The 144,179-nt window shown below is 34.3% G+C and overlaps 1 long non-coding RNA gene across 1 annotated transcript; it reads left to right on the top strand.

Annotated features, from left to right (window-relative positions):
• Nucleotides 1-4,590: 4,590 nt before the first annotated feature.
• Nucleotides 4,591-99,099, top strand: LOC130541770 (uncharacterized). The gene is made up of 4 exons (XR_008955887.1): nt 4,591-4,643; nt 16,092-16,156; nt 93,985-94,107; nt 98,250-99,099. It is a non-coding gene; the product is annotated as an uncharacterized LOC130541770 (long non-coding RNA).
• The last annotated feature ends 45,080 nt before the right edge of the window (nt 99,100-144,179 follow it).

Raw genomic sequence — 144,179 nt, forward strand, 5'->3', positions numbered from 1 at the left:
CTCCTGCTGTCAGTCTTAAGTAGTCACCGGGGAGAGCTTTAGTTGTCTGGATGTCACACAAAACTTAATGCTGATCCACTATATTTGTGGCATCATGCTAATTAGATTTAGTGAGAAAGAGATGGCAAGATTTCTAAATGCTTTAGTAAAATACATACATGTCAGATGATACTAGATAAACACCACAAAGATTCTGAGACCAATTGTGCAGAGGAGGTCTGATGGAATTTTGTCATTTGAGGCATTCTGAGATAAGGTAAGTGAAGAGATAAGTTGTTGCACTTTGAATTTTCTGCCACTAATAAAAAACAATAGTACTTAATTTTGGGGAAATTCTGTGAATTCAGTGAATTTTTAACACACTTACATATATATACTACTTCTACCCATTTATTGGTTATTCAGGATACTGATAAAATTTGATTGCAAGTAGGAGTAAAATTTACTCTGCAGTTCAGGCCATTGTTTAAAAGACTTGCCATTTAGGGCATTAATATGGCTTAGAATTGTGTCCCCACCCAAATCTCAACTAGAATTGTAATAATCCCCACTTGTCTTGAGAGGGACCTGGTGGAGGTAACTGAGTCATGGAGGTGGGTATTTCCCATGCTGCTCTAGTGATTGAGAATAAGTCTCATGAGATCTGATGATTTTATAAATGGGAGTTACTCTGAACAAGTTCTTTTGCCTGCTGCCATGTAAGATGTGACTTTCTCCTCATTTGCCTTCCACCATGATTGTGGGGCCTCCCCAGCCATGTGGAACTGTAAGTCAACTCAACCTCTTTCCTTTATAAATTACCCAGTCTTAGGTATGCGTGTATTAGCAGTGTGAGAACAGAGTAATACAGTAAATTGTTAGAGGTGGAGTGAGGTGCCATTGTAAAGACACCTGAAAATGTGGAAGCGACTTTGGAACTGGGTAACAGGCAGAGGTTGGAACAGTTTGGAGGGCTCAGAAGAAGACAGGAAAATGTGAGAAAGTCTGGAACTTCCTAGAGACTTGTTGAATGGCTTTGAACAAAATGCTGATAGTGATATGGACAATGAAATCCAGGCTGAGGTGGTCTCAGATGGAGATGAGAAACTTATTGGGAACTAGAATAAAGGTGACCCTTGCTATATTTTAGCAAAGAGATTGGCAGCATTTTGCCCCTACTCTAGAGATCTGTGGAACTTTGAACTTGAGAGAGATGATTTGGGGTATCTGGTGGAAGAAATTTCTAAGTGGCAAAGCATTCAAGAGGTGACAGAGCATAAAAGTTTGGAAAACTTACAGCCTGATGATTCAGTAGCAAAGAAATACCCATTTTCTAGGGAGAAATTCAAGCTGGCTGCATAAATTTGCATAAGTAGCACGAAGCCAAATGTCAATTGCCAGGACAATAGTGAAAATGTCTCCAGGGCACGTCAGAGGTCTTCACAGAAGCCCCTCCCATCACAGGGGTGGGGCGTCTAGGAGGGAAAACTGGAGTGGTTTCCCCAGGGCCTTGCTGCTTTGTGCGTCTCCAGACTTGGTGCCGTGAGTCCCAGAGTGTCTAAAAGGGGCCAATGTACAGCTCAGGCTGATACTTCAGAGGGTGCAAGCTCCAAGCCTTGGTGGCTTACATTTGCTGATCCTGATGGTGCACACAAGTCAAGAATTGAGGTTTGGGAACCTCTGCCTAGATTTCAGAGGATATATGGAAATGCCTGAATTTACAGGCAGAAGTCTGCTGCAGGGGCAGAACCCTCATGGAGAACCTCTGCTAGGGCAGTGTGGAAGGGAACTGTGGGGTCAAAGCCCCCACACAGAGTCCCCACAGGGTCACTGACTACTGGAGCCATGAGAAGAGAGCCAGTGTCCTCCAGACCCCAGAATGGTAGAGTCACTGACAACTTGTACTGTGTGCCTGGAAAAGCCGCAGACACTCAACTCCATCCTGTGAAAGCAGCTGTGAGGGTGGCTGTATGCTGCAAAGCCACAGAGACAGAGCTGCACAAGGCCGTGAGAGCCCACCTCTTGCATCAGCATGACCTGGATGTGAGACATGGAGTCAAAGGAGATCATTTTGGAGCTTTAAGATTTGACTCCCCTATTGGGCTTCAGACTTGCATAAGGCCTGTAGTCCCTTTGTTTTGGCCAATTTCTCTCATTTGGAATGGGTGTATTTACCCAATGCCTGTACTCTCATTGTATCTGGGAAGTAACTAACTTGCTTTCGGTTTTACAGGCTCATAAGTGGAAGGGACTTGCCTTGTCTCAGATGAGACTTTGGACTTGGACTTATGGATTAATGCTGGATTATGTTAAGACTTTGGGGGACTGTTGGAGGGCATGATTGTGTCCTGAAATGTGAGGACATGAAATTTGGGAGGGGTCAGGGGCAGAATGGTATGGTTTGCCTCTGTGTCCCCACCCAATTTTCACCTTAAATTGTAATCATCTCCACATGTCTCCACACAGGCCAGGTGGAAATAATTAAATCATGGGGGCAGCTTCCCCCATACTGTTCTCGTGATAGTAAGTAAGTCTCATGAGATCTGATGGTTTTATACATGGGAGTTCCCCTGAACAAGCTGTCTTTCTTGCTGCCATGTAAGATGTGACTTTGCTCCTCATTCACCTTCTGCCATGACTCTGAGGCCTCCCCAGCCATGTGGACCTGTGAGTCAATTAAACCTCTTTTCTTTATAAATTACCCAGCCTCGGGTATGCCTTTATTAGCAGTGTGAGAACAGACTTGTTTAGCAAGAAAATTTAGGTTACTATGTGATAAAGGCTGTCCAATAAAAGATGGGTATTTCACCTATTTACTGAATTATTGATTTGATAATAATGCAGCTTACCATTGAATGATAGATTTGATTCATCTAGGACTAGTTCCAAGCAAATTCAGAAGACACAAATTAATCTGTTGCATTGATGCCTCTCCCTCAGCTCACTTTTATTTTTTCTTTCTGAAATGTTCTCCCTAATGAATTGTTGAAAGCTTCAAGTACTGTTATTACATAGTTCAACATAATCTGTTTATGCTAATTGTATATTGACCAAAACCTTCTTAAAAATTTACCCTCAGTTTGAGGCAGTTTTAGATAGGCTTCACCTGGACTCTAGTCCCTTAGCATCCTTTTTCTTAGAGCATTTACTTTAACATCAACGACAACAAAAACCTTGTAATTGCAAATGATTTATCACTTTATTTGCAATGTACATCCTTTCCCAATCTCTTGCCAGAGTTACAATTCAGGAATGTCTTTGTCAAGGCCCTAGAAGTCATCCCTATGAAACATAATCATCTTAAAAGGCAGTACCTATTTTCTACAGGAAGGTTAAGAGCCTCATTTCAATAAGTATCAAAAAGCAAATATATATGGCCTAATCACATTGATCAACATCCCCTAACACCTTCTAGTACTTCTTTTCATTAGCTCACTCCAGCATTTGAAAACACTACTATCTTTTGTTCCAGTAAAGTTGAGTTGAATTTCTCTCCCCTGCTGTTAAGTCATAAAGTCTTTCTTGCTGGTTTAACTCTTCTCTTACACATTTTTTCTTTAGTGAGAATGGCTATAGCAGTAAAATGTGACAAAAAGGTGGCAGAAGATAACTCTGGTGACAGGGAAGAGACACAATGTTGTTCATTTTAAATGAAAGAAAAAGTGATCTAAGCGAGTAGTTACACACTGACACCTGTGACAGATAGGGCAATGGAAAATGTCTTGTCTGTTTGATCAAGATCCTGGGGGAAATTAATATTGTAATACTGAGACAAAGAGATCTGAAAAAGAAGAATGTAGATGAATGGATTAGAGTAACCACAATATATACAGTTTAGGTGAATTACATTAATACCCACTAAGAAACCATTCATCACAGAGATGACACTCAAAAACCAAATAGGGTCAATTTGGCCTCTGTGTGCCAGTTTGCCTTTTTCCTTGTTCATTCCCATATCAGTAAAATAGGCCCAGGAAGGGAATATCTATTTTGACAGGGACGGAGGCTGTGTACGAGTCCAAGAACTATGGACTTTCTCTCACCAGTGCCAATCTGGCTGTTATCCCTGATGAATGCCAAAATTGCCAGCAACAAAATCAGACACTGAACCCTTCGGGCAAATTCTCCTGGGTCACTGAAAAAGCCAAACTGAACATTTAGTGACACGAGGCCTAAAAAAAACTGAGGCTGAATCAGTAAAATGAGGGATGCAGGCTCTCTAACAGCCTGAACACAGGATGGTTTCTTGCTCAACCTTGAGAGGTAGGAGATTTTGTCTTTCTTTCTCCCAGCTGTTGTGAGTCTTCATGTGTGCACCGAGGGTAACAGAATTTGTTGCCCTTCGTGAAGAAGCTTAACTTTTTTTTGTTGTTATTCAGAGTAGAAAGAACCAGGCAAGATACTGTGCCTTTCCTACAGCAATATCACTCTCCTTCCTACTCCTGCACCAGCAAGAGAAGCTTTTTCTGGACTCTCCCAGCCCTCGACCTTTCTCATGAGAACTCAGTGAGATCTTTGGAGAATAGCCTTCAACTTTGTACAAATTCCTCTGGGCTTCTATACTCACATACTAGATCACATTTGGCCTTTGGCAATTCAGTAAACATTTTAGCAATTTCTTCTTTCCTGCCTGTCTGAAGACTGACTTCCTCCTGCTGCCAAAGGTTTGCAGTGCTTATTTAAGGTGCTGACTTCTTTAGCTTTCAGGCTGGTTGATTGTCATATGAACTCAGGTCTCTGCTAGGTTTAGAAAAAGTTATTATTTTATAGATTACCCAGCTGTGTCTAGTTGTCAGGGTGGGAATGATGTACTTTCTGGTTTTCTACATGCTATGCAGGAGATGGAAGTGTTTGCCTTCAGCATTTCCTGCAGTGCAGTTCTCCAGGCATCATAATCTCTCTGCTTTTGCCCATCTGTTAATGTCTTTATTTCACATTTCCTTTTAAAGCATACATTAACTATATATTTAAAGAGTTGGTTGACAGTTCTTTCTTTTCTTTTGGCACATTAAAGATGTTTCTTTACTGTTATTTGAATTGCTTATTTTCTGATGAGAAGTCTCAGGTCAGACTTTAAGATTGTTCCTTCGTATGCCTTGTATTTTCATATCAATGTTCTAACATTTTTTTCTGTATATCTTTCTTTTATGAATTTGATTATGATGTGATTTTGTGTTATATTCTTAGTGTTTGTTGAGCTCCTTGCTTCGGTACATTTTCCTTCAAACCAAGAAACTTTTAGGGTATTATTTATTCATATATATTCTTATGTGCCCCTCCCTTAGGGAACTGTGGTAACATTTATATTAGGTGGCTTGATAAGGTACCACAGATTAGTGACAATCTGTTTATATATACATATTTTTTCCTTTCTCTCTTTGCGATTCAATTTAGGTAGGTGCTATTGTTCTCACATAGCTTAGAGATTTTTGCCTTCTGCCACCTCTCATGTGATCTAATCTAATTAAGAAAAATTTCACTTAAGACATTTCATTTTTCATTTCTACCTTTTCCATCTGTTTCTTATTCTATTCTTGTTATATTCATGTATTGTTAAAAGTATCGGGCACATTTATATTAGCTATAGCTCCTTAAAGTCATTGCTTGTCAGTCCCATCTTCTGTTATTTGTTAAGTCCTTCTGTCAGTTGTTTTCATTAATTCATATTTTTCTCCTGATTATGAGTAAATTTTTTTCTGTTTCTTTAATTTATAATAATATATGATTAGATGCCAGGCGTTGTTGTTAGATTGTTGCAGTTTAGGTTTGTTTTTCTTCCTTTAATGTAACTATCAAGTTACTAGCAAATCAGATCGACAGTTAAGGAGCTTGTTTATAAATTTTGTTAGAGAAGTCTGCAGTGGCCTTTACTTGGCTTAATTTACCCTTACTGCTAAAGCATGTTTATTCCTAGTTCTCTACTGATTGCTCCAACCGCTCAACAAGCTCTCTTGATTCTGGCTATATGAACTTAATCTTCTCACACTCTATGTGAACTCTGGGAATCAGTCATTATTGGCAGCTGTTTGTTTGTTTGCTTGTTTTGGGGGGAATGGTGGCATTTATGCATAATCAGAATATTTTACGTCAGAGAATCCAGATGATTTATTGTGGTTTAGCTCTTACTCTATATGTCTCCCTCATGTCAGATATTATGCCTACAATTTCCAGGGACTATTTTACATTTCAAACTTCAGTCTCTATCTCCAAAGCTCTGAGATGGCCATTGTCTACTTAGGCTTCTCCTTTCTGATGCATGGATTGAAAAATATCCCCAGGCAAAAAACCAGGGCAATGTTGTTAATATGCACCTCCTGTTTTGGGGGGCTTTTTTCACTTTCAGGGATCACAGTCATGTCTGCTTGCTGTGCAATAACTGTTTGGTTTTCTAATTTTTTAATGCATATGGTAAATCTAGTTTCAGTTACTCTACTACTTTTACAGTTCAGGTAACTGAGAAAAAGAATGTGTTAAGTATTTCCCCAAGGTCAATTTGTCAGAAGGTTTTACAAAGGCAAAAGTGTTTTCTGGTGTGTTCAGGATCTGGCTCTCAGGAAAAGAGGAGTTGAAAATGTAGGGGAGAAATTTTCTTTAAATTGAGTCAGGTGAAATGGCACATAATACTATTTAGTTTTCAGTTGTATGAACTTAGACGTATGATCAAAAGTAACGATTTGTTTAAAGAGATGAAAAATATATTTTATATCTAGATAGCCATATTCTCTATTACTGTGCAAGAAAGAAGGAAACAAATTTAATCAATAATTCCATAATTAATTATGGTATATTCTAAAATTTATTCTATGCGTATTAAATTTTACCCTAAATAGATGGTATAAATTACTCTTTAATACAAAATATATTGTATATGATTAATTTCAATTAATTTATTGATGGAAATTTCATTTTGAAAAGACATTGGACAGTACATTTTTTAAAATTTTCTAATCCTAAAGAGATTTTATACATTATTATATTTTATTTGTATATTTATGGGTTTGGAATTTATAAAGTTGAAAGTCAGGTCAAGAAACTTGCTTAGATAAATTAAAAAATCATATGGCACCCATTAGTTTATGTAATCACCCATTATCAGTTTAAATTCTATAGTATCTCTAGTGCTGTCTGATGTTTATTTTTTATGCTGGTAATTTTTGTCTCTCTCTTTTTTTTCCTTAATAACTGAAATTAGAATTTTATCAATTTTGTTAGTCTTTCCAAAGAACTAGCTTTTCATTTTATAGGTTTTCTCTATTATTCATTTTTCCCATTAATTTGTTTCCACTCTTTTTTTTTCAATATATTTTTGTTTTTCCTTTATCCACTTTGGATTTATTCTGGCCTTTTTTTTCGAGGCTTTCTAAGATGTATGCCTATTTCATTGATGTTTATATGTTTCTTCTTTTCCACCAGAAAGATTTAAAGCTATACCTATTCTTCTAATGGCTGGTTAATTTCACAGCATAAAAGTTTGAGTTTTGTTTTCATTTATACTGTTAAAGACTATTTCCTAATTTCCTCTGTGATTTTTTTCTTTGGTCCATAGTTGACAGCACTGTTCATATCTTTTTTATATTTATTTTTCCTCTCTATTTATTTTATAAATTACTGAGTTGGGGTGAAAAATTCTGTGGACTTTTAATTTTGTACTCTAGGTGCATTAAATTTTGTTTCGTGTATTTTGAAATTCTCTTTTTAAGTACACACTTATTTAAGATTATTGTATCTCCTTGATTAATCAATTATTTTGTTACACATGTCCTCTTAATCTGTGGTCATACTCGTAGTTCTGTAGTCTATTTTTCTGACTTTGGCATAGCCACACCAGTTTTCATAGTGTTTGCATTTTTTTTCTGTTTTTACTTTCCGAATGTACTTAATAAAAAAAACAAATACATGTATAGTTGGGTGTTGCTTTTATCTGAAAGTCGCTGATTTTTCATAAAAATGTTTATATTTATTTTTATTCTTACAAATTATTAATTAAATGTTTATAAAGCATAGTCTTAAGGCTTTCTAATTGAAAACTTTACTTCCATCTTATTTAATGTAACTATATGGATGGATTGAATTAACTCCTTTGCTGTTTATTTTTTCTTCTTTTTTCATCTGACTCATTTTTTAATTCTTCTTCAATTCCTTTTGAACAATAAGGCTTAAAATTCATACTGGCTGGCTGCTCATCTACAGGCTTCCTACAGGGCTGCTTTGGCTCAATGAAGAGAGGGTCTCATGCATTTCTTTCTACCTGCTGAACAGTCTGTTTCCTTTCACTGCTCCTCTTCAATTTCAGAGTTTCAGACATCTTCTCTCCCTTTACGGTACAAATAAAATAAAATAAAAGCCTTAATATCCTAAAAAGTGTAGATGCTTACCCTAGTCCTATATTTTTTCTCTACCTTCAAGCATAATTCCAAGTACCTTTCTAGAAATTATACCTGCTTTGTCTACTGGAGACAGTCAGCTGAATCATCGAGTTCTTGCAGAAGCATTGAGCTTTAGCACCCAAGGGCTCTGAGACAGTTGTATTCAACAACCTCGTTGCATGAAAGAAGGCACTAGCACAGAGAGGGGTAAGACCTGACTGAAGTCACAGCATTAGCAGCATGGCTGAGGCTAGGTCTGTTGCTCCAAGCTGGATGCTCCCTTTACTCCTCTGCTTCTTGCAGGGAGTGCTCTGGGGATCATTGTCTTAAATGCTTATTGGACCAGCTGTATCTCAGGTGAATCAGCCTCAAAAGAATTGTTAAGGATAAAATAATATGCAATTCAGAGGCCCCAAGAGAAAGCTGCTTGTAAGATAAAGAAAGAGGCAGATTCTGCTTCTTGCCCCATCCCTTCCTCTGTCCCCTAAAAGCTGGTCAGACTGGGAGGCAGGAGGTGGAGGGATCACATGAGGGATCAATGAGGGTTTGGTTGTGAGATGAGCTGCTGCTCTCTTCTCTGTCAGGCCCAGCTTCAGGAATATCTAATCCCATCTGCCCACTCCGAATGAGCCAAATTGATTTGTATATCCTAAGGATTATCATTGCAAGAGTCTGCAGCCTCAGGGGAGTTCTGAGGGACATGGACATTGCAGACTTTTTCACCAACCAGGAAAACTTTTCAGGCATCACCCAAGAGGTCCAGCTGAAGATGTAACAGATGGTTCATAAGTCCATGCTGCAACTTGATGAGAAGAGTGTGAGGCAGCTGCCACCACTGGGGATGTCCTAAAGTTGACGTTCAAGCCTCTTATTATCATTTTCAGCTGGCCCTTCATTGTGATGATCTTTGACCATTTCAGATGCAGCAGCCTTTTCCTGGGCAAGGTCATTAATCTAACCTAAGGGTATGCCCACCCAGGAGCCAAGGCACCATGTGACTTTGGGCATCAGAAACAACACAAAAATGTCTTGGGGAATGGGAGATTTCTCCAATGTTTTACAGTTTTTCCTGAAATCCAATGAGAAGTGTCTCTAGCTTTAAGCATCTTGTAATAAATAAATGCTATTAGTGGGGGGAAAATAATATAAGGTGAAGTTTTTATTCTTTATCTTGTTATTGTGGAAGACATGAAGGACTTCCTCATTCCTCTACATTCTAATTAGAAATGGGAACACACTTTATGTTCAAGTTTGCAAAATCTATTTGGCTTATATTTTATTCCTTCTCTATGGATCTGATAACATCTTTTTTACATTAAAAAATAGTTTCATCTTCGTGCGCGCGTGTGTGTGTGTGCACGCATGAGAGAGAGAGAGAGAGAGAGGGAGAGAGAGAGTTTGTTTTTATTTATTTTTTAAATAGCTTTGGAGTACCAGTGGGGTTTTTGGTTACATGGATGAATTGTACACTGGTGAGGTCTAGGATTTTAGTGCGCCTGTCACCTGAGTAGTACACATTGCATCAAATAGGTAGTTATTTGTCCCTCATCTCCCTCTTACCCTGCCCCCTTCTGAGTCTCCAAACTCTGTTATACCACTCTGTATTCCTTTATCTACCTGTAGCTTAGCTCCTACTTGTAAGTGAGAAAATAGAGTATTTGGTTTTCAATTGCTGAGTTGCTTCTCTTAGAATAATGGCCTCTAGTTCCATCTAAGCTGCTGCAAAATACATTATTTTGCTTTTCTTATGGCTGAGTAGTATTTCAAGGCATATATATATATATATATATATATATATATATATATCCTAAGGATTATTATCTCAAGAGCCTACAACCTAAGGGGAGTTCTGGGGGACATGGACATATACAAAAATATATATGTAAATATATATTTTACATATTTATAGATTTATATTTATAAATATATATAATGTGTTTTTATATGTAAAATATTTTCTTTATACACTTATTAGATGATGGACACTTAGATTAATTCCATATATTTCCAATTTTGAATTGTGCTGTGATAAACATGTGTACAGATGCATTTTTGATATAGTGACTTTTCCTTTGGGTAGATACTCAGTAGTGGTATTACTGAATTGAATGGTAGATCTAATTTCAGTTCTTTGAGAAATCTACATACTGTTTTCAATAGAGGTTTTATAATTTACATCCCTACCTGCAGTGTACGGTCATTCCTGTTTTACCACATACACACCAATATCTACTGTTTTCTAACTTTTTAAGAATAGCCATTCTGGGTAGGGTAAGGTGGTATTTCATTGTAGCTTTAGTTTGCATTTCCATGATGATTAGTGATGTTGGACATTTTTTCACATATTTGTTGGACATTCATACATATTATTTTGAGAAATATCTATTCATGTACTTTGCCCACTCTTCGATGGGATTATTTTTTTCCTGATGATTTATTTGAATTCCTTGTAGATTCTGAATATTAGTCCTTTGTCAGATGTGTAGCTTGTGAATATTCCTATTCTGAGGGTTTTCTGTTTATTCTGATGATTATTCCTTTGGCTGTGCAGAAGCTTTTTAGTTTAATTAATTCCCATTTAATTACTATTGTTTTTATTGCACTTGCTGTTGGGGTCTTAAACATAAATTATTTGCCCAAGCCAATATCCAGAAGAGATTTTCCCAGGTTATCTTCTAGAATTTTTATGGTTTCAGGCCTTAGATTTAAGTCCTTGATTTATCTTGAGTTCATTTTTGTATAAGGTGGAAGAGAGGGATACAGTTCCATTCTTCTATATGTGGCTATCTAATTTTCCCAACATTATTTATTAAATATGATGTCTTTTCCCCAATTTGTTTTTGGATGTTTTGTCAAAGATCTGTTGGTTGTAAATATTTGGTTTTATTTCTGGGTTCTCCATTCTGTTCCATTGGTCTATGTATTTACTTTGATACCAGTACCATGCTGTTTTGGTTACTATAGGCTTGTAGTATAATTTGAAGTCAGATAATGTGATGCCTCCAGATTTGTTCTTTGTTCTTAGGATCATTTTGAGTATTTGGGCTCTTCTTTGGTTCCATCTTAATTTTAGCATTGTTTTTTCTAATTCTGTGAAAAATGATGTTGGTATTTTGATAGGAATTGCATTGAATCTATAGATTGCTTTGGGAAGTATAGGCATTTTTACAATACTGATTCTTCCAATCTTTGAGCATGAAATATATTTCTATTTGTTTATGTCATCTATTATTTCTTTCAGTAGTGCTCTGTAGTTCTCCTTGTAGAGATCTTTCACCTCTTTGGTTAAGTATATTTCAATTGTTTTTGTAGCGATTTTAAAGGGACTGGGTTCTGGATTTGATTCTCAGTTTGGTCAATGCTGCTGTATAGTAGTGCTACTGATTTTTGTACATTGATTTTTTAGCTTTACTTAATTCATTTATCAGATACAAGAGTGCTTTGGATGAATCTTTAGAGTTTTCTAGGTATAAGATCATATCATTGGAAAACAGAGATAGTTTGATTTCCTCTTTTCCAGTTGGGATGCACTTTATTTCTTTCTCTTGCCTGATTGTTCTAGCTAGGACTTCCAGTACTACTTTGAATAGAAATGGTTAAAATGGGCATCCCTGTCTCTTCCTAATTCTTAGAAAAAACGTTTCAACTTTTCCCCATCCAGGATGATGTTGGCTGTAGATCTGTCATATATGGCTTTTATTACTTTCATATATGTTCCTTCTATGGCCAGTTTGTTGAGATTTTATGTCTTAAAGTATGCTGGATTTTTATCCCATGCTTTTTCTGGATCTACTGAGATGACAATACGGTTTTTGCTTTTAATTCTGTTTATGTGATGAATAACATTATTGACTTGTATATGCATATGTTGAACCATTCCTATATCACTGGAATGAAAACCATTCCATATTTATGTACTGTTGAATTCAGTTTGCTATTACTTTGTTGAGAATTTTTGCATTTATATTCATCATATATATTGGTCTGTAGTTTTTTGTTGTTATGTCCTTTGTTGGCTTTGGTATCAGGGTGATACTGGCATCATAGAATGAGTTAAGAAGGATTTTTGAAATCTTCTCAATCTTTTGGAATAGTTTTAGTGGAATTTATACCAATTCTTCTTTGAGTGTCTGGAAGAAATCAACGGAATTTATCTGTTCCTGGGCTTTTTTGTTGTTGTTGGATTTCTTTATTATTACTGACTCAATCTCACTGCTTGTTATTGGTCTGTTTGGAATTTCTATTTCTTTCTGATTTAAGCTGATGGTTGGGGGAAATGTATGTTTTCAGAAATTTATGAATTTCCTCCAGTTTTGTAGTTTGTGTGCATAGAGGTGTTCATAGCAATCTGGAATGATATTTTTTATTTCTGTGATGTCATTTGTAATCTTCCTTTCTAATTGAGCTTATTTTAATTTTCTCTCTCTTTTTTTTTAAATCTAGCTAGTGGTCTATCAATATTGTTTATCTTTTCAAATAATCAGTGGTATATTCATTGATCTTTTTTACTTTTTTGTTTCAATTTCATTTAGTTTTGCAGTGATTTTTGTATTTCTTTTATTCTGAGAGTTGGCGGTTTGGTTTGTCCTTGTTTCTCTAGTTCCTTGTGGTGTGATATAATGTTAGGATGTGAATTTCTGATCATTCAGATTTTTCTGACGTAGACATTTAGCACTATAAACTTTCCTCTTAGCATTGTGCTGTATTCCACAGATTTTGATAAATTGTATCACTGTTGTCATTCATTTCAAAATTTTCAATTTTCATCTTGATTTCATTGTTAATCCTGAAATCATTCTGGAGCAGATTGTTCAATTTCCATGTATTTGAATAGTTTTGAGAGTAATTTTTATTTATTTCTAGTTTTGTTTTGCTGTGGCCTGAGAAGATATTTAATATGATTCTATTTTCTTAAATTTGTTGATACTTTATTTTGTGGCTTCTCATATGGTCTATCTTAGAGAATGTTCCATGTGCTAATGCAGTTTTTGGGTACAATGCTCTGTAAATATCTGTTCGGTCCATTTGTTCTAGAGTACAGGTTAAATTCAGTCTTTCTTTCTTTCTTTCTTTCTTTCTTTCTTTCTTTCTTTCTTTCTTTCTTTCTTTCTTTCTTTCTTTTTTTTTTTTTTTTTTTTGAGACAGAGTTTCGCTCTTGTTGCCCAGGCTGGAGCGCAATAGTGCAATCTCGGCTCACCACAACTTCTGCCTCGCGGGTTCAAGCAGTTCTCCTGCCTCAGCCTCCTAAGTAGCTGGGATTTCAGACGTGTGAGGCGTGTGCCACCATGCCTGGCTAATTTTGTATTTTTAGTACAGACAGGGTTTCTCCATGTTGGTCAGGCTTGTCTTGAACTTCTGACCTCGGGTGACCCGCCCGCCTCAGCCTCCCAAAGTGTTTCGATTACAGGCATGAGCCACCATGCCCGGCAGTATTTCTTCATTGACTTTCTGCCTCTATGATCATTCTAGTGCTGTCAGTGGAGTGCTGAAATCCCCCACTCTTAACTGTGTTGCTATCTCTTTTCCTAGGCATAGCAGTAATTACTTTATGAATCTGGAACTTCAGAGTTAAGTGCATGTATGTTTATAATTATTACATCCTTTTGTTGAATTGATCCTTTTATCATTATGTAATGGCCTTCTTTGTCTTTTCTTTTTTTTTTTAAAGTCTGTTTTATCCAATATAAGACCAGCTACTCCTGCTGACTTTCAGTTTCCATTTGTGTGAAATATCTTTTTTCACCCCTTTACCTTGAGTCTATAGGAATCCTTACATGTTAGGTTTGTCTTATGAAGACAGCAGCTATTTGTTTTGTGAATTTTTGAATTCATTCTGCCAATCTGTATATTTAAGGTGGATCATTTAGACCATTTACATTCAATGTTAATATTGAGATATGAGATACTGTTCCAGTCATCATGTCTATTGTGACCTAGTGACTTTGTTTTCTTCATTGTGTTGTTGTTTTATAAGTGTTGTGATTTTATGCTTTCAGGAGTTTCTATTCTGGTGTGTATTAACCTTATGTTTCAAGATTTAGAACACCTTTTATTATTTCTTGTAGGATTGCTCTAGTATTAACAATTTTACTCCACATTTGCTTGTCTGACACTTTATTTCTCCTTCATTTATGAAACTTAGTTTTGCTGGATACAGACTTCTTGGAGGATAGTTACTCCATTTAAGGAGACAAAAGATAAGGCCTCAAGCCCTTCTGGATTGTAAAGTTTCTACTGAGAGGTCTCCTGTTAGTCTGATAGTTTTTCCTTTATAGGTTATCTGATTTTTTTTTTCTCACTGTTTCTAGAATTCTTTTCTTACCATTGACTTTAGATAGCCTTATGACTATAAGCCTTGGTGATGTTCCTTTTGCAATGAGTCCCCCGGGAGTTCTTTGAGCTTCTTGTATTTGGATATCTAAATCTGTAGCAAGGCAAGGTACGTTTTCCTTAATTAGTCTCTCAAATAGATTTTCCAACTTCTTACTTTTTCTTCTGTCTCAGAAACACCTATATTTCATAGGTTTGGCTATTTTATTTAACCCCATGTTTCTTGGAGACGGTTCATTTATTTAAATCCATTTTTGTTTATTTTGTCTGATTGGCTTAATTCAAAAGAGACAACAAGGAAAGTCTTTCTTCTACTTGGCCTAGTCCATTGTTTGAACTTTCCACTGCATTTTGTATTTCCCTAAATGTGTCTTTCATTTTCAGAAATTCTGGTAGGTTTTTCTTTAAAATACCTGTCTGTTTAGAAATGTTTTTACTCATATCCTTATTTTTTTTAAATTTGTTTATGTTGGCTTTCATCTTTATCTTGTATCTATTTGAGTAACTTAATAATCAACCCTTTGAATTATTTATCTGATGTTTCTACAGTTTCGTTTGGATACACTAATAGATAGTTTGATATTTTAGGGATGTTTTAGACCCTGTTTTTCATATTGTCAGAATTATTTTTCTGGCTCCTTCTCACTTGGACAGACTATTCTTCTAATGACTTTTGAATTCATTTTTGATTGAACTAGGTTGTCTTTTTAATTTTTTTTTCCCTTAAGGATGTGACTTTAATGTTTATAGTATATTGTCACCTAGCTGCAGCTCCGTGTGCTTTCAGTGGTGCAGACTCGGTATGAGTCCCTTGGTTATAGAGAATCTTTGTGCAATGGCTTTCTCAGATGGTGGTTGTGGTGATGCTGTGCTGGATGTGTGAGCAGGTTCACTGTCTCCTGTAGGGAGTTTTTAGTCTGGTTCACAATTTAGGCTGCAGCCTGCTGCTTCTTTCAAAAGATCTGTGGTTTCTTTCAGTTTTTCTGTTAAGTTAGTATGTTGCTTCTGAAAAGAAACTGCTTTTCTTGTGGCTACTGAAAATGAATTCCTCCTCTTTCCCTGAAAGCAAAGTAGTTCTATGGCCAGCAGCTGTCACTTGGAGAAGACCACACAGCTCCAGCAGGGCAGCCTTTTGTCTCTTGATTTCTCCTCAAATCTGATGACACACACTAACCCCAGCCATCTCTTGAAACATGTCCTCAAGCATTCAGCACAGTGGTGCGTCAAGACAGGCTGCCCAATCCAATTGCTGGGGCTGGATGTCTCTTAGGGATTGAAGGCTGAAGGGAGGATTGAAACTGGAGCTCTGGGAACTCCCAGTCAAGTAACCTGAGCAACAGTTTCATCTTCTGAAAAAGTTCTTTTTCTTGATTTCACGTTTTATATGTTTATCTCAAACATTTATATTCCTCAAAGATCCTCTAAACTAACTACAAGCTCCTCCACATTATCAGGACAAACACAATTCTAACTCTCAAAAGGTAAGTATAGTAAGTATCATGGTAGTGGAATTAAAATATATGATTGCTACATTTTAAGTTATTAAGTTATGAGGTCAAATTTCAGAAAGAGAAAGAGTAAGTAGAAATGGAATTTCTTGGGAATGTTTAATTAGTTATATTACATCTTTACCAACAATAAATAAAACAAAATACTTTATTTAACCATTCCTAATTGCTTTCACTTTTTAAATGGTTTTAATCTATCATCATCTACTTTTTAATATCTATAACCATTAATACAATAATTTTCAGATTTTCAAAATGACAAATGCTTGTATTTTTATCAGAAAGTTTTAGGATGTTTCAGATTGACCAAATATGTTGTTTTTTCCCTTCCTAATGGAGAAAGCTAAGTCTTTAAGTTGCCTTAAGTCACATGTGACACCTCCATATTATAATATGCATGTTGTCAATGTCCTGGGGACAGAAATGATATGTCTAGTTCTGAATTTCAGCAATTTTTGTATTCCAGCATCATAAAAATTGTTCAAACCATTGTATAGATTATATGTTTCATAACAAAATGAAATATGCACTTAAAATTTAAAAAATCAAAGTCTTATGGCACTAAATATACTTTTCCTAAATCTCTTAACTTTACAGGGAAATTTATTTCATTAATCCTTTTTTATGTTCTTCTAGCAGTTGTTTCTAAAACACTAAGTTAGAAGTTCATATAACTATTTTAACTTACTATAAGTTATTGAAAATGTCTCTATATATTTATATGATAAATGTATGCAAATGTATGCAGATTATACATAATATTATCTCAATTTTTATAAGGCAAAAACATCATAAGTGTTGTGCAAAAGATTTAAACAGACACTTCACAAGAGAAAATATAGAAAAGTCCAATAAACCAAATGACAAATTCTCAAAATAATTGGTCATCAGGCAATGCAAATATAAACTACAATGAGATATCAGTACACAACTTTCAGATAAGAAAAATTTTCAACATGTGATAATTCCAAGTGTTAGCAAAGATGAGGAACAACTAGAATTCTCATAGTTGGTAGGAAAAAAATAACTATTTGAGAAACTATTATTTTATAATATTAACATAGACTTTTCACACAATTCAACAATTCCACATCTAGGCATTTACAAGTAAGAAATAAGAGCCAATGTCCACACAATCTCTTGCACACAGATACGTAGTATTTATATTCATAAAGCAGAAACTGAAAAAAGACTATGTTTATCAGCATATGAATGGATAACCAAATGATGGTGTATTCATACACTGAAATACTACACAACAGTAAAAAATGTTCTGAAACAAAATAATACAGAGGATTCTTTAAACACTATTGAGTAAAGAAATCAGATATGAAAATGCATTCCACTTGGCTCCGTTTTATGTGAAAATCTGGAAAGACAAATCTATTACTGAAAGAATGAATATTAGTGGTTGCCTGGGGACAAGGAAGTAGAGGATCTATTGATATATGGCATAAAGGCAGTTTGAGGGTAATTATAATTTTTTATGTCTTATTGTGATGGTTGTATAGATGTATGCCTTTTTCAGAACACATTATATGTTGCCAAATCTAAATTGCATTCATTGACCCATATGTAACAGGAGTTTATAAAAATTATTTTATTCTATTAACAAATATTTTAAAATTATTCAAATGAGGCTTTATTTATTTGTATTTTTAATGTAGTAGCAGAGCAATTGTTGGGAGGAAAAAGATTCCAGTTAACTAGCGTCATTTTTCAAGAGATAAGGACTTTTTTCTCTAAATGTAAGGCTATCTACATTATAATTTATTATAAATACGTTTATCACTTTTATACAAAACGTAGGCATTCAAACAGAAACAAATTATCCATCCTCAACAAATAAAACAACGAATATGTGCTTTTGTTGGTTAAGTTAAATGTTTATACAGAAAAATAGCTCCTCCAAAATATGAATATCATTTATATTACCAACAATTGAATGTGCTTTTTGTAAAAATTTTAGTAATCTAAATAAGGAATATTTTTCTGTCATATTAAATTAATAATATTTAACATTATATTAAATAAACAATTATTCATTAAAAAGGAAATACGGTACTTCCTGGCTGGTCACCAAGATTAAAATTTGTAGTCACATCATTGAATTCAAATTGTAGATTTAGATTTTTGACTCTGAGCACAGACCTGAGATTAAATAACACTGGAGACCCAATAACCTCTTCATATGAGAATAACAACTAATCTTAAATAATAAGCACCTACACAATATTGACAATTAATTTAGAAGTTATGGGGGCATGTTCTGCTGGTTGTGCCTACCACTTGGGTTTAATAACCATCCTGTAGTAAATGAGTTACATGGGCAATAGGCTAAACCAATCTAAGCCTTGAGAGATATAATAATAGTACTGGTCATGCAGGATGATTGTTAAAATGAATGACATAATTAATACAAAATACTTGGGTCACAATTAAGCATCAAAAGTACTATACAAATATTAAATATTAGTATAGGCTTCATTTCTAAAATAACTTCTCCAAAGTAATGCTAAATATTGTTAAAATTAAACAAATGGCAAACCTCTTCTTTACAGCTATATTTCATATTTTTAAAAAGCTAAATTATCTTTTATTACAAAACAGATAAATTATATTTGTATAGATAGTTGTAAATATAAAATTTCAAAATATTTCATGAAGTTTTTATTATTCATGAAGGAATTAACCAATGGTCTACATATAATTAAGAATATAAGTATAAATATATCTAAAATGTCTTCTTGGGTGACCAAAGAGTAAAAATTTAAACCAAATTCTCTCGAAACACATTTTATAGACAATCAAATATGCTGTGAATAATATAGTCACCCAATATATTTTCTTAGATTTGAATTCATTCATAATAACTCTGATGTAAATAATTAAAATATTTGCTTTTGCTTCAAAATCTATTTTATATTGCACCTTATTTCGTATATAGTGTTAGTGTACAAGAAATCATAAATGAAAGTTTACTTTATTAAATGCCATTTTAGGATCCATTGCTATCTTAATCCATGTTCACTATAAAACAGAGCCTCGGCCAGGCATGGTGGCTCACGCCTGTATTTCAAACACTTTGGGAGGCCAAGGTGGGCAGATCACAAGGTCAGGAGATCGAGACCATCCTGGCTAACACGGTGAAACCCCATCTCTACTAAAAATACAAAAAGTTAGTCGAGCGTTGTGGCAGGTGCCTGTAGTCCCAGCTACTTGGGAGGCTGAGGCAGGAGAATGGTGTGAACCCAGGAGGCGGGCTTGCAGTGAGCCGAGATCGTGCCACAGCACTCCAGCCTGGACAACAGATTGAGACTCCATCAACAAACAAACAAACAAACAAACAAAAACAGAGCCTGAGACTAAGTAATAAGTAATAATCCTCATTACCTTTGGGAGGTCATGTTCCAAGGCAGGTAAAATGATGCAAAGGAAAGTGAGGCAAAGAGGAATGTGAGTAAAGGCAAAAAGGATGCCAAAGGTTGCCCTCTTTCATCACTCCTATTCAACATAGTATTGGAAGTTCTGGCCAGGGCCATCAGGTAAGAGAAAGATATAAAGGGTATTCAGATCGGAAGAGAGGAAGTCAAATTGTCTCTGTTTGCAGATGACATGATTATATATTTAGAAAGCCCCATCATCTCAGCCCAAAATCTCCTTAAGCTGATAAGGAACTTCAGCAAAGTCTCAGGATACAAAATCAACGTGCAAAAATCACAAGCATTCCTATACACCATTAATAGAGATCCAAATCATGAGTGAACTCCCATTCACAATTGCTACAAAGAGAATAAAATACCTAGGAATACAACTTACAAGGGATGTGAAAAACCTCCTCAAGGGGAACTACAAACCACTGCTCAAGGAAATAAGAGAGGAAACAAATGGAAAACATTCCATGCTCATAGATAGGAAGAATCAATATCTTGAAAATGAAAATGGCCATACTGCCCAAAGTAATTTATAGATTTAATGTCACCCCATCAAGCTACCACTGACTTTCTTCACAGAATTAGAAAAGAAAAACTACTTTAAATTTCATACAGAACCAAAAAAGAGCCCATATAGCCAAGACAATCCTAAACAAAAAGAACAAAGCTGGAGGCATCATGCTACCTGACTTCAAACTATACTACAAGGCTACAGTAACCAAAACGGCATGGTACTGATACCAAAACAGATACAAAAACCAATGTAACAGAACAGAGGCCTCAGAAATAACACCATACATCTACAACCATCTGATCTTGGACAAACCTGACAAAAACAAGCAATGGGGAAAGGATGCTCTACTTAATAAGTGGTGTTGGGAAAACTGGCTAGCCATATGCAGAAAACTGAAACTGGACCCCTTCTTTACATCTTATACAAAAATTACATCATATTCTTAAAATCTTTTCACACACAAAATGCCCAGATTTTTCTGTCAAAATAGTTTGACAAAAACCATGCAATTATTGTGCAACTATGGGTCTTACTTTGTACCTCACTCTTTGGTGTCCCTGAGGAATTAAAACTTGTTATATGTCTCAAAGCAATGATTCATGCTTTGGATTTTAAGCATGATGGATTTTAAGGCAGGTCATCAGTCCCTCCTGAGACAACTAAGCTAAATATTAACAATTGTTTCCACAATCCTTAGTGCAGGGGAACCTTGCAGGCGAAATTAAATTCTTCTGCACAGAAGGGACAAACATCACCTACTCTTCCATTTCTTTGGACAAAGGTTGTCAAAATGGCTTCAATTCTGGAAGCAGATGCAACTTTCCACTGTGCTGAAAATAGAGAAAAAAAACATTTTGTTGTGTAGTACTAATATCTACTGTTCTAGAAAGAGCAAATTTGTTTTGCTGTAAAATTAAGGTGCTAATGATGGTAAGAAAAACTTAAGTTAAAACCGTGACATGTCTAGATGATTTGTGTGTTATAAAAACAGGAAAGTATGATATTTTTTAAAGTAATGTAGCTCAAATGATCTTTTCTGTATAATACACTTCCATTGTTTAAACAAGGATCCTATAATTCTTTTTGCCTAGACAGCTGTTCAAAGGCTATTAATTTATATCACAAAATGAAATATAACAGTGTGATTGGGTTGGTGGTACTACAGAGGCATTTTTAGAATTCTTAGTATAATGCACAGTAAATTTCACAAGTTATATTTCCAGTATGATTCTATCAAGTTAAATGACCTTGGAGTAGACTATTAAGGGCAAAGACACTTCTCTTATAATCGACTTCAGCTATTAAAGCCATCCAGAATTTTTTCTCATATTGAAAAAAATTTATCCTCTACCCCCTGATGGCTACAAGAAAGGGTTTGGGCCATTTGTTCCAAATCTCATATATAACTCTATTATAGAGCTATTATGCATGTTAAGAACATCTAAATCCAGTCTAGTCTGATGTACCTATTATCAGAATTTGTGAAAATGCCACTTATTTAAAAATTATTTCTTAAGACTGCTCATGTATAGAAAGTTTCTGAATATAGTCAGACTTCCTTTGCAGTAAGAAAAAGGATGATAATAGGGTATGAAACACTTTGAATAAAAATTAAATATTACAAATGTATTACAATATTGATTATAATAACTCTAAGTAATTTTTTGTTTGTTTAAAAAAATAATGTATCCCTATTGATTGGCAAGTATGCTACCAAATCCTGAGGATTCATTCCTGATATTCCACGCAATGAATGGACACAATATCTTAAGTGTTTACCAGGACATGTTCTTGCAATTTAAATATATAATAATGGATTAATAATATAGTTTTTACCATTCTATAAGTGTCAGTTAAAGTTATATAATAGCCAAAAATCTAACCGCAGTCACACACACACTGCCTAACATTTCAGTCAATGGTGGACCACATATATAATGGTAGTCTCATAAGGTTATAAGGGAGCTGAAAAATTTCTATTGCTTAGTAATGTCATAGCCATCATAATATCACAGTGCAACACATTATTTATATGTTTGTGGTGATGCTGGTGTAAACAAACTAACTGTGCTGCCAGTCATACAAAAGTACAGGACACTGGGAGGCTGAGGCAGCGGATTACGAGGTCAGGAGTTTGAGAGCAGCCTGTGCAATATGGTGAAACCACGTCTCTACTAAAAAATACAAAAAAAATTAGCCAGGTGTTGTGGCATGCGCCTGTAGTCCCAGCTATTTGGGAGGCTGAGACAGGAGAATCGCTTGAACCGGGGAGGCGGAGGTTGCAGTGAGCTGAGATCGCCCCACTGCACTCCAGCCAGGGTGACAGAGAGAGACTCCATCTCAAATTAAATAAATAATAAATAAATAAAAATATATAAAAAATAGGACATACAATTTTGCACAGTATGTAATATTTAGTAAGTATAGTAAATGACTATGTTACTTGTTTATGTATTTACCAGACTATACTTTTTATCATTACTTTAGTGTGTACTACTTTTACTTATGAAAAATGTTAACTGTTAAACAGCCTCAGTCAGTCCTTAAGGAGGTATTCCAGAAGAAGGCATTATCATCATAGGCAATGACAGCTCCATGCGTGTTATTGCCCCTGAAGTTCTTCCAGTGAGACAAGATGTGGAAGTGGAGGACAGTGATGTTGATGATCGTGACCCTTGTTTGTCCTGGACTAATAATGTGTGTGTTTGTGTTTTAGATTTTAACAGAAAAGTTTAAGAAGTAAAATAAATAAATAAATTGTTAAAATAAGAATATAAAGTAAAAAAATATACTTTACAGCTGTTCAGCATGTTTGTGTTTTAAGCTAAGTGTTATAAAAAAGAATCAAAAAGTTAATTTAAAAAAGATTTTTAAACATAGCATTTCAATATCCTTTGACCATTGTGGTATGAATAAAAGTTGCTGGAATCAAGAAAGCAACACAAATTATAGCATCAATACTATGTATCTAGAAATACATAAAATGAAATGAAAATGATTAGTGAAGGAATTCATCTTAAAAGTCAATTAACTTACTGTAATTTAAGGATAAATGTTATGAACCAATTGTAAATAGGGGTGTTTTCCTAATTGTGATAAAAAGAGGGGTTGCCATATCTGTCAGTCAATATGTTGTCTTTCTTCGGTGTCAAGATGTATGTGTCCTATGAAACATTTTCATATTTTTTATTTTGAATGCTCAAACTGATCATTTTTACATCCATGCTTTCTCATTAAATTGATTTTCTTCACCAGATACTGCTTCAAGCTGTCTACCTCTAATACCACTCTTAAATTCTGTATATTTTTTGAGATATTTCTCAAGGTCTGTTCCCATCAGAAGATGAAGTTGATAAGTAATATGGAATTTGAATTACATATGTCCCACTTTAGGTAAAGAAGTTAAACTCTCCATCTTACAAGGCTGTGGATAAGAAAGGTTTTTAACTTGTTTTTTTTTTTTTTTGTCAACACCTAAGAAAAATTGTAATATTTATTCTTCTGGATAGAGAAGGAAAAAATATATATATATTTCTAGAGTTTTCCTCAGGCACATATCTACTACCAGGCTACATCACATCTTTCAGAATTTGAATTGGATAAACTTTCTTGCCACTGTTTTTAAAATAAAAAGCTCTAGACCCTCTTCATTCCATATAAAATTATTGCACAAAATACTTTCAGTGTTCTCTTTCAAATTGTACCTGTTGTGCTTATTAGTTTTATATAAAAGCAAATAGTGACGAAGTAGATACAAAAGAAAAGTTACTAACACATTATTAGAAGTTCAGAATTTTAAGGGTAGCCAGAGGAGCTAATTTAGAAACAACAGAAACTAAAGAAATTCTTAAAATTAAAAACAGAAACAATAACTGTATTATTATGATTACAGAGTTCATACCCTCGCTCTGTTCTTCATTCACTCAGATACGAAGTCCATTTTTTTTAAATAAATGGTGATCACTAAGTCAGTATCATGGGTGGTACATGATTTATACGTCACAATATCATTAAGTGTATTCTTTAAGAGAGATAACGTGATAAGGACATTTTAGATTGAAGAATAAGCATGCACAAAGCATTAAAAGTTCTGAAAATGTGTGTAATATTCAGTAAACTAAGTAATTTCTCATTCTAGAAATATAGGGTGCGCTAGGTTGAGGAGAGACAACAATGATTTCTAGGGAGATTATCAGGCAGATGTTTGTCTGTCAAGCTTAACTGTGAATTTATTACGTAATAGTGATCTATTGTAATGTTTCAAATAGGTAAATATATGTTATATTTATTCTTTAGAATGATTCCTTTGGCATGGTTTAAATGAAGAATGAAAACATTGTGAATTTAGAGGCAGAATGTTAGCAAGGCTACACTCCCAACTGACCCAATAGAGGTGATGATAACTTGAACTAAGGCAATTATCAGTGTGTATATGAAGGAGAAAATTATCCCAGAAGTTGTTAAGGAGATAGAATTCTGAGTACTACAACAGCGGTTAAATGCCTGGGGTGAGATAAAGGAAAAAGTCAGAAATAATACTCACAGTTCTAGTTTTAGTGATTGCATAGATACATCAAGAATCCAAATATTCCTGTGTCTTCTCTCTCTCTCTAAGTTACCTGAGAGAGATTTGCTACCAATTTTAATTCTAAAGTTTCCTCTGTTATGGATATGGATATCTTAAAATTCAAAATACCTTTACCAATCTTCTAAACTAAACAGTAAAGAATCTCATATTTTTACATAATGGTTTCATCAGTGAAGAGTTGATACATATAATTTATTCTTCATTTACAATTTCATCAGTGAAGAGCTTAGAGATAGAATTTATTCTCCTGGCAAATGCTTTTTATGCCTTATCTCAAACATATATGCTATAAAATTAAGTGCTATGGGACTGTCACTATGTATGCAATAGTGAGGTATCAGCATAGATGTTGCTCATCAGAAAAGGAAAAATGCGAAGAGAGAGGTTAGGGTCAAAAGTCTGGTATGGAAAAGCATTCTAAGGATATTGCTGAAACAAATGAGCTATTTTCATAATGGCATATACTCTATTAAATCTATGTAGCTACAATAAAATATTTCAGAATAATACAAGAGAAAAAATGCACTGTTTAGGATGTTTCAAATTCTGTAGAGTTGACTATAAATTATTGAAAGATCTGAAGTAATCATCACAATCTTGATGGAAATAATGAGACATGATCCACAAGAAAAGTCAGTGGTAAAGTCAGTAGGGAACCACCAATTCAAAGTTGAGTTTCACTTTCTCTAGTATGTATGAGATGCTCTAGGTCTTATTTTTGCGGTTACTATGATATTTCTTAATTATCTGAGGCTATAATCAACACCATAGGCAGAAAATTACAAATATTGTGATTGGGTAAATCAAACATTTTGCCTATTACTCTTTTTCAGTGTCTTACATATTGCTTATGAGACTTTTGAGACCAAGTCCTAATATATATAATTTCTAGAAATATTTAAGCTAATCTACAGAAATTCCCACTGGCCTGCTAATCAGAAAGTTCTGATCTAGAACACTAAAAACTTCCAGATCTAATATCCAAAGGATATGAGATAAATAACAAACACTTAAATTCACCCCACATATTCTGTTCCCTGGTATTTACTGGGGAAGAATTTACAGTTTATGAAATAGAAATATTTAGGTATCTTGGACACTTTTGAAGCATGGATTTATTAGGTGGACTCTCTTCCTTAAAATAATAACAGACACTTTCTTTGCAAATATTACACACAAGTTTACCAAGTAACAATTCCTGTGCTAAGTAGTTGATTCACTCACAACCTCCCTTTTCAAGTGACCTATGTGTAAGAGTTAAAGAAAGAGGAAAGAAACAAGAAAAGCAGCTCAATAGTCAAAGACAGGTTTAGTTTGGAGAATAAACGTGAGAGGGGCTTCAGGCTGAGTTAGGTCAGGAGCACTCTATCTTACAGACAAGAGTATTTAAGGGTTCAGGGCAGGAGAGCTTATCACAGGCTCAGAATGTTTCTGTGTCTTTTTGTCTTGCTTATCTGGGAGGGAGATTTTGGGGTCTGTTTCCATACGTCTTCCTGCAGCTGTAGGTATAACCCCCAAGTCTGCTTTTAGCTTCCTTATCTTAGTGCACCTAAAGGGAAAGGAATGTGCTTATTAGGGCCCACCGTTTTACTGGGGCCCATTGTGTGTGTGAAGTTTGGTGGTTACCCAAGAGACTTTCCCCTCTCTCCCTGTGTCCAAGCTGTCTTATCTGTGTTTTACTGTCTGCTCTTTTTGGCTGCTTGTTGTTAGAAGAGAAGTGATTTCCCTGAAATGCATGAGGTTAGAAAGGGAGCTGGAACTTAAAGTGGCAGTGTTTGTCCAAGATGACGGTGCTCCTGCTCTATCACTATACAGATAAGCAAACGATAGCTTTGACATGTTTAAACTTGTCCAAAGTCACATGTATTGTTAAGTAACAGAAATTTGAGGTCACTAGTTTTTCTTGAAAGGTCACCTATTTTGTCAAAATTTATGCTGCTTTTAGTCCAACTATATAAGCACCTCTGCAAGGCAGCAGACCTCAATTCCTATTTTGTGGCAAGAAGTCCTTTCTGACCACTGAAGAACACTCCTTTGTTTAGAGACTTAGTTGTCTTGTTCAGGGTCTGCAGAATGCTAAAGAGTACTCATTGGAAAACAGGTTTGAAGTATCCTAAGTAAGAAAACTGTTTTTAGTGTTGTAAATCCATACTAAAGATCAAAATAACAACTTTACAATCATTATGACAACAGAAATAATACATAAGATTAACTGTTCCACAGATAATTTTGCATTACACACCTTGCTCAAACCATGCAATTATTCCATGAAGCAAATGTTATTTTTCCTCTATTATACATAAAGATATTTTTATAAAGTTGCCATTATAATTATGGAAGTTTAATGGCTCAAAGACGTCATAGTACTTTTAGGCAAGGTAGAGAAAACTTTCCTTTTCTACAAGTTACCGAGTTGAGATTTGCTTAAGATTCTTCATTTCATAATCTGAATATATTTAAATTGTCAGTTGAAATAATACTAAAATTGCATAATCTCTGAAAAAACATCTTTTAATTTCTTTATTTAAAGAATAAATATCTTTATTCTTTATAAATTGGGTTTTTAAAATTTTGTTAACATTGTGCTATATGAACCATTCATTATTTGGCCAGGAGACTTTTTTTTTTTGTCTGCTCTGCTTAGTCAGGAGTTTGGATACCTCTTTCTATTCAGTGAATCAGTGACTTAAGTCATTTGGGCTTGTGCATATGTGTTTGCGTTTGTGCTTTATAATAAATATTAAGGGTTATAAGCACTGGTGCATAAAACAATATCATGCTTTATATTTTAAATGATTTTTCTACCAAAAATAATCAATCATAATACATAAACCAAGGATAATACATAAAATTCAATTTTTCTTGAAGCTGTATGAGAAACTTGAATTTGAAAGAATTTATTAAAAAAGTCAATTTCTTCTCAATTCATTTTGAAGAATCTTGAAATACATCAGCTTTAGAGAGTTTTGTCATATAGAAAAAAAATTTGAATGAATATTCTCCTAATATTTGGAAAAATATATCTTTATTAAAAGCTGTGTTCCGTATCCCTGAAAAAAATCATGACAAAAATATTTCAAGTGAATGAGGATATTAATATGTGTGTTTCATAAAATCATGTCAACTCAATTTTATGGGCCCTTTATAAAAATATTTAAAAAGTTCAATAAAATCAATGGTTTTTCAATTGCCTGTTTCAACTGTAATCAAATTTCTACCTATTATAAGGCAATTTGAAAATACTTATGCACAGATTATTATAACTTAATAATTAAAATATAATATAGCACTTTATTGGTAATATGAAATCTAGAAAATAATTATTTTATTGTAAATTGGCTCTGTAAGGAATAAGAAAAGTGAAAATTCTCACATAATTTGATAATTAATGACAGTATGGTGAATTGTCAAGGAAATCCAATTGAATATAACAGGATGTTAAGTGACAGGCTCACTATACCTAAAAATTTAGTTTTCATAAGGACATTTTCTAAGAAATAAAATTCAGTCATTGTTGATGACAAAATATCACTGATCTTTGTTGTTTGTCACTTAGGAAAGAGCTATTTAATTTGATAAATGAATTCTTAATACGAATGCTTATGTAGACTCTTGCAAAATTATGTCTTACTAGAAGTAACAGAATTCCATAAAAAGTAATAGTTCCTTCATTCAAGTATGAAAAAAATTACAATTATCTAAATGAGTTTCATTTGTTGGAGAAAGAGGATAGTATTTCCCAATTACTTTTCTTTTATCACACAAAATATTTATATTACTCCTCAAATATTTTTTATTTTGTTTTCTAAATGATCTTGCATTTTAACTATATATAACTATATATAACAATTGAATTAGTAAAATTTTATTTTTATTTAAAAATATATAAATATGGATTTATATAAGATAGAATTATGTAGAAAGATAATACTATAATAGCGTATAATTACATAGTATATAGTATATAAATATACTATAGCTTAATTACTTGCCACTGAAGTTAAAAAGGGTTAGAGAAAAGTCTACCAGAAAAATTATCAACTTCTATTCTGCAGATGGTAGGAATGTGGACAGGTTTTGAGGCATAGTGGTTGGTGCCAAATTTATCAATTCCTGGCACAAATATTCTTTATTATCATTTAAGATCAATACACTGAATATCATCTATTTTATTAATGATATAGAAAAGTGCTGTCAAATTAACTTTTTGTGATAATAGATATTGTCTATATCTGTACAGCTCAATACAGTAATCACTTGAAACCTTGAAATGTGACTAGAAAGGTGAAGTGGTCTTTTGGCCATATGATACACCTTAACTTACGGGGTTTCTTTCTACATTCTTTTTAGTTCTATCCACCGAGGAATAAGTCTTGAAAATGAAGTCCATTAGGAAATTCAGTCCTATGCCTCATATAATGCCTTGCTGGAAGCATATGTACAGATTTGGCTTGCAGAATTAGCCTTGATCTGTAACATTGATGATTTCTTTTTGATGCATTGTGTTTTTCACCTTTAAGACTGGGATTCTCTTTATTTTTGCCTAGGACTCTATTTTCTTTTAGAGCTGTAAGATAGCCTTAAACCCCATTTGACTACATGCTGACCTTCTGGTGGCAAGATTCTTCCTGTGTTATGCAGGAACTTACTGAAGCACTATATTGAATCAAAGCATTTCCAAACAACACAATGTTACATGTAAGAAATGCCTCCAGGAATCCACTGCCTGGAAATTCTTCTTACTCTTCTTGCTAGATTATATTCTTCATTTCTATTGGAATTGCTACTATGTTAGACAATTTACATCATAATCTTTAAACTCTCTCAGAAAAGCCCACTTTTAATATATTTTTCAATCAATCTTATGTCTTATGGCTTCTTTCTTTTCCCTGCTTCAGGAGCTGAAATTTTAATATGCTGAAAAGACAGCCGCTGCTTCACACCAATTTCTCTAGTTTTGAGTAGCATAAGGTTTAGATGGAATAAAGTGGATGTATTCATGTTTGCATAAGAAAAAGATCAAATGTATGGGTCATAGATAATTTAGTTCAATACATATATTTATTGTAATGGATATATAATCATTGTGACTATTCTACATGTACACTAAATGAGCCTTCTATCAAAATACTCTCAGGTGAAAGATGAAATAAAAATTCAAGTAAAAGTTACTTTAAAAGCAATGAAAACAATATTACATATTGAAATTTGTGGGATACTTTTAAAGCAATGAACAGAAGAAAACAGATTAATTAAATCTCGAGATTCCAGCAAAGTAAACAAAAAATGTATAGGAAGAAATAAAGATAAAAGCAGAAATTAATGGGGTAGAGATACAATAGAAGTAGTCATAATTAATGTGTCAAAGTTTTGTTTTTTAAGTAATTGATTTAGAGAAATATAGATAAAGCACAGATTTACATAAATAAGCATTGTCTATTGGAAAACAACCAGTAAAGGAGCAATTAAGTAACTGAACAAATAAACAAATGATTCATTTACAAACCTCTAATATAAATAAACATGAAAACCTCAATGAAATAGATAATTCAGTATCAAACATACAAAAAAAAGACATCATTCACAATAGATAGTGTAGTGGCAAAAGAATAAAAAAGAGGAGACTTAAAATAGAAAGTTTAAATAGCCCAGTTTCCACAGATTAAATAATGAACTCACCCACAAAAATCACCAGGCTCCCTGCACTTTGAGAGCCTCCAATGGGAGGATCGCTTGATCCCAGGAGTTCAAGACCAGCATTGGAAAAATCGTGAGACCTTGTCTCTAGAGAAAAAAGAAATCATCAGGCTTAAGTAATTCACAGAAGAATTCTACCAATTCTTCAAACAGCAGATTTTTCCAATGCTCCACAAATGTTTTCAAAATTGAAAATGAAGGAAAAGGCAAGAGTTTTCTGGTTTCTCGTGCAGCATGTTAAAAGCTGGAAGCCACCACTTTGTCCTGACAAGTAAAAAGCTGAACAAACTGAAATATCAACACTCTTTTTAGATCTGTCAGAGAAGTCAGATCACAGGGCAAGCCAGGGGTCCTCAAATTGGAGAGAATAACTGTCAAATGCAGAGAATAGTGGCTTGTCTGAGCAATAACCCATGAGCATAAACCACCTTGAGAACCAGTGCTGAGGTAGGGAAATGTGAACTGTGAGAAATTACTAGAGGCTCAGCATGGACAGGTTTGAGACATAAAAACCTCCAGGGGGACCCAATCACTGAGTACCCCCATACGTTTGTAAGTTTTATCTCCAAAAGTTCTACCAGGTTCACGGGCCGGGCGCGTTGGCTGAAGCCTGTAATCCCAGCACTTTGGGAGGCCAAGGCAGGTGGATCATCTGAGGTCAGGAGTTCGAGATCAGCCTGGCCAATATGGTGAAACCCCATCTCTACTAAAAATACAAAAATTAGCCAGGCACGTTGGCATGCACCTGTAATACCAGCTACTAGGGAGGCTGTGACAGGAGAATCACTTGAACACAGGAGGCAGAGGTTGCAGTGAGCCGCGACTGTGCCACTGCACTCCAGCCTAGGCAACAGAGCAAGACTCTGTCTCAAAAAAAAAAAAAAAAAAAAAAAAAAAGAGTTCTACAAGGTTCTCACTACGAATATTAAAGAAAAACCCCTGCTTCTGTCAGGAGAAGTGAAAGGAACCATTTTGACATAAGCCAGAGCAGTTTTCTTAAAAAGATTTGCCCTCAGGAGAAATAATTTAAACAGAACCTAATCTGCTTGGGTTTAATCAGAACCTAAGGAACCTGGAGGAAAGAAAACACCAACTACAGCCCACTCTTGCCATCCCATCTGACTGAGAAGGGAGCAGGACAGGATTTGCAAAGCTCACAGTCCAGAGGCATAGGGTCACTGAAAGACTGAAACCTAATCAAAGGAGCATAAAATGCTTCCCCTGTCATGTCATTATTAAAGGTCTATTCATAGAACTCTTTTTCCCAAGTACTTCATGTCCAAGTATTAAGACAAAATTGACAGTCCATACTAAAAAGCAAAAAACACAACTTAAAGAGAAAGAGCAAGCATTAGAACCAGATCCAGACATGGCAGTGAGGTTTGAATTGTTAGACAGAAAATTTAAAACTACGATAATTAAGATGTTAAGGGCTCTAATAGATAGAGAGCATGCAAGAAAAGATGGACAAAAAAAAAAAGAGAAATAACAGATGGACAATGTAAGCAGAGAGAGGGAAATTCTGAGAAAGAACCCCCCCCAAAATGCTAGAGATAAACCCACTGTAAGAGAAATTAAGAATGCCTTTTACGGGCTTACTGGTAGACTGGACATGGCTGAGAAAAAGAAAAAACAACAACAACAAAAAACTCCAATCTTGAAGATATCCCATCAGAAACTGCCAAAACTGAAAAGCTTAAAGAAAAAAGGCGAAGAAAAACATAATAGAATATCTAAGAACTGTGAGACAGCTACAAAGTTTGTAACATACATGTTATGGGAATTCCAGAAGCAGAAGAGAGGAAGAAAGATAAAGAAAACTAAATTTTTTTTTTTTTTTTTTAAGGCAGAGTTTTGCTTTTGCCTAGGCTAGAGTAAAGTGGTGCGATCTTGGCTCACTGCAACCTCTGCCTCCTGGGTTCAAGCGATTCTCCTGCCTCAGCCTCCTGAGTAGCTGGGAATACAGGTGCCCACCACCATGGCTGGCTAATTTTTGTATTTTCAGTAGAGACGGGGTTTTGCCATGTTGGCCAGGATGGTCTTGAACTCCTGACCTCAGGTGATCCACCTACCTCTGCCTCCCAAAGTGTTGGGATGACAGGCATGGGCCACTGCGCCTGGCCTACTAATTCTTTTTATAAAGCCTGTATAACATTGATTTCTAAAAATGACAAAGATAGCACAAAAATGAAAATTGCTAGCCAGTATTTTGTATAAAGGTCGGTGCAAAACATTAAATAAAATGGTGATCAGAAGTCAATATCCCATTAAGACAATAAAACTTTATGGTCAGCTTGAATTTATTTTAGAAACAAGGTTGCATCAACATTACAAAATCTCTTTATATCATATATCAAATATTAGATCTAAGAAATTTTAAATATATAGAAATAAAGACTTTTAAAAACATGAATAAATATACCTTAATTATAAGTCCAATCTTAAGTATTTCATTTATTTGTTGCTATCGTAAAGGGATTTTCTCCATCTTTTAACAGGTAATTGTTTCTTTGTGCAAAGGCCATTGATATATGTGGTAAATTTATTTCATAATATCTTAATGAAGACTTTTAGAATTCAAGTTAGCTTTATCAAGAATTCTCTGTGTTTTACAGATATTCTATCATGGCATCTACAAATCAAGAAAGTACAAAGATGAGCCTGGAATATCTCCGGGTTTATAAGAAAGTGCTCAAAAATTGGCTTCACATAGAAATGACAAAGGAGTCAACTTTAATTCCTATTGACTAAAACTGTGACAAGTTTAGCAACAAAATAAATACACGTTAACAGGTTATAACCTATAGAATATCATTTTATTTCTCAACTATTTTTGGTCAAAAATTATTCCAAAACTCAAAGTTAAAACAATCAAGAATAAATGTATTTAGGAGCCTTACAATTTTTTCTCCCCTTTTAGAACTCATCCCCCTTTTATAATTTAAACATATTTTTTATAAAAGTTAAATTAGGTACCCTAACTCAGTTGAAGCAAAAATCTGTAAGTTAGATTTGTTGTTGGTACATGAGAAAGTTGTTTGAATGTATGACTTTAAGTTTATTTTAAATGTCAGGTACTCTAAATGGACACAGTCAAATAATCCATTAATAAAGAGCCAGTCTTTATGAAAATAACTCGTTCTAAACTGAGAGAATATCAAGTGTATGATTTCCACTTTTACATGCTCATTTTGTAATCAAATGCGTTGGAGTAAGAAAGCTGCCAGTTCACCATCCATTCTGTTCTCTGGCTCATTTTCTTTCTAGGTAAAAGCTCAGAAGTATTGATTTCTCATAATGCTCCTTAATTTTCACCTATAAATTTAAATAATTTGGAAGAATAGACAAGTCTACAATTAGTTCAAAATCCCTGCAATATTGTTCTGTATCTTTAATTTCATGTGAGCTGTGTGTCCCAGTTCTATCATTTCTGTTAGAACTATTACCATTATTCTCATAACGCAGTACAGAAAACTTGCAATATTTGCTCACTTTTCCACAGTATGGTAGTGACATTCAGAGTCTGTGTTCACTTGCAATACTTGCAAATATAACTAAAAAATAATTACTTACTGATGGATTACACTTTGCCAAGCTGTGTGATGAGTGCATTACATATAGTATCTCCCTAGTCCTTAATGTAGCCCTATAAATAATTATTGCATAATTTATTTTCCAAATTAGGCTTATAAAACATAGATAGAATACACTTTTTAAAAAAAACTTCAAAAATTGGATAGCAGGAAAACAAATAACCCAATAAAAATAGACAAGGTATTTTAACAGATGCTTAACTCTGGAAATATTTGGGTGACAAATAAGCAAGTGAAAGCAGTTCAGCATCATTAGTTATGAAGAAAATGCAAATTAAAATCCCAAGAAAATACCACTACATCTATTACAATGACTAAAATTAAAAAAAAAAAACCTCTAATGAGGATGTAGAAAAATCAGAACTCTCATACATTGTTGGTGGGAATTTAAAATGATACAACTACCTTGGAAAACTATATGTTAGTTTCTTAGAAATTCACGATACGCCTACCATACGATCAAGCCATTCCTCTCCTAAGTATCCAACACATGCTTTCCCCAAGACTTGATTATGAGTGTGTGTAGCAGCTTTATTTATAATAGCCCCAAACTGGAAGCAGCCAAAAAGATCTAAAAACAGATGAGTAGACAAACTATGACCTAAACATAATGGAATACTATTCATCAGTAAAAATGAATAAATATGGATACAAGCAGTGACAGAGATGAATCACAAGATAACTATGCTGAGTTTTAGAAGTCAGAATATATGTTCCATACTGTATGATTCCACTTGTACAAAATACAAACTTACCTATGGTAGTTGTTAGTAAAGTAGACCATGGTGAGAGAAGGACTCCAAGAAGCACAAGGAAAATTTTGAGAGAGATGTATCTGTTGGTGATCTTAATTGGGTGATAATTTCACAGTGTGATATGTTAAAAATCTATCAAATTATGCACTTCAAAATTTCAGTTTACTGTATGACATTTGTAACTTAACACAACTCTTTTTAGGCCAGGAGTGGTGGCTCATGCCTGTAATCCCAGCATTTTGGGAGGCCGAGGTGGGAAGATCACTTGAGGTTAGGAGTTCGAGACCAGCCTGGCCAAGATGGCGAAACCCCGTCTCTACTAAAAATACAAAAATTAGCCAGGCGTGGGGAGTGGTGGCACGTGACTGTAATCACAGCTACTCAGGAGGCAGAGGTGGGAAAATTGCTCAAACCTAGGAGGTGGAGGTTGCAGTGGGCTGAGATTGTGCTACTGCACTCCAGCTTGGATGACAGGGCAAGACTCTGTCACAATAAAAAAATAAAAAATTTTTAAAAATACTCTTTTTAAATTGAAGAAACTTTAAAAATCTACCATCACACAAATATTCTCTGCATAAAATTTTTATTCTATGATGTGTAGAAGCAAAAATCATATTAGTAAAAGAGGAGGTGTAATAGAATTAATGACTTAAATGTACAAATTATCTTCTATTTTTATGGTAGAAGTGGAGTTTATTTATTTGGCTTGGTTTTTTTTAACTACTTTAAAAAGAAAAAATGGAATACATGTACAGAACATGCAGGTTTGTTGCATATGTATATATGTGCCATGGTTGTTTGCTGCACCTATTGACCTGTCCTCTAAGTTCCCTCCCCTCGCCCCCAACCCTTTAACAGGCCCTGGTGAGTGTTGTTCCACTCTCTGTGTCCATCTGTTCTCATTGTTCAACTTCCACTTATGAATGAGAACATACAGTGTTTGGTTTTCTATTCCTGTGTTAGTTTGCTGAGGATGATGGCTTCCAGCTTCATCCATCCCTGCAAAGGACATGATCTCATTCCTTTTTATGGCTGCATAGTATTCCATGGTGTATATGTACCACATTTTCTTTATCTAGTATATCATTGATGGGCATTTGGGCTGGTTCAATGTCTTTGGCATTGTAAATAGTGCTGCAATAAACACACGTGTGAATGTGTGTCTATAGTAGAATGATTTATATTCCTTTGGGCATATACCCAGTAGTGGGATTGCTGGGTCAAATGGTATTTCTGGTTCTAGATTATTTGACTTGTTTTACTTTCTTATTTACATGACTTGAGATCACTGTATTTTTTTGTATTTTTTGTGTTTTTTTAATCTAATAATGATTTGAAGTAATATATTAATTCTTTCTACTTATCCCCTCCAGAAACATATGTTTTCATGTTAGATATTGTTTATGTTTACGCTCAGGAGTCAATGATAATTTCATATTCTTTTTTGATATTGTATTAAATTACTTGAGTTATTTCATCCACCCCTGAGTTTTTATTTTTACCTTCATACATAACAGATCTACATATTTTGGAGTTATGTAATAATTTAATATATTCATATAACTTGTAAAGATCAAATCAGTGTAATTGGGATAACCATCATCTTAAATATTTGTCTTTTATTTATGCTAAAATCATTCAAATTATTCTCTTCTAGGTATTTTGAAATACATAATATTGTAAACTAAAGTCAGCCTACTGCTCTCTTAAACACTAAGTCAAATTTCGTGTATCAAATTGAATATTTGTACCCATTAATCAAACACACTTCATCTTCCTTCCTTTATTCATTTCCCAACCATTGGCAATCTCCCATCACTCTCTATCTTGAAAAATTCCACCTTTTTAGCCCTCACAAATGAGTGATAACATTTTTTTTAATTTTTAAAAATAAATTTTATTGTGTATATTTAAGGTATACAACATGATATGAGGTACATATACCTATAAATATATATGGTAAAATGGTTACTATAGTGGAACAAATTAACATATCAGTCACCTCACATAGTTACCCATTTCCTCTTCCCAACCCCCCATCATGGGAAGAGCAGCTATAATCTCATTTAGCAAAAATCCTGAATGTAATACACTATTATCAATTATAGTCCTTGAGTTGTACATTAGATCTTTAGACTTGTTAGTCCTACATATCTGCTACTTTTTTTTTGTATTATACTTTAAGTTTTAGGGTACATGTGCACAATGTGCAGGTTAGTTACATATGTATACATGTGCCATGCTGGTGCGCTGCACCCACTAACTCGTCAGCTAGCATTAGGTATATCTCCCAATGCTATCCCTCCCCCCTCCCCCCACCCCACAACAGGACCCAGAGTGTGATATTCCCCTTCCTGTTTCCATGTGTTCTCATTGTTCAATTCCCACCTGTGAGTGAGAATATGCGGTGTTTGGTTTTTTGTTCTTGCGATAGTTTACTGAGAATGATGATTTCCAATTTCATCCATGTCCCTCAAAAGACATGAACTCATCATTTTTTATGGCTGCATAGTATTCCATGGTGTATATGTGCCACATTTTCTTTATCCAGTCTATCATTGATGGACATTTGGGTTGGTTCCAAGTCTTTGCTATTGTGAATAGTGCCACAATAAACATATGTGTGCATGTATCTTTATAGCAACATGATTTATAATCCTTTGGGTATATACCCAGTAATGGGATGGCTGGTACAAATGGTATTTCTAGTTCTAGAACCTTGAGGAATTGCCACACTGACTTCCACAATAGTTGAACTAGTTTACAGTCCCACCAATAGTGGACTTCTGCCAGAAGACATTTGCTTGAAGGGGAGGTTGAACAATCTATGCTGGTTTGGCAAGAACAAAGCAGTGAGCCATGATAGGGATATGACAAGTGGATTAGGTTTGGTTTTGTGTCAGTCCATGAAGTTTTATCAAGAACTGAGCTTTTTTCTGGCAGGTGACTGATATCAAGAGTCTTTTATACCCTGTGTTAAGGGCACAATTTTAAATATCTGGCAAATCAATTCAATGGGAAAAAGAAAACTCTTTCCAACAAGTTTTACTGATTTAACTGGATATCGAGATCTCTTTTTTAAAAAGGAACTTGGACTCTCTCCTCACACCATAAACAAAATTAATTCAAGATTGATTTAACATAAACATAAACATAACATAAACATAAACATAGGCATAAACATAAAAGCTAAAATCATAAAAGAAATATAAGAAAATAATTTCATGACTTTCAGGAAAGCAAGCATTCTTAGAAGGACACAAAAAGCAAAATAAATAAATAAATAAAATACAATGTTGATAAATTAGGTTTGTTCAAATTAAAAACTTCTGTTCATTAAAATTTGTTAAGAAAGAATAAAACAGCCACAGATTGAGATACTATTTATAGAACAGAATAAACAAACATCTCAGAAATAATACAGAAGGAACATGTATAACTCTGTAAGAGAATGCTAAGTAATTTAAATAGACATAAGGTTGTCAAAATGATAATTATTGAAGTTAAAAAATGCTCATATCAATTTTTTCATATTGTCCTTTCTACTTTTCAGTGTTAAATTTTTTTGCATTTTTAAATACAAATGAATTGAAGGTTTTAGCATTTGAAATTAAACCATGAAGCAATTTTGAGTTTAAACCAATGCAAAACAAAACAGAAAAGAGTATCTTTACAATAGTCGGTATTCCTGCCAAACCTGATCAGTGGCTACTTGGTGATGAAATGTCTTTTAGCAATTGGAAAAAGAAATTGAGATGATCAGCAAATTATCTAAGGAAAATAATTGGAGATGATTTCTTTAAATATTTAAGAAAACATTTTTTATCCCTGCATTGTGAACTAATTGTGCTGTAGATTACTGTCATTAACTGTAAATATCTAATTTCTATTAAATTAATAGAATAATAATGATATTTAACTTCCATTATTTTTATACCGCATTTATAGTAACAAAGAGTAACTCATGATGTTATGTGTATGTGTATGTATTTGTGTTTATAGGTAACTGTTTATTATTTTACATCCAGAATTTTGTTTTTAAAGGGAAAAAACAAAGTGAAAAGAAAATATGTAGGTTTTATTGCTTTAAACATTGTAAACACTTGGAAAATTAAAATTAACTTTTAATATCCTGGGAAGAAAATAGGTTCATCTTAAAGATCACAGATGTAGAGATACAATACTGAAATTTTCAGTGTGTGGATAGAAGTAAAGGGAATAGTATCTAATTTATATTAAAATATCCAGTAGATATAAAAAAGAAAATCTCAAATATCACCAAATACAGAGTTGTATAACTTTTATATTTAAATATTGCAAATAAAACAACAGGAGACATCTAAATATAAATCTGCATGTAGAGAACTACTGATGAGTTCATTTACACAAAACATGGGTAACTGCTCTACAATTTTTATATAGCAACTGTAAGAATTAAATGTTTACAAGATATTTTAATATAAATAGATCTTGCCAACAAGATATTTTAAAACAGTTTTCTGGAACATGTTTTGTGAACAGAGTTGAATTTTTTTGACTTTTATTTTAGATTCTGGTGGTACATGTGCAGGTTTGTTACAAAGGTGTGTTGCCTTTATGCTGAAGTTGGAGTCCAGTTGAGCCCATCACCTAGGACACCAGCAGAGTAAACAATAGATAGTTTTTCAGCCGTTATTCTCTCCTTACCTTCCCCATTGTATTTTCCAGTGGCTATTGTTCACAGTTTTATGTCCGCGTGTACCTAAAGTTTAGCTCCCACTTACAAGTGAGAGCATGTGGTATTTAATTTTCTGCTGCTGTGTTAGTTTGCTTAGGATAATGATTTCTAACTGCATCTATATTGCTGCAAAAGACATCATTTTATTCTTTTTTTACACCTGTAAATTCAACTCTTAATTCTTTGAGAAATCTCTAAACTGCTCTCCACAGTGGTTGAACTAATTTACATTCTCACCAACAGTGCACAGCCCCACCAACATCTGTTATTGACTTTTTAACAAAAGCCTTTCTGACTGGTGTAAGATGGTACCTCATTTTGGTTTTGATTTGCATTTGTCTAATGATTAGAGATGATGGGTGTTTTTTCATATGTTTGTTGACTACTTATATGTGTTCTTTTAAAAAGAATCTGGTCATGTCCTTTGCCCACATTTTAATGCAGTTATCTATTTTTCACTTGGTAATTTAAGGTCCTTATAGGTTCTGGATATTAGACCTTTGTTACACATATAGTTTGCAAATATTTTATTTCATTCTGTAGCTTGTCCATTTACTCTGTTGATAGTTTTTCTTGCTGTGCAGAGCCTCTTTAGTTTAATTTGGTCCCACTTGCTTATTTTTGTTTTTGTTGCAATTGCTTTTGAGGATTTAGTCATAAATTCTTTCCCTAGTCTGATGTCGCAGAGAGTATTTCCTAGTGTTTCTTCTAGCATTTTTACAGTTTGAGGTCTTACAATAAGGTCTTTAAACCATCTAAGGTTAATTTTTGTATGTGGTTAAAGGTAGGTATCTAGTTTTATTTTTCTGCCTATGACTATGCAATTATCTCAGCACCAATTATTGAATAGGAAGTCCTTTCCTCATTGCTTATTTTTGTTGAAGATCAGATCAAATTAATATGAAATGGCTGTAGATCAGATGGTTGTAGGATTGTGGCTTTATTTCTGGGTTCTCATTATTTTCCATTGGTCTGTGTGTTTGTTTTTGTACCAGTACCATGCTGTTTTGATCACTGTTTTGTTGCATTTTGGTATAGTTTGAATTTGGTAATGTGGTATCTCTGGCTTTGTTCTCCTTGCTTAGGATTGCCTTGGCTATTTGTGTTCTTTTTTGGTTGCTTACGAATTTTAGAAAAGTTTCACTATTTTTATTATTAGTCTATTAAAAATAACTTTGGTAGTCAAATCTGTAAAAATATGTAAATTCCTTTAGGCATTATGAAAATTTTAACAATATTGATTCTTCCAGTCCATGAGCATATTTGTGTTACCTATGATTTTTTTCAGCAAAGTTTTGTAGTTCTGTTTGTAGAGATCTTTCACTGTCTTGTCCTAGGCATTTATTCCTTTTATGGTTATTGTAAATGGTTTGAATTCTTGATTTGCCTCTCTGCTTGACTATTAATGGTATATAGGAATGCTATTGATTTTTGTACATTAATTTTGTATTCTGAAACTTTATTGGCATTACTTATCCTTTCTAGCAGCATTCTGGTAGAGTCTCAGGTTTTCTGCATATGAAATTACTTCATCAGCAAAGAGAGATAGTTTGACCTCTTTTACTATATGGGTGCCTTTCATTTCTTTGTCTTGCAGGATTGCTTTGACTAGGACTTCAAGTACTATGGTAAATAGGCGTGGTGAGAGTAAGCATCTTTGTTATGTTCCAATTCTCAAAAGGGATGCTTCCGGCTTTTGCCCTTCAGCATGGTGTTGCCTGTGGGTTTTTCATATATGGCTTTTATTATTTTGAGGTATTTTCCTTTGATGCCTACTTTGTTGAGGATTTTTAATTTTATAAAAGATTTTTCTGCTTCTATTGAAATGATCATGTTTTTCAAATTCAACTTATATGATGAATCACATTTATTCATTTGCATATGTTGAACCAACCTTGTATCCCAGAAATAAAGCCTGCCCTATCATGCTGGATTAACTTTTTAATGTGTTGCTGAATTCCATTTGCTAGTATTCTTTGAGGATTTTTATGTCCATGTTCATCAGGGATATTGGCCTGTAGTTTTCTTTTTCTGCTGTGTCTCTGCCATACTTTGGTATCACAATGATGCTGGCTTCATAGAATGAGTTAGAGAGGAGTCACTTCAGGTTTTTTGAAATAGTTTCAGTAGATTTGGTATCATGTCTTTGAAGATCTAGTAGGATTTGGCTGGGCATCTATCTGGTATAGGAATTTTTTTGGCAGGGGTGGGTGTTGGTTGTGTTTTTCTTATTGATACAATTTAGGAATTAATTATAGGTCTCTTCAGGGTTTTTTTTCTTCCTGCTTCAATTATGAGAGGTTGTGTATTTCCAGGAATTTATCCATTTCCTCGATATTTTTTAGTTTGTGTGCACAGAGTTGTTCATAATAGTCTCTGAGGATCTTTAGTATTTCTGTGGAATTTGGTATAATGTCATCTGTGTTATTTCTGATTGTGCTTATTTGGATCCTCTCTCTTTTTTCTTTGTTAATCTAGCTAGGGGTCTGACAATGTTATATAATCCTACCAAAGAATCAACCTTTGGTTTTGTTGATGTTTTACATGGATTTTTGCATCTCTGTTTGTTCAGTTCTGCTCTGATTTTAGTTATTCATTCTGCTGGCTTTGGGGTTACTTTGTTCTTAATTTTCTAATTATTCTAGGTTAAATTATTAATTTGAGATTTTTCTAACTTCCTGATGTACTATTTAGCGCTACAACCTTTTTTTAACACCGCTTTTGCTGCACCCCAGAGATTTCAGTATGTTTTCTCTAATTTCAAAAAATTATTTGATTTCTGTCTTAATTTTAGTATTTACCCAACAGCTATTCTGGAGTAGGTCATTTAATTTCCACGTAATTGTGAAGTTTTTTGAGAAGTCTTCTGGGTATTGATTTCTATTTTTATTGCTCTGTGGTTTATAAGTATGGTTGATATAGTTTCAATTTTTTAATGTATTTAATAATTATTTATGGCTGAACATGTGGTCAATTTTAGATTATGATGTGTGTGCAAATAAGAATAATGTATATTCTGTGGTTGTTCAATTGAGTATACTGTAGATGTCTATTAGGTCCAATCGTTCAAGTGTCTAGTTTAAGTAAGAATTTCTTTATTAGTTTTCTGCCTCAAAAATCTAATGCTGTGAGTGGGTTGTTAAAGTCCCCCACTATTATTGTGTCACTGTGTAACTCATTTTGCACTTCTAGAAGTACATTTTTATAAATCTGTATGCTCCAATATTGGGTTCGTATATATTTAGAATAATTAGATCTTCTTGTTGAATTTTACCCTATATCATTATGTAATGCTCTGTATGGTGTTTTTGACAGTCGTTGGTTTAAATCTGTTTTATCTGATAAAATAATGACTTCCTATTCTTTTTTGTTTTTTGTTTGAGTGATAGATCTTTCCTTTCCTTTACTTTGAGCCCATGGGTGTCATTACATCTGAGATGTGTCCCTTGAAGACAACAGAAGGATTAGTCTTGTTTTGTTGTTTAACTTACCACTCTGTGCCTTTTAAGTAGGGACATGTGGACCATTTACTTTCAAGGTTAATATTGATATGTGAGGCTTTGATCTATTGTATTGTTAGTTGGTTGTTTTATAGATTTGACTGTGTAGTTGCTTTATAAGTTCTGTGGGCTATGTACTTAATTTTGTGATTGTGTGTGATAACAGGTATCTTCTTTTTCATTTCTAAATTTAGAATTTCCTTAAAGACTTCTTGTAAGGCTGGTCTAGTGGTAACAAATTCCCTTAGCATTTGTTTGTCTGGAAATTATTATATTTATTTTTTCCTTATTAAGCTTAATTTGGCAGGGTAAAAAATTATTGGTTCAAATTTATTTTCTTTAAGGGTATTGAAAATAGAACTCAATTCTCTTCTGGCTTGTAAGGTTTCTGCTGAGACACCCAATGTTATCCTGATGGACTTCCCTTTGTAAGGCACTTGAACATTTTTTCTGGGTAACTTTAAGATTTTTCCTTTCTCATTGACCTTAGAGACTCTGATGACTATTTGTCTTGGTGATGGTCATCTTATATAGTACCTTGCAGGGTTTCTCTAAAATTTTTTAACTTGCATGTCATTCTGTCTAGGAAGATTGGAGAAATTTCGATAAACTATATCTTCAAATATGCTGTACAATTTGCCTACTCTTTCTCCTTCTCTATCAGAAATGTCAATGAGTCATAGATTTGGTATCTTTATACAATCCCATATTTCTCAGATACTTTGTTTATTTTTAAATTCTTTTGTTTTAATTTTTTTCTGACTGGTTTAATTCAAAGGACCAGGCTTCAACCTCTGAGATTCTTTCCTCAGCTTGGTTTGTTCTGCTGTTAATGCTTCCAACTGTAGTATGAAGACCCTGTAGGGAGTTTTTCAATTCCAGAAGTTCAGTTTGGCTCTCTCGTAAAATGACAATGTTATCTTTCAACTCTTGGATAATTTTATTGTTTTCCTTATACTGGTATTTAATTTTCTTCTGAATCTAGTTCAGTTACCTTGTCAGCCAGATTCTGATTTCCGATTCTGTCATTTTAAACTGGTTAAAAATCTTTCCCGGAGAGCTAGCATAGTCATTTAGAGGCAAAAAGACACTGTCGTTTTGAATTGCTGCAGTATTGTGCTGATTCTTTCTCATCTGTGAGGGCTGGTGTTCCTTTGTCTATTTGTAGTTGCTTTCATATGAATGGGGCTTTTTTATTTCATGTGTTTTTTTTTTTTTTTAATTTCCATTAAGGTTTGGCTGGGGTTTATGTTGAGTATAGCGAATTGGCTTCGTTTCTGGGTGATTTCAGAGGTATAAGGCTCTATGCAGAATGTATATTCGTCATTATGTTCATTATGTTCCTGATTGGGTTTCATTGGCGATGTATGCTAATTTTTGTTTGTTTTTTGCGGTGAAATTCAGGCTATCATCCTGTAGGTGGCACTTAAGACTGAGGGCCCGCAGATACGTTGTTACTCATCTGCATAATTCTTTCATTTCAGCACATTCACAGCATTGCCCTGGGATGGTGGAAAGAGGGCAATAAGTAACCCCCATGCCATGTCTGTTCCTGGGCCTTAGGGGAACTGTCTCCAATCACTGGAAACTTCATTTACTTAGCCTCAAGGAAGGCCCTGGTAGGCTGTACTCCTCTCTCTCTTAGGGAAAACCAGCACCAAAGGTAAGGTAAGCAGGAGACCTGCAACTGCCGGAGACCCACTGACTCTCTGCTTGTCAGAGTCAGAGCATGCCTGTAGGATATGTCTGTTAGGTATGTCTGTGGGTGGTCTGTTGATGCTTCTCAAAGCAGTTTAAATCTTAAATAGACCAACAGTCCTATACAAAATAGTGAGTTAAATAATTAAACAGGTCACAGAGTAAAACAACAAACTTTATTAATAAATTTTCTTCTTGTCCTCTCTTTTATCATTCTTTTTACCTTAAAATTTTGATGAATTTCATCAGAGAAAACATCTGTTTTTTTTTCTTTTTCTTTTTCTTTTTTCTTTGTTGTTGTTGTTGATGAAGGGCAGGAAGCAAAAAAGTTTATTACCAATTCAATTTGTTTAGTAGATATAGGACTACCTTGATTGGCTATTGTTCATTAGTTGTTTTTTTTTTTTCTCTTTCAAAGAATTAGTTTAATTTATCTGGGTTATCAAACTTACAGTACAACATGATTCAAAATACGTATTTTTAAATCATTAAATTGCCTAAGGAGCCGTAGAAGTGTTAGGGTTCTCCAGAGAAACACAACCAATAGGGGATTGTATATCCTTTATATAATGACATTTATTATGGGAATTGTCTCACACAATTATGGAGACTAAGAAGTCCTATGTTCCTCCATCTGCAATTTGAAAAACCAGGAAAGCTGGTGATGTGTTAATAATTCAGATTCCGAAGGCCCAGGAACCAAAAACAATGAGCACAGGAGGAGATTGATGTTCAAGCTCAGAAAAAGAGATTACATTGATAACTTTTCCACCTTTTTCTTCCATGCAAGACCTCTACAGATTGAATAATGCCCACTCACATTGGAGAGGGTCATCTACTTTACTCAGTTAACCAATTCACGTGCTAATCTTCTCCAGATGCCCTCCCAGACACACCTAAAAATAATATTTTACCAGCTGTATAAGCATCCCTTAGTCAAGCAAGTATACACATTAAAAGTAACCATCACAGTTGCATACCTGTCTCTCTTGCTATTGGAAGTGTGTGTTTTATCTCATTTTTACATGGTCAATATAGATAGATGTTTGTCAATTTTATTGTTTTTTTCAAAAAACATTTTTTGGTTTTCCAATGAAACCATTGTGTATTGTCTTTTTGTTTTTCATTTATTTATGCTCTCGTTATTATTTTCTTTGCTCATTTTTTTGTGCAATTTACTCTTCTTTTTCTAGCCTCTTAAGGTATAAACTTAGCTTATAGAACTTAAACCTTTTTTTCATTATCTAATATTGTTATAAAACCAACAGTTTTGTATGACTGCTGCACAGTAATAAACCGATTACACTAAGACAGCAGAATTTGCAGCAAAAAAAGAGTTTAATGATCTCAGTGTCAAGAGATGGAAGGAGACCCACAAATCTATATCCCCAAAGAATTTTGGGCTAGAGTTTATAGACTTTGTGGACTTGGGTGGAAGGGGGTGAGGGCAGTGAGGGGAAAAGACTATACATTGGGTACAGTGTATACTGCTTGGGTGACGGGTGCACCAAAATCTCAGAAAGTACTACTAAAGAACTTATTCATGTATCAAAACACCACTTGTTCCCCCAAAAAACTATTGAAATAACTTTTTTTAAAGTTTTGTAAATGTCTAAAGTGCAGTTTAAATTCAAGGTTTCTTTATTTTCTGTCTAGATGACCTATCCAGTGCTGAAAGTGAGGTGTTAATGTTTCCAACTATTATTGCATCAAGGTCTATCTCTTCCCTTAGCTCCAATAATATTTGATTAATATATCTGGATATTCTAGTGTTTGGTGTATATATATATTTATAATTGTTCTATTTTCTTGCAGAATTTATTTATTATTATATAATGACTTTCTTTGTATCTTTTTTATTCTGAGTCTATTTTGTCTTATATGGAAATAACAACTTTTGCATGATTTTTGTTTTCGTTTGCACAAAGTATCATTTTCCAGTTCTTCACTTACACTCTTTGTGTCTTTACCAGTGAAGTGAGTTTCTGCTAAATAGCATATATTTGAGTCTTGTTTATTTATACAATCAGACTTTCCATATCTTTTAATTGTGGAATTTAAACCATTTACACACAGGTTATTATTGATAGGTAAGGACTTACTCCTGTGATTTTGTTATTGGTATGTTTGTTTATTTTATATATTTTCTGTTCTTTTCTTCTTCCCCCTTTGTTTGTCCCTGGGATTTGTTGATTTCTATAGTGATAATTTTTTATTTCATTTTCTTTCTTAATTGTGTATCTGGTATGTCAGCATTTTATAATTTCATGTGTTTTGATAATAGTGATATTGCCCTTTAACTTCCAGATTTTTGACTCTCTTAACCATTTCTTATAAGGCTGGTGTAGTGGTGATTAACCCTCTCAGTTTGTGCTTTCTGGGAACAATTATTTCCCCTTCATTCTTGAAAGGTAGATTTGCTGGCTATAATATTCTTGAATGTCAAGTTTTTTTTTTTCTTTGAGCATTTTGAATATATCATTCCATTTTTTTCTAGCCTGTAACATTTCCACAGATAAATATTTTGTTAGCCTTATGGGGATTCCCTTATGTGTGACATCATGATTTTCTCTTGCTCCTTTTAGAACTTTTTGTTGTTGACTTTTGACTATTTGACATTTATGTACTTCAGAAAGAGTCTTTTTGGGGTAAAGCTATTTGGGTATATTTGAACTTCCTCTGTCTGAATGTCTATTTCTCTCCAAAAACTTGAGAAGTTTTCAGCTATGATTTTGTTAAATAAGTTTTCTCTGCTTCTTCCCATCCACTTGCCTTCTGCAATTCCCAGAATGCAAACATTTGTTCAGTTAATGGCATCTCATTTATCATGTAGGCTTTCTCCATCTCCTTTTTCCTTTTTTGTCTGACTGGGATATAACCAAAAAGCTGTTTCAAAGTTAGAAACTCTTTCTTCTTCATGATTTAGTCTATTGTTGAAGCTATTGATTATATTTATTTCATTCATTAAAAGGATTTTTTTAAATGATATCTATTTATTTTCTTATTCAGATCTCTAATTGCTTTTCTGATTTCTTTATATTGCCTATTTGTACTCTAATATATCTTGCTGAGTTTCCTTAAGATTATTATTTTGAAACACTCTTTAGTCCTTTCATAGATTTTCTTTTAGTGGGTTCTGTTATGGGATAATTATCATATTCCTTTGAAGGTGTCATGTTTCCTAACTTTTTCATGTTTCTTTTTGTCTTTGCTTTGATATCAGTGTATTTGGTGTAATAGTCACTTCTTCCAATTTTATGGAATAGTTTTCATAGTACAAGACTTTTTCCTGTGAATATATCTATAGTGTTAGTTGGGTAGTGTTTGTTAGCTTTGGTTTTGGGTGGGTAAAATAGTGTAGTCTTTGTGCGATTTGACTTTGGCTGTAATCAATGTCAGTGGTACCTGTGAGTTCCTCAGCAGCTTAGGCTGAGATTGTTTATGAAGTCTGTGGCATGACTTTTCTGGGAATGAAGACACAGGGCAGGCCCTTGGGAAGTATATTTCGGCACCAACAATGGTGACCAGTGGCCACAGGTGAGCAGGTCCTCAAGCTCCTGGGTATGCTTCAAAGCTGTGCTATAGTCCCACTGTTACAGCAGCTTAGGTTCCATGATGTGGAGGGTACCCGGTATGAATGTCCTCTCTGAAAAAATGGAATCATGTGGACTTTAGTCTGATCCCTATACTAATGTCATCTTGAATTCCCATGTGTTGTGGGAGGGACTCTGTGGGAGGTAACTGAATCATGGGGGTGGGTCTTTCCCATGCTTTCTCATGATACTGCATAAGTCTCATGAGATCTGATGGTTGTAAATAGGGGAGTTTCCCTGCACAAGGTCTCTTATCTTATCTGCTGCCATGTGAGACATGCCTTTCACCTTCTGCCATGATTGTGAGGCCTCCCCAGCCACGTAGTACTGTAAGTCCAATAAACCTGTTTCTTTTTTTAAAAAATTGCTTAGTCTCAGGTATGTCTTTATCAGCAGTGTGAAAACAAACTAATACAGTAAACTGGTGCTAGTAGAGTGGGGTGCTGCTAAAAAGATACCCAAAAATGTAGAAGCAACTTTGGAACTGGGTAACAGGCAGGAGTTGGAACAGTTTGGAGGACTCAAAAGAAGACAGAAAATGTGAGAAAATTTGGAATCTCCTAGAGACTTGTTAAATGGCTTTTCCCAAAATGCTGATAGCGATTTGCATGATAAAGTGCAGGCTGAGGTAGTCTCAGGTGGAAATGAGGAACTTGTTGGGAACTCGAGCAAAAGTGGCTCTTGTTATGTTTGAGCAAAGTGACTGGTAGCATTTCACCCCTGCCCTAGAGATTCGTGGAAATTTGAACTTCAGAGAGAGAATTTTTAAAAATTTTTTCATAAGTTATTGGGGTACATGTGGTATTTGGTTATGTGAGTAAGTTCTTTAGTGGTGATTTGTGAGATTTTGATGCACCCATCACTCGAACAGTATACACTGCACCCTATTTGTAGTATTTTTTCTCTCGTTCTCTCCCACTCTTTCCCCCAAGTCTCCAAAGTCCATTGTATCATTCTTATGCCTTAGCATCCTCATAGCTTAGCTCCCAGATATCAGTGAGAACATATGATGTTTGGTTTTCTGTTCCTGAGTTATTTCACTTAGAATAATTGTCTCCAATCTCATCCAGGTCACTGAAAATGCCATTAATTTATTCCTTTTTATGACTGAGTAGTATTCCATTGTATAAATGTATCACAGTTTCTTTATCCACTCATTGATTGATGGGCATTTGGGTTGGTTCCACGATTTTGCAATTGCAAATTGTGTTGCTATAAACACGTGTGTGTAACTGTCTTTTTCATATAATGACTTCTTTTCCTCTGGGCAGATATCCAGTAATGGGATTGATGGATGAATTGGTAGCTCTACTTTTTGTTCTCTGAGGTATCTCCACACCGTTTTCATAGTGGGTTGCACTAGTTTACATTCCCACCAGGAGGGTAGAAGTGTTCCCTGTTCACCACATCCATGCCAACATCGACTGTTTTTTGATTTTTTTTATTATGGCCATTTTTGCAGGAGTAAGATGGTATCGCATTGTGGTTTAGATTTGTATTTTCCTGATCATTAGTGATGTTGAGCATTTTTTCATATGCTTTGTTGGCCATTTGTATATCTTCTTTTGAGAATTATCTATTCATGTCCTTAGCCCACTTTTTGATGGGATTGTTTGATTTTCTCTTGCTGATTTGTTTGAGTTTGTTGTAGATTCTGGATATTAGTCTGTTGTCAGACGTATAGATTGTGAAGATTTTCTTCTACTCTGTGGGTTGTCTGTTTACTCTGATGATTGTTACTTTTGACATGCAAAAGCTCTTTAGTTTAATTAAGTCCCAACTATTTATCTTTTTTTTATTGCATTAGCTTTTGGGTTCTTGGTCATGAAATCCTTGCCTAAGTCAATATCTAGAAAGATTTTTTCAATGTTATCTTCTAGAATTTTTATCATTTCAGGTCTTAGATTTAAGTCCTTAATCCATCTTGCGTTAATTTTTGTATAAGGTGAGAGATGAGGATCCAGTTTCATTCTCCAACATGTGGCTTGCCAATTATCCCAGCACCATTTGTTGGAAAGGGTGTTCTTTCCCCACTTTATGTTTTTGTTTCCTTTGTTAAAGATCAGTTGGCTCTAAGTATTTGGGTTTATTTCTGGGTTCAATATTCTGTTCCATTGGTCTGCTTGCCTATTGTTATACCAATACCATGCTGTTTTGGTGACTATGGCTTTAAAGTATAGTTTAAATTCAGGTAGTGTGATTATGTCTCCAGATTTGTTCTTTCTGCTTAGTCTTGCTTTGGCTATGCAGGCTCTTTTTTTTTTTTTTTTTTTTTTTTGGTTCCACAGGAATTTTATAATTTTTTTTTCTAATTCTGGTATTTTGGCAGGGATTGCATTGAATTTGGAGATTGCTTTTGGCAATATTCAACACTAAAATAGTAGGACACTTCAATACTCCACTGACAGCATTAGACAGGTCATCAAGACAGAAAGTCAACAAAGACAATGGATTTAAACTATACATTGGAAAAATGGACTTAACATATATGTGTATATACAGAATATTCCATCCAACAACCACAGAATACACATTCCATTTAACAGCACATGAAACTTTCTCCGAGATAGACCATATGATAGGCATAAAACAAGCCTCAATAAATTTAAGAAAATTGAAATATATCAAGCACTCTCTCAGACTGCAGTAGAATAAAACTAGAAATCAACTCCAAAAGGAATCTTCAAAACCATGCAAATACATGGAAATTAAATAACCTGCTCTTGAATGAACATTGCATCAAAAACTAAATCAAGATGCAAATTAAAAAATTCTTCAAACTGAATGACAATGAATGACACAACCTATCAAACCTCTGGGATACAGTAAAGGTGGTGCTAAGAGTAAAGTTCATAACTGTAAATGCCTATATCAAAAAGACTGAAAGAGCACAAAGTGACATTCTAAGGTCACACCTCAAGGAACCAGGGAAACAAGAACAAACCAAACCTGAACCCAGCAGAAGAAAGGAAATAATCAAGATCAGAGGAGAACTAAATGAAATTAAAACAACAACAACAACAAAAATACAAAACATAAATGAAACAAAAAACTGGTACTTTGAAAAGGTAAATAAAATTGACAGTCCATTAGCAAGATTAACCAAGAAAAGAAGAGAGAAAATCCAAATAACCTCATTGATAGAGATGATTTAGGGAATCTGGCAGAAGAAATTCCTAACCAGCAAAGCATTCAAGAGGTGACTTGAGTGCTGTTAAAGGCATTCAGTTTTATATGGGAAGCAGAGCATAAAAGTTTAGAAAATTTGCAGCCTGATAATGTGATAGAAAAGAAAAACCCATTTTCTGAGGAAAAATACAAGCCTGCTGCAGAAATTTGCATAAGTCACAAGGAGCCAAATGTCAATCCCCAAGACAATGGGGAAAATGTCTCCAGGGCATGTCAGATGTCTTCACTGCAGCCCCTCCCATCACAGGCCAGGAGATTTAGGAGGAAAAAAGTGGTTTCATGGGCCAGGCCCAGGGTCCTCATATTGTGTGCAGCCTAGGGACTTGGTGCCCTGCGTCTCAGCTGCTCCAGCCATGGCTGAAAAGAGGCAATGCAGAGCTTGGGCCATGGCTTCAGAGGTTGCAAGCCCCAAACCTTGGCAGCTTCCATGTGTGTTGAGTCTACAAGTGAACAGAATTTAAGAATTGAGGTTTGGGAACATCTGCCTAGATTTCAGAAGATGTATGGAAATGCCTGGATGCCCAGGCAGAAGTTTGCTGCAGGGGTGAGGCCCTCATGGATAACCTCTGCTAGGGCAGTGGAGAAGGGAAATGTGGGGTCAGAGCCCCCACACAGGGTTCTGGGGCACTGCCTAGTGGAGCTATGAGAAGAAGGCTGCCATCCTCATGACACCAGAATGGTAGATCCACTGACAGCTTGCACCATGCACCTGGAAAAGCCACATGCACTCAATTCCAGCCTGTAAAGGTAGCTGAAAGGGAGGCTGTACCCTGCAAAGCCACATGGGCGGACCTGACCAAGACCATGGGAACCTACCTCTTGCATCAGCATGACCTGGATATGAGACATGGAGTCAAAGGAGATCATTTTGGAGCTTTTAGATTTGACTGCCCTCCTGGATTTTGGACTTGCATGCCACCTGTAGCTCCTTTGTTTTGGCCAATTTCTCCCATTTAGAATGGCTGTATTTATCCAATGCCTGTACCCCTGTTGTATCTAGGAAGTAATTAACTTGCTTTTGATTTTACAGGCTCAGAGGCAGAAGGGACTTGCCTTGTCTCAGATGACATTTTGACTGTGGACTTTTGAGTTAATGCTGAAATGAGTTAAGACTTTGGGGAACTATAGGGAAGGGATGATTGGTTTTGAAATGTGAGGATATGAGATTTGGGAGGGGCCAGGGGCATAATGATATGGTTTGGCTGTGTCCCCACCCAAATCTCATCTGGAATTCCTACTTGTTGTGGGAGGGTCTTAGTGGGAGGTAACTGAATCATGGGGTTAGGTCTTTCCTGTGCTGTTCTCCTGACAGTGAATAAGTCTCATGAGCTCTGATGGCTTTAAAAAGGGGAGGTTCCCTGCACAGGCTCTCTTCTATTGCCTGCTGCCATGTGGGATGTGCCTTTCACCTTCCACCATGATCGTGAGGCCTCCCCAGCCACGTGGTAATGTAAATCCAATAAACCTCTTCTTTTCTTTTTTTTAATTGGCTAGTCTTGATTATGTCTTTATCAGCAGTGTGAAAATGAACTAATACACTAAGCTCAGGGCCTGTTAACCCTGAGAGGCTCCCTGATAACTAGGATTGTTGGCATCTGTGATGAAAATGTGGACTGCTGGGGATCTTCTGATTACCTTTTCCCTGAAATGGGGAACTCCTTTTGGTTTATAACTGGTGTCTGGCTGGCTGCTTTGCTCCCCACACTATTCTGCTATCCTAAGTCTCCATGTCTCAGAGGGTCTTTGTCATTGCCATGCTGAATTCCAGTGGTCTCCCTTAGAAGCTCTGCTCAATGTGTGGTTATCTGATCACTGTCTTCATCTCTCTTTTTGGAGGAGGTGAGTGTTGTGTGCATTGAGTCAGCTATCTTGATGACATCTTTCTCATTTATTTTTAGCTGTAGTGTTTTTCTCTGCCAGGTGAGGGTGATATTATTTTGAAGTAAACCGTTTACTTGCAAGACCACTTCAAATACTGTCTTTTATTGAATGATAGTGTTCACAGTCACAATTCTAAGTTTATGAGCTGTTAAACAATCCCTCATATCTGTTACATAAAATGTAGTCCAGAAGAAACTGAAGTCAGTACTCATATTTTTGGTAAAATATTGATTAAAATCCTTTCTTATACTATATAAATAGAGAAAGACCCATTCATTTCTGTTTTTTGATACATTTGAATAAAAAGAAAGTTGTTATGAATTTATTATATTACTTCAGAATTAATTAAATATAATTGTAAGATATTGCAGTTCTTATGGGGAAAGCAATGTGGATATAAGAAAATCTCATTATCAAAAAATTTTGTATGCAAATTAAAATTTACTTATGTGGATTAGATGAGATAAATAAAAAACTTACATATACATTTTCAGAGCTATTAAAACATAATCTGCAAAACAGAAAACAAGAAACATTTAATTAAAAAATTAATAAGTGGTAGATGAAGAGCTCAAAATTATAAGTAACTGATATTTATTTGACCTCTGTATTCTCTGTAAGTAGTAGAAAGAAAGATATAGCAAGTGAATTGACGGGAAGAAAAAGGCAATTAGATAAGAACATAGAGGGAAAAGAGAAAATTTTCAAAAATAGTTTTGCTTGTTTAATCTTATGGCCAATAAATGTGAGTATGATAATATGAAAGACTCACACAAAAAGATAAGAAATGTATAATAAAATATTTTTTAATTTTATGCTATCATAAAATTAAGAAGAAAAAAGGAAGAAAAGAATAAGTTGTTTTAAAAAATGTAAGAACACTTTATCCCCTAGCATAGTAAACAAATTGAGACATTGCTTGTTATCTAGGGAAGAATATGTTTATAAACAATTTAAAATTGCTTGTGCAGGTTGTATAACCATGAAGCATGAAGATTACAAATAAGTAAATATGGAAAGAATTATCTTATTTTAATAGAAACCAATATCTAATTTATAATAAATGTAGGGTGGTCATGCATGGTTTAGGACAGGCCTAGGGCATCTGTTTTTATAATGCTTACAAAGCATTATTGTCTACAATAGTGGGAACAGATCAGGAGCCAATGGCTTACTCAGCTTGCATAGTCTCTTTCATATACATGGACAGTGTACTACAGCTCACTGTGCTCAGTTGCAACCTCTCATGAAGAATTTCTAGAAGATACTTTGCAAGCTCATGCAAGTAACAGTTGGGCTCCCTGATTTAGAAACATTGCTGACAGACATTTTTTTCCCTTCTTTGGTCTCTCTGTGAAAGGAGGCAAAGAATATTTTCACATTAAGACATAAAAGAAAGAAATAACTTACCCTTAAGCTTTAGTAGAAGTAGACTTACAAATTAGAGTAGGTATAATTAGGATGGTCGTGGTAAGAAATAATGTTATAGTAAGGAGTGATTTAAGTGTTTAAAGGAGGGAGGATTACAAACGTGGATAGAATGAAGGTAAAACTATGAAACTATCATAAAGAAATCTGGGTCTAGCAGCAATGGGAAACTACTATCACCCTTGGAATTAAAAGGACATGCAGAATGAGCTGTTAGAATTAAGCAGAAACTATACCTGTAGAACATGACCACTAGGTGGTATTTATAAACTTGGTTAAAAGAAAAATGAGGCTGTTTTTTGAACCAAGCATAGGAAAGATGTCATGAAATTCCCAGGTAATGCAGTACATAGTAATCAAATGTCAAGTACAGACAGCTGGGCAGAAAATGGATCTAGAAAAACAAAAAGGATACCGAATATAGTCTACTCATTTCTCTCACAGCATTCACTCTTGTTTTTACTTCCAGAAAAAAGAATTTTTCTCCAAATCCTGGAGACAAAGTCCTATCATCTACCTTATAGTTCAGTGATATGAATCCAGAAACACTTCTCTGATGAGCTGAATTGTGACCCTACACCCAAAATTATGTTGAATTTCTAATCCATGTTACCTGTGAATGCGACTTTATTTGAAAATAGGGTTATGATGGATATGATAAAGTTAAAATTAGGTCATTAGATCCCTAATCCAATATGACTCACATCCTTTTAAGAAGAAAATAATTTGGACACAGACAGACAAACACACAGATAATTCCAGGTGATGACACACAGGGAAAGAGGATTAAAAATAAAATCTCCTAACATCTTAGAAATCCTCCTCACAGAGGTAGTAGGCGAAAAATATATTTTTCCTTCTTTCCCTTTCTTTCTTTCTTTCTTTCTTTCTTTCTTTCTTTCTTTCTTTCTTTCTTTCTTTCTTTCTTTCCTTCCTTCCTTCTTTCCTTCTTTCTTTCTCTTTCCCCTCCCTCCCTTCCTTCCTTCTTTTCATTTTCTTTATTTTCTTTCTTTCTTTCTTTGTTTCTTTCTTTCTTTCCTCTCTCCTTCCTTCCTTCTGTCCTTCCTTCCTTCTTTCCTTCCTTCCTTCCCTCCCTTCCTTCCTTGCTCCTTTATTTCTTTCTTTTTCTTTCTTTCTTTCCTTCCTTCCTTCCTCCTTTCCTTCCTTCCTTCCCTCCCTCCCTCCCTCCCTCCCTCCCTCCCTCCCTCCCTCCTTTCTTTCTTTCTTTCTTTCTTTCTTTCTTTCTTTCTTTCTTTCTTTCTTTCTTTCTTTCTTTCTTTCTTTCTTTCTCTCTTTCTCTCAGTCTGTCACCCAGGCTAGGGTGCAATGGCCTGATCATGGCTCATTGCAGCATCAGCCTCTCTGGGCTCAGGTGAACCTCCCATCTTAGCCTCAGAAATAACTGGAACTACAGGCTTGTAGCACCATGCCTGGCTTTTTTTTTTTTTTTTTTTTTTTTTTTTTGTAGAGACAGGGTTTCGCCATGTTGTCCAGGCTGGTCCTGACCTCCTGGGATCAAAAGATTCACCTGTGTTGGCCTCTGAAAGCAGCAGAATTACAGTTGTGAGCCACCATGCCCTGCCAAAATACTTTTCTTACCCAATAAACATTAAATCAAAACTTGATATATATCACAGACAATCCACTAAGAGATTCAAGGACAGAAATAAAATTCCAACATTTTCTGTAGTTAAGCAGAATCCATGTTTCATACATGTTCTGTAGATAAACAATATGTAGTTCTCAGGTAAGAAGTTCCTCTTACACATAATTCATCCTAACTTTACCTGGTTATTAAGGTGGCCTGTTGTTAGCAAACTGGCTATATCCAAAAGAAAAACAAACTTCTTATGTTTTTATGACATGAGCTAGGTTTGCAACTTGAAGAATGGCACCCACTGAAGTTAGGCTCCTAGCCTCCCACACAAACTGGGAGTTAGGGCTAGTATCTCCCTTCTTGTTGACATTTCAAAGAGATGACTCCCAAGTTTTTGAGAAAGATGTTCTTGAATCATAAAGATGATAAAAGGTCTATTTAGTTTACAAAAAGATCTCATTACATTTCAAAGAGAGGAGAAAGTACTTGCAATTTTATGTTTTCTAAAGTAGATGCTCTAAGAAAAAGGAGGGAAGAGAATCTCTTTCTTTAATTTTAACAGGGACAATGAAGCCTCTTATTTTTAGTTTGTATTTGTTCTTACTAGACAGAATAAGACATTGGACGTATGACATCACAAGCCAAGGATTATTCCGAGCTACGAGAAACTGAAGGAGGCAAAGAAATATCCTCCCCTAAGGTTTTAAAGGACAAATGGCCCTAACCAACATCTTGATTTCAGGCTTCTAGCTTCCCAAACTATGAGAGAACAAATATATGTTGTAAGTCACCCAGTGTATAGTACTTTGTTTTGGGAACCTTCGGAAACTGAACTCTCACCTAGAACTTTAAATGTTAGCATACAACATTGCCTTCATTTCAGGTAGGAGAAAACATTGTGCAAATTTAGGAAAAGACAAAATGAATTAACCCAAATCATAGTTACTTTAGTCTTCTGTTGACCAGTCACAAAGCCTATGTTGATAATGAAAGCTTCCTACTTGGGCTGCCCATTTCTCTTTCTCATACTCTCCACCAGGAACATGGTGGATTAGAGAAGCTTACCAAGTGCTGGCATCCTAAATTTAATTCCCTCAAAATCCAACTCCTTAGCAGTCCTGAGAATTTTCCCATTAACCAGTAATATTAGCAATACTAACAATATCCCCTGATTTCCAAACATGGGCAAGTGGTATTCTCAAATTTCATTTCAGATGACGTATTACCTGACAGAATTATTAGTTACTGGGACCTCAAAAGCCACTGAGCCCAGTGCCATGGAGGTGCAAAAAAAAATTCCCTAAGTGAATGACAAAGTATAAGGAGAAAGATTACTGGCTCTCCATCTGCTTCCACTTCTTCAGGCTGCTTCCTCTCCTGGAGGAAGATAGAGGCAAGCCAGTATGTGCAGATATGACATGGCAAGAGAGGAAGGCAGACAGCATAAGGGGAAGTGCCAGCCTCTTTTAAACAACCAGCTGTCACAGTAACTAACAGAGCAAGAATTCACTGTCTACCCTAAGGACAACACCAAGACATTCAAGACAGATCTACCCTTATGACCCAAACACCTAATATTTGGCCCCATCTCCAAAATTGAGGGACAAATTTTAACATGAAATTTAGAGGGATCAAATATCCAAACTATAGCAGATGCCACAATGATGAATCAAGTATGTTTAAGTCCATACATTATACTATTACCTGTTTTAGGAAAAATGAAATAACAGCAACGAAGGATAGAACAGAATTACAGATACTTAAAATAAAAGATGAAATAGTGTATTTTGAACACATTTTGTCAATAAATTTGGCATTTTAATAAACAAGTACATACTGCTTAAAAGGCACAACTTATCAAAACTGACAGAATAATAAAATAGAAATCAGGAAATTTCTATACCTAGTACAATAATTGATGACAAAACAGAAAATAAATATGTAGGCACAAATGATTGCAACAATAAAATTTTATTGAATAATGAAAACAAATACTACACAAACTCATTCAGAAAAGACAATATATGAGAAAACTTCCCAACTCTTCTAAGTTAGTGACATCACCTTAAGTTTAAAACCTTGATTAAGATATTACAGGACAAGAAAATAAGAAGCCAATCACTCTTATCATCATAAATGCAAAATATTAGCAAATTTAAGTCAGATCTATATTTAAAAATATGTTATGACATATTTTAACATATTTACTTCAGTGTTTATTATTTTAAATTGAATCATTATAACTTTTTGAGTTAGAGTAAATGAGGAAATAAATGTCACTTTCTGTAACACCAAAACTGCACAGAAAACAAAATCTCAGAAACATTTATGTGACAAATACTATAAAAACTGTAAAAACTATAAAACAAATCTGTACAGATTCTAGGGAAAATATTTTATTCAATGATAAAATATTACAATTTCCTTTAACTCAGGGAGAAGATAAAAATATCCCCTATCTCCACATCTACCTAAGTTATTACCGCAAGTTTCAGCTACTCTAATCAGGAAAAAGACAAAGAATGCAAACTGGAAAGAAGAAATAGAATGCTATTATGTATAAGTGACATTATGTTCAGGTGACATTACATATACTATTACTAAGTAAAATTATAAAAGTTACTATAATAAGTAAATGTGTAAAAATAAATTTTATTTCAATAAACCAAAAGCCAACAATTATGAAGTTCTTCTGTTAAATTTGACACTTTGGTTCTAAAGTATTTGTGGAGAAAGTTAATGATAGCAAAGATAATCATAAAAAATAGTTAACACAAATCTTACAAAAAAGTAAGAAGAGTGTTTTTTTTACAAAACCAGATGAAAAATTATTACAAAGCAAAAAACAAAATAAAATATTTGCATAAAGAGAGAAAACTATAATGATGAAAAAGAATTTAGTGGTCAGTACTGACCCAACCATGCTAGTAAAATAGTTTATAGTAATTTTGTTCCTACAAAGCTGTGTAGAAAGATAGTGCTTCGAAGGAACAGTGTTATGGTAAATGAAAACTGATACAGAAAAATAAACAAGCCTTGTTACCTAAGTCATATAATAATAATAAATATTACATGCAAAAGCATCTTAGAGAAAGATGTGAAAGACAAACCAATAAAGTGTCTAGCTAGGGAAAAATGTAAAGAGAATGTTTTATGATCATGGGATAGTAATAATAATCAGAATGAAAGACAGAAGTGGCTATAAAAATATTTGGTAAAATGTAGATGATGGGTTGATGGGTACAGCAAACCGCCATGGTACATGTATACCTATGTAACAAACCTGCACGTTCTGCACATGTATCCCAGAACTTAAAAGTATAATAAAAATAAACATTTGGTAAAATGGTCTTTATTAAAATTAAGAGATCTTGTTATCAAAAGCAACCATGACTAGCGTTAAAAATTAAAATCATAGTGTAAGAGATAAACTTGCATTACTTATTTAAAAAAAGGTTAAATGAAGAGATATTTTAAAGTACAAATAAATGCCACTTGAAATAACTAGAAAAAAATGATCTGAATATGTACTTTATAATAGAGAATATTCAAATTATCATTAATCATAAGATAAGAATTTCACCTCATGAACAAAGAAATGCAAATTTAAATTACAACATTTTTAAGTTAGTAACTGTGAAGTGTTATTTTACCCAGTTTCCAAGCTAATGGGGAAGTCTGACACACAGAAAAATAAACATACAAACACACACACGTAGAAGAGAGAGAACGACAGAGAGAGAAAGAGAGAGAGATTGATATCTGGGTTAAAAACAAAGACAGTTTATCACTCACAGCAAAAGCAGAAACCAAGTTAAAATTACACTGTTTCCTAGAGCCCCAATTCTCATAGGGCAAAGTGGTGAGTTCCAGCTGATAACTTTACATGTAGTGACAAGACGTTACAGGACGAAAAATACAAATTTGGGACACTCTGATCTTATGTAGTAGCTGCTAGTAAACTTGCTCATCCACCCTCTATTCCAGAGACAAATGTCAATTCCTTTACCCTGGAATATAAGCAAATATTTCTAGGGAGTGGGGGAAGGCACCCCTAACTCGATTACCCAAAAAATAAGCAAGAGTTTTTTCTGGGAGAAATATCTCTCAATGTTTTAGAGAGAATTACTTTCTTTACCTTTACTGTCCAAAAAATAAAACAAATTGGCCTCAGAGAGATTTTCTGTCTCTGTTTCCAGGGCTGCATACAGATTCCAGAAAAGACAGTCTCAAAGCATGAAGGCTGTTTAATACCTGGATGTGTAGTACCTCCACAAAACTATGAAAAAATTGTCTTCCAACAAATATAATACCAATCAAATAGAATAGTTAAATTTGCAGAAAATGTCAAATCAAGTTTAGCTATAATATCAAAAAACTGGAAATTTCAGGTACTGCTGATCCACCAAAACTGATTGACTACCTAAACTGATTATAAGCATACTCTATTTTACAACAAAGCAATTCCATTCTTAGTAATATAACTTATAGAAATGAGCAAGATTATTCCAAAAGGTATGCAAAAGAAAGTTCAGAGCAACATTATGTGCAATAACTCTAAACTAGGGAAAAAAAACCTATCAATCAAAAGTAGATTTATTTATTTTATTTTTTCAAGTAAAGCGTGTTTAATATGGAGCAGTAGAACATGGTTATATTACACCATTTAAAATGTTCTGTCATATGACTCTCCTGTAGTATATCTAATCATATATTTAATTTTCTTATTCAACCTGTAGGTTCAGGCGGTACACGTGCAGGTTTGTTACTTGGGTAAACTACATATAACTGGGGTTTGGTGTTCAAATAATTTCATCACCCAGGTAATGAGCATAGTGCCCAATTGGTAGTTTTTGACTCTCACCCTACTCCTACCCACCACCTTCAAGCGCACCCCTGCACCTATTGTTCTACTCTTTGTGTCCATGTGTATTCAATGTTTAGTTACCACTTTTAAGTGAGAACATGCAGTATTTGGTTTGCTGTTCCTGCATTTATTTGCTTAGGATAATGGCTTGCAGGTGCATCTATATTGCTGCAAAGGATGTAATTCCATTCCTTTTCATATCTGTGTAGTATTCCATCGTATATATGTACCACATTTTCTTTATTCAGTCCTCTGTTGATGAGCATGTAGTTGCTACTGTGAATATTGCAGCAGTGAATGTACGAGTGCTTGTGTCCTTTTGGTAGGGCAACTTATTAATATTTTCCTTTTGGTTTATATCACTAATGAGATTCCTGGTTCGAATGGTAGTTCTAGTTTAAATTACTTGGGAAATCTCCAAACTGCTTTCCACTGTGCCTGAACTAACTTACATCCCACCAGCAGTGTATAAGTGTTCCTTTTTCTCTGCAATCTCACTAGCATCTGATTTTTTTGACATTTTAATGATAGTCATTCTGACTGGTGTGAGATGGTATCTCATTGTAGTTTCAATTTGCATTTGTTTAATAATTAGTGATATTGACCATTTTTTCATATTCTTGTTGGCCCCATGAATGTTTTCTTGAGAAGTGTTTGTTCATATCCTTTGCCCATCTTTAATGGAGTTACTGGTTTTTGCTTACTGATTTGTTTAAATCGCTTAAAAATTCCAGACATTACACCTTTGTCAGATACATAGCTTGCAAATATTTTCTCCCATTCTCTAGGTTGTCTGCTACTCTGTTAATAGTTTCTTTTGCTGTAGAGAAGCCCTTTAGTTTAATTAGGTCCCATTGGTCAATTTTTGTTTTTGTTGCAATTGCTTTTGGGGACTTAGCCAAGAATTCTTTGCCAGGGCCAATGTTGAGAAGGGTATTTCCTAGGTTTTCTTCTAGAGGTTTTATACTTTTAGGACTTATATTTAAGTCTTTAACCCATCTTGAGTTGACTTTTGTATACGGTGAAAGGAAAGGGTCAAGTTTCAGTCTTCTGCATATGGCTAGCCAGCTATTCCAGCACCATTTATTGAATAGGGGGTGCTTTCTTCAGTGCTTATTATTGTCGGCTTTGTCAACAATCAGATAGTTGTGGGTGTGTGGTGTGGCTTTATTTCTGGGTTCTCTAACTGGTTCCATTGGTCTATTTCTTTTTCCAGTACCAGGCTATTTGGGTTACCGTAGCCTTGTAGTATAGTTTGAATTAGGTAATGTGGTGCCTACAGCTTTGTTATTTTTGCTTTGCATTTCTTTTGCTATTCAGTCTTCTTTTTTGTTTCCATATAAATTTTAGGATAGTTTTATCTAATTCTGTAAAAAAAAAATGATGTTGGTAGGTTGATAGAAACAACATTGCACCTGTAAATTACTTTGGGCGGTATGACCATTTTAACAATATTGATTCTTCCTATGCATGAGCATGAAATGCTTTTTCCTTTTGTTTGTGTAATCTCTGATTTCTTTTCAAAGGGTTTTGTAATTCTTATTGTAGATTTCTTTTACCTGCTTGGTTACTTGTATTTCTAGGTATTTTATTCTTTTTGTGGCTATTAAGAATGGGATTTCATTCTTGATTTTGCTGTCAGCTTGAATGATACTGTTGAATAGAAAAGCTACTGAATTAGTCCGGGCACGGTGGCTCACGCCTGTAATCCCAAGTACAGGTTGCAGTGAGCTGAGATTGTGCCATTGCACTCTAGCTGGGGCAATAAGAGCGAAACTCCGATGAAAGAAAGGAAAAGAAAAGGAAGGAAGGAAGGAAAGAAGGAAGGAAGGAAGGAAGGAAGGAAAGAAAGAATTCTGATGAATTGTGCCCATTGATTTTGATCCCAAAACTTTACTGAAGTTGCTTATCTGTTCTAGAAGCCTTTTTGGCAGAAACTATGGTGTTTTCTAGGTATAGAATGATATCATCTGCGAAGTGAGATAGTTTGACTCCCTCCCTTTCTATTTGCATGTCTTTTACTTTTGTTTCTTTCTCTTGCTTGATTTCTCTGGCTAGGACTTCCAGTGCTATGTTGAACAGGAGTGATGAGGATAGGCATATTTGACTTGTTCTGTTTCTCAAGGGGAATGCTTCCAGCTTTTGTCTATTCAGTATGGTGTTAGCTGTGAGTTTGTCATAGAGGCTCATTATTTTGAAGTATGATCATTCAATGCCTAGCTTGTTGAGGGTTTTTAAGATGAAGCAACATTGAATTTTATTGAAAACATTTTCTGCATCTATTGAGATGATCATGTGGTTTTCTTTTTAGTTCTATGTGTGTGATTAATCATATTTATTGATTTGTGTATGTTGAGCCAACCTTGCGTTTTCAGAGTAAAGCCTACTTGGTCATTGTGAATTAGCTTTTGAATGCACTTGCTGGTTTCAATTTGCTAGTATTTAGTTGAGCATTTCTGTGTCTACGTTCATCAGGGATATTGGCCTGAAACTTTCTTTTTTCATTATGTATCTGCCACGTTTTGGTATCAGAATGATTCTGGCCTTATAGAATGAATTAGAGAGGAGTCCCAGTTCCTCAATTTTTTGGAATAATTTATGTAGGATTAATACCTTTGGGTATATACTCTGTAATGGGATTGCTGGGTGGACTGGTAGTTTTATTTTAAGTTCTTCGAGAAATCTCCAAATTGCTTCCCACTGTGGCTGAACTAATTTACATTACCACCAAAAGTATGTAAATGTCCCCTGTTCTCCACAGCCACCACCAACTACTGTTCTCCACTACCACCAACTCTGGTAATTTCTCAACATTCTGACTGGTGTGAGATGGTATCTCATTGTAGTTTTGATTTGCATTTCTCTGATGTATAGTGATGGTGAGCATTTTTTCATATGGTTGTTGGCTGCTTAGATGTCTTCTTTTGAGAATTGTTTGTTCATGTACTTTGCCCTCTTTTTAAGGGCGTTGTTTGTTTTTTTGCTTGTTGAATTGATTAAGTTCCTTATAGATCTGGTTAGATTAGACCTTTGTCTGATGCATAGCTTGCAAATATTTTTAAACTTCTAGAGTTCGCCTGGATTGCTTGGCCCCGGCCACTTCGTTTATCTTCCAAGTTACAATCACTGGTTGAGTTTTATTTTCATACTACATTATACTGACGCTCTTCTTCTATAATCAAATCTCCTACTTTTCCTCTTATAAGGACCCTTGTGATTACATTGGGCCCGTGTGGATAATTCAGGATAACTTCTTTAACTTAATATCCTTAATTTAATCCCATCTGCAAAGTCCTTTTTACTAGACACAGTAACATATTCACAGGTTCCGGGGATTAGGACATGAGTAGCTTGGGTCTGCACAGGGAGGCATTTGTTAGCTTTTTGTATTTTCTTTTCCTTTTACTTAGCTCATTTAAATCAGAGGCTCATTTTTAATACAATTTTTGAACAGAAATTTTCACAGAGGAGTGGAAATCTGAAAGAATGTTGGAACTAAAGGGAAACTAAACTGTGATTGTTACTGTCTTGGAGAGGAGAAAGATTGAAAGGTGAAAGGAACCTGGTTACTTCTAGGAGAAGAGAAAGTATATACTACTTCACCTGTCTAGGAACACAGAAGGATGTCTTTGATATGAAGCCAGTTTAAAAGAAACCTTGTTTAGCATTCCATTTTGTGAGCAGTTGAGGCCCACAAAATCTTCAAATTTTAGCAACTATTACAGATGTGTCCAAAATAATAAAAGTGTTTTTTCTACAAAGAATACAGACGTAGTAGTTTTATTTTAGGTTTTTGAAAGTAAAAATATGGTAAACCAAGAATCATGGATCAATATATAGCCCCAGCTTTCAAATGTGATAAAATAGTAATTTTAAATTTCATTATGCTCATATACTGGGATGAATTGTTTAACAATAGCATATGTTCATTTTCTGTTTGGATTGTTTTCTATCCAGCTGTGAGAGTTCTCTTTATATTCTAAATACTAGTCCTTTGTTGGATATGTGATTTGCAAATATTTTCTCCTATTCTATAGCTTGTCTTTTTATCCATTTAGTAAGTATTTCAAAAAAGGAATTTTAAAAAATTTTGATGAGGTTCAATTTCTCATATTTCTTTCATGGATAATGCTTTTGGTGTCAACTCTAGAAACTTTTCACCTAGCCTTAGATTCCAGGATTTTTTTTGCAATTTTTTGAAATTTGTTTACATAGTCTTATTTGCAGAAACATTAACTGTTACCTCAGAGTCATTACAGCTCCATGTTTTTGACTGCTGTTTACTTTGGCACAGGAAAATCTGCTAATTCAACCAAGTATCTCTGTGAGTTTCCTATTGCTATACTGTGTTGTAACATCCCTATTATGGTACAAATTACCATAAATTTAGTTACTTAGAAAGACACATATTTATCACCATACACTTTTAAAGACCAAAAGGCCAAAAGTTGGTAGGGATGCGTCCTTTTCTGTAGTCTCTAAAGAATTTTTGTTTTTCTTGCCAATTTTGGCTTCTATAGATTGCTCACATTCTTTGGATCATATCCGTCTTCCATCTTTAAAACAAAGAATGGGGCCAAGTGCGGTGGCTCATGCCTGTAATCCCAATACTTTGGGAGGCCTAGGCGGGTAGATCACCTGAGGTCAGGAGTTTGAGACCAGCCTGGCCAACATGTTGAAACCCTCTGTCTATTAAAAGTACAAAAAAATTAGCCGGGCGTGGTGGCAGGCACCTGTAATCCCAGCAAACTCAGGAGGCTGAGGCAGAAAATCGCTTGAACCCGGGAGGCAGAGGTTGCAGTGAGCCGTGATCACCTCATTGCACTCCAGCCTGGGCAACAAGAGCAAAATTCCGTCTTAAGAAGAAAAAAAAAAAAAAGCAAAGAATGGTTATTTCTCAATTTACATACTGTAACTGACTCTTCTGTGACCTTCTCCCATTTATTATTACTCTAGTGATTACATTAAATCCCAGATAACTCAGAATACTCTTCTGATCTCAAGGTCAGCTGATTACTAACCTTAATTATATTTGCAACCTTAATTCCCTCCTACAGCATAACATAACATAACATATTCACAGTTTCCAGGAATTAGACCATGGGCATCTCTTGTGGGCTATTTTTCTTCCTACCACAGTATCTGTAAATGTCAACAAAACTGTTGAGCAGAATTCAGTTATTTCAACTAATCTCTTGGCATTTTGTAGGAATAGACACAACAAAGAAAGATCATAATATTTTAATTTTGAAAACTTCATATGACTTTCCTTCCCACTTGAAATAAGCTTCGTCACTTGATAGCCTTAGTTTTGGTTGCTACAACAAGATGCACTCAGAAATTTGCTAGTGTTACTCACTTCAGTTGGGATTAATAAATAGAAAGCCTCAACTATTATTTGTTTTTCTTCCTTTTCCTGTCCCATAATACATAGCAATTTCTAAGCAAGCAGTGGCAGAGCAACCTAGGGGAAAATGTACCTTTCTAGTGTTAAAGCTTTTCTCCCGGGAGGTTTTAACCAGAGATATGAAAACCGTACTGAGAAAGAAACACAAGGTGATAACAAAACAAGAAAAGGGCATGTTAACACTACTCCATAAAAACAATCCTATTAACCTGAGGTGAAAATAAACCTTGGACCATGTTGCTGAATATCCAAACTCTTCTGCTTAAATGGAGTTGTCAACTATAAAACAACCTTCTAGTAATGTTAGCTACATCAAATACTACCTACTAAGATAATACATTTTAAAGAAATTCTTTTAGCATGTTGGACTAGGTTTGTCTCATTACATGCCACGTATAATATCTACTTTATTTTACATATATTTTGAGTGTAGGAAAATGGAAAATAAAAATGATTGTCCATATATTTTTCAAAACATTTAAGGAGAAAATAAGCTTGGCCTCCATTGGTATTTAAATTTGACATCAATATTGTAATCTTAAAATTGAATTTTTTCTCTTGTTTTATACAAGAAACTAGGTAATTTTACTTAATAAATACCACTATCTAATTGAACTTAGTCTATCTAATTGAACTTAGTCCACGAAAGTAGACATTTTGTAGAATCTTATCATATTGATTTCTTACATATCACCAAAAAACTGCAATACAATTAAGTTAGTTTTAAATTAAAATTGTATTTTGCAGATTTAAGTACATATTTATTAAATAAATATTTATGGAGCATTTATTATATTTCCCATTGTGGATACAGCAGAGAAAATAGCCTCTTTCTTAAAACTTATATTCTAATGAGGGAAAAACACAAATAAACCCATAATACTACACAATATTATGTGAGATTATAAAATGAAGAAATTTAAAGCATAGTAAAAAAATAGACAAGGAAGGGACATCTGTTTTCACAGTCAGCAAAGTTATCTCAGTTATAACCTTTTTATTACCTTGTTGGCATACAGCAGTCACAGACAATATGCAATTAAAATTTTTTATAAATAAGTAATATTCATTTTCAAGACTCAGGCAACAGAGACACAGATAATGAACCAAAGCCTATTTTTATTCTAAAATAGTTTGTTTTATATATTAGTAGAAGATGTTATAAAATTATACTGTAACTAATGCACTTCAAAATATATTCTACTAAATACACAATAAAACTTCAAAATTGAAGTAATCCTTAACTAGTCACAAAATTAAAACTGTCACCTATCACATTTAATTTTTGTTTTTATCTTAAAGCAGTTTTAAATATGAAAAATATTAATTTCTATGTATAGTGAATCCATGATTGAGGTGTTCAGCTATTTTATTATTTTGAAAAAAAAACACAAATGCATCAAGCTAGAATAAAAATTCAGATAGCCACCATTATTTCAAATCAACTGTGTTTTTACCCAAAGATCTAGCACTTTTAAATGGGAAAGTGAAGGATATAAATGAAAAGGAACAGTTGCAGAAGTTCAATGAAGATTGGGCAAAAGTTATGTGTTAAATCTGTATTTGAAGCTGTTGTGTTCATGCAAAGGTTTTGTCCTTTCCGTGATTATCAGTTCTGTTATGAGTACTCAGAAGACATATAATACAGAAATGGGTCCCCAGCTCTCATCATATCTTCCTGGAAAATTAATATAGGGTCCAATGTACTGGGCATTGAGAATACAAAAATTAATGGAAAATTCTTCTTTTATATCAATAGCTAATAAGCTACTGATGAATTGGCAGATAGTTTTCATCTTATTTGCTTAGTTCAATCTATTTTCAATAAACACTTGGAGCTCATCAAGAAAAAATTATTTCAATTCCCCCCATAGTGGGGTTTCCTTTTTAAAATTATAATATCAATTATGGGTAAGGTGTTTTATATCTGTTGTATATTTGGTGAATATATATATATTTGTCTTGTGTCATCTTTACCCAACCTAGTCTATGTAGTATATGCAGCTATTTTTTAATGTCTATATGAACTAAAATTTAAAAACTTTTTAGAAACTCACTATAGAATGATAATGAAAGAATTTCATTTTACTGAATCAGACAACTATATTTATGAAGATTTAGGAAACAGAGAAGAGCGTGTGAAATGAGAAGAGAGACACAGATATTATTCATTGTAATTAATAACTGCCTGCAGTCTAACATGTATCCTACAAGGTGAAAATAATTTTATTGTTGTTCTTAATAAAAATGTCCAACAAATCCCTTCAGAAGTTTTATTCATACCTGAGTAAATTCTTCATAATGATTCAGTTTCATCATGTAATTAGAATGGGATTTACCATTAACATCCCAAAATTATATAATTAATTACATTCAGCTTCAATTACAATTACTAACTGATACAAGGCCTCTAGCTTAACTCCTAGAGGTAATCAATTTTACAATAGGCATTTTGAACAAGTGGTTAGATCACATTGGCCTACTAGTTCATATGAACCGGCTAATTAGACAAAATTTTGTTTTGCTAAAAATCTCAAGAAAACAATACCAAGAAATTCTGCAGGCAAAATTTCTCCCAAAGTTATTTATTCATGTGATTTTCACCTGGATAAAAAAGGTTCTTTCTTTGGTTGTCAGAACTTCCAATAGTCTTAACTATGTTCTATCCTTTAAGTCCTTCTCTAGTTTTTCTCCTATTCATTTTCCTGTAAATGTAAGGTAGAATATTCTACCCAAGTTGATCTATTTATTTTTCAGGTTCTTTCATGTCATCAGTGCCAGCTGTAGTTTGTTGGAATTTCACTTATGGTAGAAATAAATAATAAGAGGCGCAGAAATAAAATTTATTTCTCAGCATCCCCAAATTTCAAGGAATAATATGGTTAACCTTAATTATGGTAAAGAGGTAGATCTTTTTTTTTCTTTTGCAGTTTTTAAGTTCCTGGGTTGAAGCATCCGATTTTGAATTTGGGGGCACTTATGTATCACTGGATATGTTTCTTATAATACAGATACCTGAACACACAGAGAATCTGATTCAGAGACCCATAGCCTGTGGAGCACAATTTTAGAAATCCTGACCTAAGATAGAAAGATATTGTTACAGGTACCAGGAATTTGAGGCCCTTCGGTAACTTCAAAATTCAAACTGACAAAATTTATCTGACTTGTATGAGCTGTGGATTTTTATTTTACCTGCGATGCCGAAACATCACATTAGGAGAGGAACACTGTTCCTTAAGCTTGGTTAAATGATGAAAATCTTAACCAATATTTGAATAAATTCTTATTAAACCTTTTCCAGTGTATCATTTTAAAGTGTTCTCCTTAGTTCAATTATTTTTCAGCAACCCATTACCAATATGATATGAATGGGGTTGATAAAGAAACATTGATAAACAAGAATATATAAGAAAATATTGGCCTTCAGTTCAGAAATTTGAACATGGTTTCCCTGTAGTTTTGGTTTACCCAAGTGATGAAAAAATGGTTGTCTACCAGGCAACTTAAACCTGAGACCTGCCTCAAATCACATGTATAAGAAAATAGTAATAGCATGCACAGTTAAATTAAAATGAGTATATACTTAAAATATATGTAACTTTAAAAACATTCTAAGTGTAAAGAAACATACAGATAAGAGTCACTGTGTACCTAAACCTAATTTGTAACATGTAAGTTAGAGCCACAGACTCAAAATTAAAGCCCTCAATAATATATGTACTCATAATTTGTTTTATGTTACAAATTATGCAGATATTTAATAAATATTCAGGCTTTTTGCATTAATTTGAAAGATCTCAACTATTGTAAAATACACACACACACATATATATATACACACACATGTGTTTATATACAGCCTACATATATACTTTATAAAAAGTTTGTAAATATTTCCATATATATGTACTGTTTTTCAATAGTATTAAATTTATGGAGTATATAGAACTACATTATAAAAGTTATTTAAACATTATAATACTACTATTAGTAGATGTGTCTGTGTGTATGTGAGGATAAAATATTTCATTTAGAACTTGTTCGGGTGCGTGTGACAGGAAACCTGAAAAAATTGTCTTAAATAAAATAAAGTTACTGACTCTTATAAATGAAAACCAGGACTACAGTTATATATTCAAGTACAGCCATATTAACTGTTTAAAGAGATACATGATTTGGATTCAATATATCTGTTGACTTGACTTTCTTTACCTCAATGTGTTTACTTATTTTCTTAACCATGTGGAAGTTTAATGGTTGTAAATTCTGTTTTTAGTATCAGAGGTTAAAACCCAACAAGAGTTATTAATGATGGTTATTCTAACATTACATGTGGGATCTGAATTGTTTAATTTAGCTTGTTTTATGAACCTAGCCTTGAACCCCTTACTATGAACAGGGAAATATCATTGGGGTGAAAAAAGCAAGCCTCCTACATCAATGATAGTCTAGGATTTTCAAGGATAATGACTAGGTTTTTAGCAAGTTTAACTAAATGGGCCATTCCTTTTAAAATGTAGGAAACTTCAAAAGAAAAAAAATTTTAGAATGTTACCATATTATCTATTATAACCATTTTGAGTTTTAGAGGTTTGATAGCATCAAGTGCTATATTAAGTACAATGTTAGCTGTATGATCTGGAGTGTTGAAGAAATTATACACTAAAAAATATAAACTTGAAAATCATCAGCATAAATGTAATTTAAAGTTTGGATTAAAACATTAGGCCCTGAAATGTTTATAAGAATGTTGAAGAAGCACTAGTAAAAGAAGGCAAAGAAACAAAAACAGAGGAGTGTTAATTCCATGGATGCTGATATCAAACATTTCCTCCTCTACCGGACACATGGTAGAAATTACTTCCTGGGCCATTCTGTTGGGTGATGCTGGGTGGCTGGTTTTATCAAAGCAGCCTTGTGCCTATTTGTGAACTGTAGCATTTTGTTGGCATATGGTACTCTAAGATTCTCTCTCTCTTTCCTTCTCCCCAAGAAATAGCAACTTAATGATGCCAGTTACTCATTATAACTGCCTGGATCCATGAGTAACTCCAGTGAGCACAATTTCTCTGCTAACCAGCAATGGACAAGTAATTTGAATAAGATATAAATGTGTGTTGATATTTATAACTGTATAACCGTGCCTATCCTGGCTGAAACATGCTGTGTTTCAGCTACAAATGGAAATGTATTCAAAGGAGCATGTAAAAAACAGTCTACTAAAGCAAATTGAAAATCAAAACCTATCCATCAGATGGCTTATCAAAAGTTAAGTGTCAGCAATTATACAGATATAGATACTGAAGTAAAATATGAAAAGTTTAAATATTTTACATTCTTTGTTCTTTGTTTATTATTCTGGGAGATTGTTAAGAATTCTGGGAGTTATTAAATAAAAATATATTACTAATAGCTTGAAGTTTGTAGCTTTGTATTTGTTACTTATATTGTGATCAATAAGGAAAGTGCTCTTCATATAAATAACATCAAATTAAATAACAATTACAAACATTTTACCAACACTGCTTTGAGTAATCTAAAAAAAAAATCCCTCTGCAATAAGCCTGAGTGGCCACTGGATGTCAGGATTATGTTATGCCTATTGATTATTTACTTTTGGTTAGTAGTTTCCTGTAGATATCTCAAAATTTAGAAACCTGTATTTTTAAAGACAAACTTCGAGCAAAAATAAAACAGCCATATTATCTTAAGATGTTTATGTTTAGTAAATCCAATATTTAAATTCACTTAAAACCTAACAAGATTTGTTTTATGTCTTTGACACTGAATTTCAAAGTATTCAATGGCATTTTAAAATACCCAGATCACTTATTTTTGTTTTAATATGCCTATTTCAGTAATTTGTACATTGCCACTTTAACCAGTAAGAATATTCAAAATTGAAGTTTCTTGTTATCTGTTGAAATTACCAAATTAAGATTATTCTAAAACTGGTCAACTAATTCATAAATATAATTTGACATTTCAAAATTATTTTTAAAAAATTGTATTTGCCTTAATATATTTATCATATTGTTTCATAGAAACTGTAAATTTTATGAATATTTCAGTATGAGTTTTTAAGAATAGTATGTGATGAATGATAAACTGATTTATCTAATTGATAGAAGTAAAAACAATGAAATTTTTTAACTAGAAAAAAATATTGAGTTAAATATATTACATTGGATTTCTGGATTTGAGACCACAGCTATTTGTAGTGCATCATGCCATTCTCACTACCAATAAAAATGTATATTCTTTCTGAGTATATCTGCGATTTTGTTCTCTGAGCAATACTGAGTCTAAGTTACCATATGATAATAAAATAGGCATTATGTACATTTTTCACCTTTTGGTGACTGGAGCTTGATCAATTCGTTTCTTTTAAAATTTCTTAGAGAAAATTGTGCTTATTAATTTTCTGAGACACTAGTTATTAAAGTATTTTATCCATATATCTTCTTTCCTTAAGTATTCAGAATATTTTGACTTTTAATATTTACTTAAAATGAATAAATACATATATTAGCATAGTATATAAAGATAGCACTAGTTTATTTAAAGTTATTAAAGAAAATCTTATTAAACTTGCAGATTCAATGCAATTTTAGACAAATTTGTAATGTTTTTACTCAACTTTTTACCTTGAATTCCTCAAGTTTTCATTCACAAATTTTACTTTGAATGTATGTTTACTTGGTTAAGTAATCTGAGTAATATCACTTACAGAAATGCTCCACGTTTATACTCTACATTTAGCTTTTTTTCATATGATGATGAAAATTTTACTATAATTTGAGAAATCAACTATATATCACATGAAAGTGTCAAAATTGCCCAAATTTATATTATGTATGGAAAGTTACTTCATGTGGGATCTATATGCAAGAAGTTTGGATGTGGATGGGATTCCATAAACCTTGGATACGCAGAACATCAAGGAAGTTTGTCTTATCAGCCCTGGGTGTCCATGGAGGACGGGTTTTAGGACTGCTCACTAATACTGAAATCCAAGCATGCTCAAATCTCTCATATAAAATGGTGTGCTATTTGCATATAACTTACTCACAGCCTCCCATGTACTTTAAGTCATCTCTGGATTACTTATAACATCTAATACAATCTAAATGCTATGAAAATCATTGCTATCCTATATTTTTTAAAATTGTATTTTTGTTATAGTGTTTATTTTTTAAAATATTTTTGATTTGAGGTTGGTTTAAACTTCAGATGTAGAAATCGTCGACATGAGGGACCAACCGTATATAGTATCAACTGGAGTGAGGAGAAAAAAATGCATTTAGAGTAACACAATTTACTTAAATTGTATTATTTCATATTTATATTACAGTCAATGTTTTTCATTTTCACTTCAGCTACCAGTATAATGGAAATACAAGGAGTATCAAACAAAAGGAATGAAGTAAGAGAAAAGGATAATGTCTTAATTTTGTGCTGCTATAACAGAATATAATAGACTGAGTAACTTACAATAAAAAGTTTTATTGGCTCACAGTTCTGGAGGTTGGGAAGTCCAATATCAAAGTGCTGGCATTTAGCAAGGGCCTTCTTGCTGCATCATAGCATGGTGGAAGGGCAAAAAGTAGGCCAGACAGAGCTAGAAAAAAGGGTGAAACCCACTCTTGGGATAACAAACCCACTATTATAATAAAGGCATTAGTCCATTATGAGGTCTTAGCTTTCATGACTTTAACACCTCTTAAAAGTCCCACCTCCTAATACTGTCATAATGGCAATTAAATTCCAACATGAGTTTTGAAGGAGACAAACATTCAAACCATAGTAGATGACAATATATTTTTAGACTACAAAACAACCAAAACTGCAACATTTCAAAAATCGAGTTAATTGTTTTACCTCTTTTTAAGGCCAAAAGGTGTAATTTTTTCCTCTTTCTTATGAAGTCATTTTATTTTCACATTTTTTTTTTTTGCAATAGACTTTCTGCCTTTAATCATGGCTTCTATGGACAGCTTGGACTTGCAATGTTACTGGTATGGCCTTGAATCAGTAATTTTTATTACAAGTGGCCCTGTTATTTAAGTGGTACAATGTATTGAGTATTAACTCCAAATACCTGAATGAGAGGATCTGATTGATCTAATCTGGAGATTAGAGATGTGGATCAGTTAGCATCTTTCCTATAGTAATCTATTACCAGTATTTTGTATTTATATAATATAGGGTTTCTTTTTTATCATTTTTAAAGAGTTTAATGGGCTCACAGTTCTGCAGGCTTTACAGGAAATGTGGTACTGACATGTGCTTCAGGTGAGGCCTCAGGAAACTTACAATCATGGCCGAAGGTGACAGGGATACAGCATGTCACATGTGAGAATAGGAAAAAGAAAGTGAGGTGGGGGAGGTCCCAAGCTTTTAAACAACCAGGCCTTGAATGAACTTACTGAGCAAGAACTCAGTTATCATCAAGGGGATGGTGCTAAACCATTCACAAGGGATTTCCCCATGATCCAATCACCTCCCACCAGGGCCCACCTCCAACATTGGGAATCATAGTTCAACATGAGTTTGGAGGAGTCAAACATCCAAACTATATCATAGCCTTAATATCCATCAATAGGGGATTAGTTAAATAAATTCTGGGACTTTGTATTGTGGCTCACCTTATTATCCCAGCACTTTGGGAGGCCAAGACAGGTGGATCACTGAAACCAGCCTGGGAAACATAGCAAGCCCCTATCTCTACTTAAAAAAAAGGGGGTACATCAATAATCTGAGTACTATGCAGCTATAACAAAACAAAGGAAGCTCTTTATGCACTTGTATGAAACAATCTTCAAAATCTATTGGTATATGTAAAAAGTCAAGATGCAGAATAGTGTGTAAAGAAAGGTAAACTTTAGCCAGGTCTGGTGGCTCATGCTCATGGACCTAGCACTTTGGGAGACCGAGGCAGGAGGATTGCTTGAGGCCAGGAGTTCAAGACCAACCTAGCCAACATAGCAAAACCCCATCTCTATTAAAAGAAATAATAAAGAAAACTAAAATTTGTGTTAACAAGGGGGATAACATCAGTATGCATGTGTATATTTGATTGTATTTACATAAAACATCTCTGGAAAGATAGGGAAAAAGAACTGAGAGGCTGGGAATAGGGGTGGGAGGGACAATTTTTACAATTTGACCCTTTATACTTTTTTGGACACAGGATGTTGCTGTCGCCCAGATTGGAGTGCAGTGCCACTATCTTGGCTCACTGCAACCTCTGCCCCGTGGACTCAGGTGATCCTCCCACCTCAGCCTCCCAAGTAGCTGGGACCACAGGTACATTCACAACACTTGGCTAATTTTTGTATTTTTTGTAGAGATGGGGTTTCGCCATGTTGCCCAGGCTGGTCTCAAACTCCTGAGCTCAAGTGATTTGCCCGCCTTGGCCTTCCAAAGTGCGTTCACAGATGTGAACCACCACGCCTGGTCCCTTTTATACTTTTTGGATTTTGATTTTTGTTTTAGTTTCTTCTTCCAAGGTTATCATATTATGTATATAGTATTATTGCCCCACTTTTACAAATAATACAACAAATGCTTAGGATGTCCAAGTAATTTTTCAAAGTAGAAGAGAGAACAGAATATATGCACTCTGGTTGTATAAACTGTTTGTTTTTGTTTTTTTCACTTTACATTTGCTTTGTATTTTTAATTAGGAAATAATATATGTTCACAGTCACTAGGGAAACTATAATGAATAAGAAAAAGATGAAATTCTTTCTATCTTTCTCTTATCATTTTTGTAGAAGATACATACAAATAAATAATGTTGAAAACCACCAAGTATTTTGTCTTCAAATACTTTCTCCATTTTCAAACACAACTAGTGTATTCAGAACCATTAAAATCTATAATCCTTGAGAATGTCAGAAAATAAAAAGTTCATTTTTCTCATGTTAGTAAATTACAAAATAAAAAAAATCAAAATGAGGAAAGGCATGCAAAGTCTTTGTAAGGGGATAAAATAGCTTCCAATTTGTCTGATTCAATTTAAATTAGATAGATTGTGTTAACATATTTAAATATTATTCTACTGTCGGGGCAACATTGATGAACAATGAACATGTAAAGTAAGCAAGGCAATTTGGAGACTGTTTATTCTTGTACTGTCCAAAAGAGTGGAGCATATTATTATCCACTGACCAAGATCATTTTTGCAAATTAAATGTATTAATCAGACATAGCTTCATATCTTTGAAAATTCATATTATTTAACTTCCTTTATTTTCTTTAACAGCAAATATTGTTTCTTCATTCTTATGTAGATTTTCTTATAAAAAGACTATATTAGTATGACCTTAGTATTTAATTGCATGTTATAACATTATTTATCATTAAACTGATCACATGATGTTCAGAATTTGTAACAGTGCTCAGGAGATTATTATGGGCCAAATAATCCATTAACTTTACATACATCATCTAATTTAATCATAGTAATTAAATGAAGTAAATGTTATGTTTTCATCTTATAGCTAAAAAAATTGATCATTCAATAAGTTAAATGATTTAGGCAAGGTCAGATAGCTAGGATATAGAGAAGGAGACAGGTTTTCAAGTTAAAGTGAAAGCTGAAGAAAAATCATTCTATAGACATGCTACAGTCAGGAGTTTCAGAGATTTTTATTCAACTCATATCCCTGGGCATAAATCCCTGAAGCCTGAAGCATAATGCAATCTTTATAATTCAGAAATTCAAATAGGAACATGCTTTACTTTAAGTGTGGCATATCTCTTCCTGCAATGAGTTTGCCAAAATCAAAGCTAATGGAAGAGTTTCCCGCAAAACTGCCCTCACTTTAGACTTTAGACATCATCCACAAGTTCAGTGGTCCCAAGATAACTCTCACTTCAAACCACTGACTACAAATGTGAGGGTTCCTACAAACATGGTAAGGTTCTATAATTTGCTAGAAAGTTACACATAACTCACTTCAAGTACTTTACTCACTACTGCAGTTGTGCTATGGCTAAAAGATAAAAAGGAGAACCAATTAAACAGAGAGAGATGCATAAGGCAAAACATGGAAGGATTCCAGGCATGGAACTTGCAGCAACTTCAGGAAACATTTTTCTCCTGACGCTAATAACCAACTGTGGAACCTCAACTGAGGTCATAGGTGTTCGGAGTTATTATTAGGTTGTATATTATAGGCACCATTGATTGAACCATTGCTCATATGACCCAGTCTTCAGCTAGAGGTCTGGCTAATATCAGGTGGCTCAAAGCCTGAGCTCTCTAATTATGTTATTGGTCTTTGTGGCATGATTGGCACATGTCCTGAGTCATATGATTAGTATAAGCTATCTAGGATCTCATCATAAACACCTAATTAGCATAATGAGGACTCCATCATAAAAAAAAAAGACACTGTTATTACTTAGGAAATTCTAAAAATGTATATACATCTGAAGTGTATCTACATATACATCAATCAATCTATCTCTCAAAATCAATGTCTCTGTCTCACATACATACACACACGAGAGAAAGAGAGAGAGAGAGAGAGAAAGAGATTGATTTTAAGAAGTTGGCTTATGTGATTGTGGATTCTTGGCAAGTCCAAAATCTGTAGAGTAGGCTAGTAGGATGGAGACCCAGAAAAGACATGCATTTCAAAGGCAATCAGCTGGCAGAAACCCCTTTTCTTTCAGGGAGGTCCATTTTTTTCTAGGCTGTCAACTGATCGGATGAGACTGCTTATGAAAGGTAAACTATTTTATTCGAAGTCTACCCATCCCCATTTCATAAAACACGAAATTATCTAACATGATGTTTGACCAAATATCTGGAAACTCTGACCCAGTCAAGTTGACAAATAAAATTAACCATAATGAGAGGCAAACTCTCAAGAACCAGAAATGGATGCTTTATTATACACTTCCTAATTTGATTGATATAAATGACATAGTGCTCAATTTTTTTTCTCCTGAAATTATGCTTTTTTCCCCTAATTTATTCCCCTCATGGGGTTCAACACATATCCAAGAAAATAAAGCAGAACAACACCTATTAATGGAATTCAATTCAGAAACACAGGAACAGAGAAACATTTGGCAGTGGCTTTGAGGGCTCCAACAAATAGCTGCTCTTTCTCATCTTAAATTCCTGACCTACAGCTTCAAAGATTGTAATATGTTGGAACAGAATGATTGACAACTTCATGTATAGGCTGAGGAGAAACAGCAGGACCCTGGCGTGGTTATAGAAAAGAGATGGCTTTAGAGGAGAAAACTGAAAAACAGAATTCAATGTTAGAGTTTCTTTTCTCAAAAAGTAGTGGGCTCTAAGAGACAGTACCAGAGTCTATATGAAAGTATCCGTGGCTTCTGACAAGCTATGGAAATGCTAAACATCTAGAGGGATCAGTTCTTTGCAGACTCTGAATGTAATCTACATATTGTTGTTTTGTAATAGATCATATATCTTTTCTCTTTAATGAAGAATAGCTTAATACTACATTTGCATTTATTTATGTACTTTGTTATTTAAATTTAGTAAAGACTGGCCTTAGAGTGAATCAAAATTAACCACTAAGTCAAAGTGCTAAATTGTCTGGTCTATGGCCCGATGTTCTTTGTATGTGCAGAGCAAGACATAGGTATGTTTCTAAATTTTGTTATCTTTCTCTTTTAATGGATTGTCTGTGATGAGAAGTCCTTCGAAGAAAAATTAGATTCATGGCATTATCAAAATAGTTGCTATCCTTTACTTGTCTATTTAAATAATAGGCATTTTCTCACATGCTTTTATACTTGGAAGATATTTATACATTAAACAAGGTAGAAGACTGTTTACTTAAGTCATGTTATTAAGTCAGTAAGTTTGTCAAATACTGTATTTCAGGGGTCCCTAACCCCCAGGCCACAGACAAGTACTGGTCCATAGCCTGTTGGGAAACGGGCCTCACAGAAGAAGGCAAGTAGCCAGCATGCAAACAAAGCTTCATCTGTATTTAAAACCACTCCCCATCACAACCATTACCACCTGAGTTCGGCCTCCTATCAGATCAGCTGTGTCATTAGATTCTCATAGGCCTGCAAACCCTATTGTGGACTGCACATGTGAGGGATCTGGGTTGCATGCTCTTTATGAGAATCTAACGCCTGATGATGTGAAGTGGAGCTGAGGACGTAATGCTAGCACTGGGGAGAGACTACAAATACAGATTAACATTAGCAGAGATGTTTGACTGCACAGAGAACATACAAATCAAATGCTTGCAGATTCATATCAAAACCCTATCAGTGAATGGCAAGTGACAATTAAGCTGCATCTGGTGGCTGGCTTTATAGTGGCACTTGAGTTGATGTACTTCAATTGCACAGCTGCATCTGGTGGCAGGCTTTAAGTCAGAATCTGACACTTATTCTAGTCCATGCATGGGTTGCCCATTATTTTATTTATCACTTCTGTTCATGCCTCTTTCCTTTACTGTGCACTTGTCTCAGCCACAGTTTGGGTAAGCCCACAAGCTAACCCTAGCCAAAATGAGTAAAAGCAAATGTCACTGGAGAATTTCTTTGAAAAGAGGAAAAGACAAAATGATGAGACAGCAGAAAACTCTACGGCTGACAACAAAAATACAGCTGAATTTAAAAGAAAATACCAAGTGTCCTACTTAAATTGTGGATTCATTGAAAAAGGTGATTCATATTCTGCAAACCTGCTTTGTATAATATGTGATGACCAGTTATTTAATGAAGCCATTAAACTCTCAAAACTTCTTCACCACATGGAAACCAAGCACCCTCTATTAAAAGACAAGACTTAGGAGTTTTTCAAAAGAAAAAAAAAGTTGTGAACGTGAAGAACAGAAGCAATGAAGGCCACCACTTCATCAAATGTGTCTGTACCGAGAGCATCATTCTTAGGGGCTAACTGCATTGCTAAAGCTAAGAAGGTCTTTACCGCTGGCAAAGAGCTAATCCTGCTTGCTGCTAAGGACATTTGTTGTGAAATTTTAGGAGAGGATGCAGTTCAAAAGGTGGCACGTGTTTCTCTTTTGGCTAGCATTATAACTAGACAAACTGATGAAATAGCAGAGGATATATAGGCACGATTGTTAGATAGGATTAATGAGTCACTGTGGTGCACTATCCAGGTTGATGAGCCTACCGATGTTGACAAGAAGGCAACAATGCTTGTTTTTGTATGATATATTTTTCAGGAGGATGTTCATGAGGATGTGTTATGTACACTTTTGTTGCCAACCAACAACACAACTGCAGAACTCTTCAAGTTTTAAAATGATTACATATCTGGAAAACCGAATTAGTTATTTTGTGTCAGTATATGCATGGACAGAGTGACTGCCATGACTGGATGGCTTTCTGCTTTCACTATTGGAGTCAAAGAGGTCGCTTCTAAATATGAGTCTACACCCTGTGTCATCCATAAAGAAATACTAGCTAGCCCAAAAACGTTACCTGAACTTAACAATAGTTTGCAGGATGTGATTAAAATTATCAATCACGTGAAAGTACATGCCCTTAATTCATGTCTGTTCGCAGCACAGATCTGTGAGGAGATGGACGCAGGACACACACATCTTCAACATGTAAGTGATATGGCCTTCTAAAGGTAGATCACTGGCAAGAGTTTTTGAGTTGTGAGAGTTGCTCCAGAGATTTCCTTTAGAAGAACAATTACCACTAAGAGCACATTTCAATGACCCAGAATGGGTTGCAAAACTTGCTTATTTGTGTGACATATTTAACTGGCTCAATGAACTCAATCTGTCACTTCAGAGGAGACTGACAACTGTGTTCAAGTCAGCAGTTAAAATGGCTGCATTCAAAGCCAAACTGGAATTGTGAGGGCAACTAGTGAACATTGGGATTTCTGATGTTTCAAACACTAGCAGAGATTTTGAAAGAGAATGAGCCAGGGCTTCCTGTCTCCTAGCTGGTGCATGATCACCTATCTCAGCTTCCATAAGAGTTTGAGCATTACTTCCCAACTACACTACTTCCCTGAACTGGGAAGGAATGGATCCATGACCCATTTGCAAATAAGTCACATAAGTTGACTCACCCATACTAGAAGAGAATCAACTGCTTGAGATCACAAAAGATGGTGCCTTTAAAAGTATGTTTGAGAAGACATCAAATATCCATACATTCTGGATTAAAGGCGAGGCAGAATATCTTGAGATTGCCATAAAAGCACTGAAAAGCATGCTTGCATTTCCAACATCCTATCTTTGTGAAGCAGGCTTTCCTGCAGTGACAGCAACCATAATGAGATTGCAGAGTAAACTGAACATAAATAAGCAACACACTTCAGTGTCACTGTCTCCCATCACCCCCAGATGGGACCAACTAGCTGCCAAAAAAAAAAAAACCTCAGGGCTCCCACTGATTCAACATTATGTTGAGTTATATAATTATTTCATCATATTTTACAATATAATGATAATATATATAAAGTACACAATAAATGTAATGCACTTGAATCATCCCGAAACCATCCCTCCTTGCCTTCTGTGGAAAAACTGTCTTCCACAAACTGGTCTCTGTTGCCAAAATGTTTAGGGACCACTGCTTTATACAATTTCCAGCATCATTTAAGAGATAAATTAAATTAAACCATTTAGCTACCATATTATCAAAGCAGTCAAAGAAGACATGCTCAAGAGGAATGTTTGTGTACAAATCATGTGGGTTCAGGACAAATATGTTTAAACTGCTTTGAAAATCTAGATGGTTTCACATTTTACTACCTTTTTTCACTATTTAACCTTTTTTCCCCATTTGTATTTTCTAAGGGTCCAGTCACATGCATAAAAAACAGAATTTAACCTTAATTTGGCCAGCACAGTTGACCAGAATAGTAGGTTAGTTAGAAAAAGTATCTAAGAACAATGTGGGACAGGTCTGATTTCATTTACAGACTTAACTTCAATATCTTTATAAAGTATCTGTTGAAAGATACTGTAGACCCCTTATAGCATACAGAGGTAACTAACTTAAGAACTACATTTCCAAGACTACCTTGCAAGTTTGGGGACATAATTTAGATTCATCCTTTCAAGATTTTGATTCAGAACCAAATTACATTGAGACAGAGAGAGATAGTACAAAACATCCATTTTGGAAAAATTACAAAAATCAATGTGCATGGTTATGAAATGACTATGGTACTTAGTCTCTGCTTCTTGATTCTGAAGCTTGTGTAGCTGGTGACAGTAGAGATTCTGGCAGTTATAGGGGGTTCTACATTCAGGAGAGGCCCATGTCCTTTCTCATGTTTTTAGCCCCAACCTGAACCCAGGTAAAAGGTGGAAAGAGAAGTAATAGGAAAAGGAGAGAATAGATATATTAATAAACTATTAATATCTTTCTTATTAATCATTCATTTAAATTAACTACATGCACACATACACACACATACAATGGAGAAATTTGTATATTGGAAGAAAATAAACATCTCCACAGTTTCCAGGGACCAAATCTGTACACCACAAAAAATAACAAAATATCATATAAGATCCTAATTTTTTCCTTTGTTTTTCAGTGTAGTCTACTGTCATGAACAAGTTCATTATTTTCTGCTACGCTAAATAAGCAAACGATTTTGTCTATTTCCTATTTAAATATGAAGATATTATTATGTTAATTTGCATACAAAAAACCCAACAAACATTTGGAGTGAGTATGACTCTCATAAGCAAATGCTAAATATAATTATTATTTCCAAGACTAAAATTGACTCAGCATGTATCTAGTTAGAGAAAGTACCTTTTTTTCTGCTTTTTTCTTTTTTTATTTTACTTTTAAAAACATCTCTACTAAAAGGAATCATAACACTTTCTAAAAATTAGTTCTGTGATAAAATGTTCTCAGTTTTCCAAAGGAAAACTAATATGTATTTATCTTTAATGCAGTTATTGATTTAATTGTAAGCCAAAAATATAGGTTAAATAGAATGTTGGGAAACAAAATTAAAATTTGACATGATCTCAACAAGTAAAATTTGGCTTATTTATTACTTACTTATTAGTAAAATTGACTCAAAAATGAAAATTAGAGCTTAAGTAAAATAAGCAAATATACTCTTTACAATGACAAAAGGCATGATATAAATAACAAAATTCAAATGTTATCAAACTACTGCAAAATACTATTTAAATGACATTGTATTAATATGCATAGGAAATAGTTATAAGACATGTTCTCTTTACGTAGAGATTTCACAATTTTAGCTTAGGTATATGAGCACTTGAAGGCAAGTGTAACAATTAAAGCAATAAATACAAATAAAGGATCCAGAAAGAAACAGTGCATGAGCTGCTTATTCTCTGTTGTAAAAATAAAATCTCTAGGGTAGACAAGGACATTTATGGTCTGGCCGCTATGTCTTGGACCTTCTCTCTACCACTGTCCACGTACTGTACAATGTGTTCTATTTTGTGTGTGAGTCCTTAAGTAGATCAGAATTTATGCTAGTAGTACCGGTGTTTTCTGCTTAGAGTAAACTCCATCACTTTCAGCCTCCTGATTAACTTAACATTGTCTTTAAGAACTCAGCTGTGTCTAAAATCCATCTGGAGTCCTTCCCTCCAAAAACTTTAGAAAACTTTAGATCTTTAGCGGATTTCTGGCTCCAAGTGATACACCTGTTCCCTGATTTTTTCATGGTTAGGAGTTACAGGTATCTTCTACTTGCCTGGTAGCTAGTGATTTTTCTATCATAGTATTTTGCATGACATTAAAATCTTTGGCTTACATTTATTAGATGTGTTTAAAAATTTGATACATGAAATAATTTTTTATTTTCAAATTATCTATTTCCACACTTCCACTTCCATGAAGAGGTGGGCATTCCTGTCCTAAGTTGCCCCAGAATGGCTTATGATTCTCCCCTAAAGATAAAGCTGGCTGAATTTACTTTTCTTCTTGGCATTTTATTTTGTTTTTCTAAAACCTATCTTTTTTTAAACTGGATTCTTGTAGACTGAAGGGAGAGAGGTGTGGAGGAGATCCAGGGGGGACAACTATGTGATTAGAAGCAGCAGCACCCTTGGGAAGCAGCAACACCAATGAGAAAGTGACTGAGGCACACAAAGGGAGAATGAATCTCAGGCCTAGCATCTCCTAGGGTGAGTGAATTTCACCCTAGGCCATGGGCCCTTACAAACATGCCCAATTGGCCCTGCTCCTAGCATGGCCTATAGCAGCAGATCCTGTGGACAAGGGAGCACCATGGGAGCTAACATAACGGGTATCTCATCCAGAGCCAAAATATTCCCACAACCAGTGAGACCTCCCCTATCTATCATCTCCTTTGACTAACCTTGTACATAGAAAGTCATGGAAAAATGTGATTGAGATTGAAACTCTAGTTGCCTCTGTTTGCTAAGATTCTAATTTTAGTTGATTTACATATTTATATAATATTTTAAAACTATATTTATGCCAAATAATTGAATTCCTTAATAGTTTACCTTGCTTTAGAAATTATTAAAATTGGCTGGGCACGGTGGCTCATGCCTGTAATCCCAGCAGTTTGGGAGGATGAGGCAGGCAGATTGCCTGAGCTCAGGAGTTTGCCGCCAGCCTGGGCAACATGGTGAAACCCCGTCTCTACTAAAATACAAAAAACATTAGCCGGGCATGGTGGCATGCACCTGTAGTCCCAGCTACTTGGGAGGCTGAGGCAGGAGAATTGCTTGAACCCAGGAAGCAGAGGTTGCAGTGAGCTGAGATCGTGCCACTGCACTCCAGCCTGGGTGACAGAGCAAGACTCTGTCTCCAAAAAAAAAAAAGAAATTATTGAAATTGCTTATTAATTTATTTGGCTTTTTTTGTCATTAAACCCTGGAAGGCAGCCATCCTGTTTTCTTTTTATCTTCTGTAGTCATCATAATGCCTGACTCATAGCAGGTACTGCATCAAATGAACAAATGCAAGATAGAATAAGTCTCATGTATGTTATACAATAATTATTCACCCTGGACTTCAAAACCCTTACTGAAAGGCTAAATAACTTGAAATTACTATAAAACTACAAAAGAAGAACATTTCTGGGAGTTCAGAGAATGTCAAAAGCTCATCCATCATTTGACCTAGAGCTATGTGGGGAAAGAAAGAAAGCCCACTTCTTGTGCACACACAATCAGGAGCCAAGGTAGCTTTAAGTAGATTGTCCATAAAGTTGCATAAGACAAATATCTATGCCTTAGTACATATATATATACATATGCTGCATTGTATATATTTTCCTGACAGCCATTGGCTGTAAGAAAAATACATATGATTGCTCTTGCAGGTGTTGACTATGACACTAAAATAGAGAAGCCAACTGGCCCAGAGAGGAGCTAAGTCAATCGCAGAAAAGAAAACTAATACACAAATAACAATAATACAACAATAAAGCGATGAAAAAAATGTGTGAACTCATTGCAACATCTAGGGGTTATTTTCCTCACCTGAGTTGATCAAATGAAGATCATATTCCATTTGGATAGCATGAGATCTTGCCAGATAACTATTTGAGACAGACTTTCTCCTGAGATGGTGGGCAGGCTTTCATGGCACTGGATCCAATTTTTATTCTGAGGATTCGGTCAGTCTTAACATTCTAACTAATGCCTCTTTTAATAAATTAATGCTTTTGTAAAAAAATGGTTTATTTTATATCTTGTTCTTTCATTTATCTTCTGAACTGTAACTTTTTAATATATTTAATTCAGGTTCATAAAATGTTTAGATGGTAATGTATGCATGTATGTGTCTAAATATTAATAACAGCTACATAGAAATACTTCATAAAGGGAGATTATGATGTTTATTTTAAATGATTCAAGGAATAACTTGTGTATATTTTAAAATATTCTAATTGATAAAAGTTTTGTCTTAAAAATATGTATTTTAGAATTAAACACTATTCATAGAATTCATTTCAAGATTTGGAAGTAAATATTTAATTTTTACAACATTTTTGAAATATTTTACAAAATAAAATTACTTTAAATGAAGTTCTTCAATCTATATGAAGATTGTTTGAAATTATTTTAAAGCTAAATCAAATAAACTAAAGATTTTTTACATATTTAGAAAATGTTGGACAAAATAGTGATCTAGAGTACAATAGTAGCCAAGAAGAATACCATTCTTAATGAAAAGAAAGACTTATAGCTCATAGTTATGTATATTTTACCTACTTTAAACTCAAATAACAAATAAAATACAGTTAACTTAATGTTAGGAATAAAATCTTTAGGCTTGCAACTAAACAAATGTGGACTGCTTCACACAGATAAATTGGATGGCTGAAGAAAAACATTATACAAAATTAATGAGCATCAAAAAGCAGGGTCTATTTTTTTAAATGAAGTCAGGGGAAACTTTTCTAATCTCAGAAAACAGCAATCTAAGATGCAAAATAAGATAATACCAGCAGAGGGACACTGTGGGTGTCCAGGCCACAGACTTTCATTTAGATAACAAGGTTTTGGAAAATTAAATTCTCTCTGGGTTATACAGGCTTTAAGTTAAAATAATATTATGCTAAATGTAAAGAAATTCGAGGTCCGAAACCATTCTACCTTTTCTAAATTGTTTATGAAGTTCAAGCATCTATAAGGAATTATTTCCTTACAGAATTTTATTAGAGTAACATCCAATTCTCTTACATTAGAATACAAAAATACACTATAGATAAAGTCCTTCAGCTGAAACCAAAGGATCTAACTCACAGCTTCAAACAGGTATATCACAATCATAATATAGCAAAACACCTTGTCCAAAACTTTGAACATCAGCATGGTGTAACTTTTTTATGAGGACAAGATGGGTTACAAGCCCAGGCTTTTTAATTTTAAAGATGTTTGATGTAGGATAACTGTATTTTCCAATATCTGCTCACCTTCTCTACCCTCAGATATGTCTTGAAGTCTATTTTGAGAAATTTAGTAGCCACAAGCCATCCACTCTTTAATCTTTTGAAAATGAAGATCAATTCCAGACTAAAAAACAGGATTACAATGAAACACTTCATTTTTCTTTCTTGTAGAATTGGAAAAAAAACTTTATATAAACTGAAACATTAGATTGGTTCTAAATATCTAATTTTCATAAATTTTTATTAGATTATTTTGTGAAAATAAGCATAAATTAAAATATCTATTCATTTATAAGTATTCATTAATTCAATCTTCACTTAGCCTTTTTATGTGCCAAATACTCTTAATTAGACATTCATAAGGGAAAACTCCCTTCAAAAAGGAATTGAAGACTGATGGAAAGCACACATACTATAACACAAACACATGTGCTTTGTCTTTTTGTGTGTATCTATTCACCACATATTTTGACACTTTGTAAGAAAAGTATGAGGATAGAAAGAGTAGCAGACTATCTTTAAACTAAGAGAGCCTGGCACTTTCTTCTCACACTTGGCTGTAAATGTTCAAGATTTTTTTTGACTACCTTATTGGGAGAATCATTGACTACAGAGCAGGAATTTACTGTTTCTATAAATTTATTATAGTCATTTTAAGAGTAAACTGAACTTACCAGTCACTCCCATAATTGTTTTCATGGAAGAAAGGTATGATGGTACTATCTACTAGGACCCCACACAAAATGATTTTCAAATCTTCATTTTTCCAAGTCTTTTGAGAACCAGCATCCATGAACTGTTTAACAAATTACAAATTATCTGGACAAGACCATATTTAAAACTACATTACATTTAAGATAATTTACTCAGTTAGGCTGGTCACTGACATACTTTAACCTTTCAAAAGAAGGTGATTTTTTAGCATATTTTAAAATGTCTGGCATCATTTGGAGATTAAAAACCCTTCAAATAGAAATGTTCACATTTCCTCGAATTAGCAACCTTATCTTAGTATATATTTTAATTTTTATGCAAAGCAATAAATAAAATCCTTCTTTATCAACTGAATTCAGAGCCAATTAAGAGTCAGATTCAGGAGTCATCCTCATGGACATAAAAATGTTAATCTTATTATTGAAATTCACTAAGTAATTTATCAATCAGCTTATGTTAAGTACATTATGCTACAGTAACAAAGGACCTTTAAATTTTAGTAGCTTACAACAAGAAAGGTTTGTTTCTTGATCATATTACATGTCTTTATTTCTCGATTATATTATACGTCTATTGTGGTTTGGCTGGAGCACTGCTCCAATCTTCTTCATTTTTGGGTCTAGGTTACAGAGGCAGTCATATCTGAGCCCCTACACCCATCTCATGGTAGAGAAAAAAAATAATGGCAGAATCATACTACGATTCTTACGATTTCTGCTCAGAAATGGTTCATGTCACATCACACACATTTCATTGTTTAAAGCACTTTCAAACACAATATTACTAAATTTGGAGACCAGATAATTCTTTGTGATGGGGTTGGAAGAGCTATCTTGTGCATTATTATTTAGCAGCATCTTTTTTTTTTTTTTTTCCCACTAGATGCCAGTAACAGCCCCAAAGTTGTAACAAACAAAAACGTCTGCAACATTATCAAATATTCCCTGGGGGACGAAATGTTTTCAGGTTGCGAAGTATATGTCTAAATCTAATCACTTGGCTTAGTCTGGGGAACAGTGGTATAATCTTACATAACGGAGATGTACTGTAGAAAAGAACCTGCTATGGAGTGTTCCAAAAACTAAAAGCCTGATAAGACAGCAATGCATATTTTTACAATAATACAATCTACAAGTACATAGAGAACACACACACACACACACACACACACACACACACAGAGAATTAGCAAATATTTGAACTTTCTGTGTGCATGATGCCTCAAACGAAAGATTGAAATTAAGTCATTCTGTTTGTGACGTCATGGGCCCCAATCATTTGCTGATGATCTGAAGATCACTGAAGGGAAGGTTATTTTATTTTTTCACAGAATGGTATATTTTAAAAATAGTCATAAGGTGGTAACATTGATTCTAATGCTACTCTGAACCTCAAAAAAATCCAAATGTTCATGCCATATACTATACAAGGTTTTACAATGAGACTAAATGATAAAATACAGATGCTACAAAAATAAAATCCCAACCATGAGGAGATGTCCTCTAATTTCAATACCTACCATTAGCACTGGTAAGGAGAAATTGATTATGGATCAAGCATTAAAGTACAAAAGGGACTTTAGATACCTTTATGCCCTTGAGGTAAGTTAAAAATTCTTGATTAAATAAAATCCAAACTTAAATAATATTTTTAACATGAATTAAAAAATAAAACATTTGATTACAAAAGTATTAAAGGACAAAACCATCTCTTTCATTAAAAAACAAAAAAACAAACTGCACTCATTTTAATCCTGAAGCATGCTGAATACCTAGCTCAAGGACTATAGCTTACATAGTATATCTGGAAAGTATTGAAGTCTCTTCAACATCTTTGTGTTATCCATAAGTGTTCACTGTGTCTATCAAAACACCAAGCAAGCAAATAAGAAAGGATAGGCTTATCCTGATCTAGTATTATTAGTTCTTGTGATAAAACTATTCCTGGACAAACTATATTCGAATAACCCAGGACCTAGCATTGGCAACTACCCGGGCAGTCTTTTGGTTGTTGTGGTTGTTTGTTTGTTTGATTTGTTTCTTTGTTTTTGAGTCAGAATCTTGCTCTGTATTCTAGGCTGGAGTGCAGTGGTGTGATCTCAACTCACTGCAGCCTCCACCTCCTGGGTTCAAGAGATTTTCGTGCCTCAGCTTTCTGCATAGCTGGGACTACAGGCATACGCCACCATGCCCAGCTAATTTTTGTATTTTTAGCAGAGGCAGGGTTTCACCTGTTCATGTTGCCCGAGCTGGTCTCAAACTCCTGGACTCAAACTATCCACCTGCCTCAGCCTCCCAAAATGTTGGGAATACAGGCATTAGCCACCATGCCTGGTCTACCCTGGCTATCTTAACGGTAACTTAGAAACAGAGCCATTGGGAAAAAAAGCCTTTTGGCTTCAGTTTTACCAGGATATCTGTCAATCTGTGTCTTGGGCTTGACCACCAGGGCATTGAAATGTAATTTTAAATATGAGAAAATGCCCATAAAGAGTATATTTATGTCATATTGCTTACTAGATACAGATAAAATTTCACCTAGACATACTCTCTATACTGTATTTTTTGGTGGGTGGTATTTATGACCCTTCGAGAAAGTTAGCACTTAGTTGAGATAACCTTCTCTTCAAGAATATTCAAAAATCCTTATTTTCCAAGTTCCAAGTTTTGGTTACCCCAGTGCTGAGTTGCAAGAGAGGGAGCACTCTAGTTCACCGTCAAGTTGCAATACTTCTTACTATAAAAGCCGCCTGCCAAAGACACAGTGTAAAATTCAACCACACAAATTTATAAAAGTGTACTCATGGTACAACATGATTCACTATGAATCCTGCATGAATTGAGCCTAACTAAGTCCCACTAAACCTTAAAGTCATGAACTTCCTTATATTGCCTGTGTGTTTCACTTCCTAATACCATTCTACCATTCTGTGTCTGTGCCTGTAAATTCAGAGATAAATGCAACACAATCTAGGGCTAAAACAGGAATTTTTTTTTCTCCTAATCTGTGTTAACCCTTGTCTTAGTTCAGGCTGCTATTGCAGAATACCAGACTGGGTGATAGAAACCACAGAAATTTATTTCTCACAGTTTTGGAGGTTGGATCTGAGATCAGAGTGCCAGCATGGTTGAGTTCTGCTGAGATACCACTTACTGATTCATAGACAGCTGTCTTCTCACTGTATCCTCACAGGCTAGGGGGAAAAAAAAGGCAAAAGCGCTCAATGGAGTTTGTTTTTTTGTTTTGTTTTGTTTTGTTTTGTTTTCTTGAGATGGAGTTTCACTGTGTTGCCCAGGCTGGAGTCCCGTGGCACGATCTCGGCTCACTGCAACCTCTGCCTCTCAGGTTCAAGTGATTCTCCTGCCTCAGCCTCCCAAGTAGCTGGGGCTACAGGCACGTGTCAACATGTCCGGCTAATTTTTGTATTTTTAGTAGAGATGGTGTTTCACTATGTTAGCCAGGCTGGTCTCGAACTCCCGACTTCATGATCCGCCCGCCTCAGCCTCCCAAAATGCTGGGATTACAGGTGTGAGTCACTGCATCTGGCCTACGGGGTCTCTTTTATAAGGGTCCTAATCCCATTCTTCCATCCTCATGACCTAATTATCTCCCAAAGACTTAGCCTCCTAATACCATCACATTGAGGGTTAAGATTTCAACATATGAATTTTGGTGGAACTCATTGAGTCCATAAGAAGACTTTATAGAAGGTCACAGAGTTCAAGCAGGTAGAATAAAAATAATGTTTTAATAATTATACACTGACACCCAGGGACTCCCACTCCTAGGGGAAGGAGGAGCACACCACATCAAGGGAACACCCTGTGGAACAAAATAATTTGGATGGCAGGCCTTGAGCTCCAGATCCTTCTGCTGGTGGAAAGCTTCTTTCAGCAGTGGCACAGTTGAAAGTGCTGGGCTCAGCAGAGGAAGCTTTCTGCTCTATCCCAACACTCAGAAACTCCTGGTGTGCATGAAGGGTCTTGGAGAAGAGGACCCTTCCATCCTGTTGTTCGGAGTTTATTGCATTTCACCCCTTTGAGTCCTGTCCTTCATGAAAATTTATCTTGCTTTTTGATCCATCAGTATTCATAGATTTTCATCTGCTTTCTTTTTATCTCTCACCCATATATCAAGAAGATATATGGCCAGGAAACGTGAAAAAATGCTTAACATCACCAATCATCAAGGAAATGCAAATTAAACCACGATGAGATACCACCTTACTTTTGCAAGAATGGCAATTATTTAAAAATCACAAAACAATAGATGTTGGTGTGGATGTGGGGAAAAGGGAACACTTATACACTGCAGAGGGCAATGAAAATTAGTACAACCTCTATGGGAAACAGCATGGAGATTCCTTAAAGTACTAAAAGTAGAACTACCATTTGATCCAGCAATCCCATTACTGGGTATCCACCCCCACAAAAAAAGAAGTAATTATATGAAGGGATACTTGCACACATATGTTTATAGCAGCAAAATTCATAACTGCAAAGACATGAAACTAACCTAAGTGCCTATGAACTAATGAGCAGATAAGGAAAATACGATAAATATACGCCATGGAATACTACTCAGCCATTGAAAGGAACAAAATAATGTCAGCAGCCACATGGATGGAGCTGGAGGCCATTATTCTAAGTGAAGTAATACAGGAGTGGAAATGCAAAAACAGTATGTCCTCACTTATAAGTGGAAGCTAAGCTATGACTATGTAAAGGCATAGAGAGTGAATGATATAATAGACTTTAGAGACTCAGAATGTGGAGGGTGGGAGGAGATGAGGAATGAAGAACTATCTATTGGGTGAAATATGTACTACTTGGGTGATGGGTGCACCAAAATCAAAGAATTCACCACTATATAATTCATCTATGTAACAAAAAGCCACTTATACACAAAAAGCTATTTAAATTTGTAAAAATAAATAAATAAAATGCATATTGACAAAATCTAGGTTTGAATACATGGCTAAAGATTTAATAAGATAATTGATTATTTATGTTATACTCCTGAATAATTAGCTCCACCTAGACACAGAAAATACTAGAATGCAAAGGCTCTGTGATGGAAATACATCCTACTAAATCTAATAAATGACCAAGAAAGAATGAGAATAGATCCTTTGTGCAAGTTGGCAGAAATAAAGGGAATGAAGGAAGGTGGGGCTGAGCTAAGTGTAATCATCTTCTCCTTATAACCACACTCTCAGTTAAGCCAATCCTCCCTTAATAGTGAGAAATAACTGTGGAATGCTGAAAGAGACCAACAGTACCACTCAGAAAAACTCCCCCACATAGAAAAATAGAGCCAGAAAATAAAAGCTCCCCTCACCAATAAGACAAATATTTTATTGAATGTTCTACTGAAATGTTTCAATGATGAATATTAATATAATAAAAACATATGGCATAGAATAAAATTCAATCTTTAGAGAAGAAGAAAAAAGCTTCTTTTAAAATACACATGATTCTATATTATATATGGAATAAGATTAAATTGTAGTGCTTTCTGAGTGAGTTGTCCTTAGCATAAGAAATGATCAATGTTGATAAAAGTAATTGTGTGATATTTTTAAATTATATATTGCTCTTTAGATACAAATAATTAGTAATTTATATTTAGAAAATAAAACACAAATAAATTTACAATATATCTTAATAACTTCATGTGTTAGTCCCAGCTGCTATAACAAAGTACCTTAGACTAGGTGGCTTGAACAACATTTATTTCTTACAGTTCTAGAGTCTGGACGTCTGAGATCAGGGTGCCAGCACTGTCGAGGTCACAGACTGCAGACCTCCTTGTATCTTCAAATGGAGGAAAGAGGACAAGAGAGCTCCTGTGGTCACTTTTATCAAGGTAATAATCCTGTTCATGAGGGCTCTACTCTCATGACCTAATTGTCACCTAAATTCCCCACCTGTTACCATCTTGTTAAGGGGTAGAATTTCAACGTATGAATTTTGGGAGGACACAAACATTCAGTTCATAACATATTACAACTTTTAAATTTTCACATTAGTTTATGCTAACATACATTATTGATACCTCAAGTAGATAATACATTTCTTTCTTCTTTCTTATAATATTTAGGAATAAAATTTCCTTAGAAAATACTGCCTTTCACCTTTTTTCAATAGGCAGTGACTTTTATCGGCTACTTACAAAGTGGACAATAATTTTCTCTCTTTGAAGTTACAAAGTAGTATCCTGTACATTCAAAGACATCACACTTTCTTATAATGATGATGTTAGAATGTAAGTTGTTATTTTAAATCACCACCAATACTATCATTCAACTAGTATTTATTTGACACAACATATATGTGGCATCTTTCTAGGTATGGTAGGTTGTTAGGTTTACTGAAATATATAGCTTATGAAGGGAGAATATAAAGATGATTCAAGAAATGCAACAGAGATTTTACTTGTAGTCACTAAAAATAATAATTTTGTTAATAAAAAGAAGTATATTTTATGAGATAAAGAGTAAGTTTAATTTCAACATTGAGATACTGTATTTTTCATTGTTTCCCTAGACAGGTAAGTCAAAATCAGAAATCCGTTGTTTAAAAAATACATTTTTTTTCTTAAACAATGCATCTTAAGTTGCTACTCTTATTTCCAAATTATATTTAGGAAGGCTGTGGTTTTACTTATTATATTTTAATATATTTTATTTTATCCTTAAAATCCCAAATTCTAAAAATCATAAACATTCTGTTCTATACTGTAGGTTTTTAAATGCCAAAATGGTATTGAAAATGCTTCAGAATTTTAAACTAAATTAAAATTATTAGTTAACTTTAAAAAATTACCTTGAGGTCCTTATTGTCCTGGAATACATTATACAAAAAAAAATCAATTAGAAAGAATGCTGTTCAAAATACATTACATAATTTTTAGTGACTTACATATGCCTTTTTTGTTGGGTATATTTATAAAATAGAAATTGTTGGGTTATAAGGTATGCATATATGGTAGATATGCCAAAGAGTTTTCCAAGCTTTCTTGAATAAATGTAGTCCACTGGCAGTGAATGAATGGTCCACATGTTCCAGAAAACATTATATCATGTCAGTTTATTTAATTTAGTCTAAAGGTTATCTTTTTTGGGTTTATTTTATTTTAATATATAGTAAAATTGACTATGATTTTGGATGTGAATTTCCATAAATTTTAGCACACATATAGCCACATATAACCAACCACATTACATCAACTCTATACCCTAACAATTACTGATCTGTTCTCCATCACTATAATTTTGTCTTTTCAAGAATATCTTGTAAATGGAATTCTTACAAATATAAAGTAAATGTTTATTTTCTGGCTCTACAACTAGAATAGAATACATAAAGACAAATATGTTTTATTCCTTACTGGCGTGGTACATGGTAGCTTGCCATGGACATTTGTCGTACAACTGAATAAATAAATGATGTTTGTTAGTTTATTTCAATTAAGTTTTCAATTGTTTCTGTCAGTTTTAATAAAAATGAGCATTTTCACTGCTTTAATTTATTTTTTCTTTCCTCCATTATTCACTCCCTTATTCAGAAACAGTTCATTATGTATCTTACTTTCTCAAAATATTAACCTTACTTTCACTTTAAATAGTATACATGGAAACTAATATTTTGTGTGTGTTAAGTATATTGATTTACTTGAAAAATAAAAGCAATAAAAGCACCTAATATATTCTCAATATACCTACAATGCCATAAAATGTACAAATATCTTGAACTACATGTGTCTATTGAACAGAGTAATGAATTATAGCAACAAAAAAAAATACAAAATCCAAGTAATTTAGATCCACAGAAGTAAATTATTCGTTATATATAGGTGAAAGTAAACATTTTATTTAAAGAATTAAAGTTTAAAAACAAATCTTGGCCTATTGCCAAATTGTTAGTTGGAAGTATTGTAGTGTTAGAGAATTTGAAAATCTGCTCAAATGTGTAGAAGAGTGCTTCACTTCATTTACTGCAGTCCACAGAAGTTTAAATGTGGTTAAGATACTTAGTTCAAATCAATATTTTGCTGATCCATGTGTGAAAAGGTATATTCAACTGACTCTCCTAGTAATACCAAGTAACTATTAGAATAATTCCATGGGTATGTGTGTTTCTATTTTTATTTTGTGTCTCTGAAAGCTTAGGGCATTGAATCTCTTCATTGCCTTTGTTAAACCTCATATGTAATTGAGCCTTTGTTGGAAACTCAGCCAAGTCTTAAAGATATTTCAAGCTAGAACATATATTGTTACATAACTAGAAAGTGCAATGATCTCTCAGGAAACTACAGGAATTTGCATACGGCATGGACCATGACTTAATTTTATGTTTGCTAAATTCCTTATCAAATTATTTTGAGATTTTTCTTTCCAACATAAGAAAAACAATTGAAAAATGGAAAATTAGTGAAACCAGACCTGATGTTGCATTTCAGCAGGGGCCTTTGGATAGAAAGCATGAGACTGTTTTTTTTGCTTCCTCTGCAGTCAGTGCATGAGGGGATGTTATGCCACAGTGTTTCACAAGTCTGCTGATTCTAGGAAAAAGCAAACAACCAAAAAGAATAACAGCAACAAAAATGAGTTGCTTTCCAGGCTTATACTAAAACAACATGACTTCAGCTATTACAAATACTTGAGTTTGAATTCCAGTGAGTTCACTTAGATCTATGAAGATTTTAATTATGAAAGACTAAGGATTATATTTCCCTCCCTGTTTCCTTTATCATCTAATTGCAGCATTTATTTTTCTCTACTCATCATCTACAGCTTTGTATAACATATCATTTTCTTTGTAAAACATAGTTCTCAATAGGATGCTGGATGATACAGTTTGGGATTAGGGTGGAAGAGAAAAAGGCAGGGAGAGAAAGAAAAAGGAAATGAGAGACAAGAGAAAATAGAGAAGTGAGAAGAGAACAAGACAAAGAAAGGAAATGAGAGACAAGAGAAAATACAGAAGTGAGAAGAGAACAGGAGGAGGAAATGGCTGAAGGAAAAAACGGATGCAGCAAGAAAGGGAAAGAGAGAGGCATTAAACTTTTATTTCATCAAACTAGAAGCTACAATAACTCAATTAGTCATGTGCAATTTTATTGAAGGGGATAAGATAACCTAAGATAAAGAACAAAGATAGATAGCAACCAGTAAGAAATGTGATGTTTAAGAGAAATACGGCTTAAAACAGGACAGGCAGGCGGTATACACAGGCAAGAAAATAAAAAGGTCAAGGAGTATGTTGTAATCAATTGTTAAACACAGGGTAGGAAGAAAATACTCTGTAATACTGGTTCTACCAACAGGGGAATAAAGCCAGTTTGTAGCAAATTGTACAAGATCAATTTTAATATTATATTATCTACATCATGTATTATGAGATAGTGCTTGATGCAAAATGAACTTATGGTCAGTACAGAAACTAAAGGTTCCATAGAAAATATACTTTATTTTTACATTAAATATATGTATTGGTAATAGGTTCCAGTGACATGCATATAGAAATAATATGTATTTATTGAACATGCAAAATATGTTTTATTATTTAGATATTGTATTAAAGTTTGTACAATACAGTCTAAATTAATGATATTTTCCTTAGCAGTTATTATAAAAATAAACAGTAATTGTTATATAAAAATTATTTTTCTTCATATCTCAATTTGCAACGTTCATCTATGTGAGTTTGTTAGTAAACTCTCGCACCCTCATTTTTTAAAACGTGATAATAAAAAGATACTGCATAGAGTTATTATGAGTATTAAAGAATTTTAAAGCACTTAGGAAAATATCTGACACGTAAGGAATACACAAATATTAGATATAATTTAATATCTGTCTAAGGAGAGATAAAGAAGGGATTCTTGATATGAGATTCTTGATATGAATTCGTGTCTTTTTTTTTTTTTTTGTAAGTAAGCACTGTCTGTATGTTACTGTGTCTGTAATTATGTTTTTCCATGTGACTGAATGCATTCTTCAAAAGGCATTTGCAATGATACATCCTAGTGATGGCAGCAACCGCCCGTCTGGAGCCGCGGTTGGGAAGACGTCGTCTGCAGCAAGGGAGGCGTGGCGGGGCTGTGCCTCTGTGAAGCTGGTGAGGCCGGGAACAGGCAGGCCCCCCGCCCCTATCAAGTCGCGGGGCAAGAGCCCCTCACTCCAGATGCAACTGCAAGGGTGACTCCACACCTATACGCCCTATGGCACTGTAGGCTCGGAAGGGCCTGCTCCCACTCCCTGGCCTGTTCCGGCTCGGGCACCCACACCACTGTAAAGCAAAGTTGTAGCTGAGCCTGGGCGTTGTGGCAACCCAGCCGAATGTGTGTGCTGGAGGAGACGCTGACATGCCAGCCCCCACTCCCACACCTCAGTCCCCGTGGGACTTTGGGCACAGACGATCAAGGGACAGAGGCTGAGGGGGTGCTGAAGCTGGTGCAGTGTAGGCTTGCAGGCGACCATTGGCATGAACAGCCTTCGTACCACAGATGACATGTTGATGGAGGCAGGAGGCAGACACTTTCCTAGGCAGAAAGGGGTGAGTCCTTGGTGAGGCCCCACCTTCAAACCAGGGACAGGGAAGACTGGGGGCCAGGCCGTAGGCCGCCTGTAGTGAGAACTTACAGTGCTTTTTCCAGGCCTGCCCATGGCCACCCATGAACCAATCAGCATGCACTTCCTTCCTTCTGAAGCCATAAAAATCCTGGACTCAGCCAGACTCACACAGATTACCTGCCTGCAGATAGGAGCTACCACTGTGGTGCTCCTCTCCACTGAAGGCTACAGATGTCAGGAAGACCTGCCTGCCTAAAGGAGCTACCTACTCTGGATCTCCAGGATGATGTGCCTGCTTATAGGAGCTACTCACTCCAAATCTCCTCCTTGTTGAGGGCTGCAGACTTGACAGGACGACTGCCTGTGGATAGGAGCTACCCACTTCAGGTCTCCTAGAGTTGTACTGTTGCTCAATAAAGCACTTCTTCACCTTCCTAACCCTTCAGTTGTCTGCATACCTCATTCTTCCTGGATGTGGGACAAGAATTTTGGTAGCACTGCAGATTCTTTTGGAAAAAAAATTCAGAAAAGTCTCAGTGGTGGTGGCTTTTCTCTGCTCCACAACTTTCAGGATTTGCCCTTGAAGACCTGAATGATTGAAAGTTGAACAATTAGATATGAAAGATTTACTTCCCAGATATCTTCTTCGGTGACATGCTGACCTCTGGATGGGTCGGCTGAGGTTTTGGATTAGTTGGGATTGTCCACAGAGCATCTAGAGGTGACCTCTTCATGTGACTGGGGCTTATCACAATATGACATCAGTATCTGAGTGGATATACTATGAGAGGTATTATCCTTAGAGCTAGGTGAAAGCTGGATGCCTTATTCTCACCTAACTTCCAAAATAACGCATTATCATTTGATCATATTCTATTGATTACAAGAAGTTATAAGCCCTGCTCAGATTCAACAAGAAAGGATTCAGCTCTGAATTTTGATGAAGGGAACAGAGTGGAAGAGTGTATTAGTTGGGAGATACTGTGATGGTGGCTAAATTTTGAAAATATAATCTGTCACACACACGGTATATGCAGAGGAATATAAATCATTCTACCATAAAGATACATGCATGTGAATGTCCACTGCAGCACTATATGACAGTTTGAGTAAGTAAAATGTGGTACATATACACATTGGAACACTATGTCCACCAGTGACAGTTTGAATAAGTAAAATGTGGTACATATACACAATGGAATACTATGCAGCCATAAAAAATGAGGTCATGTCTTGTGTGGGAACATGGCTGGAACTAGAGATTATTATCCTTATCAAATGAATGCAGGAACAGAAAACCAAATACTGCATGTTCTCACTTTTAAGTGAAAGCTGAATGATGAGAACTAATGAACACAAAGAAGGGAGCAACAGATACTGGGGTCTCCTTGAGGGTGGAGAGTGAGAGGAGGGAGAGGAGCAGAAAAGAATAACTATTGGGTTCTAGGCTTAGTACCCGGGTGAGGAAGGAATCTGTGTAACAAATCCGCACAATACGAGTTTAGCTATGTAACAAACCATCCTATGTACCCCCAAACCTAAAATAAAAGTTAAATAAAAACCCGGAAGATTTGTGCTATAATGTGTTTTCTAATACAAACACAGAAAAGTCATTAGCCATTGCAATATTTCGTTTGTTCATATAATGTTTGGAGTGTTTGAATTGCATGATTATATTTGTTTAGGGCTCAAAGAATATATGATCCAGAATGTCGCCTTCAAGTGATCTCTTCATTTGTGGTTCCCTTATGTACTGTCAGATTGCTGGGATAGTTATTAAACCGGTGCGTAAGCACCAGTTTAATTTGATTTCTGCTAGAAAACAGTAAAGCCAGATAAAAAGTAAATGATATGGAATAATATGGCTACTAATAGAGTTTTATATCATGTAGGTAAAATATTAGTTTGAGGTATAACATAAAGAAGGTCTTCCTTATTTTGTTCATTCAACAATTGTCAGTTAAGTTTCTTTACTGTCATTACAAGAATATATCAAAATATTAATAGATTTTTATTACAAAAATATATAATCTAATTTGCAACCTTACAAAAATATGTAATCTAATTTGCAACCTGCTACTTCAATAAGACATCATAGTAAAGAGGCTTAATTTTTATTAGTATGTTATGTAACTTTATAGCTTGAAAAATAAAATGAACTTGCAATTACTTAGGAGTTTTAGTGAGATCCATATACTAGTACCCATAAATATTTCTAGTCGTAATTATTCGAGCAATAAGAATTCAGTGAAGAAGCACAGGTTGAGTGGAAGGCAGAAGATGATTCCGGCTTCTTAAATATTAGATGCAACATGATGTAACTTTTAGAAGTAAGCTAATTATATTTATGATATATTTATTGCATAATAGCAAACACAATACTCAGGATTATAGGAAATTTTAAAACTGAAAATTTTAGTGTTTATTTTCATACTTAATAGCTACATATATTTTGATGTTATTCAGACATCAGTTGATTCTGATGCAAAATAAGAGCTAGATTTACAGACTTTCAAGGCTCCTTACATATTAAGTTTCCTTGAAAAATAACATAAAGAGGGTAATGAAAATCTCAGTCAATATAGTAAAATAATTGACATTTCCATAGCATATACTGAACACCTTTAATTGACATTTTAATGACAGATGTTGAACAGTAAACAGTTGCATCTAGACACCTTTCCACATATTTATTTATATACCTTTTTATGCATCATAGAATCACAAATAAAATAGCAGATTTAGCATTAGCCAAACCTTACTCTATGAAATAAATAATACATAGTCACTCAATATATATACATATATTATCTGTTGTCACCAAATATATGAATGTATATATACATATACACAATAGGTAGGATAGGTAGTCAAGCAAGTGACCATGTTCTCAGGATGCAGCAACTGTGTTGACCATCAACACAATCAACACAATAAACCTCACCATTAGCATTGTAATTGAGCTCATTCAAGCAAAGCTATCTTCAGTAGACTTTCCCTGCTAGACAGCATGAGCACTTTGATTTTACCTGTCCTCAAACTGACCCTTTACTCAATATCATAGTAAAAAACCCACTCCTGGGTGGAGATTTAATATGCTGGCTAGACATGCTATGTATGAACAAGCATGTACAGCTACTGTGCATGTGCACCCATAGGACCACCTAGAGCATGTTTATGACCAATGCCACTTTCCTCCTCCTTACGAATAATCATGTAAGACTCCCATAAAGAAAGTCTTCCTACTTCCAGTCTTTGCTGTCTTGACCTTATGAGCAGCCTGCCCTGAATTCCCTCTCTCAGATTGTACTGTCTATTTTGCACCTCACTTTCAAAATATTCTCTTTCTTTCACAATAAAATACTCTATGCTGCATCTCCTTTGCCGTGTATCTCTTGTTTAAATTCTTTTAAACTAAGAAAACAAGAACCGAGGTATCACATCAGCATTTCTAGTGCTGCGACCCAGATAGAGGTTCATCTGCTTCATTGATTTCAGTTTCCCTTCACCCGTGATGGGTACTATGGCAGTACCAGGCTACCTGGTTGACTATCACTGCTTTTCCTAGCTTTATTTCATTTAGGTTTCTGAGGAGGACCTTTTAAATAACTCACATTCTCCGTGCAAGTAATTGTGATTGCTTTCCATTTTGCTGCTACTTTGGCAATGTTAATAATTACCTTATTCAGATGAAATGTCCTGATTATTAAGCCTTTGGATTCTTTTGCTGTTTTTATCTCACTGTTTGTTTTGCTGTCCCTCTCAGGACCACGCCTGACCAGTAATAATTGGCCACTGTAACTTGTTTGTTAAACAAGTAATCTCTTCAAAGATTTTTGATCACCTTGACACTTTAAATCTAATTTTGCTAACAGTGCCCTGTGTCCCTCCAGGCTCTATGTGTTCTGAGACTCCTTTGGGAGACTTTGCAAGAGGCCATCCATGTTGAGCATCAGATGCATGTCCACATAGATGCACAGTCATGGTGACTACACCCATGCACTCAAAGCATTATAATTGGGCGTCAAAAATGGCAAATCGGTGAAGTAAGGGAAGGCTTATTGACGAGTCATCAGGGACCCCCAGCCGGGGGCAGAGGCCATCTCAGTTGGGCCTGGAGATGGCCAGCACTGAGAGACCCAGGACGATGCATGGCAAACACCCATGACCCCCTAGGGCCTCGGTTTAATGGAGTTTCAAAGGGACACCCTGGACCGCTTCGTGGTTCAGCTTGGCTCATGGGTATGCCCATGGTCTCCTGGATTTCAGTATATGTTTCTGACTTTGAAGGATTCTTTAGCATCTAGGAGCCACCTCTCTACTCTCACTGAAACACTTCTAGGGTGTATATCAAAAACTGGAATATTTTTAAGCCATATAAATTAAAAGATAATTAAAATATGGCCAAAGAATAAAACTCTTGATACCATCCTCACCACTTTAAGGCTTGGGGTTTTATTTTCCATCCCTGAGTCTTTCCCTTTCCTCTCATTCTTTCACTTACTTATAAATCTCCAGAACAATCCCCCTCAACCATCGTGACTTTACTCCCTCCTGCTGATTTCTCAGTTCATCTTGATGGGTGACTAACGGAGGAGGGAGGACTTTGAAGTCCACACAAAGTAGATCTAGGTCACTGTCGCCTTCCCTGAGAGGAGGCATGTGAGGGTGGCAGGGCTTAAGCCCAGGCCATGCAATGTCTAGAGACCTTCATTTTTCCCTAGTACTAACAATCCTGTTGTTCAGAGTTTATTGCATTTCACCCCTTTGAGTCCTGTCCTTCATGAAAATTTATCTTGCTTTTTGATCCATCGGTATTCATAGATTTTCATCTGCTTTCTTTTTATCTCTCACCCATAAGGCTATAAAGAGTTGTCCTAAAGGTTCTTTCTGCTGTGTGTGTCGGGACTCTTCTGCCTTTGACTAGAGCAGAGGGAATTTTGTCTTTACACAGAAGAAAACTTTAATTGCTGGGTAAAACACATTTTCTGCCAAATTCCCTACATGGAATCTAGAAAGCCTAATGGACATAGCTACTTATTCCTCCTAAGCTGTTATTTTAAGACCAAAATTAAAACATGAATGCCACATATGTAAGGTTGGCCATTACTAACCTTAAAAAAAGATAAATAAATGCTCCATAATTAGGCTTATTCAACATAGCAGGGTCCCAAACAATGCTGTTTTTCTATCAGGCCTTTTATAAAAACAAAGAAGGATGATCAGAAGCTCCCCAAGGGCCCAGGGGAACCTGACATTATTCCTTCCTCTAACCAAACATCTCTATACTGACAAGTCTCTTAAAGGCCAATACCAAATATATAATGCCCATGTTATTCAAAAAAGTTCAGGAGAACGTAACATAATCAATCACTTTATATTAAGAAATTTGCCTCCCACCAACAACTTTATTTTATTAAAATATAGTCCATGGTTGCTTTTTAAACCTCTCAAGCTTCTACTCTTTCTAGTAGTCCTTTGTCACTTGATGCACAGTCTCCTGTACACCTTCCACATCAGCTTGTTCACCAAACACTCCCTGAAGAGCTCAGTCCTGTTGGAACAACTCGTAGCAAGTATCCTATTGTCCGCCAAAACAACAACAGCAACAACAACAACAACAACACTGCTCTCTTGGGAGGATAAAAATTATAGAGACAGATTCAATCATAGAAACCTACTCATTAGTCAGCCTGCCTCAGGTATTAGAAAAAAAGTCACAAAAACTAGCCAAAGGTGCCAAAACCCCAAGAAATGAACTACTAAAAACAGCTTTTGGAGTCTTCATTAACCAGGATAGAGTGAAAAAACACACAGATCAAAGAGAAAAAGAGAGGCAAAAGACAGATCCTGTTGTTGGCTCTCATTATGCAAAAACTCCCACTTCCAGGTCATCCTGGGCAGAACCTAAAGAGCTATTGCCACATTTATAAAAAGCTGGGACACTGCCACCAAATAACTCACAAAGGCCTTTAAGCTTGCAAACTTTCTGGAGCCTATCATCGATGAGACAAAGAAGGGCACGAAAGAAGGACTGTCCTCAGCTCTAAAGAGAGGACGGGACTCCTAATTCCTTATTGTCTCTGGCTAAATCCTAAAGATGCCCAAGGCAGACAATGACTGCCATGCGGCAATTAGTCCCAGTCACAGCAACAGAGCCTTGGTTGCTCTTGGATATGACAAAAATATTATTTTTCATTTAAACATAGAGGCTGGCCTATCAGCCTTCACTTTCTGCCCTGGACCTCTGCCTGCCAAACACTACACTGTCATCAGTGTTAATAGCACACCCCAAACTAGGATTTTCACTCTACCCCACAGCTGACCAACTTCAGCTGCAGTAAAACCTAGGGGTGTGGGGTCTTGGGTGCTCTTAACAAAAATACAAAGTTATTCCTTTTTAGTTATCACAGAAACCCACAACACAGACTCCAAGCTATTCCTGTGAAGCTCTGGAGGATCTAGAGCTCCTGTTCAAGAAACAGCCAGCACTCCAAACATCAAACAATTACTATTGCCTAAGCACCAGCTTCTATTCCAGAAAACAACTTGCAGTGAGACCACCTTAAAAGATAAGTAATGTTCTTATTTTTCTCTTATTTACTCACTCATTGCATTTTAGGTATTCTTGGCTAGCTTATTAAAATTAATCCATACTTGCTGGCTTTGCATGACTACTGAAAGTTGAAAATATACCAAATCTGTGCCTCAAGAAAACTGGGCCAAAACTTCTATACACCTCTTGGTACAAACCCATTGGCCCATAATATGGGAATATCTGACTAAACAAGCAATACAAAGAGACTTTCTTGGAACTGGCTATAGCCAGTTCAACTTTCCACTTTTAACTATTCATAATAGCTCCACTCTGCCAAAGGGAATATTGCTTTCTTACCTTACCTTTTATCTGCAGCAATTCCCCTTCTGTTTTTATAGCAACAATGCCAGTTCCACTACCTTTATAGAAAAACTCCAAGCGACAGTCAGCGTAACCAAATATTTGTCAGTGAGTCATCTATACACCTTATGATGAGACCCTAAAAGGGGGATATTATTTTTAAAAAAATACTTATTAACACCACCACCCAACTCTACTACCCTCTGATAAACCCATGGCCACCAAACTTCTATTACTTTTACTATCTTAATGCGAAATACTTTTGCAGCACAAATTTCAGCATCACATGGAATTTTTGGGGGTTTGTGAGATCTTTGGCATATCTACAACTTCCTCTACTATGCAAGGGGAGATGCTCCATTGCTTACATTTCTCCTTATTTAACTTTCACATAGATTAAAGCATCTCTCCCTTGCCCCATGTACTAATATCACAAGATCCACCTCTGAGCAGGACCATTTGTTCCTTTGGGGTAAGTACTATCTTCTCCTCTGGGACTAACCCAGTCAGTCATGGGAGGCAGAGCATAAGCATCTTGCAGAAATAAAACAGTCTCAGAAGACCACAGTGGCCCTCCAAAAAGTAGCTAAGGATCTCACTGGACTTCAAACAACTGCTAGACTCCCTGGCCACTGCAGTCCTACAGAACCAAAGAGCCTTAGGTCTTCTCAGAGACGGGCAAGGAGTACCATGTTTGCATCTAAAAGAAGAATGCTGTTTTTCTATCAATCAGTCTGGTTTTGTCCAAGAAAATGTGAAAAATGTCATTACCTATGTGGACAAAATTGAGTCTTTAGGAAGGTCTATGGGAACTTGGAAGCAATGGTTATTGCCTGCCTTGCTCCCTTTAGTGGTATTAGTCAATACCATACTTTTAGCTTTAACTTCTGGTCCAACTTTGTTTACAATGTTAACCATTTCTTGCTCTCTCGCTTACAGTAACTCCACTCCTGCATGATGGTTTTGCAAGGGCTTTCAACCTCTGGCTGCCAGTATTTTACCCACCAGTCCCATAGACAACATGGTTTATACTCCATTAGATCAGGCAGGAAGAGACTTTAGGGCCTAGGGTGGGCAGGGTCGGTGCCCCACTCAGGAGGAGGCAGCTTCAGACGACATTACCTAGCCCCTCAACTTCCCATATAATCGTAATCCCTAAGATCTCTTAAGGGGAGACTGGGGCAGGATAGGTAGTCAAAGAAGTGACCATGTTCTCGGGACACAGCCACCGTGGTGACCTTACGATCAACACAATAAGCCTCAACATTCGCATTTTAATTGAGCTTATTCAAGCAAAGCTATCTTCAGTAGGGACTTTCACCTCTACAGGGCGGGAACACTTTGATTTCACCTGTCCTCAAACTGACCCTTTGCTCATCAAATAGTAAAAAACCCACTCCTGGGTGGAGATTTAAGATGCTAATGAAACATGCTATATATAAACAAGCATGTACAGCTACTGTACATGTGCACCCAGAGGACCACCTAGAACATGCTTACTAGCAATGCCACTTTCCACCTCCTTATGAACAATTTTGTAAGACTCCCAGAGAGGGAGTCTCCCTAGTGCTGGTCTTTGCTGCCTCACCTTTACAAGCAGCCTGCCCTGGAATCTCTCTCTTGGGGTGTGCTGTCTATTCTGCACCTCACTTTCAAAATATCCTTTTTCTTTTGCAATAAAATACTCCATGCTGCATCTCCTTTGCAGTGTTTCTCTTGTTTAAATTCTTTTCAATTAAGAAGACAAGAACTGAAGTATCACATCAGCCATCAACACACACATACACACACACATGCACATATATAGTCACCAAATATATTTGGAGGATGAAATAATCTGTATAACAAACCTTCATGACATGAGTTTGCATATATAGCAAACCTTCACATGTATCCCTGAACTTAAAATAAAAATTGAAAAAAGCTAAAAGATCTGTGCTGTAATATTTGTTGAATATATATTTAAAATGAATATGTATAATTTTAACTTGCAATTTTTCAAATATATATATATATATAACATTTGGGAGAGTTTGTGTTGAAAGCAGATAAGTAAAATTAAATTAAACTATTAACCATACCTTTTTTGTTCTTCGTATTTTATGGGTAACGCATTTCTTTGAAACAATTTTCTATTCTTATTCCTTTTCAGGAAGCCCATTTAACATTTATCTAAATAAGACAAATAAGTAGAAACTGCTTAGAATTAACAGATAAAAACCTAGAACCTGGCAAATTCATGCTTTACTTAGAGATCCAAATAACTGGGTTCTGTAAAATCTCTAGAATCTCACCAACATAATCTGAAATTTTAAAGTTAAGCCTTATTTTTATAGCATCATATATTAAGATGAAACTATGTCTTAGATTAAATTAGAGAAGGTCATTAAACTAGAAAAAACACTTAAAAGTGATACAGTGATATACAATGTTAAATGTGGGAAAAAATATCACCTGAGTGCTGAGGCCTAATTCTCTAAAATGTAGAAATACAGTGATTTAGAAGATAGTTTTCTCAAGGTTGTGATTTCAGAAGAATTGATTGCATTTCCTAAAAAGACTGAGTAAAATTTTCACAAATTGTAATTTTTGGAAGTTGAGTAAAGGTCTGGATTTGGTGCTTTTTATAATAAAAGTAATTTGCAAAGAATATATACATTTAAATAAAAAATCACCTATAAATAGATTAATTATTAATCACCCATCACCTACAAACATCCACTAGTAGTCACTAAGTGAATGGGACATAGCAGTAAGATGTTTTGATGGAGGCTAAGGAGTTGAATTTGATAGGTATGAAGAGAGGCCCATTTTTAGCTAGGTATGGGTATACCCAGAGTCAAATGGAGAATATCTAAATTGTGGTGCTGAGGATACTGTAATTTAAGTTAAAGTTATTAAAGACAGTTGAAGCCTACTCATAAGATTTTCTCAAACTACCCTTTTGAGATAACATAGTCATTTAAATATTTTTCAAATTTAAAATATGGTATATTTTTGTAGTTTATAATTATGTTTTTCCCATTGTTTGAAAAGTTTATGCACTAGATTTTTACAGTAAAAGGAATTTGCATTGAGTGAAAAAATAAAGCATGTGAATATAGAGATCAAATATTCAAGAATTCTTTCAAATGTTGCTTGGTAAAACTGCATGTTTAATTTTAGCACTACAAATATTAATATGATTACCATCTACTTTTATCTTTTTACGAATTCAATAAATACCAAATACATCCATATTTTCTGAAAAAAAAGCATTCCTTGAGGATAACCATGCTCTCTCTCTCTCTGCATATATATATATTTTTAACTTAAAATATTTAACTTTTTAACTTAAAAATATGTATAACTATATATAATATATAGAAGTTAAAAGGCTAAATATATGTTTATTATATATTTATTCATATTTATATTTATTTATATTTTAATATATATTTATTTTTATATGTACTATATTTTATATATATATATATATATATATATAAACTTGTGTACTGCAGAAGAGGATATGTCCTGTGACATGAAATTCTAAAAGATTTTAAAACATTGTCCTTCATATCCTTAGTGTAGAAAATATTTTCCTTATGTAAAATATATGCATTTGTTCAGTCTTGGAAGAAGATGGAAAGGAAAAAAATGCTGTACCACTTTAATTCTCCCATATTTATCTATTTTTGGCTTCTGTCTCAAGAATAAAGCTTAGTACATTTTAGAGAAACTGGTAAGACAGGTGTCTGCAAAATTTTTATCGACTTACTTGGCTTCAATATATAACCTCATAACATGTACATTTATTCACAAATATGTATGACTATTAATATAGTATTTATCTAACTCATTCAGGAAAATATGAATTATAAAGAAGGAAATAAAATCAATATAAGCAAGTGTTCCAATATACTTTTTACATGCTAATAGATTACTATACACTCTCCAAGGTAGATATCTCCCTTTGGAGACTCTGCACAAGAATATGCTCAGTGAACAAAGTGAATCAAATTGTCTTGTTCACTATCATATACTTAAATATTTATATTCATATAAAGCGCATTTTATGTGACAAGTAGTGCATAGAATAAATGTATTTGAATTTAATTCAATTGGTTAATTAGTACTAAGGAGCAGAACTTTTAAACCTATTGGTAATTCTTTGCAGGATTTATCCCAGGATTCAATCTCAAGTTTCCTCTATCATTGCTCCCATGTATCTGAGCAATAAACAATGTCTTAATTCTGTAAGTTTCTTTAAACACATACACACACAGGCAGTCATGGCTTCAGACATTATATATATCCTGTTATACTTTTCTCTTGTCAGCGGACTCTGCCTTTGCTAAGATTTTTGCAGGGATAGTATCTACAAAATTACCACTCACTATTTAGTAGGAAATACCTAATGCCCAAAGCTTTAGATTAACATTTATTATTATCCATTTCTGACCTCCCACATTTCTTCTTGAGTTCAGTCCACATCCATGTATAGATCTGATGCTCTAGCCACAGTGACAATTTTATTGTTGTTCAACTTAATAAATCTGCACTTTTGCTCAGCTGTTTTCTTTCCTCTCATTATTCTTTTTTCCATTCATCTCTTCTTCAGTGCTAGCTCAGATCCCACACTATCAGAAATCAGATATCCTGCATCGATCCTTATTTTCTTTTTGTAAAATTATTTTCATTTTGTTTAAATATACATAACATGGAATTTGCCATTTTAACCTTTTTTTTTTTTCTTTTTGAGATGGAGTCTTTCTCTGTCACCCAGGCTGAAGTGCAGCAGCGTGATCTCTGCCCACTGCAAGCTCCACCTCCTGGGTTCAAGCAGTTCTCCTGCCTCAGCCTCCCGAGTAGCTGGGATTATAAGCACACGCCACTACGCCCAGATAATTTTTGTATTTTTAGTAGAGACGGGGTTTCACCATGTTGGTTAGGCCGATCTCGATCTCCTGACCTTGTGATCTGCCGGCCTCAGCCTCCCAAACTGCTGGGATTACAGGCATCAGCCACTGCGCCCAGCCCATTTTGACCATTTTTAAGTGTACAATTCAGTGGCATTAAGTGTACTGACATTCTTGTGCAATCACCATCACCACTATCTTTTTTATTATCCACAACTGAAACTCTGTACCCATTAGACAATCACTCTGTTATCTCTTCTACCATCCCCATGTAGCCACTATTATACTTTCTGTCTCTATGAATGAAATTGTTCTGGGTACCTCACATAAATGAAATCACATGTTATTTATCCTTTTTGCATCTAGCATATCACTTAACATGTTTTCAAGGTTCACATCTGCTGTAGCATATATCAGAATTTGATTCCTTTTTAAGGCTGAGTAATATTCTATTGTGCATATACACCAAATTTTGTTTATCCATTCATCTGTTGATTGACAATTGAGTTATTTCCACATTGCAACTATTGTGAGTAATGCTGCCATGAAATATTGATGTACAAATCACTGTTCAAGTTTCTATTTTCAATTTTAAGTACTTACCTAAAAGTGGAAATTTTAGATCATAGGGTAACTCTATAATTTTTTGAAAAACCATCATACTGTTTTTCACAGCAGCTGCACATTTTACATCCGTCCCCACCAGCAATACACAAAGATTCCAATTTCTCCACATCCCCATCAGCACTTGCTATTTCTTCTTCTTTTAAAAAATAGACTAGCCGTCTTAATAGGTATAAGTGAGAAACAATGGATACTTCCTTAAAGAAACAACTTAAAATAACACTTCCATCCTCTTATTTCACAATTATCTGTTTATGTTTTTAATGATATATTGTAGTTGATCTGGAGATAACTTAGCACTTTTCTGCCTGTCTGAATCTATTAAAATATTTGAGAGAGTCAGGATTATGCTTAGACTTACTCTCTCCCTCTGCACACCATATTTTTTATAATAAGCACTTGATATATGTTCATAGGATATTCACTGTATTTCTACATTATCCATTTTAAATTGGGCTTGTTTGACACTTGAAAATATTAGGCAATATATTGTGATGCAGTTGACAGAATTTCTTTAAAATCACATTATTTCTGCTCATTATTCTGACTCATAGAAGCACTTTAAATTAACCTTCTATACAATTTTAGATTTCCTTATAAATAGCATGTATCGATTAATTTTATCATTGTTGGGACATTTATAATATTTGTAGGTACATGAGTTTAACTGCTTATTATTTTGTCAGTATTGCTATCTATCTACATTTATATGATGAAGGCACTTTATATGCATTAATTAAAATTTAAAATATCTCTCTAAGTAGGTATATGTTGCTTAACATTTTTAAAATATTGTGTATCTTACTAAATTTAGTAGTTTTCCCTGAGACTTCTATTCACATTCTCCCTCATATTTAAAATTCTAACAGGGCTTTTTGAAATCTATAAAAAGATGAATTATAAATGGCTCATTAGATCTTCTTTGACAGTAAGAAACCTAATATAGGATTGAAAATGTGGATGAAACAGAGCACTTAGTACCGTGTACTCACTGGCTCTGACAGACATAAGAAAGGTGAAATATAAAGCTTCCTCTAAAGTCAATATGTTGACTGAATGTTATGATGGTGCAGACTAATCTTTAGTTTATGTCAATATATCAAAATCCACTTGGAATGAGATTTACATGATTAAACCGTAACTTACATAAAAGTTACATTTAAAAACAAAAGTTATATTAAATAGTATAAAGCTACTTTTCTTGAAGGTTCTAAATATTCCAGAATGGCATTATTCTAACAGTGTGCTCACTGTAATATATAACAAAGGAGAATGAATTCATTATAGAAGACTATAGAGCCATAATTTCTATGTTAATAAATGGCTGATAGGTCATTACTGTGAGCAAATTAGAGGAAAGCTTAAACAGTCAGTTTGTCCATTTTAAGGATGCCCAAATACAAAATAATAAATAAAAATACAAATTAAAAAAATAACCATTATTGAGATTGGAGTTCACATTTAGAAATCCTGGAGGTTAAACATATGGTTGAGTAAACAACGCTTTAGAAATACAATAAATTGGCCAGGTGTGGTGGCTCACAGCTGTAATCCCAACACTTTGGGAGGCCGGGGTGGGCAGACCACCTGAGATCAGGAGTTGGAGACCAGCCTGGCCAACATGGTGAAACCCTGTCTACTAAAAATACAAAAATTAGCTGGGTGTGGTGGTGGGCGCCTGTAATTCCAGGTACTTGGGAGGCTGAGGCAGGAGAATTGCTTGAGCCTGGGAGGCGGAGGTTGCAGTGAGCAGAGATGGAGCCACTGCACTCCAGCCTGGGAGATAGAGTGAGACTCTGTCTCACTCAATAAAAAAAAAAAAAGCAAACTATTGCAAGGACAAAAAACCAAACACCGCATGTTCTCACTCATAGGTGGGAATTGAACAATGAGAACACATGGACACAGGAAGGGGAACATCACACACCAGGGACTGTTGTGGGGTCGGGGGAGGGTGGAGGGATAGCATTAGGAGATATACCTAATGTAAATGATGAATTAATGGGTGCAGCACACCAACATGGCAGATGTGTACATATGTAGCAAACCTGCACGTTGTGCACATGTACCCTAAAACTTAAAGTATAATAATAATTTAAAAAAGGAAAGAGAGAAAGAGAAAAAGAGAGAAAGAGAGAAAGAGAAAGGAAGAAAAAGAAAGAAAGAAGGAAAGGAAGAGAAAGAAAGAAAGAGAGAGAAAGAAAGAAGAAAGAAAGAAAAAGAGAGAGAAAGGAAAAGAAATACAACAAATGTTTGCATCTGACAACATTGTTTAGGTTGAATTGATGTTTTTAGTTAACTCCAAACTGTGACAGAATTATACTCTGCACTTGCAGATTCAAGGAAGTAGGTAATCATTCTCATTCATGGATAGATTAACGAGGAAACATAAACAAATTTTTATTGTACATGATGAAAACTATGACTTGAATGTTTTAAAATAAGTTTAAAAGGTAAAACTAAAACTTTTTGAAGAAAACATAGCAGTACATATCCACGACCTTAGATTAGGCAATGCTTTCTTAGATACAGGACAGACGCATACAAACATATATTTGGTGCTATTAGGTTGGTGCAAGAAAATGATTGTGGTTTTTTGCCATTACCTTGGCAAAAACAGCAATTACTTTTGCACCAATGTAATCCAAACAATACAATTAAGAAAGTGAGCCTGGGTGCAGTGACTCATGCCTGTAGTCACAGCAATTTGGGAGGCTGAGGAGGGAGGATCCCTTGAAACCAGTAATTCAGGACCAGCCAAGGACACAGCAAAATATTGTTGCCACAAACACACAAATACAAATGAAATTAGCTAGGCATCGTGATACATGCCTGTAGCCCTGGAGACCCAGCTACTCGGGTGGCTAAAGTAGAAGGATTTCATGAGCCCAGGAGGTCGAGGCTGCAGTGAGTTATGATTGTACTGCACCTCTGCACTCCAGCCTTAGCGACAGAAGGAAGACCCTGTCTCAAAAAAAAAAAAAAAAAAAAAAGAAAGAAAGAAAGAAAGAAAAAAAGTAAAAAGACAACGTGCAGAATGAGAAAATATTTGTGACTCATATGTTTGATACTGAATTTTTTCCCAGAATCAATAAATAATTGTTGCAACTCAATAATAAAAACAAATAACTCATTCATGATTTGGCTCTCTGCTTGTCCACTGTTGGTGTATAGGAATACTTGTGATTTTTGCACATTGATTTTGTATCCTGACATTTTGCTGAAGTAGCTTACCAGCTTAAGGAGTTTTTGGGCTGAGACCACAGGGTTTTGTAAATACACAATCATGTCATCTGCAAACAGAGACAATTTGACATTTTCTCTTCCTATTTGAATATGCTTTATTTCTTTCTCTGGCCTGATTACCCTGGCCAGAACTTCTATGTTGAATAAGAGTGGTAATCAAGGGCATCCTTGTCTTGTGCCAGTTTTCAAAGGGAATGCTTCCAGCTTTTGCCCATTCAGTATGATTGGCTGTGGGTTTGTCATAAATAGCTCTTATTATTTTGAGATATGTTCCATGAATACCTCATTTATTGAGAGTTTTTAACATAAATTTTATCAAAGGCCTTTTCTGCAATTATTGAGATGATCATGTGGTTTTTGTCATTGGTTCTGCTTATGTGATAGATTATGATTATTGATTTGAATGTGTTAAACCAGCCTTCATCTCAGGGATGAAATCGACTTGATCATGGTAGGTAAGCTTTTTGATGTGCTGCTGGATTTGATTTGCCAGTATTTTATTGAGGATTTTCGCATCGATGTTTATTAGGGATATTGGCCTGAAGTTTTCTTTTTTGTTCTGTTTCTCCCAGGTTTGGGCATCAGGATGATACTGGCCACATAAAATAAGTAGGAAGGAGTCCCTCCTTTTCATTTGTTTGGAATAATTTCAGAAGGAATGGTACCAGTTCCTCCTTGTATCTCTGGTAGAATTCGGCTGTGAATCCGTCTGGTCCTGGGCTCTTTTTGGTTGGTAGGCTGTTAATTACTTCCTCAATTTTAGAACTTGTAATTGATCTATTCAGGGATTCAACTTATTCTTGACTTAGTCTTGGGAATGTGTATGTATCCAGGAATGTATCCATTTCTTCTAGATTTGTGTAGCTTGTGTAGAGGTGTTTATAATATTCTCTGATGGTAGTCTATATTTCTGCAGGGTCAGTGGTGGCATCTCCTTTATCATTTTTTATTGGGTCTATTTGATTCTTCTCTCTTTTCTTCTTTATTTGTCCAGCTAGTGGTCTATCTATTTTGTTAGATTTAAAAAAAAAAACAGCTCTGGGATTCACTGAATATTTTTGAAGGGTTTTTGTGTCTCTATCTCCTTCAGTTCTTCTCTGATCTTAGTTATTTCTTGTCTTCTGCTAGCTTTTGGATTTGTTTGCTCTTGCTTCTCCAGCTGTTTTAGTTGTGATGTTAGGCTGTCGACTTGAGATCTTTCCAGCTTTCAGATGTGGGCTTTTAGTGCTATACATTTCCCTCTTAACACTGCTTTAGCTGTGGCCCAGAGATTCTGGTACATTGTCTTTTTGTTCTCATTGGTTTCAAAGAACTTCTTGATTTCTGCCTTAATTTTATTGTTTACCCAGTAGTCATTCAGGAGGAGGTTGTTCAATTTCCATGTAGTTGTATGATTTGAGTGAGTTCCTTAATCCTGAGTTCTAATTTGATTGCACTGTGATATGAGAGATTGTTTGGTATGATATCCATTCTTTTGCATTTGCTGAGGAGTATTTTACTTCCAATTATGTGGTTGATTTTAGAATAAGTGCCATGTGTCCCAGAAATTAAAGTAAAATTAAAGAAAAAAAAAGGAAAAGAAAAAATATAACTCAATTAAATTGGGCAATGGATTTAAATATTTATTCCAAAAATGTACAAATATCCAATAAAAATATAATAAGATTCACCATGTCAATAGTCATTAGGGAAATGCAAATTAAAATCATGAAAAGATACTACTTCATGTCTGCTACATATCTATAACAAAAAAGATAGATAATAACAAGTGTCGGCAAGAATGTGGAGAATTTATATATTTCATTTCTCATACCATACTTTGCTGGTGGGAATGTAATACAGCTGCTTTGGAAACAGTTTAATGGTCACTTAAAATATTAAACATATACATAACACAGGACCAAGCCATCCCACTCCTACTGTATACCTAAGATAAATAAATATATATGTCTGTGCATACATATGTGTGTAAAATCTTGTATATGAATATTCATAAAATATGTATTATTCATAATAGCCCAAACCAGAAACAACCAAAATGTCCATCAACTGAAAAATAATAGCATAAATAAGATGTGTTACATTTATACAATAGAATATATGTCTATAAAAGGAAGTACTGATACATGGTACAACATGGATAATACTTGAAACATTATGGTAAATGAAATAAACCAATTACAAAGTAATCTGTATTGTATTATTCATTTATGTGAAGTGCACAGAATGGATAAATATATGTAGAGACAAAAAGTAATTTCATGGTTTCTGTGAAGCTGACAAAAAGGGGTTTGGGGCAGTGACTATCATGACTAAGAAATGGGTAAAGGGTTTCTTTTTTGGGGTGAATTTACTAACATGAAATTATATTGATGGTTGTAAAACTATATATACACATATATAATATAGATTTATAAATATATACATATATTCATGTATTGTATATTAATTATAAATCAATAATTCTGTTAATTTTAAAAGGAAAAAAATTTACAATTTAAAATAGTGAAAGCAGGTATGTAATATAGATAACATGAATTGCATCGTTATACAGAATTCAATATACTACTTCTTTTTGGAAATTATAAATTTGCAAATAAATTATATATATTGCAATGTAGCCAAGTTGAAAGCTCTAGGCAGATTTGTAAGACTTGGAAAAAAGCAAAATGATAACGTCAATTAACAGAAGATATAATAAAGAGGTTAGGTTAGCACAGAGCTGACCTTGTGGCAGGAACACAGTGTCACTGAATGACACAAATTGGTGTCTATTGTATATCACTCTTGTGATTGAACACTTGCCCCCAATATAAAAGTTCAGAGAAAACTAAATTTTTCTTATAATTCTGGTTAGAACTTGCAATCAATATACACTAGATCTGAGGTTCCTCTAATAGTAAAAGCTACCTAAAAGTTGTAGTAAAGATTAAGAGGATAAATCCTATGAAGTGCTTAGCACAGTGTTGGGCTTTATACAAGGCAGCTACCTCTAGGTCGCACCAGCTGATAATGCTAAAGCTTGTAATTTTTCAAGATCTTGTTAATTAACTGTCAGATATTTTCTATTAACTGTCAGATACTTTTTGAGGACCTATTGTGTACCACAGACGGTGGTAAGCAGAGCTGATAACCTCATGAAATTTAGTCTGGTAAAAGCAGACAGACATTAGTCAAAAAATACACAAATAATTTGTAATTATAATTGTCATAAGATTTTTAAATGTCAAGCACTGAAGTGATAAGATACAGTAAAATACTTTGGTTTAGGGCCAGTGAGGCTTTCCTTGACATACTGGCATTAAGCTGAAGTTTAGGAAATGAGTAGGAAGTACCAGATGGATATGGAAAAAAGCATTCCAGGTAGAGGAAAGAGCATGTCACCTCTCTGTTGTAGAAACGTAAGGAACACTAAGAAATGAAGTCAGTTCAAATCTTGATTAATGTGTTCCTCTTGATTAAGTCATCTTTTCCTTCTATGTTAAAAAATCACATAATAAATATTGGTGGAGATCATATTTAAAGGATGGTTTTTTGTAGCTTTTAAAAACATCGTGTTTAATTGCATAACTATGCTATACAAACATTATGAAATACTCTGCAGCTGCTACTAATGTAAGTTGAAAATATATTTACTGTTATAGAACTATATCATTTTGAGAAAAGCAAATTAAAACATAAATATGAATAGTATAAAATGTATTATTTTCTCTCACTGTCTCATATATAGATAGGTAGACATAGATGTAGATGAATGATCAAGTAAAAGTATATATATGTATATGCATTTATATGTCAAATATATCTATATATATACCTACGTGTACATGCCAACAGCTATCCATATGCATATGCAAAATATGTTCTTATATCTGTATAGGTTTTTCTAAAAGAAACAGAAAAAATGAACCATCATGATCCTTGGGGACAGGTTTGAGGGTGAAAGTACAGTGACAATTTTGGTTTTAGGCAATCACGTTTAAATTTTTACCATGGTCTTCCATTTTATATGTTGTAAATTAGCAATCCTTCTGTCTATTTCTAAATACATAACCTAGCCCTCTATCATCAATTTCTTAAAATCACAACTTTTAAGCAATAACAAATACACAAATTTCGTTACACAACAAAGAATATCTCTAAAATGGAACACATAACTGAAGCGTTTTTAACCAAAGAAGAAAGTCTGTAATAATATTAATATTTTAAGTAATAGAGCCTGTGAGTTCAAATATATAACACAGCCATTTCTCAATAAAGTAATAAATCATGTGAATTGAGAACCTACTTAAGACTGATTTGGCCTTATAAGAATACTGCACTGTGCTCCTGTTTTTCAAATAGGTTACAGTGTTTTTAAAATGATGTAAAACCATAAACACATAAGACAACCAAAACTTCAAAAATTATTTTTGTGTTAAACAATGTAAATAATCAAAGTTTTAAATTATTTTGGTATTCAAAAAGTCTTAATGAAATCGAAGTTGGACATTGAAGGAAACAAAAATTGGAAATGTAATAAAGAAGAAAACCATTTCTAATGAGGAAAATGGAAGTAGCACACATGCCGAGTTTGAAATTCACATTATCACTAAGGAAACAGAGAACTATCTACTCTCAAGTAATGTGAGTTAAGATGGACTGGTCAAGTTATGGAGGGCCTTGATTGCTCTGGCTGATAAAGCAGATTGTCATCCTTTAAGAAGTGGAAAGGTATAGGTTGATTTTCAGTAAGTTAGCAATATGATGGAAGTGGTATTTAAAAAATTAATGTGATATCAATTGAATAATTGAATGCTCTTTTTCATTGGCTTCTAAGTTATCATCCATCAAAATGCAGTTTCAGAGGAAAAAAGCTTATGCAGCTAACATAGTTAGTTAAATGTACCAAAACGCCTAATTGGGAAAACGTAACTATCATCAACATGATTGTGGATGGCTGTCAGCAGTGGGTATGATGGAAACTATGGGGCAGAATGAATTATTCTTATCTGACTGAGGGGTAGAAGTTAAGCACAGGAAGATTAGAAAAACTGAAAAGCAGAAAACTAAAAACAGAAAAAGCAGAGCTGCAGACTAAGTCATGCCACATGAAGTGTATCAGAAGTCAAACAAATAGACAAGTACCAAAAAGACACTCCTACCAATGGAGTCAACACATAGGGAGGAAAATAAGTAAACAGGCAGGAATTTGATTAACTTTTTAAAATTAGAAGACAAGGAAATTCATTATAGTTACTAGATTGCCTAAGGCTTTGCTGGAGAAGCAACTCATTATCATATAAGTAAATAATTTTTTAGTTTGGATAACCTTAGGTCGCCTGGGAAGTAAACAAATGCAGATTTACCTGAAGTGGTGCAAACCCAAGGCAACTTTTGGGACTAGCCATCTTTGTCAAGCATTCTCTGTCCTACAGTGAAATAGAAACTTGTAAAATTACTTAAGTTCAGAAAAACAAAATATTTATATAGAAAATATTGCTTATACTCTTAGACATTTTCATGTCTGGTTAATTTTTATTTAGAATGATTAGAACATCTGTAACTTATAAATGCCTTTTCCACGATCAAATGGTACTTTAAAAGATGGAAAAATAATTTTTACCTTTGAAAATATCAAAGAATATCAAATTAATTACTGCTAAATAAAGAAGTATGCGAGGCTTAAAATAAGGAAGCCACATTCACATTGGCTACACTAAGAAATGTCATTTGCAAAGTGAGATTTAATCTATGTTGCTGAATTCTCATCATACGTGATAATAAGTAAGAATGGATTCTGCTATAGCACTTTCCAAATTCAAAGCTCTCTATAAACATTAAGTAGGAGTCGGTAAAGTCATATAGGCAAATTTAGCTAGGAAATAATGCAAAATAGATTAGGTAAAAGAAGCTATCTGTAATGAATATTAACTCTAGGCCAGTGCCTACAATGGACAGGATCATTGGGGCTTCATTAACTCTTTAAGATCATAAGTTTTTTTTTCTTATAATTAAAATATTTCAGTTATATGAATTATTCATTGTATTTCTTTGTAGCTCATTGGTTTAAAAAATACACAGTAAATGTACTTTCCAAACAGCATAATTTAACACCATGGAAATAATGTGACTTTAATTTAGAGTAGTTCCATAGAATTCTAAACACATACCTTTCTAAAAATATACCCAGCATGCTAGCTAAAGAAAAACGTTATGAAAGAACAAAAATATTTCAAAAATATGAGATTTTTAAAGTTTAGTTTATTTATTTATTTACATATTAGAATACATCATTCAGAATACTGTACAGATACAAAGTGTATTTATAGAATGAATGATTAAATCCCTAAAAGAATAATTCTACCATTAAAAGATAATTTTTTAAATGTTTTGGGGCAAAAATAACCTTAATTACTTAAATAATGTAAAAGAAAACTGCTAGTGCATATCTCTGTAATGAAAGATTCATAAGTTTCATAATATTCTGAATCTGTTTTGACATTGTAAATTCAGCAATTTGGATATTGGTTTGAAATGTTTTGTTCAATAAACATCCTTATGTAATATCAATTGGTATCTTTGATTTTCTTCTGTGTACATCACATATAATCTCTCCACTGGAAACATAGTGGTTTATATAATTAGTAAATTATGCAATCAATACTTATTAGACATACTCAATAACCATGGTTACATAAATAAGAAAAAATACTGTGGGATTTAATGTCAATTGGCATATATTATAATTCTGTATAAAAGCACATATAATAAAAAATGTAAGAATATAAATTAATTCACTTGATTATGAGTTTAGGTTTCAACAGAGTAGTAAGTCTTCGGCATTTGCAAGAGATATATACTGAGACTTTCTAAAATTCCTATGTTTTCCACTAGTACTAAAACAAATCCTTGTGAGTTTTCTTATGTACTTCATGGGGTTTTTAGTAACGTGATTATATGCATTAAATGAAACTAATAAAGCCACATTGTTATTATGATTGACCAGATTTACTTACTTGTCCCATGACACTTGCAAATGCATCAAGCTTTCAGTAAAAACATTTCAAATTCTAGTAATTTGTATTCCCTTTCATTATTAGCATTTTTCCTTATTTTTTAGCAAAGGCAAGTCTTTTATATATTCATCTATAAATGTACATATGAATATAAATTAAAGCTACATATATAATTATTTGGGTGAGGTTGAGTTTTGAATTGAGAGGCATTCAAACTGAGGAGCCATGATTTTTAAAGATCAGGAAAAATATCTGCCATGTTTCACACACAACAGCAAAAACATAGCCATTGTGACAGCAAAAATACTTTGAAGTACATCTTTATAATTTTTATAGTTTTTTCACACACTAACTCAATAAATGATGTGTGGTGGGTGACATAAATATTTAGTTGGCTGGAACACAGAATATGGTCTGGGATGGAATAAGAAATGAGATTGAAATATTTGTTAGAATTTACAATATAAAAACAATGGACTAATGTATATGAAAATGAAAAAAATGTGTATACACATATTTTTGATGTTTTAGGCTTGAGATTATCTCAAATTCACAGATAAGAAATTTCCTGTGCTCAAGTATGAATCTGGTTGTAAAATAAAGAAAAAGGATGACATAAAAATAAGATTTTAAAATCTCCAATTCTGTTGTTTACATTTCATCATACTGCCGTTCTGACAAGTTATAGGGACTAATAAAATATTCGTATTTATATGCAAAACACCTTGGATTTTAAGCAGCACATGATATGGTTTCCATACTAGGTCTCAAAGATATTATATGTTATAATATGGTCAAATAACATTGAATGATACTATGACATAAATATGTGGATTTGTTGTAAAAATAATGACAGTATATCTACCTATGATACTTCAGTTATTGTCGAGAGAATGAAAATCATAAAATATATAAAAGTAATAAAAGAAATAAAAAGAAAGGGATAGATGCATTAAAAATTAGCCAATGTGGTTATTGAGGTATAGAGAGTAACATACTTGTCAAAAATATTTACAAATCTGATTTTCCAAAAGAAATAGACAACAGTAAAAATGATGTTAATAGGGAAAGTGGGAAGTAGTTCCTATAAAGACACATATTTAACTAAGCTTGATTTATAGTATGTTACAGTTTATTTTTTAATAAAATATCCAGATAGCCCCTTTCTATTTTAATATATATTTAAGAGTATAAAATGTGGAAATATTAAGATTTAGGTTGGAAATTTCCTTTCTTTTTCCAGGTAGTAGAGTAATAATGATGAAGTCAAATAAGAGAAAAGAGAGGATGATTAATGTAATATTTACCTTTCTTTGGTTTTATTTAAGCTGATTTGGAGAATTACCAAGTGATTGAAGGTAAAAGAGAAAGAATGAGAAACAAAAAAAAAGGAAGTGGAAGTGTTTTCAAATACAATTTTTAAAATTCCAATTAGGAAAGTGTTTATAATGAATATTAATCTTGATCTCACAGCTTTCCATTTAATTAAATCATAAAATTTATCAAAATCAGAATGATCACCTGCAAAATTTAATCAGTGATCACATTATGAAATCTGTTGAATACCATTTAGAATTCCATTTTTCAAGACTGATGGTGGACACCTACAGATTAAAATGAGCATTCCTTTTACTGTGATCCAATTAAAATAAAGACTTGATGAGATTCTAATTGAAAATAACATCATTTTAGAAGGAAAGTTAAATGAAAATTGTATTACAAAATTTGTATGAAAAAGTACAACAAAGAAAGAAGGTAAAGTCTTGATGATTAGTGTGGATTAATTGGGACACCAATGACCCAACTAAGAAACCCAAAAGCCTTATAAGAAGCTTAAGAATAGGAACTGTTGTCTTTTTAATGTTAGTATCACAAATACCTCACCTAATACCTGAACAACATAGATAATCAATAAGCACTTACTAATATAATTGGATAAATGAAAATAATAATGAAGACACAGCTTGTTTAAATACTGGGATTGAAAAATTTACATTTTCCACCAATTTGCAAATGTGTTTGATCACAAATTTTTAATCTCCTTAATATACACAGTTTCTTCTGGTGAAAATATACTTCTTGGAATATATCTCCACTGATTCCTCTGAAAATCCATCTAATTTTTGACAAACCTGACAAAAACAAGCAATGGGGAAAGGATTCCCTATTCAATAAATGGTGTTGGGAAAACTGGCTAGCCATATGCAGAAAACTGAAACTGGACCCCTTCCTTACACCTTATACAAAAATTAACTCAAGATGGATTAAAGACTAAAACAATAAAAACCCTAGAAGAAAACCTAGGCAATACCATAGGCATGGGCAAAGACTTCATGACTAAAACATCAAAAGCAATGGCAACAAAAGCCAGAATTGACAAATGGGATCTAATTAAACTAAAGAGCTTCTGCACAGCAAAAGAAACTATCATGAGAGTGAACAGACAACCTACAGAATGGAAGAAAATTTTTGCAATCTATCTATCTGACAAAGAGCTAATATCCAGAATCTACAAAGAACTTAAACAAATATACAGGAAAAAAAAAAAAACAAAATAACTCCATCAAAAAGTTGGCAAAGGATATGAACAGGCACTTCTCAAAAGAAGACATTTATGCGGCCAACAAACATATGAAAAAAAGCTCGTCATCACTGGTCATTAGAGAAATGAAAATCAAAACCACAATGAGATACCATCTCACGCCAGTTAGAATGGCGATCATTAAAAAGTCAGGAAACAACAGATGCTGAAGAGGATGTGGAAAAATAGGAATACTTTTTCACTGTTGGTGGGAGTGTAAATTAGTTCAGCCATTGTGGAAGACAGTATGGCAATTCCTCAAGGATCTAGAACCAGAAATACTATTTGACCCAGAAATCCCATTACAGGGTATATACCAAAAGGATTATACATTTTTCTACTATAAAGACACATGCACACGTATGTTTATTGCAGCACTGTTCACAATAGCAGAGACTGGGAACCAACCCAAATGCCCATCAGTGATAGACTGGATAAAGAAAATGTGGCACATATACACCATGGAATACTATGCAGCCATAAAAAAGGATGAGTTCATGTCCTTTGCAGGGACATAGATGAAGCTGGAAACCATCATTCTCAGCAAACTAACACAGGAACAGAAAACCAAACACCACATGTTCTCAATCATAAGTGGGAGTTGAACAATGAGAACACATGGACACAGGGAGGGGAACATCACACATCGGGCCTGTTGTGGGGTGGGGGGAGGGGGGAGGGATAGCATTAGGAGATATACCTAATGCTAAATGACGAGTTAATGGGTGCAGCACACCAACATGGCACGTGTATACATATGTAACAATCCTGCACGTTGTGCACATGTACCCTAAAACTTAAAGTGTAATAAAAAAAAGTTTATTAAGGTATACATACAAGAAGATGTGCATTTGTATATTAATCAGCCTTTAGAAAAAGAAATGAGAAATTGTGATTTTAATATTAAATAAATCACGATTTAAAATAAACCATTAACTATTATATGTCTCATTATCTTAAGAAATATGTAGTTACTAATTAATTTAAGAAATTTATATTTGCATGTATCAGGTATTTGACACTTCCTTAATAAAATTAAGTTTAAACTAATTTAAGTATTAAATAGCATTGTGTAAATTACAATCACACCAAAAAATATCAATGGTCAATCAAAAATTATTAATTTAATAACAAATATTATGATACATGTCAAAGACATATAATGGAGAATTAAACATTCTTATAAAATAAATTCTTCTCTTTTTATAGTAGAAAACAATTCCAATCAAAAGCCCCACAAGATTTTTAAAAATTTAACAAAATTGGTGTAATTATTCATTATTATTTGCTTTGTTCTTACAGAAGTCTACTTTATAGCACATAGCAAGAAACAAAATAATGTTAATGTTTTTTGACATAGTAATTGATCCAAAATTTTGGAACTCCAGTAGCATTATAAAAAATTAATAAATTTTATGGTAATATGTAAATAAATGTTCTCATATCTTTTTAATTTAATAATTTTCAAATATCCTTAGAAACAAAGAAATTTTGATATATTTGTACTTGCTAAAATCAGAATGCAAATCAATTATATATTTTTCATATATGATAATCACAATTTTGTAAAAAGTCATATATATGTAGAAAATTATATCTACTTATAAATTAATTCAGAATCATGAGATTATGAATATCAAATTGTTATTACTCCTGTATATTTTTGTTACTTTTAGAAGCATATTTCTCATATTTCCTTCTATTCTTTACCCTTAACCTATACTTCTAAAAACTGATAAAGCTTGCCCAAATGAAGAATTTAACGGATTTATATGTACATATATATGACTTAAAAAAATACAAAAAATCCTTGCCCATATTCGATGATTTTAACTATATTGTGGTTGGGTACAAATAAATATTTGATAATTTACCACTTAATTTTAATAATGCTGGTTGTTAGATTATTAAGTAAAAAATGTAAAATTTGGAAATACACAATCACCATGGAACAATATTTTATCAAGTTAATTGTAAATTAGGCATTTGTGAAAGCAAATGTAAGAGGAAATACATGGCAATATTTATTATAAATGGCTGTGTTGAAAGTGAATGAATACATTTTTTTCTCTAATTTTCTGAAATGTCACAAGATTTTTTTAAGCATATTTAAGTAGCTACTTTATTAAAAACCCAAACGGAATCAATACTCACAAATAAACACATTTATATACCATCCCTAACAAGCAGTCAGAGAATGTGTGCTCTGTATAGAAGCAGAATACTGGTGAATTTATACACCAAATTTCTTGCAAGCATTGATGTTTTTGCGGTCCACAGAGGCAATGTAAAACAAAAAAACCCGAAATTATCCGAATATGTCTTACATAGGTGGTATGGAAATTATATAGAAAGAGAAAACACCGCTACATGGGGGAAAACTAACTATTTTAACCTAAAATTTTCATGGTGGTTGTGTGTGTGTGTGTGTGTATGTGTGTGTGTGTGTATACACATATACAATAGATTTTACAGATAATTGCTCACAATTCCACTTCACTTTGCCAACTGAGATGTCATTGATTATTGTTAGCAATCTAGTGTGCAATTGTAGAACTCCTGAACACAAGAACATAGGATATTTAATTCTAAATGTTAACTACATTAATAACCTATACATTTTCAAAAGCATATGTGTATATATGTATACATACAAATGGGCATGTTATCAAATGGGTGTATAAATTTGGAAATAACTTCCCAAATAATGTATTACATTTTCATCCAGAATATAAATAAAATTGAAAATTTGAATACACACGCAAACAGTTATCACTTTTGAAAGACTGAGAGTCTTACAGAAATATGTGAACCTCAGATTTAAGGCACCTAAAGTATAAGAATGTCATTAGACAGATAAGATTGGGTGGACTTTAGCGGTATGCTTAAGAGTGAATTACAGGACCCAAGGTGGTAGCTTATATGGGCAAATTGAATGGTGTGGAGGTGTGTGCATATCGTTAGCACTTGGCAAGCTAAAACTACTGTTAAGGGAGGCCATTAGGAAAGTTCCTGAGTACTGAGCTTCAAATACGTTTGCTGCCCATCTGCACAAAGCAATGCACTTTGTATTGATGGAACCAGTGACAAACACGTACAGCTCTTAGGACTAAAAACAAAGTAGGAAACCTGAAGTTCTTGTATACTACAACATATTGTTTCTTTTCAACAGGATAAGCAATGGGCAAAGTATGAATTTATTTTCTAGCATAGTGTACCTAAGGATTTGAGTTAGAATTAAATGTAATTGAACCAACAATGAAGACTATATCAGGTGAAGAGAGTGTATTGCTAGTGATTGTGAGAAGATCCCCTTGCTCGTTCTTTCTTTGAAATCCAGTGATAATTCCTAGGGTTATATTCTTTCTCCTACAGAATTATTATTCTTGTTTCTTCCCCCCAGACATCACATATATAGGCCAAATACCAAATTATCTGCCAGTCTGAATAGAACCTAAAAAACAAAGTGATGACTACAAAGTTTTCTAATCTGCAAAATAATATAGCCAATTTTTCCATATTAAGAATTATTTGATTTATTTCAAGCTACCACATTACATTACTATTTAAACTTTCAAATAATCTTTAGACTCTTTTCTTGATGTATGTGTTTACATTAATGACTCCTAAGGATGAGAGAAACAGCTTTTATGGAGTCTACATTGGAGAGAAATGGTTGTAATCACTTGACCAGATGGAAATGAATAAAAGAACAATCTGGATAACCTCGAATGTGTGAAATCCAAAAGCACTGATGAATACCATTAAGCACCAAAATTCCAAACTACAGAAAATCTAAACATAAAATAAAGTAGAGAAGACAAACATTTGGATCACTCAGGAAGAAACCAATAGGTGAAAACAATTTTTGCTCAGTTTTGTAGCTTACTTTAAAAAATGTGTGAATTTTTGAAATAAATCATCTTATCATGATACTTATCTGTATATACATCAATCAATGTAATAACAAATTGTCATAGTTAGATCAAGTTTACCGCAACATTTATATAAATTTTTTAGGTTAATTATGAGAAATAATAATATTTAATGAGAATATATATTAATTTTATAGAAGCAACAATAATGTCCATCTTTTAGAAACACAAATTTTACTTTTTAGAAAGCTTTAAATCTCATCCGTTGCTTTTAAAAGCACTATTCAAAAAATTATTAAATATAATTGGCATTAGATGTAGCCAATTAACAAATATTTTAGCCTTATAGATTTATTATTAAAAAGTATGACATGGAATGCAAATATGTCACCAACTTCTGTCAGTGAACTTATATTTTATGGAAAAATAGTATAATAAAACAAGATTTGATAAATAATTTAGAGTATGCAACAAAAAATGAATTTATATATCATATTTTCCCTTTGAACTCACACTTCCTATCTAGTTATAGAATTATCTCTGTATGGCATCTTCATTCTCTTTCTATGCAATAGATTATTTTCAGTAGATTATAAATATGTTCAAAATTGTCCATTGTCAAAAAAATATTCTTTTGTTGTTCTTTTGTTTTCAGTAAGCTTTATTAACTCTCCATCTAATTGGCCTCTAGCGTCTATAGCAAGTATTTTTCCCTATTTAAAAAATGAAAGATTACTACCTTGACTTTATAATGAGCCATACTATACATTTTTGCAATTTTAAATTTATTGTCATTATTAAGACTTTTTTCAGTGATCTTCTAGTACTTCACGCTTTTATTGATGACTTGACCAAAAGTAGAACCCTCCCCGTTTTTGAAAATTTGATGGCTTCTAAAAATAACATTATGCGGATGGTTTCTATATTTGCCAGTAGCTTGTCAAATACAAGTTGTGGTAACACAATTCAAATGGCTTAAATGTAAAAGAAAACGATGAGCTCATATAAAATAATGTTGGTACATTTATGGTTTCAGCCATGATTGGATCTAGGTGGTTTAATCAAGAGTTTATTCTTCTCCTCTCTAAGCTCTGCTTTGTATTTCATTTAAATAGTGTCTACCAATGTATTATCCAATAAAGTCACCAGTACAACCAGGTTTACATTGTAAGACTTAAAAAAAAAAAAAACAGCGAAAAAGCAGACCATATTCAAAATGTATCCAGCAAAAACCCTTGGTTGAAGGTATTGAGTTTGGCTGGTGTGGCTTTGGTCATATGTCTATCCTTGCAACAATGCTGAATAGAATGCTATAGACCTGATGGCCAGCCCTTGGCAACATGATCCACTTCAAAGGCCAGTAAGGGCCACCTAAATCACACGGAAAGTATTTTGAAAAATCCACCAAAAAAGCAAAATCCACATACAAAGACTTTGTTCTTTGTTTTTCTTTTGAGGAAGATCATCTGTTTTTAAATGCCCGACAGCTATTTCTACTTCAGTGATCTGCCAGCATCTTAAAATCAGTATGTCTAGAGCGAGACTTACCATTATCTTTTCCAAAACTCCAAATCAGTCATTATTTCTTCATTTAAAACCTGTAAAAATAAACAAACAAACAACCACGATAACAACAAAAAACTTCTCCCTGTGTTTAGATAAAGGCCCAACTTTTTTACATGTCTTAAAAGTATCTAAATTATCTAGTTGTACTTAAATGATTATCTTTGTAAAATGACCTGGAGGCCCACTCTCAGACTACACTTAGTGTCTTTCATTTCTCAAATACATGATATATTCTGGTATTTCTACAATCTACTTGTGGGTTTCCATATTCTGGTTACCTTTCTCCTTATCCCCAAAGCATATTGTGCCTCCTCTGCTATAAAAATAAAAGTCACTGTTTGATTATGGTCTTTGGAGTCTTACTCTTTACTTTTCAATCTCCACCTCAGCAATTTACAAGCTATTTAACCTGGGGCAAGATTCACAAATATTTTATGGTACATTTCTCTCACTTAAAAAAATGTGGTCATTACAGTTTATTTCATTTTTTAGTTTTGTTGTCGTTGTTGTTGTTTGTTTATATGGGATTTTTTCAGGATTATATGAAATAACTTGCGTAAGGTACTTTGGTCAGAGACAGCCACATAGTAAACAATTAGAAAGTGCTTACTATTTAATATTGCTGCTTTGTGAATTCTGTGAAAATAGGATCAATGTGGCTGTTATCCCAACACTTAGCTCAAGCTTGAAATAGAATAAGAAGTCCAATCAATTCTCACTATATAAATATTAATGCCAATCTTTATTGCCATTGCTGCCAGCAGGTTAGCCATTCAGGCTTAAAATATAAGCTTGTATGTGTCCTTGATTCCTTAATTTTCTTTGATGTTTCTCGTCTTTCAAATAATCTGCTAATTCCTAATGACACTTTCACGAGCCTTATGTTTAATTTATTCCAACTTCCACATTTCCACTAACATGAACCCAAGTTGGGTCATGTGAACCCCAAATATCTGAGATGGTCTCAATTTATTTAGAAAGTTTATTTTGCCAAGGTTGGGGATGCACACCAATGACACAGCCTCAGGAAGTCCTGATGACATGTGTCCAAGGTGGTCAGGGCACAGCTTGTCTCCTTTAAAACGTTTTAAGGAGACATAAGACAACATTATATGTAAGAAGTACGTTGGTTCTGTCCAGAAAGGCAGGGACAACTCAAAGCAGGCAGGGGGCTTCCAGGACACAGGTAGGTGAGAGACAAAGGGTTGCATTCTTTTGAGTTTCTGATACAACTTTCCAAAGGAGGCAATCAAATAATGCATCTGTCTCAATGAGCAGAGGGATGACCTTGAATAGAATGGGAGGCAGGTTTGACCTGAGCAGTCCCCAGCTTGACTTTTCCCTTTAGCTTAATAATTTGGGGGCCACAAGATTTTCCTTTTGCGGTCAGCATTGCCTTTCATCTGTTCTATTGTCGCTGAACGGATTCCATATAACAGTTTCAGTTTGTCTCACTTCCTATCAAATTAAAAAAAAAAAAGCCAGATCATCCCTCCAGAGGAAAAGCTTTCTCTGTGCAGTTCTCATACATAAAAAATCTTCAGTATGTAAAGCCCATACCATTTATCCACCAGTTAATACCATCCATAATCTAGAAATATTCCATCTCTCCAATACTATCTTTGCATAATACCTTCTATTTCAGATTCTTCTGTCTATATGCATGACCCCAAATTTTCATTTTCTATATCTTGCTTTTTTCCCATCCTAATTTCTCAGACAGAAATCCTTCTTTCTCTTCTTTCTGTATATTCAAAAGCCATCCAACCTTCCAATGCATGCAAATCTATATATTCCACAAAGCCTTTTATTATAACAATTTTATACTTGCAATTTATATACAGTTACTTTATTTGAAATGCTCAAAGCACACAAAATGGAGCTTGATTTTAATATATAAAGATACATATTTTATCTTTCTTACTCTTCTAAGAACTTCATATTCACATATCATCATGTTCTTCATCTGTGTATCTCCTTACAACTTTTTAATGCAATGCTCACAATAATATTTGTTCAATAAATAATGAAATTGTCATTTAAAAATATTATTTCTTTAAAAATAAGAAACATTATAATGCATGGGTCTGCTGAAGATGAGCTTACCGAGGCTCAAATTGACATAAAAAAACTTGACCTGTGATATTTAGCTTAAATGTTATGAATAATACAAAGCAAAGATGTTGCTATTTTTGCATTTTTTCTAATATCTAATAACTGTGTAGAAGAGCAAATGTGTTTCTCTTCTTTAATGTGTTTTATATTCCACATTGTATCCTACATGTATACATATCTTATATATTAATATGTACTATATATTCAATAGTCTTAGGCAAAACTATAGAACTTTTATTCATATTAAGTAGCCTAAATTCTTGCTAAATTATGAAACAATTACAGCACCTCAGAAATTTGTTTCACCTTTTCAAAGATTTAGTATCCTTATATCTTCTCTAGGTATAATGACATCTGTGCTATCTACATTACAGTATTTTTACAAAAGTCAAGTCAAATTTAGAAGATTCACAGACAATTTGGCAGTAAAATTAACAGTATTGGATGTGGCCATTTTACAAGTCAGCTTAAAGACACTACACAATGTGTTAAATTAACCATTTGAACAATTCTACCTAACACTATAATATTAATTTGTATTGACTCCAAATATAAGTTCAACTCCATTTCATGTTAAGTATGCCTGGGATAGTTTTATCCTAAGCTAGACTTAACACAATTATCAGTGCATAAATAATTCAGAAATGTAAAAAAAGCTATTAAAATCCTTTTCCAGTTTTTGATATTGGCAAAGTATATCATGGGAAGATAGGAAAGTGCTTATGTAATACATAATAAAATTCAACTTTGAACAAATCAAATACCGGATCAGACTGAACTTTTAGCCTATACTATCTGCTGTCAAGTTTTGCCAAAGAATATTAGTGATTCATTATTGACTAAAATCCCTTATTTCAAAGCTAAGAGTTTCCTGTAAGTCTGCATACATTGCTTTGGCTAAATGCTTTGAGAGTTCTTAAAGGATGGGATCTGCCACATATGAGCCTAAAAGAAATTAGAATGTAATAACCTCTAATGACGAGAAAAGCTCATTTTGCCTCCAGTTTTGCATTACCTTTTTATTTCATTTTTAAAGTTTCTTCTATTGCTTTCATTATTAAATATGCAATTTCATTCTTTATTCATTCTCATGCTATTCCTTTCTTTTGTTTAGTTTCTTCTCTTTTGACCCATTGTGTTAAATAATTCTTGCAGAAGATAATTTGTCATCACTGTCATAATGAATCCAATTTTCCTTAACCCAGACCTGGCCATGGCTTGCTATATTGCAAGGGAAACTACCTAAAAGGCTAATGAGGGGCACTATTTGAGAAGTATGACTGAATTATTATAGCTTTAATTAGATCAGTCAAAATTCTTGGTGAATAATATTCAGCAAAGTATTCTTTAGTAGAGAAAATCAGTCTTAAAAAAATCCCTTATTCAAAAATACAATCCTATTACTTCTAAATATAAAAGTGCTGTAGTTCAAAGTATGTAATTGAGTTAGACTTTTTCTGCCACTTATAAAAATCGCCATTGCTAAATATTCTGAATCTTTTCTTAATTATCCATTCTAATATCTGACTATATTTGTAGAATCATCTTTTCTTTCATTCAGATCATGCATAGCTATGTAAGTAGGGAAGATAAAAGTGGAAGGGATACTTATTTTATTGAAAACCACTAAATAATGTGGGTATAGTATTTAATAATTTAATGACCATTTTTACATCAGATATCTTAGGAAATGCTTCTAACAGAACCCAGTGATTTAAAGATAATTCCTTGCTTCCAACCATAGAGTAGGAAAAATAATGTAAACTATTCTAACCAAATTGTTGAGAGTCAAATGTCAATCATGCTAAGAAATATTTACTTAATCTTCAGTTGAGAAAAAGATAGAAGCACTTGAATTTAGTTTGTATATCTGCATTTTCTTACAAAATATTGACAAGACCTCAGATTCAAATACCCAGGTATAGCCCAACACCAGTGTCTTAATCTTCCTATAGCTCTTTTATTATACCCATGGTTCCTTTAATATTGAATGTTGCTGTTTTTAATATGACAAATATGTTTAATCTTAATTTTCTCTTAACGTTTTATGTTACACTTACTGCTTCATGGGTTATTTGGGGTCAGTATTCCACTTTTAGTTCATTTTTGTGATTCTTTTTTATCTATTTTTCATAATTATAATTTTTTGTTTTTATAAATAGAACTTGCATAATCTTTAACTATTTTAGTTGACCTATATTAATTTTCTAGTTTAGTAATGATACAATTAATTTAATGTTTCCTAGTTCTCTTCTACTTTTTCATTGTGAGGTACAGAGGGAATATATATAACAAAAAACAAATAATCAGTGGTGCATGTAGTAATATTTAATGAAAATTAGATGTAATTATGATCCTAGAGGGAGAACTAAATCAGAATGAGGCATAAACCACAAACAAATATTGACATAAAGCTTTCCAAATATTATGAAAAATAGTAATTCAGAAATATAAGAAGCTCAATGAACCCCAAACAGGATAAACACAAAGTAAATACTCCAGAGCACATTATGGTCAAATTGATGAAAATAAATGTAAAGAAGGATTCCCAAAAAAAATCCAGAGAGAAAAAAATAATAACATTGTACATGTAGGAACAATCATACGAATTACCACAGATTTTTTTCAAAAGCAATGAAAGCCCAAATGAATACCATTCAAATGGTGAAAAAAGACCACAAGAGGAGGAAGAGAAGGAGAAAAAGGTAATTATTTTTGAAATAGTTTAGCTATTAAAATACCTTTCAAAATTAAGAGAAAATAAAGACATTTTCAGATATACACAGGTTAAGAGAAATAAACAAAAGATTTGCAATTTAAAAATGTTAAAGGGAAAAAATGTTAATGAAAATTTCTCAGGCTTAAAGATAATGATGTAAGAAGGACAAATTTGAAGACAGGATATATATACATATAATATATGGGTAAATCTAATAAATAAGTCTCATTTTTCAAATTCTTTAAAGGATAATGTTGCAGGACTTTTGCTTAGTTCAGCTAAAGATGGAATTCTTGTCCATCCCACGGCCATGAAAATTTAGGCTCGCAGATGGTCTAAAGGGTGAGTAAAGCAGCGTTTTATTGGGTGAAAGGGAATAAAAGTGGGAAACTGGGACTCTTGCAAGGTCAGAGTGCCTCCGCTAGACTGTTTCCTGCCAGGCCTTTGGAATCCCAGGTTACATACACAGGAAAAAGAGGGGCCAGGCCCCTTCCTGCTGCAAAGGGAGTGAGATTCCTGAGGCTCCACCTCAGTGGGCAGGTGGCTGGAGTTTCTCCACCCAAGGACTCCCCTCACCTGGCTGTCTCAATAATTGTTTTGAAGAACATGTTCTCACTTGGTCACTAAATAAGTGGGACCTAAATGATAAAAACTTATGAACACAAAGAAGGAAACGACAGACACTGGCTCTGCTTCAGGGGATAGGGTGGGAGGCGGGACAGGAGCAGGAAGATAACATTGGGTATTGGGCTTAATACGTGGGTGATGAAATAACGTGTACAACAAACCCCTGTGACATGTGTTTATCTGTGTAACAAACTTCACATGAATCCCCCAACCAAAAATAAAAGAAAAAGTTCTAAGGAAACCTTAATAGTCACTTCAAAGAAAATTAAAATTATACACTGAATAAAATATGTATAAGACTTGTATGTTCAAAGTTTCAAGTTGTTGATAAAATAAAGAAGCCCTAAATACTAACCAATCACATTATTGAGTATTTGTTTACAGGAAATGAAATCAGTATGTTGAAGAGACATCTCATCTGCATACCCATGTTTGTTCTGGTGCTATTTACAATATCCAAGCTATGGAATCAAATTAAATGCTCATTTACAGTTGAATAGACATAGAAAATGCAATATATTTACACATATTTTTATATATATATATTCACACACACATATACACGTACACTATTCAGCTATAAAATATGAAATCCTGTCATTTGTGGGAACATGAATGAACCTGGAAGTCTTTAGGTTAAGTGAAAGAGGCAGGCACAGAAAGAAAAACACTACTCGATCTCAATCATATGTCGAATCTAAAAAAGTTGATTTCATAGAAGTAGTGTGCAGAATAGTTGTTATCAGAGGCCAGGAATCATAGAGGATTGACAAGGAGACCAGGAGAGGTGGGTTAATGGGTTCCAAGTTACAGTTAGACAGGAAGAGTAAGTTTTGGTGTTCTATTACAAAGTAGGGTGATGATAGCAAATAGCAATGCAATGTATGTTTTAAGATAGCTAGATGATTTTGAATGTTTTCACTACAAATAAATGATAAATGTTTAAAGTGATAGACATGGTAATTACCTAGATATTCTTACACTATATATGTATGCATTGGAACATCATATTATATCCCATAAATATGTACAATTATTGTATGTTATAAATACAGATTTTAAAAAGAAGACCTAAATGCATGCAGAAACACACCACGTTTATTGATGAGAATGCTCAATATAGTAAAGATGTCCAATGTCTTCAAATTGATCTACAGGTTTAATGTAATTGCATAAACACCTTAGCAATGTTTAAAATTTTGGTTAATTTTTTCCCATATATTATATAAGCTTATTCTAAAAATTTTTATGAAAAAGTAGAGGATTTGGAATAGGTAAACAATTTTAGAAAAAAATGAAATAAAGTGGATGGAGTCATCCTACTCAAGTAATTAAAAAGACTTAACGAGCTTACTAAAGAGTTACAGCAGTCAAGGCAGTGTGGTACTGGCAGAGGGTTAAACACATAGATAAGTAGAACAAACCATTGGCCCAAGAAATATACCAAAAAATTAACTTTTTATTATTAAAAAAAATGTTTTAGAGACAGACTCTCGCTATGTCACCCAGCCTGGAGTAGAGTGGCATGATCATAGCTCACTGTAACCTCACTCCTGGGCTAAATGATCCTCCTGCCTCAGCCTCCAGAGTAGCTAGGACTATGGGCACATGCAACCATGCCAGGCTAATTTTAAAAAATAATTTTCTGTAGAAATGGGGTCTTGCTATGTTTTCCAGGCTGGACTTGAACTCCTGGCCTGAAGCGATACTCCCATCTTGGCCTCCCAAAGTGTTAGGATTACAGGTGTGGGCTACTGTGTCTGACCCAAAACTGACTTTTGACAAACATGCAAAAGAAATACAATAGATGATAGAAAGTCTGTTCAACAAATGATGCTGGAACATTTGGATGTATATAAGCAAAAATACAAACCACAAACTGAAACTCACATCTTATAAAATTTAACTCAAAAAAGATTATGAACAAAAGCATAAAGTTTTAAAAACTGTAAAACTTTTGGAAAAAAATGGGAAGAAACCTTTTAGGCAAAAGGTTAGGCAACTGGCATTTAGGATTGGTACAAAATTTATCATCCAGAAAAAAGGCAAAATTGATAAATCGGACTAGCAAAATTATAAACTCCACAGAAGACCTTGTGAAGAGGATGCAAAGACAAGCTATGTAACTGGGAGAAATTACTTGCAATCCACACATCTGACAAATGATGTATTTTCAGATCTTAAAAAAAACTCAAAAGTTAACGATATATTGCAAACTATCCACTTAGAAAATGGGGGAAATACATGAATAGATATTTCACTAAGAGGACATATAGCTGCCAAACAAGCAAATAAAAAGATGTTTAATGACATAAACTATGAGAAAGGTGAAAGTGAAATTACAATAAAATATCCCCACAAACAATTATAAATAAGTATTGATGGGACGTATCTCAAAATGATAAAAGCAATTTATGACGAATCCACAGCCAATATCATACTGAATGGGCAAAAACTGGAAGCATTCCCTTTGAAAACTGGCACAAGACAGTTTTCACTCCTATTCAACATAGTGTTGGAAGTTCTGGCCAGGGCAATCAGGCAGGAGAAAGAAATAAAGGATATTAAATTAGGAAAAGAGGAAGTCAAATTGTCCCTGTTTGCAGATGACATGATTGTATATTTAGAAAACCCCATCGTCTCAGCCCAAAATCCCCTTAAGCTGATAAGCAACTTCTGCAAAGTCTCAGGATACAAAATCAATGTGCAAAAATCATAAGCATTCCTATACACCAATAACAGACAGAGAGCCAAATCATGAGTGAACTCCCATTCACAATTGCTTCAAAGAAAATAAAATCCCTAGGAGTACAACTTACAAGAGATGTGAAGGACCTCTTCAAGGAGAACTACAAAACACTGCTCAAGGAAATAAAAGAGGACACAAACAAATGGAAGAACATTCCATGCTCATGGATAGGAAGAATCAATATCGTGAAAATGGCCATACTGACCAAGGTAATTTATAGATTCAATGCCATCCCCATCAAGCTACCAATGACTTTCTTCACAGAATTGGAAAAAACCACTTTAATGTTCATATGGAACCAAAAAAGAGCCCACATTGCCAAGACAATCCTAGGCCAAAAGAACAAAGCTGGAGGCATCACGCTACCTGACTTCAAACTGCACTACAAGAATACAGTAACCAAAACAGCATGGTACTGGTACCAAAACAGCGATATAGATCAATGGAACAGAACAGGGCCCTCAGAAATAATACCATACACCTACAACTATCTGATCTTTGACAAACCTGACAAAAACAAGAAATGGGGAAAGGATTCCCTATTTAATAAATGGTACTGGGAAAACTGGCTAGCCATATGCAGAAAGCTGAAACTGGATCCCTTCCTTACACCTTATACAAAAATTAATTGAATATGGATTAAAGACTTAAATGTCAGACCTAAAACCATAAAAACTGTAGAAGAAAACCTAGGCAATACCATTCAGGACATAGGCATGGGCAAGGACTTCATGTCTAAAACACCAAAAGCAATGGCAACAAAAGCCAAAATTGACAAATGGGATCTAGTGTCAGTTTATGCATAAACTGAAGAGTTTCTACATAGCAAAAGAAACTACCATCAGAGTGAATAGGCAACCTACAGAATGGGAGAAAATGTTTGCAATCTACCCATCTGACAAAGGGCTAATGTCCAGAATCTACAAATAACTTAAACAAATTTACAAGAAAAAAACAACCCCATCAAAAAGTGGGCAAAGGATATGAACAGACACTTCTCAAAAGAAGACATTTATGCAGCCAACAGACACATGAAAAAATGCTCATCATCACTGGCCATCAGAGAAATGCAAATCAAAACTACAATGAGAAATCTCACACCAGTTAGAATGGCAATCATTAAAAAGTCAGGAAACAACAAGTGCTGGAGAGGATGTGGAGAAATAGGAACACTTTTACACTATTGGTGGGACTGTAAACTAGTTCAACCATTGTGGAAGTCATTGTGGCAATTCCTCAAGGTTCTAGAACTAGAAATACCATTTGACCCAGCCATCCCATTACTGGGTATATATCCAAAGGATTATAAATCATGCTGCTATAAAGACACATGCACACGTATGTTTATTGTGGCACTATTCACAATAGTAAATACTTGGAACCAACCCAAATGTCCATCAATGATAGACTGGATTAAGAAAATGTGGCACATATACACCATGGAATACTATGCAGGCATAAAAAAGGATAAGTTCATGTCTTTTGTAGGGACATGGATGAAGCTGGAAACCATCATTCCGAGTAAACTATCGCAAGGACAGAAAACAAAACACCACATGTTCTCACACATTGGTGGGAATTGAACAATGAGAACACTTGGACACAGGGTGGGGAACACCACAGCCCACAGCCTGTCGTAGGGTGGAGGGAGGGGGGAGGGATAGCATCACAAAATATACCTAACGTAAATGATGAGTTCATGGGTGCAGCACACCAATATGGCACATGTATACATATGTAACAAACCTGCATGTTGTGCACATGCACCCTAGAACTTAAAGTATAATAAAAAATAAATAAATAAACAATTAAAAACAGTGATAATGCAAAACGCTCATGAGATTTCATTGAAGCAGGTTCTCTCATATATTATTGGTGGGAAAGTAAAATATACAGTTATTTTGTAAAACTAAATATGCCCTTAAAATTGCTTTCCTGGACTTTTATCCTTGAGATATAAAAATTATTTTCACACAAAATATGTACAGGTATGTCCTTTACTTATAATAGACCCAAACTGGAAACAAATCAAATATCCTTAGATGGTCAAAAGGTTAAACAAAGAATGGCATGCAGCAAACCACGATGGCACACGTTTACCTATGTAACAAACCCGCACATCCTGCACATGTTCCGCGGAAGATAAAATAAATTATAATAAAATAAAAGTAAACTAAAAAAGCAAAGAATGAAACATCCAAACCACAGAATACTACTCACCAATAAAAAGGGACAAAGTCTTGATATATGCAACAACTTGGATGGATTTCAAGGATATTGTGTGAATGAAAAAGTCAGTCACAGGATGGTTACATATTGTATGTTTCCATTTGTATACAGTTCTTGAAATTACAAAAGTACATAGACAAAGAACAGATTATGGGTTTCCAGGTATTATAGGGAAGAAAGATGGTGGCTGTTACTATAAAGTGGTCACATGAGGGATCTTTGTGATGGAACTGTTCTGTATCTTGACTATGGTGGTAGTCACATGAATCTACACATGTGATAAACTTCCATAGAAGAACTAAATACAGGCCGGGCACGGTGGCTCACGCCTGTAATCCCAGCACTTTGGGAGGCCGAGGCGGGCAGATCACAAGGTCAGGAGATCGAGACCATCCTGGCTAACACAGTGAAACCCTGTCTCTACTAAAGATGCAAAAAATTAGCCGGGCGTGGTGGCCGGCGCCTGTAGTCCCAGCTACTCGGAGGGCTGAGGCAGGAGAATGGCGTGAACCCGGGAGGCGGAGCTTGCAGTGAGCCGAGATTGCACCACTGCACTCCAGCCTGGGCGACAGAGCGAGACTCTGTCTCAAAAAAAAAAAAAAAAAAAAAGAAGAACTAAATACAAACACACACACACACACACACACACACACACACACAAATGTATGAAAACTATTGAAATATGATTAAGATCAAAGGCTCTTATTCATATCAATTTTCTGGTTGTGATATAATTATGCAAGGTGTTACCATTGGGGAAAACTTGGGGAATGATGGATGAAATTTTCTGTTTTAGTTTTTACAACCACATGTAAATCTATAACTATCTCAAAATAAAGAGCTTAAAATATATTAATTGACTACTCTGATAAAGGCTCAAACTGACAAAACTGTCATGCTATATTAAAAAAAGAAACACCTAACCATATGTTGTCTGCAAGAAACAAACTTTGGGTAGTATGGACATTCTAATAATATTGATTTTTCCAACAGATGAATGCATAAGGAAAATGTTGTACATTTGCACATTGGAGTACACTTCAGCCATAAAAAGAATGAGATGCTGTCATTTGCAACAACAGGTATGGAACTCAAGGTTGTTATGTTAAGTGAAATAAGCCAGGCACAGAAAGACAAACTTTGCATGTTCTCTGCTAAAAATTAAAACGATTGAATTCATGGAGATAAAGAGTAGAAGGATGGTTACCAGAGCCTAGGAAGAGTAGTGTAGGGGCTGACGTGGGGAGGAAATTGGGGTACAAAAAATAGAAAGAATGAATAAGATGTAGTATTTGATAGCAGGACAGGGTGACTACAGTCAATAATACTTGAATTATGTATTTTAAAATAAGTAAAAGAGTATAATTAGATTGTAACAGAGTATAACTGCTTGTGGTAATGGATATCCCATTTACCCTGAAGTGATTATTACATTGTATGTCTGTATCAAAGTATCTCATGAAACTCATAAATATGTACACCTAATATGTACCCACGAAACTTAAATATAATTTAAAAAGAGACAAATTTTAAATATAATATTCTAAGATAAATACATACTTTGCTGATATGATGTAAAAATGGTACATCATGCAATAGAAATTATCCAACAGTGACTACAAGACAAGAAACAAAGAGGAATATTACATAATGTTGAAAGTATCAATTCATCAATAAGTCAGGATTCTAACTGTGAATACACTTAATTAAAGAGTTTCCAGGCTGAGCGCGGTGGCTCACGCCTATAATCCCAGCACTTTGAGAGGCCCAGGTGGGTGGATCACCTGAGGTCGGGAGTTCGAGATCAGCCTAGCCAATATGGTGAAACCTCGTCTCTACTAAAATATACAAAAATTAGCTGGGCGTGATGGTGGGTGCCTGTAATCCCAGCTACTCAGGAGGCTGAGGCAGGAGAATCGCTTGAACCCAGGAGGTGGAGGTTACAGAGAGCTGTGATCTCACCACTCTACTCCAGCCTGGCCAGAGAGCGAGACTCTGTCTCAAAAAAAAGAAGAAATATATATCACTGCAAAATTAATTACTGAGAAAACGTATGTAGCTTTGGCTCTCAGTGTTCTTTTAAAATAGATATTTAATATTAGTTAGTGAATTTGTAAGATCCAGTTTGGGGAATAATCATATTAGAATAAATTTAAAAATTAATGCATGAGAAAGAAATTAGGAATAGCAGCATTAGAGTTTTATAATCTGCTATCTTAACAAAATTTGTACCTTGTGAATTGTATTGCACAATCATAATAAACTGCAGTGCCTACGATATGCTGAGATTGTGGTAGAATTCATTTTGATACAAAACATATCAGCTGATAAACTTTTGATGATTATTTTAAAGAAGTACACACATTATCATATTTTCACTGAAAAGTATATATTAGTCATAATATTAATAGACAATTTTCTTGACTTTTACAAATCAAAATATATCATAACCATGGGACATTAGAAAAGCACAATCTTCTATTGAAAGCTAAACCAATTACCTCAGAAACTAGAAAGAATAAAATAACAGTAGACATTTATTTCTATGCCTGTTTTTGCTCTTTAACTTTATGTTTCTTTTCAAAGTCACTCCAATTGATGGTGACTTTCTACTTGTAAACAGTGAAATACAATTTGTTTTTAATTTAGCACATTTAAAAAAAGAACAAAAAATCTTATTGTTGCCAAATGCAAAATAAAATAAACATCCATAGACTGTTTGTAGGTGATATGGTAACATGAATGCGATTTTAAAATATTTTTTCTTTCAATTAACAAGTAACAAATGCAGAGAAGTAAGCAGTTAACAAAGCCATGCACATTATAATTTTAACTTAGTAAAAATGTGCTTGTTAAAGTAATTGCTTAAAATACATGACATGAGATACTTAGATTGACTTTGAACTGATCTTGTATTATACAGAAAACATAAAGTTTCCTCTTCATGTTTCATATAGAGTTGTGCAGTCATCAGTTATCTTCATGGGACGAGTATGTCCGGATGGGAGGAAAATCTGATAAAAAATATTGAAATTCAATGAAGGCTTCCACTGCTTAACAAATGTTACATAGAATTCTTCACCGATGTGAGGAACATCAGTTTGCAAAAGAAACCCTGCACTTTCAGGGATAAAAAGACTGAGACTCCAAATGGTGCTCCTAGTATTGGTGAAGCTTAGGGAGAGAGCCCATTGTGTTTCTATCTAACTGCTCTCAGGAAAAGGTAGAAAATGTCTCAGATTCCACAAGAAAGATAGAATGTGTGATAAGATGACAATCAAGCCACAACAGAATATCCTAGTAGGGTACATAAATTAGCATCAACATGGACCAATTAGCAAGGAAGTGTCTTCATAATATTCCAGTAATTAGACTCTTATTAGCTTGATATTTGATGCTGGACTAACCCTATTTGAATGATATAAGCACTGGTACTTAGAATTTTCAGAGACTGGTGCCCCTAATGGAAAAATGCAGGATGAAATGCTAGTGAAGATTAACTGGGAGAAAAATAGGTAAATGTGAAAAAGAAAACGTGTGTCTGACTGTATACAGAGTTCTAATTGTAAAAAATTAATCGAATGTATAAAATATCGACAGCCCAAATAAATGTTGTTTTCCTGAAGTACTTAATTATCTCCATGTGTTTCTGGTTTCACTATGTCAATCATTTTAAAAATAACAATTTAAGGAATTATGTATGTGATTGGTTGAGGTTTTCATTGTTTGAGATATTCTGAAAGATTTCAATTATTTCCTAGGCTTTGCTGGATACCAAAGTTTTTACTAAAGCTTTCCTAAGGCTTTTCTAAAGGTTTCTTATAGTTCTAATATAATATTCCTCCCACGGTGTCTAATGTCCTGGGCTATCTCCAATCTAATAATAGGATCTCTTCCTCATCCACCCCTCAGTCCTGTTTGTTTTTATGGAGCTCACCACTCTTCTTTCCTCTCTACCTCAAGCCACCACCACACCTCCTGGACCATTAGACTTATATTCTCATAGTTTTCACCTTCATCCGGCCTTCCAATCCCTAAAGAAAAAGTAGTAAAAGGGGCATTATCTCACACTAGATACTTTCTCCCAGATCACACATTGTATTATGAAGCATCAAGTTCACACTATTCTCCAAGTGATGGTTGGAATAAAATCACCTTCCCTATCATTATGTTTTTCAATATATTTTCTCAAAATGTATATGCCTCTGGTTATATGTTGTGTTCAATTCTGCT

The sequence above is a fragment of the Pan paniscus genome, chromosome 7 (genome assembly GCF_029289425.2).
Source record: "Pan paniscus chromosome 7, NHGRI_mPanPan1-v2.0_pri, whole genome shotgun sequence".
In the NCBI taxonomy this organism is placed as follows: domain Eukaryota; kingdom Metazoa; phylum Chordata; class Mammalia; order Primates; family Hominidae; genus Pan; species Pan paniscus.